This window comes from Acomys minous (assembly GCF_964271855.1).
Source record: "Acomys minous genome assembly, chromosome: 12".
In the NCBI taxonomy this organism is placed as follows: Eukaryota; Metazoa; Chordata; class Mammalia; order Rodentia; family Muridae; genus Acomys; species Acomys minous.
Window position 1 is genome coordinate 49,999,423 of NC_140493.1, and position 144,179 is coordinate 50,143,601.

Genomic DNA, 144,179 nt, shown 5'->3' on the forward strand with positions numbered 1-144,179 from the left:
AAATTCCTACCCTGAACCATTAGAACTTTCCTGAATTTCTTAGTTTATGGCTTTGTGGTTCTCACCCCCTTCCTCACATCGCCATCTGTCTTCACTTTTCTCCTTCTTCTTCTCTTCCTTCTTCTCCCTACTGCCTTCTGCTTCTTTTATCTTCTCTTATTTTCTTTTTCTTCTTCTCTCTCCTCTCCTCTGCTTCTCTCATCTCCTCTTGTCTCCTCTCTTCTCCTTTCCTCTTCTCTTCTCCTCTCTTTTCTCTTCTTTCTTGACTTTCTTCTCTCCTGACTCCTGATTTCTGGAATTAAAATTATGTAAAACTGTGGTAGGCCCTCAAACATTTAAAGCAGATTGTCTGTACCCTGCCTTTTCCTTTTTATCCTCCTCCTCCTCCTCTTTTTTTTTTTTTTTTCATTTTTCCTTCTAGACAAGATTTCTCTGTATATACTTGGCTATTCTGGACTCTCTTTGTAGACCAGTTTGTAGGCCTCAAACTCACAGTTATCCACATGCCTCTGCCTCCCTGAGTGCTGGGATTAAAGATGTGTACCACCATGCCTGGCTCTCTTATTTTTCTTAGAACACGAAGTCATCATTTGTCCTAACTTTTATCAACTATTTGTGCTTAATTTTGTGCTACTTCAATTCTGCCTATAATTTCAGGAATTCCATGCAATATCACTATCTCTGGTTTGCTTCAACATTCTTCCTTTAGACTTCTGATCAAGTCTCCTAATTTAGGTTAGAAATGCCCGTTTTTAAACATAATAGTCCTGTTTTCTGCCTGGAAAATGACTTTGCTTCTCTGTTTTCTGAAAACCCTGAGACCCAACTGAGATGAGATGTCAAATAGGTGGAAGCATCCCTCCTCTGTGAGCTCTCTACAGCCAGTAAATAAATCCATCAATAGAACTCAGACTGTGTTATATTAGATTATGAATTTAACTTAACTAACTAACTAACTAACTAACTAACTAACTAACTAACTAGCAACAACAACCAATACCATTGTTTTTGTTTAAATAATACCTAAAAGCAGTAGAAACATAACCCACACAGCCTTATCATTTGAGGGTTAAATGAATGATTAAATTGAAAGTATAAATGAATTAAAGAACATGTCCCAAAATGTGGTTCCTCTATGAAAATTAGCTAGTGCATGCAAAAAAAATGTGATATTCCCTCCAGAGTCAATTAAACAAGAAAAAAAATGGCAATGTACCATGCTAAGTATATCCTTTATCCATTAGACCATAATGGGTAAGGTGACCTCTGATTTATAAATGATACTTTAAAAAGAGCAAAATGATGTACTTAAGGTTTGCAACATAAAAATGCCACTGTAATCACCATCTGCACTATGAAACTACTGAGCTAGATTAAGTCTGACATTAACAAGGATTCTAACAAGTCATTACCCAGTGAAATCTTCAGTAAAATGCAGCAGCTTTGAATCCTAAAAAACCCAAGGAGACAACAGGTCTTAACAGGAAGAGAAGTGGCAGAAATATCTCTTAATGCTGGTAAGCCAAATGCTTTAAAAGGAAATGCAGAACATGGAGGAAAAGTTTAAATAAGAGTTATTTGGACTCTGGTAGAAGTAGACCCAATTGATGACTGCAGTTTACTGTAAAGGAAAATGTCATCATTGTAAATGCTATCAGGTAGTTATTAATTTTTTATTCTTCTCTCACACATTACATCCTGACCACAATTTTCTCTCCTTCCACTTCTAGTTCCTCTTCCTCACCTCCTCTCTCTCCTTAATAAACGCCTTTTCCATTTCCCTTCAGAAAAGAGCAGGCTTCCCAGGAATATCAACCAAATATCAGCATATCAAGTTATTATAAGACTAGGCCCAAACTCCCATATCAAGGTTGGATGAGGCAACCCAGTAGGAGGAAAAGAGTCCCAAGAGCAGGCAAAAGAGTGAAAAACAGTTATTGCTATTAATATTTATATTCATCAACCTAATACTGGTGCTAAGTGGTACTAGGAATAGCTTCAAAAATGCAGTGTTCAATATGGCTTGATGCTTTTGTTTATAGAAAAGGAATAAGAGATTAGGCAATGCTTAGGGTCTCATAGCTCCAAAAGGCCTGGGATCTGCTCAGAAAACATGCTCACCCTGAGCCTATTCTGCACATCACTACAGGCGGAACAGAATGGACATTCTTGGTCTGCAACAAGGTTAGTTTGCTATGATAACATGGTAACAGAAACTAAAAGGTATCAATGAAAATATTAAATTGGTTTGGGATGCAGAGTCACACAGGCTATGGTCTACTGAGAACCTATCTTGCATTACCTCAAACACATCAAACATTACTTCCATTCAGCATCTCTTCAACACCTGCTCGTCATGGCATCACGGCTTAATGGAATATGAAATCAAGAGTATCACCCAGACAGATCTTCCCCACAAAAGAGCATCCTAAATTCATTCAGACACAAGTCTTAACCTCTAGATGATTGGCAATGTAGATGATAGCAGATGAAGTCAGATGACAGCGTTAGTAAGTAACCTGAGATGCTGGCTGGCTAGAAGTATCCACAAAGAAACTTACTGGATTACTTTTAAAATGTCAATCAAGGAAAAGGGAACGATATATATGCATCTTAATTGTATGTTGGCATTTTATATGTGTCCAGCATTTGTCATTTTGAATAAACACTTTATCACTTTTGAATATGCTTATTAATATACTTTAATGAGCCAATAAATAAATAATTATGGCTTGGTATCCTGATTGCTGAGCAGAGCTTCAAGTGAATGAGAAGATCTACAGTGAGGCACTATGGGAGAAATTGATACTCCTAAATTTCTGTATCTTTTTTTGTGTATATTTTGTTCACATGCATGATCATAAGTGGCACTATCTCGATTTTTAACATGCTGCTCTCTTCTTTTTCTTGTTTAAATACAATATAGCTCATTGAGATTTTTTGCTTAATATATTCAAGTTGGGTTCTGGTGACAAATAAGTATTCTTCATAGAGACAGTAATAGCAAGAATGAACTAGAAAATACTCATTTTATCAAAGCACAGTGTCTTATTTGTGAAAAACACAAGGAGAAGATATATAAGTACAGCTATAGAGGAACATTCAGTGAAATTTATTCATTGAAATATGCTCTACTCTTCAGCTGTTATGATGGTCATTCTTGATCACCAACTGGACTGGATGTGGAATTACCTGAGGGGTACATCTACGGGCTTGTCTGGGAGGGCATTTTCAAAGACAATTAAATGGAAGGGACTATACATCCTCAGAGTAGGTAATGCCTACCACTGGGTGACTGAGATATAAAGGGGTCCCAGAAAAATGCAGCATTGCTGAAGTAAAAAAAAAAGTTAAGGAGAAAATTCCAGAGATTAATAGAAAAGACAGCTACAGGAGAAAGCCCAGAAAGCGCACCTGAGCTTACCTCTGCCAATAAGCAGGCTCTGAAAAGCCTGTGCTATTATAAGGACTTGGAAGAGGAGAGCAAAGTATTGATGAGGCACAAAAGGTAACCGAAGACCCTATTACAGCCTCTTTCTTGGCTTTCAGAGGGCAGGCCACACAGGAAGCATGGCACACACAGAGTCCCATGTGTATCTCCCCTAAGTAGACAATCTCCTTTCTTGTAACTATCTATGTGGCTCTGTTACAACTCACTGTAACATAGAAAGTAGAGTAGAGCATCTGCCCTCTAAATTCACTTCTGCAAAGGAAAAACTGAAATTTGATAATTAAGTTTCCTTTGAAGCCATTCTCCAAACCTGCTCTGCTGTGGGTCTTTTTGTTTTCCTCAAGATGTGCCCTCCCAGGATCTGCTTACAGATTTCCAGACTGGAGAAAAATCTTAACCTTCATCTGAATACCTGAATAGCTTAGTATTAAGTCAAAGACCCAAAGAAAACATGTCCATTCCTATCTCTTTTTGTTTTTGTTTTTGTTTTTTTTTTTTTAACAAAACTTCTTCTGAATGGCTGTTCTGTGTATACACACACACCAGCATCCTGGTCCTTTCTAACTCCAAATTATAATTAAAACTCTTGTGCTCTGCCTACAAAGACACCAGAAATTTTCTCCTGGAGGAAGGATTCATCTTAAGGTTCACTGTTTCTTTTCTCTAGGGTTCATGTTTCACCACCATTGTCTAATCTTTGCAAATTTCTTTCCCCACTTTTATTGTTCCCAACTTTGTAGTTGTTTACAGAAGAGGTCAAGCTTTTTATACTTTCTATACTCATTGTTTTGTTGTTGTTGTTGTTGTTGTTGTTTTGTGTGTGTGTGTGTGTGTGTGTGTGTGTGTGTGTGTGTGTGTGTGTTTGGCATTGTTTTTGTTTTGTTTTGGTTTTTTTCTGAGATGGTGTTTTTCTTTGTACCCTTGACTTTTCTGGACTGACATTTTAGACCAGAGTGGCCTCCTGGACTTAGAGATCTGCCTGCCTCTACCTCCCTGAGTGCTGTGGGATTACAGGCATGGACACCTCATGCAGCTGTATTTTAATTCTTGATTTTTAGAAGGTTCAGCTATAGAATGTATTTGATAAAAAAATTTATTATTAATTCCTTGAAGCAGATATTAGACAATAAACACAATGTTTTTTTAGTATTGTACAATAGTTATCTACAAAATCCTTAACTTGTATTTCCACTCTTCAATACTCAAAAGTGTCCACTGTGGTATATATTATGATTTTTCACCATTTCACAAGTTACTCACATAGCCTCAGGGAAGTTCAGTGGATTTTCAAAGGTCCACATCAGCTTAGAAGCAGCAGTGAATTTCAAAGTTAGAACATTCAGACTCTGGGATCTGGTTATTGCAGTGGTGTCACACTGCTGCTAATCTCTGTGAAATTAGCCTGCCAGGTACTTTGAACTCAATAATAATACATTTCCTAGCTCCTTCATAATGTTATAAGAAAATCTAAATACACATTTTTTATCCTTTTCCATGAAAAAATAGCATTACAATGGCCTTCTGGGTAGGTAAAAATCAAAGGGAAATTTGTTGGTAGCTTTTGTTTTTTAATTTAATAAAATATTGTCACAAAACATAAAACCATAAGAAGCAAATCTTCTTAAAATGTCTGAACCAATTTTATTTTTCACCTTCCCTTATAGTGGAATTTGGATCCCAAAGAGCAAAGCAGCAGGAGAGAACACGCCTCCCGGTTCTTCTGCACTCTCTAGGGCATCTCAGGCTGCCAATCACCAGTCATGCCTTGTGAGAGAAATTAGATAGAACCCACAGCTTCCATTTTCCCTGCATAGAGAAGATGTTCCCAAAATAAGTAAATAATTTTTGTATGACCAAACACATTAGTTGAACTCAAAAGTCAACATACAAGCCGCCTATAAATGTACACATGGGAATTTACTCACTTTATTCTTAGACATGTTGTTCCTATCCTGGCTGCTAAAATCCACCCAATAAGGTAATCCCCTCCTGAAAATAGAGGATCAGTCGATTTATGGAGCAGTTAGTTTTGTAATATAATTTGTACCTTTCAAAATTAACACAAAAATTTGTGAGTATGCTGTTTTATCCAGTAGCCCCTCGTTTTGACACTGAATACTCAGCCACTCTGCTGTTATCACAGTTACACATGTGCATGGCGGTGGATTCAGCTCATTTGGACCAGCTGTATGGCTGGCTGGCTCTGCCTCCCGCCATAATTGTGAAGGTTGGCTGGGTAGCTCGGAGTCTTACAATTCTCATTCTTCATTTGTGTGCAGTGAGCTATCCCAGGAGTGCTCTTATCATGGGAATGACAGGTAGCAAGAGGGAGAAACAGGCCATGCAGTGCTTTTTTTTGCAATCTGAGACTGAGAACTGGTGCCATTTTCCATTGCATTATTTCAGCGAAAGTAAGCATGGCTAAATCCAGAATCAAGTATCCAGAAAAACATTCTGGCAATTTATGAGAGTGATCAAAAAGGCATTTCTTCTATCATGTAGAAATGAGTGTTTCGGACTTCTAGCCTTGTGTAGGGTTTAAAATTTTTATATTGTGGCATATTTTGTAAAATTGCAGCACAATGTGTGTGTGTGTGTGTGTGTGTGTGTGTGTGTGTGTGTGTGTGGGTGTGCGCACCTTTAGCACACACCTTTAGCAGTACATCATCTGAGATGAATTAATTAGAGTGGGCTATAGATGTAAACTATGGTAGAAGAATGTTGTTTAATGCCAAGAAATTCAATTTATTTCCTGAAAAAAACATCTATTCACCTACACTAATGTGAAAACTCATTGTTAAATATCCATTTACTTTAAATCAGAAGAGCTAATGCCTGACAATTTTTTATTATTTAAGTTATATATTTACTTTACATCTTACTGCAGCTTCCTCTCTCTCCTCTCCTCCCAGTCCCTTACTCTCAGAAAAGGTATGTGTGTGGAGTTCCCAAAGATGTTAACCAGCCTTGGCATGTCAAATTGTAGTTAAGACTAGGCTCATCTTTTTCTATTGAGGCTAGACAAGAAATGGCAGTTAAGGGAAACGGATCCAAAGCCAGGCATTGTAGTCAGAGACAGTCCCTGCACATGCTTTTGGGGTCCTACACAAAGACCCAGCTGCACAATGGTTACATATACTCAGAGGACCTAGGTCTGTCCCATAATTAATCTCTGGTTGGCAGCTCAGTCTCTATATAAGCATCTATGGGACCACATAGTCAATTCTGTAGGTTTTCTTGTAGTGCTCTTCAGCTCTCCGGGTCCTTCCTTTCTTCCTCCTCCTCATCCACAGGATTCCCTAGGCTCCACTTAATGTTTGGTTACGGGTCTTTACATCAGTTCCTATCAATTGCTGGATGAAGCTTCTCTGATGATAGTTATGCTAAGCTCCTGTTAATTCATGAGCGTGTGTGTGTGTGTGTGTGTGTGTGTGTGTGTGTGTGTGTGTGTGTGTGTTTCCTTGAACAGTAAACAGACATCTCTTCACCCATACTGGTGTTAAAATCTATTGTTAAAAATTGATTTTCTTTCAATCAGAAGAATAAAAGCCTGCTTTTTAAATTAATAGTCTCAAAATGTGTTTTCCTTTCCTGTATTACTACAGAAGGTGACCCACAGACACATAGACATGCCTACAGGATGGTCACATAGAGGTAATTCATCAATTGAGGTTTCTTCTTTCCAAGTTACTCTAGTTTGTGTCAAGTTTACAAAAAGTACCAGTGTACATCTCAACTAGGAAAACAGTATCTAAGGAGAAGATATGATTTCTGATCTCCATTTTGTATGTGACAATATTAGAGGCAGTAAATAGTGTTCTGTAATCTGGGATGAATTAATTAGGGTGGGCTATAGATGTAACCTATGGTAGAAGAATGTTGTTTAATGCCAAGAAATTTGATTTATGCCCTGAAAAAGTTAATCTGCCTATGCTCTTTCCACTAATACCAAGTTACAATTAGTCTAGTAACACTGGTAAGACCATTTATATATGTTTATTTTTATCAAAAGAATGAAAAGTGTTGTGAGGAACTGTGAAATAATTTTGAGCATATGAGCATCATGTGCATGCTCATGATGTACAAAAGATACCAGTTGTGGTGATTTGAATATGAATGGCCTCCATAGGCTCTTATATTTGAATGCTTAGTCATTAGGGAGTGGTGTTACTTGGCAGGGATTAGGAGGTGTGGATTTATTGGAGTATGTGTGGCCTTGTTGATTGAAGTATATCACTCAGGCTGGGCTTTGAGGTGCGAAATGCTCAGGCCAGGCTATGTGTCTCTCCCATGTTGCCTGTGGAGTCAGATGCAGAACTGTCATTTACTTCTCCATCACCATGTCTGCCTGCATGCCACCATGTTTCCTGTCATGGTGGCATTGGACTACACCTCTGAACGGTAAGCCAGCCCCAATCAAATGCTTTCTCTTGATACGAGTTATATGGTTATGGTGTCTCTTTACAGCGATAGGACATTTACTAAGACAGAAGTTGGTGCCATGGAATGGGATATTGCTGTGAAGGGTCTGACAATGGTTCTTGTTGGCAGAATGTGGACTTTGTGATTTTGGATGAGGAAAGTGGTTGAAGCCCTTTAAGTTGGGCTTCATGGACATCCTAGAAGAAGCAGGGAAGACAGTAAGGCTGAGAAAATGTAGATGATGATGTCTTGCCTCAAGAGATTTCAGAGGAGAAGACTATTAGTAAGTAGCCTAGATATCTTGTGTGTGTGTGTGTGTGTGTGTGTGTGTGTGTGTGTGTGTGTGTTGTGGATGGTTTTTGCCTTTGTCCAAAAGTTTGCATGAAGCTATACTAAATAATTTTGAATTAAGGACATAGGCAGAGGGCCTTTCAAAGAAACAGTTGCAAGTCTTACATAAGAGCAAATTGAGCAAGGGATTAGGAAGTATGGCCTTGTTGGGGGGACATATGTCACTAGGGAGTGGACTTTGGTTTTTTTTTTTAAGTAACTTATTCAGATTATCTCTCAGTTGTTATCCCCTCACTTGTATCTTCCCATCCCCCCCCCACCTCCCGCTTTCATCCTCCCCTCCCCTAGGTCTGTGACAGAAGGGGACCTCCTCCCTCACTATATGATCACAGTCTCATCCTGGTAGCCTGCTTACTCTTGCTCTTGGTGCCACCAGGTCTCCCAAGCAAGGAGCAATCATCAAATAGGGATCAAATAGGGGGAACCAGAGTTCATGTCAGAGTCTCCTTGTTCCTACTACCTGTGGGTCCCTGATGTAGCATTCTCATCTACCTCTCCAGCAAAACGTCTGCTTGCATGCTGCTTTGCTTCCTGGTATCATTACAATGGACTAAATGTTCATATTATAAGCCAGCCACAATTACATGCTTTTCTTTATAAGAGTTCCCATGGTCATGGTGTCTCCCCACAGAATTAGAATATTACCAGGACACCAGTTTACTGCGTAGACACACATACTGTAAAATCTGAACAAAAGAACAAACAGACAAAAAGCCATCATATTTAATTCTGTAGAATGAGGTAATTGCTCCTCAGTAATTTTGACACAAGGACATTTAGTGCCGGGTTAATAGACGTGGACGATCACTTTTCCTAAATTAGAACTATTTATACAGGTTAAAGACAGTGGTTGACAGCCCAGGCATTAATGTCAACAATTAATAAATGGGACCTCATGAGGCTGAGAAGCTTCTGTAAGGCAGGAGACACTGTCAGGAGAACAAAATGACAGCCTACAGACTGGGAAAAGATCTTCACCAACCCTACATCTGACAAAGGTCTAATATCCAAAATATATAAAGAACTCAAGAAATTATACACCACCAAACCAAATAACCCAATTGAGAAATGGGGCTTGGAACTAAACAGAGAATTCTTAACATAGGAATATCAAATGGCTGAGAAACACTTAAAGAAATGCTCAACCACCTTAATCATCAGGGAAATGCAAATCAAAACAACTCTGAGATTCCATCTTACACCCATCAGAATGGCTAAGATAAAAAATTCAAGTGACACCACATGCTGGCGAGGATGTGGGGAGAGAGGAACACTCCTTCACTGCTAGTGGGAATGCAAACTAGTACAACCACTTTGGAAATCTATCTGGCACTATCTCAGAAAAATGGGAATAGGGCTTCCTCAAGACCCAGCTGTTCTACTTCTTGGAATATACCCAGAAGATGCTCCAGCACACAACAAGAAAATTTGCTTAACCATGTTCATAGCAGCCTTATTCATAATAGCCAGAACATGGAAACAGCCTAAGTGTCCATCAGTAGAAGAATGGATAAAGAAACTGTGGTACATATACACTATGGAATACTATTCAGCTATTAAAAACAAGGAATTCCCGAAATTTGTGGATAAATGGATTGAGCTAGAAATGATCATAATGAGTGAGTTAACCCAGAAGCAGAAAGACTCAAATGCTATATACTCACCTATATCTGCATATTAGCCCAAGGGGCATGTCCCACGAAAGCCTTCACTTACCAGGAAACTGAGACAGAGGGGAGGACATTCTAGTGGGACTCTAGATGAGAGAATCATGGGAGAAAGGCAAAGTAGAAGGATCCAGAGGGTCCTAGAAGCCTACAAGTAGAACATTATGATAGGTAGATTTGGGCCCAGGGGTCCCGCTCAAACTAAGGCACCAGCCAAGGACAATACAGGTGGTAAACCTTAAACTCCCAACCAGATCTAGCCAATGGACAGAACACTCTCCACAGTAGAGTGGAGAGTGGGATATGACTTTCTCACATACTCTGGTGCTTCACCTTTGACCATGTCCCCTGGAGGGGGAGACCTGGTGTCACTCAGAGGAAGGACAGCAGGTTGCCAAGAAGAGACTTGATACCCTATGAACATATACAGGGGGAGGTAATCCCCCTCAGGAACAGTCATAGGGGAGGGGAATAAGGGGAAAATGGAAGGGAGGGAAGAATGGGAGGATACAAGGGATGGGATAACCATTGAGATGTAACAAGAATAAATTAATAAAGGAGAAAAAATAAAAAAGACAGTGGTTGACATGGGACCCAGAAAAATCATAGAATACTCTTGAAAGAATGAAAAATTGGATTCCATTAATCATTACTTCTAATCGTTCAAGACAAACATGAATCAATTAGTTACCCAAACAGTTTTCTTGTCAGTCGTGTTTTTTCTGCTAATTCAGGTGCTGAGAACAGCTCTGATCTACACTATATGGAAGCTTTAGAAACAATTCTTTTAAAGTGTGTTCTACGTCTGATGGAACCAAGGTGACATCATACAACCTATAAGCATTTACCCTGGGCTCCATTGGAATATTGGCCTCTTCTCAACTTGCACTAGACTAGAAAAGATAGATGAATCATCTGGGTCAGATATGGCTCTTCCCCACCTCAACAATGGAGGCAGGGTTATAAATCTGATCACTACCATGGTGATGGTTTGTCTGACACATATAAAATGACAAAACCACAGTCACTGAGTGTTCAGAGTGGAAATGTGAAGGCTAAGGGAAGCAAATGTGAGAGTCATGGGAAACCAGAGGCCTTTGCTTGGGTGTCGCTAAAGCACGCGATCAGTGTGATGCGTTGTAGTGAGAAGAAGATTTGAAATCTTTCCCCCTCCCCGAGTCAATGGCTTTGAGGTTTATAAGTGAACTAGCCTCTTTTCGAAATATATAAATAAAGCACAGAAGTCAAATTGGCACCTTTACTGTCTGACTCTTGTGATTTATGTTTGGCTTTTCTTGTTATTTGCTGTTAGTCTTCCCCAATGCCACAGTGCATCTGCCTCCTACTGAGCTGTAATTTTGTTCCATTGCAGTTTTCCCCCTATCAGTGAATCCCTACCTCTCCTCTTCCTGTTTGTTAAGCTAGTCATCATCTGAGACAACTAGGTAATCACAACCCCACTGTGAAACTGTTCCTTCTTTTCCTAGCCAAAGCTGCCTTCATTTGCTTCTGTGTTGTTGCTAAAATTAAATTTCCATTAAGTTTGTAAGATTCTGAAACTTGCCCAACATCTCTCTCATATGCCAGCCTTGAGTCTTTGCAAATACAGACTGTAGCTGAAATGAAGTTTCTAGAATACCTCCTTAGTCATGATATGTTTGCATAGATCTGATCTCAATATTGTTGTAAAAACAGCACCCACGTAGTTATAAGCACACATCAGGCTAGTTTTTCTTCTTCAGGTAGAGCTCAAATAAACTAAATGATTTTTGGTTTATTTGAGGCTTGTGTGAGCAAGCATAAAAAGCAGCACAGAAGTCTTGAAGTTCAAACTGCCAGGTTTAAAAGAGCTGACCTCCTCTGCTTCTTCTCAGTATATTGCAAGAAACAAGATCTGGTTTCTCTGAGAGGCCCCTATGAACTGAAAATCTGTGTGATAATTTTGGAAATAAATATTATATAATCAATGTAGCTTATTTCAGATGCCAATATGCCTGTGTACTCAGCTTATTTTAAACAAGCCATAGGAATATATATGCAAACACAGTGAAGCTAACAGATGGGCGTGGGCACTTCCCTCATTCATAAATAGCGTACTCTGACCAATTGTGGAGAAAACTCAAGTGTGAAAAATGTATGCCATACTTCCTCATTTACCCCTCTTTATGTACTTTGTTGTTTTTTCCATCCTGTTTACATGCACAGGCACATAGGTAGTCACACACACACACACACACACACACACACACACACACACAGAGAGAGAGAGAGAGAGAGAGAGAGAGAGAGAGAGAGAGAGAGAGACAGACAGACAGACAGACAGACAGACAGACAGACAGACAGAGACAGAGACAGAGAGAGACAAAGAGAGACAGAGACAGAGACTGAGACAGAGACAGAGAGAGGCATAATTAATTTCATTGTTTATAGAAGAGGAAACAGTAGGAAATGTTTTTGTTGTTGTTGCTGTAGTTGTTTTTGTTTTTGTTTTTAATTCAGGCACCAACGAGCTTCCTAGAGTAAATGAGGTGTTAATTTTTCTTTTCTTTTTTAAATTTTATTTTATTAATTTATTCATATTATATCTCAATAGTTATCCCCTCCCTTGTATCCTCCCATTCCTCCCTCCCTCCCATTTTCCCCGTACTCTCCTCCCCTATGAGGGAGACTTCCTCATAATGAGTGAGTTAACCCAGAAGCAGAAAGAGTTAAATAGTATATACTCATTTATATTTGCATACTAGTCCAAGGGGCATGCCCCATGAAAGTCTTCACTAACCAGGAAACTGGGACAGAGGGAAGGACATCCTATTGGGACTCTAGATGAGAGAAGCATGGGAGAATGGCAAAGTTGAAGAATCCAGAGGATCCTAGAAACCTACAAGAAGAAAATTATGGATCCAAGATGGCGGCGAGCAGTGTGGACCACGTTTGAAAGCTCCAGTGAACAATTCAGGGAATTGCACAGATTTCTGAGCCAGGGACACCAAGGTCCCCACACCAGGGCAGCATAAGTGCTTGGATCAGAGCAGCAGCAGCAGAGACAGCAGTGCCACCAGTGGCACCAGCGGCACCAGCAGCACCATCGGCTCCAGCGGCACCAGCGGCAGTGGCTGAGGTTTGCAGCTCAGAGCCTTCCAGTGGAGGTGATTGGTGTGGTGGATGGTGGGAGTTGCTGCGGGAGAGGGGACTCTGGACAGGATTTGGGTCGCGTGGTGCCTTGAGACCCAAATTGGACTCAGCAGACAGTTCAGCCCCACAGTCCTGGGTTTGCTCAGTGAGCGGTGACATGGAGAAGCTGGCTCAGCTCAGCAAGCAATTCTGCCCGAGGCACAGCTCCCCTGCTATGACACAGGCTGGGCCGAGTGCTCACTTCCACCCTAGTCGCTTGCTCAGCACAGTCCCAGTTCTCCTGCTGTGACGTAAGCTGGGCGGAGCGCTCAGTTCCACCCTAGGTGCTTGCTCAGTGCAGTCACAGTTCTGCTGTGACGCAGGCTGGGTGGAGTGCTCACTTCTACCCTAGGCGCTTGCTCAGTGCAGTTGCAGTTCTCCTGCTGTGGCAGACGGTTCAGGCCCTGAGAAACTAGCTGAGCTCTACACGTGGTTTGGGCACAGTATCCCTGGCTGGACTTGGCAGGCGACCCAAAAGGCTGTGGATACCTTGGCCTGATCCAACGCTCATTCAGAGACCCAGAACGAATGCAGGACCCACAGCAAAGGGGAGCTGAGGATCACTGGCTGTGAGAGCAGAAAACGACAGGGCTAACCTACTGCCATCCACACCATGAAGTATCAGGGCTTCCAGCCTACGGAAATAGTGAGAAAACAAGTGAATCTATCATCAGACTCCCTCCACCCAACTCTGGAAGTTACCCAACAAAAACAGAGGCGGCAAGATGTCTAAAGGACAGCGTAAAAGCATACGCAAAAAACCCCAAAACAACATGGCGTCTCCAGTTCCCAGCTATCCCAAAGAAAACAACCTGGAGTACTCAAATACAATGGAAACACAAGAAAATGACCTCAAATCCTTGGTAATTAGAATGATAACGGAGGAAACAAATAAAATTCTAAATCAGATGCAGGAAGATGCAGCCAAGCAGGTGCGAGACATAAAAGAAGCACATAGAGTGGAACTGGAAAATTTTCAGGAAAATGTAAACAACCAGATGAAAGAAATCAAAAAATTTGTTCAAGATATGAAGATGAAAATGGATTCAATGGTAAACACACAGACAGAAGAAAAACGAGAATGTGAGGCCTCAGAGAAGAAGGTGAATGACACAGTGCTGAGCTTTTCTAACAGAATCCAAGAGATGGAAGAATGAATCTCAAGTCTAAAAGATACAATCACAGATCTTGAAGCAACCATTAAAGAAAATGCCAAATCTGGAAAACTCCTGACAAAAAACATCCAAGAAATTAAGGACACCATGAAAAGAAGAAATCTGAGGATAATAGGCATTGAAGAAAGAGAAGATATCAGACTCCAAGGCCCAGAAACTCTTCTCAAAAAATCATAGAAAAAAAATTTCCCCAATCTAAAGAAAGAGATGCCTATAAACATACAAGAGGCATACAGAACACCAAATAGAATTGACCAGAAAAGAAAAACTGCCCATCACATAATAATCAAAACACAAAACATACAGAACAAAGAAAAAATATTAAAAGCTGCAAGGGAAAAGGGCCAAATAACATTTAATGGCAAACCTATCAGAATTACACCCGACTTCTCAGCAGAGACCATCAAAGCCAGAAGGGCCTGGACAGAGATCCTGCAAACCCTAAGAGACCACAGATGCCAGGCCAGACTACTTTACCCAGCAAAACTATCAATAACCATTGATGGAGAAAACAAAATATTCCATGACAAAAACAAATTCAAACAGTACCTATCCACAAATCCAGCTTTACAGAAGGTACTAGAAGGAAAACTCCATCCCAAAGGGTCAAGCTACAACCAAAACTACTCAGGAAATAGATAACTATACCATGGCAAAAACACAACTAAAAGCACTCGACTGGAACCAACATCAAAATTAAGACTCTTAATAGTAACTGGTCATTAATATCTCTCAACATCAATGGTCTCAATTCTCCAATAAAAAGACACAGACTAACTGAATGGGTGCATAAATAGGATCCAGCATTCTTCTGCATTCAAGAAACACATCTTACCCATAATGATAGGCATTACCTCAGGGTAAAAGGTTGGAAAAAATATTCCAAGCAAATGGTCACAAGAAGCAAGCAGGCGTAGCCATTTTAATATCGAACAAAATAGACTTTCAACCAAGATTAATCAAAAGGGATGAGGATGGACACTTCATACTCATCAAAGATAAAGTCAACCAAGATGACATCACAATTCTGAACATCTATGCTCCCAATACAAGGGCACCGACATTTGTAAAAGATCTGCTAAAAAGGCTTAAACCACACATTGATCCCCACACAATAATAGTGGGAGACTTCAACACCCACTCTCACTGAAGGACAAGTCATCGAAACAGAAACTAAGACAAGAAATAACATCATTAACCAATGCCATGGGTCAAATGGATCTAACAGATATCTATAGAACCTTTCACCCAAACAAGAAAGAATATACCTTCTTCTCTGCACCCCATGGAAACTTCTCTAAAATTGATCACAACGTAGTTCACAAAGAAAGCCTCAACAGATAGAAGAGGATTGAAATAATACCTTGTATCCTATCAGATCCTCATGGGCTTAGGCTGCAATTCAACATCAACAGAAATAACAAAAAGCCTACACATATGTGGAAACTAAACACTCTCTGCTAAATGACACCTGAGTCAGGGAAGAAATAATGAAAGAAATCAAGGAGTTTCTGAAATTCAATGAAAATGAAGGAACAACATACCCAAATTTGTGGGATACATTGAAAGCAGTGCAAAGAGGAAAATTCATAGCACTAACTGCCTTTAAAAAGAAACTGGAAGCATTGCACATAAACACCTTAACGACACAACTGGAAGCCCTAGAAAAAAAAGCAGCAGAAACACCCAAAAGGTGTAGATGTCCGGAAATAATCAAACTCAGGGGTGAAATTAACAAATTAGAAACTAAGAAAACAGTCCAAAGAATCAACAAAACCAAGAGCTGGTTCTTTGAGAAAGTCAACAAGATAGACAGACCATTAGCCAAACTAACTAAAAGGCAGAGAGACAGTATTGAAATCAACAAAATCAGAAATGAAAAGGGAGACATAACAACAGACACTGAAGAAATACAAAGAATCATAAGATCCTACTTTGAAGGCATATAGGCCACAAAATTTGAAAATCTAAGGGAAATGGACGATTTTCTTGATCAATTTCACTTGCTAAAGTTGAGTAAAGAACAGATAAACAAGCTAAATAGTCCCATTTCTCCTACAGAAATTGAAGTAATCATTGATAGTCTCCCAACCAAAAAAAGCCCAGGGCCAGATGGCTTCAGTGCAGAATTCTACGAGACCTTCAAGGGCGAGCTAATATCAATACTCTTCAAGCTACTCCAAAAGATAGAAAAGGATGGAACATTACCAAATTCATTCTATGAGGCCATAGTCTCATTGATACCTGAACCTCACAAAGACTCAACAAAGAAAGAGAATTTCAGACCAATTTCTCTGATGAACATCGATGCAAAAATACTAAATAAAATACTTGCAAAACGAATACAAGAACACATCAAAGATATCATTCATCATGACTAAGTAGGCTTCATTCCAGGCATGCAGGGATGGTTTAATATATGGAAATCCATCAATGTAATCCACCATATTAAAAAAATGAAAACAAAAAACCACATGATCATCTCTTTAGATACAGAGAAAGCATTTGATAAAATTCAACACCCATTCATGTTTAAAGTTTTAGAGAGATCGGGAATACAAGGCACTTTCCTCAACATAAAAAAGGCTATATACAGCAAGCCAATAGCCAAAATCTAAGTAAATGGTGAGATACTCAAGGAAATTCCTCTAAAATCAGGAACAAGGCAAGGCTGACCACTCTCTCCATATCTCTTCAAAATAGTACTTGAAGTTCTAGCCAGAGCAGTAAGACAACAAAAGGAGATCAAAGTTATTCAAATGGGTAAGGAGAAAGTCAAATTATTACTATTTGCAGATGATATGATAGTCTACATAAGTGACCCTCAAAATTCCACCAGAGAACTCCTACAGCTGATAAACACCTGCAGCAAATTGGCTGGATACAAAATTAACTCAAAAAAGTGTGTAGTCTCCTATACACAAATGACAAGCTTGCAGAGGAAGAAATTAGGAAAACTACATCCTTCACATTAGCCACAAGCAATATAAAATATTTAGGAGTTACTCTAACTAAGCACGTGAAGGACTTGTTTGAAAAAAATTTCAAAACTCTAAAGAAAGAGACTGAAGATGACATGAGAAGATGGAATGATCTTCCTTGCTCATGGATCGGGAGAATTAACATAATAAAAATGGCCATCCTACCAAAAGCAATCTACAGATTCAATGCAATCCCTATCAAAATACCTACACAAATTTTTAAAGACGTTGAAAGTTCAAGTCTGAACTTCATATGGAAACACAAAAAACCCAGAATAGCTAAAACAATCTTGTACAATAAATGGTGCTCTGGAGGAGTCTCCATACTGGATCTCAAACTGTACTATAAAGCAATAGTAATTAAAACAGCATGGAACTGGCACAGCAACAGGCTGGTTGATCAGTGGAATCGAATTAAAGACCCAGATATGAATCCACACATATACGGTCACTTGATTTTCGACAAAGAAGCCAAATCCATTTGAGGGAAAAGGGATAGCATCTTCAACAAATGGTGCTGGTCTAACTGGATGTCTATGTGTAAAAAAATGCAACTGAACCCATATTTGTCACCTTGTACAAAACTCAAATCCAAGTGGATTAAAGACCTCAACATAAAACCAGAGACACTAAGTCACTTAGAAGAAAAAGTGGGGAAGAGCCTGGAACATATTGGCACAGGAGACAACTTCCTGAACAGAACACCAACAGCCCAGACATTAATGTCAACAATTAATAAATGGGACCTCATGAGGCTGAGAAGCTTCTGTAAGGCAGGAGACACTGTCAAGAGAACAAAGCAACAGCCTACAAACTGGGAGAAGATCTTCACCAACCCTACATCTGACAAAGGTCTAATATCCAAAATATATAAAGAACTCAAGAAATTATACACCACCAAACCAAATAACCCAATTGAGAAATGGGGCTTGGAACTAAACAGAGAATTCTCAACAGAGGAATATCAAATGGCTGAGAAACACTTAAAGAAATGCTCAACCACCTTAATCATCAGGGAAATGCGAATCAAAACAACTCTGAGATTCCATTTTACACCCATCAGAATGGCTAAGATAAAAAATTCAAGCGACATCACATGCTGGCGAGGATGTAGGGAGAGAGGAACACTCCTTCATTGCTGGTGGGAATGCAAACTAGTACAACCACTTTGGAAATCTATCTCAGAAAAATGGGAATAGGGCTTCCTCAAGACCCAGCAATTCCACTCCTTGGAATATTCCCAGAAGATGCTCCAGCACACAACAAGAAAATTTGCTCAACCATGTTCACAGCAGCCTTATTCATAATAGCCAGAAAATGGAAACAGCCTAAGTGTCCCTCAATAGAAGAATGGATAAAGAAACTGTGGTACATATACACTATGGAATACTATTCAGCTATTAAAAACAAGGAATTCCCGAAATTTGTGGATAAATGGATTGAGCTAGAAATGATCATAATGAGTGAGTTAACCCAGAAGCAGAAAGACTCAAATGCTATATACTCACCTATATCTGCATATTAGCCCAAGGGGCATGTCCCACGAAAGCCTTCACTTACCAGGAAACTGAGACAGAGGGGAGGACATTCTAGTGGGACTCTAGATGAGAGAATCATGGGAGAAAGGCAAAGTAGAAGGATCCAGAGGGTCCTAGAAGCCTACAAGTAGAACATTATGATAGGTAGATTTGGGCCCAGGGGTCCCGCTCAAACTAAGGCACCAGCCAAGGACAATACAGGTGGTAAACCTTAAACCCCTACCCAGATCTAGACAGTGGACAGAACACTCTCCACAGTAGAGTGGAGAGTGGGATATGACTTTCTCACATACTCTGGTGTCTCACCTTTGACCATGTCCCCTGGAGGGGAAGACCTGGTGGCACTCAGAGGAAGGACAGCAGGTTACCAAGAAGAGACTTAATACCCTCTGAACATATATAGGGGGAGGTAATCCCCCTCAGGAACAGTCATAGGGGAGGGGAATAAGGGGAAAATGGAAGGGAGGGAAAATGGGAGGATACAAGGGATGGGATAACCATTGAGATGTAACAAGAATAAATTAATAAAGGAGAAAAAAAAAGGAAATTATGATAGGCAGATTTGGCCCCAGGGTTCCCACTCAAACTATGGCACCAGCCAAGGACAATACAGGCTATAAACCTCAAACCCCTACCCAGTTCTAGCCAATGGACAGGACAATCTCCATAGTTGAGTGGAGAGTGTTGTCTGACTTTCACACGTACTCTGGTGCCTCATATTTGACCACGTCCCCTGAATGGGGAGACCTGTTGGCACTCAGGAAGGATAGCAGGCTACCAAGAAGTGACTTGATACTCTTTTTTTTCTATGTAATTCAAAGCCAAAGCTCATACCTCAAAGATAAGCCTTTCTTTGGGACAACTTTGTGGACATTTTCCTTCTTTCCTTCCTTTTATCTTTCTTCCTTCCTTTCTTTCTTTTTGAGTCAGGGTTTCTCTGTGTAGCCATCACTGTCTGGAACTTACTCTGTAGACCAGCCTAACATTGGACTCACAGATATCTGTCTGCCCCTGTCTTTACCTCCTGAGTGCTGGGATTAAGGGTGTGGGCCACCACAACCTGGCTGTGGACATTTTATAAAGGATGCATTGCTTGAACCTGAAATGCTTTCTGCTGTTGTCTCTCTGACACCGTGTTTATGTCCCCAGCAGACAGAACACAGTAATACAAGCTGTGCTATAGTTTCCTCTGTCTCCTCCTGCATGTAGAACATGACCTTCTCCAGGCAAGGATCTTTTCAACTGTCACCTGTATTCCTGTTGAACATTATAGTATTTGTCACTAAAGTCACATCTAAAACAACCAAGAAAGGAAATGCTTGGTAAGGTGTTATTGCCTAAGCCTTTTCCAGAGAGTGTTTGCTAACATTCTCTTTGAGCCTGAAGGCAGTCTTCTGTAAGATAATTTAGACCTCCTATGTTGAGAATAGTGAAGATCAAAGGCAAGGGGTTAGAGACACATAATCCATGCTAATAGGAGGAAAAACTCTTCAGTAGAAAATACTTCAAAAGGAAACAAAACATGGCCCAAGGAAATGAACACACTGTCACTGGAGATTTTGAGGAGGGTAAAAAAAGACTTGACATCTTGTCCAAGGTGCCTAGGGCAAAATCAAGCATTGGTAGCAGTTAATTCAAGTCATCTTCAAAGATCCAAGTTTCTTTGTGGATAAAAATTGTACATGCATGTAACTGATGTAGTAAGTACTAAGGAAATGTGAATAATTAGTATATTAATAGATATTCACGTGTACATATGGAAGCAATATCTTTAGATCCTTCTCAGCTATATTTCTCTGGAATCACACTCAGATACACCCAAGGATATATCTGTTAAATAGTTTTAAATACAGTCAAGTTGATAATCAAGTTTAATAATTACAGCATATTAGGACAATCAGAGTTAAGGAATTAATACTGACTATGTTGATGGCACAAAAGAGTAATGAGATTTGAAGAAATGAAGAAATCTGTAGGAAATAAATCAAAGAAAGTATAAGTGATTGATTGTGGTCTGGTGAGATCTAGAGCTGCCTTTAAGAATTACAATGGGGCTAGGTCATTATCTTGGTAAGTAATAGGAGTTCAGAAGAGAAATATACACACCTATGTGTATATATATGTATATATTACTCATATTCATATATATATATATAACACATATCATGGGTTACTAAATTCAGTAATTTGTGAACTTGTATGTTTCTTAGCTTGAATAGGTGGTATAATCATTATTATTACTATGGTTAACATTTAATATCTTTATATTTAATATGAGACAGCATACTAAGCAGTATATCTTTTATTGAAATGGGATAATAATATATTTTTAATAATGATGTATTCTTGGCATGTTAGTATTTGTAATTACTTCTAATCAATTTTATTTTGTGAGACAAAGCCATGCTGTATCAGTTTAACTGCAAACTCATGATGTAAACCCAACCTGGTCTTGAACTCATGATCACCAGTCCTCAGATTTCCTTAGGTAAGGTTATCAATGTGAGTGTACACAGTGATGATCAGCTGTCAGTTATTACTGAGTAAAATATCTGTTCACATATCAAGGTAGCTCCTCTACAGTATTTGGAGACTGACTACTGGCTAAAGGTCTGTTCACAGTAGAAAACTTAACATCCCTTAAGCAGGAAAGGGCAATGGGGAAATTTTTCACAGCATACCTGACTCATTGGTTGGAGCCCTTTTTACAGTGTTCTGTCTTCTTTGAGTATGGAGGTAGGATAAAACTATAAGATCACATAGCTGATTAAAATGTGACTAGAATGAGATCAGCTTGATACAGTCCACCAAGGCCTCCGGGTACTGATCTGAACTGCAGTCCTGCTCCATCTTGTGCAAAAGACACAAAGAAAAAGATATGCATTCCTTACAGGTATGTAAGTCCAAAATATGACACTTGGTATCGCTGAAGCCATGTCTTTAACCTGGGAGACAACCGTGAAAAGAATGAGGAAGATTATCATGACCAGGCACCACAAAAGTCAATGTTAAAATCTGAGTATCTCTCTGATTTATGCTTTTCTTCCAAGCTATTGTGTCATATATATAAATATATATATATATATATATATATATATATATATATATATATATATTATGCATAAAGTATATATTCACTTATTATATACAGAAAAACAAATGGTTATTTAATTCACTAATGACTGCCTCCTTTTCCCAGATGCAAAGTTATGTAGACTGTTATCTTCACTGGAGAATATCAACACTGAGGAGAGTGTTTGAGCTGTGTTAGGGTCCCCACCACTTGCTAGTCATGAAAACAATCTGCTACACCAGACCTTCTTTCTAGAGGACATGAACTTGGTGGTATTTGATTTCACAATTCTTTATTGGTTTCTGTAAAGTTTTCAACTTTATCAAGGAACAGGCTACAAGAGCCTACATAGTTTCTATAAATGTATACAGACAGTAATAAAAAATACTTAAAGATATTCATGTACCCACTGAAGTTCACTGACTTTTGCTACACAGGTCTACAGAGCTTGTAGCCCTTTTTATCCTGTACCTATAGCCTGGAAACAGTCAGTACATACTTCATAATTTAAACAACAATTTTATTTATTTTAATTTCATACATGATAAAATATAGGGCTATTATCCACCCCCTCACCTTCCCACATATCTTATTCCTAACTTTAAGTACCCATTTCCTTACCAGGTGACATTTTCTACAGGTGCATTTTCTCCCATTTGTAATGATACCTTATGCACTTAGATTTCATTTAATGTCACATACCGTGATTCCTGTGTACTTTTGCTCTTATAAACATTTATTCTAGGTGAGCACATAGATAATGGAGATGTTTCTACTAATGGGGAGACACTGGCACATGGTTTGGGAGCTAATTGATTCAGGTCGTTTGAGCCCCAAGGGCAGTGTCAATGGAGAATATGAAGGAAATGGTACTTTTATACAGGGTCCTTAGAATTAATTTCATTAAGTCAACAGCAGCTTCAAATAGTGGCTCAAGAGGAGAGATAGTCATAGCCTGATTCACTCATTCAGAAGACATCCAGGGCATTCCATTATCTCCTGTGCTTTGCTATGAGCACCTGGGGGAATTCACAGAACAGTAGTAAAGGCTTGCTGCAGGAGCATCAGTCCACAACCAATCACTGGATTTGATATTTCCTTCTTTGTCTACTAAGTGTTGATTAAGAAGGTGTGGTTCAAGACAGGGAAGTAGCAATGGTGAAAATGATTCTTCCTATCAATAGAACTGTGGACTTTGGTCTCTGTACATCTTTTTGCAACTGTAAAATTTAAAAGAATATTTGGAAGGACTCAAATAGTCAATGCATACTAAGACCCTATTTAATAAAGCTTACCTCTTGCATCAAAAACGGTGTACATTTGCATATGCCTACAGTCTAAAACAGGGTAGCAAGATATTTCATTGAACACAAACTTACTTTAAATCCTGAGGATCTAAGTCCTATATCTGTGAATGGAGAGAAACACTCTAGAGAATTGTCCTCTGATCTCCACACATACACATAACATGTACACACACACACACACACAGAGAGAGAGAGAGAGAGAGAGAGAGAGAGAGAGAGAGAGAGAGAGAGAGAGAGAGAGAGAGAGAGAGAGAGAGAGAGAGAGAGAGAGAGAGAGAGAGAGAGAGAGAGAGAGAGAAATGTTAGAATAAGAAGCTCACAATTTCAAAAAACAATGTAACTGTGTGTAAATAATTTGAGCACAAGGCAGTTGGATCTCAGTGAAGACATCCAGATGAAGATTTGGAGCTTACCTGAGGAAATTCATGAAACATTAATAACAAATTCTGCTTAAGAATCAGTTAGCAACCACCAGAACCCACTGAACTCTGTATTTATTAATACAGAATTTATTTATTATTTATTATTTTTTATTATACACAAAGTGAAAGAGGGATATATTTAACAATTGTCAAATCAGGCACTTGATGAGATTCAAAACTCCAGTATGTGGAGAAAAACAGAAAAATGCAAGGATGCAGAAAGAAATGTCTTTATCATTTCAATTTAGTCCATATGTTATAGAATCCCAGGTGCTGTGTAAAGGCCATTGGTATCATGGTCCAGAAATTCATAGATTCTCTGTCACCTCCACTTTTGTTTTCTATTACAAAGCATTGAAGTCTGTTGAAGATACATATTAACATGATTCTCACATTTAAATCTGCATCACATCACTACCATAATTTCTTTTCAACTATTTCTTTCTGGTGCATCTGAGGACTTCTTTTTATATTCTTCATTTTCTGTTAATAAAAATGCTGTTCAATGCAATGCCCTATGCCAAATATAGGGTAGTGTTTATTTTCCTACAGTATTTTTCTTTTCCCACTCAGTGTAATGGCAATTCTGAATTTTGGGTTTCTCACTGTTTTACATTTTAATTTCTGTCACAGCAGACAAAGACGTGTATATTGGTATTTGACTGTTTGTCTAACAGAGTTTAAAATGATCTCAAGGAATAGTCAATCTTTATGGTCCTGCTCTTAATTGAAAATTATGCAACTATTCTCATTCATTCTATTGAACATAGCTGTAGTTTTTCTCATATTTATACCACTATATTCAATATTTATTAAATCATTTAGACATTTTTCTGACAATAGAAAATTCAGTTAATCCCAGGTTTTTGTTTATTTATTTTGTTTTCTATTTTTAAACATTCTATTGGTTCATAATTTCTCAAACTTCTCAAATATTTATTTTTCATTTTTATCATTTGGGAAATTAAAGAATGCATCCTCTGGTCTTGCTTTTGCTTAAATGTAACGAATAAGGAAATAGTCTAATATATTTAAGTTGGATTTTTTGTCACAGACCATATATTGTTTCCTATATGTAATGGAAAAACAGAACTGTTACTTAAACATAAAACTAAGATTTTAAAGATGAACTGCTTATTATTCTGTTCTACAATAGCATGTGATATATGCAAAGTTGGTGTTGATGCAGCTGTGGCCCCTGATTGCTCTTTTAACTTGTAAAATTTAAAATGTATCAACACATGTATATACATACATAAATGTATGATCGTCTGCACGCACACACACACACACACACACACACACACACACACACACACATACACATACACACACGGACACACACATGGACAATCTTCTGTTTGCTTTTTTAAAAAAAGAAAGAGTTCCTTGTAAATTCCAGGAAAAATTGAGTAAATACTCAAATTTACTTCTTTGTAATCATACAATTTAAAAGTTTGGACAAACATCTAGAGTTGAATGAAAGTGCTTGTTCTCTGCCCTGCTGTCTTATTTTACAGATAAACACTAACTCAAACATAAATCAAACTGAGCACTAAGAATCATAGATTTTTGAGGTTACAATTTGGTAAAAGTTCTTTAGTGGGCCAGTTAATTATTACAACCTGTGGGTTGTAACCCCTTTGAGGTTGATGAGCCTATCACAGGGGACACATACAGATATCTGCATATGGTATTTTTTGCTGATTTTAATTAATTTATTCAGATTACATCTAAATTTTTATCCCCTTGCTTGTCTCTTTCTGTTCCTTTCTCCCTCCCTCTTTCACCATATTCTCATCCCTTAGGTCTGTGACAGAAGGGGACGTCCTCTCTCACCATATGGTCACAGCCTATCAAGTCTCTATTCTTTCTCTGAGTGCTGAAGCTGGTTCTTTTAGAAAATAAACAAGATAGTCAAACCACTAGCCAAACTAACTAAAACGCTATCCAAATCAACAAAATCAGGAATGAATAGGGAGACATAACAACAGACACTGAATAAATACAAAGAATCATAAGATCCTGCTTTAAAGGCATATGTGCCACAAAATTTGAAAATCTAAGGGAAATGGACAATTTTCTTGATCGATTCCACTTGCCAAAATTGAATCAAGATCAGGTAAATAAACTAAATAGTCCTATTTCCCCTTCAGAAATAGAAGCAGTCATTAATAATCTCCCAACAACAACAACAACAACAAAAGCCAAGGGCCAGATGGTTTCAGTGCAGAATTCCACCAGACCTTCAAAGAAGAGCTAATACCATTACTCTTCAAACTACTCCAAAAGATAGAAATGGACGGAACATTACCAAACTCATTCTATGAGGCCACAGTCACTTTGATGCATATCATATATTTATATCATGATTCATAACAGAAGCAAGATTACAGTTATGAAGTAGCAATGGAAATAATTTTCTGGTTGTGGGTCACCACAACATGAGGAACAGTGTTAAAATGTAGCATTAGAAAGGTGGATCTTAACCACATTCCATATTCATTTTACTGACTTGCAGGTCAGCAGTTAATTCTGGGCTCAACAAGGTGACTTTGTTGTTGGGTTCACTTTTAGAGATTTCAATCAGCTGGGGAGGGTTGGTCTATTGGCGCTGAACTAAGGTGGCTTAAATTTCCTCTTCCCGAGCCTTGAAGATTGTTTCTCTCAAGATGTTTTTATATTTGATATATTTGATAGCATGAAGGTTCCATCTCTTCAGAGTCATTTCTTCCATTTACCAACTAGACTTCTTTGTTGCCTCCACAACTTTTCATTGGTACAGTGTATTTGATTCATTGTAGAATGCCAGTTCACCAAATAGTTGTGTGATATACATACATATACTTTATGTACTCTGAATTTGAAAGGCTGGGGTCAAAGTTGTTTCTTATCTTACAAATGTGAATGAAATAGCTATAAACACTTGTGTGCAATTTTTCTTTCAACATATGTTTTTAACTCAAAATGTTCAAGAGAAGTAGTTCATGATTGTATATTGATCACTTCCCCTGCCAAGCCACAGAGCAAGGAGACACAGGCAGCCCAGATGACACTTGATAGTTTGAGCTCAGATGTTAGGGGAGGAGGGCTCCCTTTTCTGAGGATTAGAGGAGGGATGGGGCAAGGAGGGAACAAGGGAAAGGGCTACAATTGGGATGTAAAGTGAACAAATTAAAGAAATATTTTAGGAGGGAGGTACACCTTCAATATTAAATCGTATCTTTTATAAGTGTAGATTTTAATATAGGACAAGAATAACATAAAAATCTTAATTTAAAAGTACTTTTGGAGAACTTTTTGGCGTATGCCATGTGCTGTTTTGAATGGCTCTAACTCTAAAGCACAAGTTGATGTTAACATTTTTCTTATGGATGTTAAAGATTTTTATCCATCTCTAATAAGCAGTACTTTATAATAAAGGTGTAAAAACAAAATAAATTTATACATTTAAATAAAACAAGTCAAAGTCAAACATATAGTGACAACATGTTAATACATTTAAGATAGACAAAACTGTTTTTATTTCTCTAGTTGTAACTTCAAGGGAAAAGTACCTTGATATCTGTTAACTATAGACTGGGCAGCTGAAGCTTGATTTTAGCCAAAGGCAGTGTCCCAGGTCAGGTGACCAATGTACCATGATTGGGCAGGCAAGGCTTGGGACTAGACTGCAAGCTGAAAAAGCTGTCCCCAAAAGCTGAAGAGCAGCCGCCCAAAAGCCCTGTGGTTCCTGTGTCCTCCTGCTGCTTGTTCTGGGGAAGTGGTGGAACATTTTAAAAGACAAGGAAAACTAAACATAAATAAATAAATAAATAAATAAATAAATAAGAAAAAAAGCAAAAGAATAAATAAATAAATTCAAAAAAGGAGTATCTCTGCATTTCCTACATCTACTCAATCCTGAGATCTCTATCAAAAGAATTCATTCAAGACCCAGAACAAAGAGTAAAAGATAAGCTGAGTTCATTTTGGAGTAAAGCATAGTAGCTTCTCAAAGGATGAACACAGACAATGGCCAAGTGACCATTGTGTTAATTGGCTACATTTTTACTAATTCAATGTCAGTATGACAAGGAGCAGTTCAAAAGGGTCTTTGGCCAGTCCAGGAAGCTGACAGTTTATTTTGTTTGCTTCTTGGAAGAAGAACAATGGTAAGACCTTATTCTTTATCAGAAAACCTCCTCCCACATAAGTGTGTCTGTGTTAGGATGCTTAGAAGCAGGTTTAGATAACTATTTTGTTCTGGACATTTAAATGTGTCCTATATTCTCCACTGGAAGTTTATTCAACTCAAAGTTATTTTCTTCATTGTTTTTCTTTGTTATTTTATTTATTTATTTATTTAGTTTACTCAAATATCCCACTCTGGCCTCAAATGTACAATCCTCATAGACAGATCTCCTTCTTCACAAGCATGTCAGCTTCTTATGTTTACTCTTTGCTGTAGCTACAGTGTTAGGGGTTACTTTTTTCTTTAGGCAGTTGGATTTACTTCTGATTTGGTTCCAGAAAGTTCTTATATAGAATATGAGACTTGCAGTTCTAGTATCTGTGATATATATTACATAATCATAACAATGATGTTTTAGCAGAATATGTGGGGAAGGGAAGCACTCCACAGACAAAAGAAGCAGCCACAGCTTTTAGTGAGTGTGAGTTTTCTATGTCTCTTTCTCAGCATCTTAGGCTAAACTCGGTTTTGGTCTCTGGAGCTATATCATAATTCCTAAGTAGCATGCTGAGAGGCAAGAGACAAGAAAAGCAAGGGATCTATCTCATTTCTTCTTCTTAAAGTTGTATGTCTAATAGCTGCTTGAGTCTACTGTGGGAAAGACAAGTGTCCTCAGTCTGGTTCATCCCTCAGAAGACTTGCCCACTTTTCTTTTAGCTTAAGTGCTATTTCATGGGCTTAAATGATGATTTCTGTCTGCCCCATGCTTAAGCTGTTGTACTGTGGCTCCTTCATTTCTTGTAGCTCTTTCATCATTGGCAAATATAATTCCATGTCTAAAGTCCATCTGTATTAATGTAGGCTAATGCTAAGTTTCCTTTGGTTTGACTCTGACTCATGCAACAATGTTCCCAAATTCCCATGGCCCTTTAGAGCTAAACATAAAATATAGTTTCAGCACAAATCCCCAGCACTCTCATTTCATGCTTCCTCTGATGTGAAATATTTATCTGTAATATAGAATAAAAATCTCTAAAATAACATTGATTTCCTCAGAAAGACTAGAGACTGCCTCTAAAAAATGGAAACAGTACAATCTTAAATAGGAATAAGTATCAATTCAGTCCCATAATTTAAAAACGAATCCAAAGGAAACCCACAAGAAGTAAAACAAAAGGATTTAATGATACTAGAAGAGGAAATATTTATCAATGAATATAATGGAGAATTTAAAATAATCTAAAACACTTAATGTCCTAGGCATGATAGAACACTTTGGTACATTACCTCCCTTACCAGTATGACTTATTTTAAAAATGCACAAAATATGAACACAGCAAAATCTTTTGAAAATGACTGAAGATAAACTGGAGCAAAATATTGACTCATACTCACTGTGTTTGTTCCTGATCAGAATAAAACAGACAAGACACACTAATAAAAAAGAGAGATAAAAAGAGTGAAGGAAACAAATTTAAAACTCACGTCCATCAACTTTACATCAAGTTCACTTCACCTATAATAATAAAGGAAGAAGAAAAGGAGTGTGCAAATTAATAACATAGGAAGTTTTAAGATCCAAGCAATAGCAAGTGTGGCAGATGGGAAGTGGAGGGAGCCATGCATGTCTGCATCATAGTCACAATGTGGAAATCCAAGGCTAAACAGAAAGCCTTGACATGAGAACCGTGACACAAGGAACAACTGGCATTGCTCTGGAAATGATAGAGGTCAGAAAAATCTGAAAACCCTCTGCAAATACTAAAAGAAAAATGTGTTCATTCCAAATATTTGAGAACAACTGTTTACACATGAACATAGAGCTATGCCATTTTCAAATAAATAGCATTTGAAAAAAAATTTGCCTCTCTTTTAACCCTCCCTAAGATAAGTGATTTAGGAGGAAAGGACACCTAAGGCTAACTCCAATCTGCAGGGATTACTGATGAGAAGTAGACATGGCAGCTGTGGGGAAATACAGGTCATTACATTGCCTTTTTGGCATATTCCTATTTTCTCTTTGTGAATTTTATACACCTTTATTTTGTCTCAATTACACACACACACACACTGTGCTTTGATCATGTTTACTCCCTATTATCCTCTTCTTATTGTATCTATTCTCAGAAAATCATCCTCCCTGAGTTTTTTCCCTTAATTTTTTTTTGTGCTCTATGGAATTTAATTCAGGTTGATTGATTGAGCATAGATAGCAATGGTTGTTTACATGAGAAAGGGCAATATAACCATGGCTACACCAGTGAGGACTAGGATTACTATTCTCTCTATAACTATTAAGTGCCTAAAGCTCTTTATGGAATATTGAGGTCTCATGAGCCTTTTATCTATAAATGGTGGAATGTTAATGGGCCCCATATGTTGTGTTCATATGCACAACAGCCATGTTTTTGTTATAACCCCCCCTCCAGTCTCCATCTTTTGAATAGAAGACAGCTTTTTTTAGCATTCCTTCACATATTCTGGATATTACAGTCTTTCTTTCTCCTCTTTTCCAGTGTTCCTTGATCCCTGGAAGAGATGATACAGATGCAAAATTTAGGAGGTCATGCTTCATAGTCAGTTATTCTTGGCACCATGGCTAGGCATGAATTTGTGCACTAACCACTGCCCCCAGCAAAAGGAAGCCTCATTGGCCAAGGCTTAGAGCAGTAATAACCTACGGTTACAAACCCAAATGTTTTAAAACCAGTTTGACTCAGTGCCCATTTAACAGGAGGAAGATTCTCTGAGGATCTCAAACTCCCGCAACCATAGGAGTTTGACTAGGTCTACAGTTTCAGGCATGGATTCTCTCCTGTGGAATAAGCTTCAAATATGAACAGACAAAAGTTGGTACTCCCATCAAAGTCATGTCACGATTGTACTTGTGAGCACCTCTTACCTGGCAAGTTGTAGTGTTCATAAGTGGATATGAGCATTGATGGTTTTTCTCCCACAGAAGTCTGCACAGCAACTTCAGACACTACGAAAGCTAGCCACCAGGAGGGAAGCTTCTAATTCAGTTTCAAATTTATTGATAAATGTCCTCAAATCCAAGTGTGTGCTATCTTCAACATTAGGTACTTATTATGTATATACTGTGAAAAATCAAGAGCAATGGGTACAGTCCATAAGGTTTTCAGAGCTTCTTGCACTCCCTAAACAAGTAACTAATGTGGCAGGTTTTGACACCTGGCTTGGAATTTTTGTTGACTCATGTATGGCTTATAGGAATAGCATTACCCACTTACTTATAATAGTCCACTTAAAACACTATTTTTATTCTATTTTTTAATGTCTGTTTTTGAGGTTTAAAAGATGTTCTCTTTGTTTGATTGTTTGTTCATTAATTCATTTTACACCCTGGTTGTGCTCCTGCAGAGGACCTGAGTTCATGTCTATCTAGTTCCTTCTACTGTTGCTATGATTAAGACTATGTCAGAGGCAACTTATTTTTAAATATCTTAAATAAAAAACCCAGTGGGTTTCTATTTGCTATTCTCACACATTGTTAATTTTTATAAACTCTCCTGAACCTCTGATATTGTCATTTCCCCTAATCTCTATCTTTGCTTAAACCTTTTCTTCCCCATAAGTCTGCTAATCTACTTTCATGACAAACGTGTTCCTTATTCATCTCCTCCATACTCAATGACAACTTTCTGGCAATCTAGTCTCTATTGCCATACTAATTAAGGGAAACATGGAAATTTGAAACCAGGACCATCTATATAAAAGAGACAACATGCTGTGCTCTCTTCCTGGGCACCGAGTTACCTTGCTCAGTATATTACTGTCCAGTTCTATCAGTTTCTGACCAACTTTATAATTTCATTTTTATTTCACATATAGCTTCCGTTGTACATATGTACCACAGTTTTATTATACATGTATCAACTGATGGACATCTAGGGTGATTTTATTTTGTAACTCTTGCAAATACAGCAGCAATGAACACAGATGAGCCTGTATCTCTCTGTAGTAGAATACAAGCCTTAGTATGTCTAAGTGTTTTAGCTGGGCCATATATCAGTTTTATTGTTAGCTTGGGAGAATGCTCTATAGTGGCTGCAGCAGTATGCATTCCTACCAAAAGTGGAAACAGATAGAACTTTCTCAGATCCTTGCCAATTTTGTTGTCATTTGTTCCCTGTGTGATATCCACTCAGAATGGGGTAGAACCCTATATTAAAATTTTATCAGATTCCATCCGTCATTTGTGAGCCTTACTTCCTGAGAAACTGGAGACATATTCAGGCAGTCCTTATCTATGTCTTTATTTTGAAATGTTTTTTCCTACCCTTTTCTATGAGTTTCTTTGACTCACCTGGAGTTGATTCTTTATACAGCTTGAGGCATAAATATCTGGTTCCATATATCATTCTATCAGCATCATTTATTTGAATTTCTATCTTTGGTCTAATGTGTATTTTTTTGTAAAAAAAATCAAGCATCTGTAATTGCATAGAATTATTTCTGGGTTCTTTATGCTTTTCCCATGATCACCCTGTCTACTGTTGTGACAACCGTGCTATTTTCCTTACTATTGCTCTGTCGTGTAACTGTACTTACAGCACCCTTCTGATTGCTCAAGATTGCTTTGTCTATCCAGGGTTTTAGGATTCCACAAGAGTTTTAAGACTTTTTTTTTTCTACTTTCATGAAGAGTTGTTATGGAATAATGATCTAGAATGTATTACACCTGTAGATTTGCTTTTGGTAGCATGCCTGTTTTCACAGGATTATTTCTTCCCATCCTTGAGTATGGAAGATATTTTTATCTTCTTTTATCTTCCTAATTTCTTTCTTCAGTGTTTCATATTTTGCATTGTAAATATCTTTTACTTTCTAGGTTAGGTTTCCTACAAGATATTTTATTGGGTTTTAAGGCTATTATGAATGAGATTCCCCTACACACACACACACACACACACGCGCGCGTGCATGCACACATGTGCACATTAAATTTTCTCTCTTAATGGGGTTGTCACTGGTATGTAGGAAACAGTGAAATTTTTGCACATTTATTTTATATCCTACCACATTTAAAATGTGTTTGTCATTTTATGTTTTATCTTGATCTGCTTGGATTAAATGAATTTCCAAGTATTCATTCATTTTTATGGAATAATTTGAGAAGGATTAACATTGATTCTTCTTTAAAAACCTTGTAGAACTCTAAAATAAATCAAAGCAGGCATCAGAATTTTATGCTTGGGAGATTTTAATTATCACTTCAATATCATTGCTTAGAATATATTAGTTTAAATTCTTTGTTTTGTCTTTCCTTATCTTTCATATGTCCTATTCATCTCAAATTTATCCATTTATTTTAGATTTTTCTAATTTACTGGAATAAAAGTTTTTAAGTTAGTCTTTATCATATTCTGAATTTCATTAGAGAAATAATATTTGTAAGCTATTGTATATATACTTGATTTGTTATGTGACTTTTATACTACAGTATCATAAAAATTGTCATGCAGTTTGGTGTGATATACAAGAAAGCAGTACATGTGGTATTAAGAACAGAACAGATAGAAAAGCAAATTGCAGCCATAGTTCTTCTGGCTTTTATGCTATATGACCAACTTCAAGCTGATTTGGAAACATACTGTAATTTAAACTTCAGGAAAAACACCTGATACTAATGCAAAGGTTTTTGTCATGAAAACCAATAGGAAGTTTAGCATTGAATATTAAAGCCATTATATTAACCAAACAGAAGGCACTACAGAAGATAAATCCAAAAACAGATGATAAAATAGAAAAAAATAATAGATATCAACTCTTAAAATGATTTAAGAAGAATTCCATAGAAAACAAGACTGTTATGAATGAACAGTAAAATACTTTCTATACTGGGCATTGAAATGAGTTTTCAAGGAGAATTCATAAGTAGAGAGTAAATGACAGAAAATATTTATCATATGAGCATTGAATAAACAATACAAATGACAAATGAACTCAGGAAAATGGCAAAGAAGCAGAAACTTCCACAATGACCTCAAGTAGTATAAAATATTTTGGTTAACTCTAACCAACCAAGTAAGTGAAAGATTTGTATGAGAAAAATATTAAGACAGCAAACAAAGAAATTAAATAATATATTAGAAGCCAGAAAGTTCATCCATCATCAAGGATATGGAGGATTAATACAGTAAGGATAATCACATTACCAAAAGCAATCTGCAGATTCAGTGAATTCCTCATGAAAATTCCAACATGGCTCTCCACAGATCTGAAAGAACAATCATCAGCTTCATACGGAAAGACAAACCAACCCAGCATGTCTTAAACAATCCTAGGTAATAAGAACTGCTGGAGGTATCACAATTGTTGATTTAAATTTGTACTGTGGAACCATTGTAATAAATACAGCATAGTATTGGCACAAACACAGACACATTAATCAGTGGAATTGACTAAAAGGCTCAGAAATTAAACCACAACCTATGAACATCTGATTATTTATTAAAGAATGCTAGTTAAACTGGATGGCTTTATATTAAAGAAACCAAAGAAATCCATATATATATATCACCTTGCCAAAAAGAAAAAAAGGAAAAAAAAAGAAAGAAAAGAAAAACCCAACCAACTCCAAATGGATAAAAACTTTAACAAAAACAAAATTACACTGAGCCTGCCAGATGGGGAACACTCATCCATCAGTGGTTCTGAAAACTTGTATAGCTACTGTGGCAATCCATATGTAATTGTACCACTCTTGGGCATATACTTAATGGGCACTTCATCCTACCACAGAGATACTAAATCATCCCTGTACACTGATGCTATATTAATAATAACTAGATATTAGAAATATCCTAGTTGCCTCTCATTAGATGAATGGATAAAGGCTATGTAGAATATTCACAGAAATAAACATTCCTGAGCTGTTATAAAACACCGAGATGTTAAAATCCCCAGGAAAATGGATATACCTTGATGAAAGTCGTGAATGAAGTAGGCCAGACTCAAATACAGCTTGCATTAATTTATATTTAGATATTTGCTGTTAAGTAAATGATAACAAAGCTACAATTTGTAGAACCCAGAGGTTTAATACAGAGTAAAGGACTAAGAGTGACAGATCTCCCTAATAAAGAGAAAAAGAATATATAGTTATGAACACATTAGGGGCCTAGAGCGACATGGTAAAGTGGAAAGTGGGAAGGAAGAGGGGATTATGGAAGGGAATATAAAGATAGATAAAATTAAGGGCCAATTGAGGAGTAGTAGAGAAAGCTAATACAGTAGAAGCTTTCTAAAACATATACATATATAAGGGTGATCTAAATTAAATTGCAAAGTAATGGAGGGAGACCAAGCCCAAATTGGGTATATTTTGTCACTAAGAGAGGTGTGCAGTCCTAAAAGTGAGTTACATAGAAATGAATTATTGTCAAATATGAGGCACCAGAGTTCGTGTGAAAGTCATACCCCACTCTCCACTCAACTGTGGAGAATGTTCTGTCCATTGGCTAGATCTGAGTAGGGGTTTAAAGTTTACCGCCTGTATTGTCCTTGGCTGGTGCCTTAGTTTGAGTGGGACCCCTGCTCAGAGGAAGGATAGCAGGTTACCAAGAAGAGACTTGATACCTTATGAGCATATACAGGGGGAGGAAATCCCCCTCAGGAACAGTCATAGGGGAGGGGAATAAGGGGAAAATGGGAGGGAGGGAAGAATGGGAGGAGACAAGGGATGGAATAACCATTGAGATGTAACAAGAATAAATTAATAAAAAATATAAATAAATAAAGGAAATGAAAAAGAAATGAATTCTTGGACAAAAGAGTCTCACAAAACTCCCAAACAATATAATCTATTACCAATGTTATTGTTTGTGTTTACTCTCCACAAACTGATGACACGTCTCTGATGTTGAAGGCAGGACATGCATAGCTACATTGATCCTTCACCCCCACAATAAAGTGTTCATGACATTGGAATGTACTCTCTGCATGCTACCGAAGGATAAAGGTAAGCAACAACCCATCTACAAAGTTTTTGATCTACAAGGATGACCTACCTTCAAGATTTGCTAGTGCAATAGTGGCAGAAAAATTGTAGAAATAACCAACCAACATCTAATCTGAGTGAAGGACAACTCCATGAGGTGGAGCCCATATTCAATATTTGTTTGAATGATCAAAATACTGAGACTAGATAGCCCATGGATTTGAGTAATATCAGATGCTACTTTTCTAGTAAAGGAACATAACAGTTCTGCTACACTCAGAGATCAATGCCTTACTTTGCCATCATCAGAGAAGCTTCTTCCTGTAGCAGAAGGGAATAAAATCAGAGACCCACAGCCAGGCAATATGCAGAGAGTGAGAGGCCTTGAAACACTCAGCTCTAAGCTGGATACCTCCTTCAAAATCCTTCCCTCATCTCTTAGGGAACTCCAAAATAGAGAAGACAGAAAGATTGTATGAGCCAGAGGGGATGGAGGACACCAAGGAAACAAGGCTTTCTAAGGTAACATGGTAAGTTTACACATGAACCCACAGAGACTGAGGCAATACGCAAAGGGCCTGCATGGTTGTGCACCAGTTGGGTCCTAGAACTAAAAGGAGAAGTGGAAACATCTTACCATCCCTACTTCAGAAGCAATATTCAATTGGTAAACACTTGCAAATGAAAACCTAGTTGTCTCACTGGGGAACTGAACTACTGTTAGAGGTAGGCTGCATGCCAAGCAGTAGATGAAAAACAGTTTAATTATGTCTTTGAAGGTTCTTTGCCTCCAATATATTGTATCCTGGCTTATTTTTTAACCATATTTAAAATTTTCATTTTATGTATGTTTTCTCCTTATTTTTCTTTTTTCCAAAATATATATTATTTTATTAATTTGTTCTTGTTACATATCAATGGTTATCCCATCCCTTGTATCCTCCCATTCTTCCCTCCCTCCCATTTTCCCCTTATTCCCCTCCTTTGGGTAAACATATATTGCTTCCAGTTTAGTGTTTTTATGGAATTCATGAATGTGAAAACAAGTGTGTCTCCTTGTTTATATGTGTTTCATGTGCCTTTTATTGCCTTTTTTCCATTTGTCTGTTTTGTTCTATTCCAATGTATTAGTTTTTGCTTTATCTTATTATATTTTGTTTTAACATTATACCCTTAGAACCCTGTTTGTTTTCTGAGGGACAGAAAAAGAGTAGATGCAGATGGGAAGGGAGATGGGGCAGAACTGGGAGGAACAGAAGGAGGGGAAATACAATCAGTATATACTGTGTGAGAAGAACACTTATTTTCAATAATGAAAAACAAAAAGAAAGAATTGGAGTGGCAATAGACATATCAGAAAATATCTATATATTGCATATAGTTGATTTAGTTTAATGACTAAATTTACAATGCATGAAGAACATGTAAAATTATCAATGCATTCCGTTCTAAAATTCAGACCATGACAAAATATTTCCAGACATTTGACCAATTTAACATGCAATTGGGAAAAAAAACCTCCCAGTAATTTAGGAAAAAAGGATACTGTTCTCTGAAAGTTCATCAGGAAATGTTGAGAACTAACACAGTTAAGATAGAATTGACCCACTTACACCATTTTGAACATCTTTGTACTGGAAGTCCTATATATGATGAAAAGAACAAAATAAAAAAGAAATTGGGTAGAAAGGAATAAATAAAGAATAAAGGAACCTGTTTATAAATATTTGTGTATATCGAAACCACTCATGGATAGTATGCCTATATATGTGTATATGATATTAAAATTAATAATCACAATGAATAGGCTTGTAGAGAACAAGGTTGCGATACAGTGATCAATGACACAATTTGTCACTGAAATTATTAGACACAATATTGTATGTATATCACATATAAAAGCATCAGAAAGCACACAAAGCTTGTGGATAAATTTAAGAAATGTAATGCAGCACAATATTGTACAATAGTGCTTGAGATATGGAATAATCAAGTAAATAAATTTCTGGATCAGAAAATTGATGGTATCAAAATGTTAAACTGTTTTACTTTGTTGAAAATCAAGTGGGAATTTCCTCATATTATCACCTAAGACTTCTACAAAGATTAACAACCCCATTCAAAAATTTGTCTGGAGATGCAAAGAACCATGACTAGTTAAATAAATATGATAATGAACAAAACCTGAATACTTTCAATCTGACTACAAATTTTCAACATATATGACAAAATAACATGTAATGTTGATATAATAATGACAAAGAGATCAGTGGCCACACAAACTTAAATCAGTTCAACTGAAATCAGTGACAAGACCAGGCTGCCATTCTCTCAGTGTCTCTTTAATATAGTACTTGAAGTCTTGTACAATAAAAGGTGCTCCAGAGGAATCTCCATACCTGATCTCAAACTGAATTTAAAGCAATAGTAATTAAAATAGCATGGTACTGGCAAAGCAACAGGTTGGTTGATCAGTGGAACCAAATCTAAGACCCAGATATGAATCCACACACATATGGTCACTTGATTTTCGACAAAGAAGCCAAATCCATTCAATGAAAAAAAAATAGCATCTTTAACAAATGGTGCTGGTCTAACTGCATGTCTATGTGTAAAAAAATGCAACTGGACCCATATTTGTCACCTTGTACAAAACTCAAATCCAAGTGGTTAAAGACCTCAACATAAAACCAGAGACACTAAGTCACTTAGAAGAAAAAGTGGGGAAGAGCCTGGAACATATTGGCACAGGAGACAACTTCCTGAACAGAACACCAACGGCCCAGGCATTAATATCAACAATTAATAAATGGGACCTCATGAGGTTGAGAAGCTTCTGTAAGGCAGGAGACACTGTCAAGAGAACAAACCGACAGCCTACAGACTGGGAAAAGATCTTCACCAACCCTACATCTGACAAAGGTCTAATATCCAAAATATATAAAGAACTCAAGAAATTAAACACCACCAAACCAAATAACCCAATTGAGAAGTGGGGCTTGGAACTAAACAGAGAATTCTCAACAGAGGAATATCAAATGCCTGAGAAACACTTAAAGAAATGCTCAACCTCCTTAATCATCAGGGAAATGCAAATCAAAACAACTCTGAGAAATCCACCTTACACCCATCAGAATGGCTAAGATCAAAAATTCAAGTGACACCACATGCTGGCGAGGATGTGGGGAGAGAGGAACACTCCTTCATTGCTGGTGGGAATGCAAACTAGTACAACCACTTTGGAAATCTATCTGGCGCTATCTCAGAAAAATGGGAATAGGGCTTCCTCAAGACCCAGCTATTCCACTCCTTGGAATATACCCAGAAGATGCTCCAGCACACAAGAAGAAAATTTGCTCAACCATGTTCATAGCAGCCTTATTCATAATAGCCAGAACATGGAAACAGCCTAAGTGTCCATCAGTAGAAGAATGGATAAAGAAACATTGGTACCATAGTGGTACATATACACTATGGAATTCTATTCAGCTATTAAAAACAAAGAATTCCCGAAATTTGTGGATAAATCGATTGAGCTAGAAATGATCATAATGAGTGAGTTAATCCAGAAGCAGAAAGACTCAAATGGTATATACTCACTTATATCTGCATATTAGCCCAAGGGGCATGTTGCATGAAAACCTTCAAGTATCAGGAAACTGGGACAGTGGGGAGGGCATCCTATTGGGACTCTAGATGAGATCAACATGGGAAACTGGCAAAGTAGAAGGATCCAGAAGGTCCTAGAAACCTACAAGTAGAACATTATGATAGGCAGATTTGGGCCCAGGGGTCCCGCTCAAACTAAGGTACCAGCCAAGGACAATACAGGCTGTAAACTTTAAACCCCTACCCCGATCTAGCCAATGGTCAGAACATTCTTCACAGTAGAGTTGGATATGACTTTCTCAGGTACTCTGGTGCCTCATATTTGACCATTTTCCCTGGAGGGGGAGACCTGGTGGCACTCAGAGGAAGGACAGCAGGTTACCAAGAAGAGACTTGATACCCTATGAGCACATACAGGGGGAGGAAATTCCCCTCAGGAACTGTCATAGGGGAGGGGAATAAGGGGAAAATGGGAGGGAGGGAAGAATGGGAGGAGACAAGGGATTGGATAGCCATTGGGATGTAACAAGAAGAAATTAATAAAATAATATATATCTTGGAAAAAAATTAGAGCCTAATGTCTGGGAAAAGATCTTCCTCAACCCTACATGTGTCAGAGAGCTATAATCCAAGATATATTAAGAACTCAAGAAGTTAAACACCAAACCAAATAACCCAATTTTAAAAATGGGGTATAAGCCAGGCGTGGTGGCGCATGCCTTTAATCACAGCACTCAGGAGGCAGAGGCAGGTGGATCACTGTGAGTTTGAGGCCAGCCTGGTCTACAAAGAGAGTCCAGGACAGCCAAGGCTACACAGAGAAACCCTGTCTCAAAAAACCAAATAAATAAATAAATAAATATTAAAAAAGGGGTATAGAATTAAACAGAATTCTCAACAAAGAAATATTGAATGGCTGAGAAACACTTTTTAAAAATGCTCAACGTCCCTAAATATCAAGGAAATGTAAATCAGAACAAATATGAGATTCCACCTTACACCTATCAGAATGACTAAAATAAAAAAAATTAAAAAAAAAACTTGAGTTATAGCACATGCTGGCAAGGATATGGAGAAAGAGGAATACTCTTCCATTATTGGTGGGAGTGAAAACTTGTACAACCACTTTGAAATCAATCTAGTGTTTTCTCAGAAAATAGGGAATAATGCTACCTCAAGACCCTGCCTTTCCACTCCTGGGCGTTTGCCCAAAAGATTCTGCACAATACAACAAGGACATCTGTTAAACTATGTCCATAGCATTTTTATTCATAATAGCCAGAATCTGCCAACAACCTAGATGGCCCTCAACTGAAGAATGGATAAAGAAGTTGTGGTACATTTTCACAATGGAATACTATTTAGCTATCAAAAAAGGAAATCCTGTACTTTGCAGGCAAGTGAATGGAACTAGAAAAGATCATCCTGAATGAGGTAACCCAGACCTAGAAAGACATGCATGATGTATACTCACTTATAAGTGGATATTAGCCCAATGTAGATTTCTTCTGAGAGACTCCATCAAGCAGGGTTGGAGAAAGATACTGGGACTGGAAGCTGTACTCTGGGCAGAGTGCTGAGAGTTGTATGGAAGAAGAGGGGAGTGAAAAGACCTGGAGGACTCAGGAGCTCCCCAGGGAGACCCTCAAGGTTTGATGGTCTGAAACCAAGAGAGGGGAGCTGCACAAAGGGATGCACCAACCAAGGAGAGTGCATGCAAAGAACCTAGACACCCTCACCCACCCATTCCGATGTGGCTGATGGACAGCTCATCTCCATTTTGGTGGGAGGGACAGGAAAGTGGGGACTGTCTCTGACATGATCTCTGATATCTGTGATTTGGTCACTATATACCTTTGTGGTGTGGCATTGGGAGCACACAGAGGAAGGGGATGCAGGCTATCCTGATGAGACCTGATAGGCTGTGGTCAGAACGTGTGGGACCAACCCACCTAGGGGAGGGAAATAGGGCAGAAGAGGTAGGGAGGGTATGAACAGGAAGATAAGAGCAAAAGGTTAACAATAGGGATGTAATGTAAATAAACTGTAAAAAAAAAATAATTCTGAATTGAAATTGAACCTAATTTCTAACATCCTAGTATAAAAATAAATTTTTAAAAGCTGAACTTAGTCAGAAGAATGTCTCAGCAGTTAAGAGATCTTATTTCTCTGAAAAAAAAAAAGATTGTATTTCAGATTTAGTACAGAATTTATCAACCTCTGGTTCATGACCTCTTTGGTGGTCAAACAACCCTTCCCACAGGGTCCCCTAAGACTATCAGAAAACACAGATATTTACATCAAAATTTGTAACAGCAGAAAAATTTCAGTTATGCAGTAGTAACAAGAACAATGTTAAGGTTTGGGAGTCACTACAACATAAGGAACTGTATTAAAGGGTCACAGCATTAGGAACATTGAGAACCAGTGTTCTAGAAACATTAGGTGGGCCAAATCCTCCTGTAATTCCATCTCCTGGATGTCAATGGCCTCTTCAGATCCCCATAGTGTCATGCACACACTAGCACATAGGAACATACACATACACATACACATACACATAAGTAATAATAAAATTGTAAATTCTAACAAAAGTGGATGGTGAGCAATTAAATATGTCTTTGATAAGTCTCTTAAATCATTGGCCAGATATGGAACAGCAATGGAGTCAATCAATTTCTAATCTGAAGAAAGATATGAAGAATCTTTCTTCAGACATTCTCCACAGTTGAGTGGAGAGTGGGGTCTGACTTTCACACGTACTCTGGTGCCTCATATTTGACTATGTCCTCTGCATGGGAGGCCTGGTGGCACTCAGAGGAAAGATAGCAGGCTACCAAGAAGAGACTTGATACCCTATGAGCATTTACAGGGGGAGGAGGTCCCGGTCAATCACAGTCATAGGGGAGGGGAGTAAGGGGAAAATGAGAGGGAGGGAAGAATGGGGAGGATACAAGGGACCGGATAACCATTGGGATGTAATATGAATAAGTTAATAAAATAAAATTTTAAAAAAAGATATGAAGAATCTACAGCTTTCAAAATATTTACAAATAAGGCATGTGATAGAGGACCTGTGTCCTGAATACTCACAAATGCATATGCATACATGTATAGATGAATAATGGTGCACTAAAAAGAGGTAGTGTTGCAGTATGTAGTTATTAAGGACTATAAATTTTCCAATCTCATAGTAGAGTAAAAAGACTGATAAACAACATCTGTTTATGTTTCAAAAATTCAAATTTATGAATACCAACTAAGAATACAAGATCTTTCAAATGGTATGTAAAGCATATGAAAATATGCAATGTTTTGATCAAAATGACTACCATTTAAAGAAAAATAATGTAAAAAAAACTCAAAAGATTTTTGAAATCAACAAAGCAAAAAGAAAAAGAATATATTTTTCTCTTTGAATGTTGGGCTTTACTTTGACAAGAGTCAAATCACGTTCTAAGCATGGTACAATGTCATTGTACTTAACACAATTGTGTTGTGATGGATATGGTGCAGTTGTCAGAAAGTGTTAGTTTTCACTGGTCTCTGGTAATGTCCTAAAGATATGGCATGCCAGAGTTCTGATGGTGTTTGTGTATATAACATTATCAGACTTAAATTTACAGAGTGGAGATGCTTACTGATGAAGTTTGAATGAGTACACATTTCCTTTGGAACTTTGTGACCTTTTCTATATATAAATATGTATCTTATCTATATCATTCTTATGTTTAATTTTTCTTGTTTAAATGGGTAAATCAAATTGTCAACTCCTCCCACAAGTCTTTTCCTCTATCCTGTAACATTGCTTTTATTTCCTCTTTGGGTTCTTAGTATATTCATGGTTTATATTTCATTTTATTTTACATATTATGGGAGAAAAACCAAGTATGCTCATCTAATAAACTACCTACACATGAAGAACACTAAATATATGAATATACCAAGGTCAAGGATGGCAAAGTTTGTTTTCTGTAACTCTCAAAAGAATGTAATTAAGTTGAAATATACTAAATGTTCTTCTACTAATTCCCTGCTAACCTCACTGGAATATATTCATTCTTAAGACAAAGAGTTCATTAATTTTTTATCGAATTAATCGTGATATGTAGCAGCTTATTTTCACAGTGTTATATTTGTCACTGTGCAACATCAGTTGGAGGTAGACACAGTTACATAGGAAATAATGGACATTCATTAAAAGGCAAGGTATGTGACAAATGGGGTCTCTAGAGTGTATTTACTCATTCCTATGAATCACAAATGCTAACCACACTGAGTATGTAATGAATGTCCCTACATTAATATAACAATATAGCAAAATTATATTAACAAAATAAAAGTCAAGTGTGGGCAAATAACTTACTTGAAAGAAATTCAAGGATAGCTTGAAGTCAGAAAACGTGTTAGTGATTAAAAAATAATTTAACTGTAAAAATTAATAATCATGACTAGTTGATGAAATATTTATTTTTCCCTATGCAATGGTAATAGGATTGCAATTTGATAAAACAACATCTTATGTTTCTGTCGGCATATTTAAATGTGTTATAATTAATGTATATTAAGAAACAGAATTATAAAATATAGATCATAGCTCCATGTGCTTACCAAGAAGTTTTAAATCTTCAAATCTGTATTAATGTAGATTGCTATGAAAATTAGACAAATCAGCAAAATGAAGCAAACTGTACTATAAGACAAATATATGATTATATTAATATATGTTATATAAATACAATAAAACCTACCTGCATTACATGTATGCATGTACATGTGTAGTCTTACTTTAGTAGGTGAAGGTATACAAAAGAGACATTCATTCTATCTACACATTTAATGTGCTTTATATGATAATTTTAAACAGCTTTTATACCTAAAAATAGATAAAATTATAAATTTAAAATATGTGACTGCATGTGAAATAGCATTTTACTTGATTGCATACCCTTTGTATGTAAAGTTTAATTTTTTGTTTCTATTGATGAACAACAGTTTTGAGAAACGTGGTTAATCACGCACCAATATTTTGCCTGCTTTCTAAGAAGCTGGGAATGCAAAATACAATAGACCCAGAGCCCTGCCTCTGAACTCACAATTCTATGTAGTCTATAACACAGAAGCTTTGTTCTGCCTCATTTTCCACCAGTTTCATTATAATGGTGCCTCCATCTTCAGGGTTCTCCACGATAGTCCCAACCACAGCTACAATACATCCATGGCTATCTACTATGCAAATTCAACTTTGAATTTTATTATTTCAGTATTGTTTCAACTCTTCTGACCTCAGCAAAGTATGTGCTAAAAGTAAGTTATATTTACTATTTTGCACTGAGTACCCTATATACCATCCCCAAGTACCTATGAAGCTCACTTTAGCATCTGCCTTTTATGTGCCATGTGGTTCCTGACATGAAATAAAATATTAACACCTTATATTTTATACTGTAAATAATTGATGCTGTTATCGCATGCTCTCTAAGTGATATATGCTTTTAACTTATGGCTGTGCTTTAGATCAAGCTGTGTCTCCTTTCCTGCTCACATTTGTGAGGATTTCAGGGGAAGGGAAAACAAAGAAGAAATTGTTATAAAAGCCATATGTTTACTTGAATATTAATGCTTGTTGTGGTTGTATTCAGAAGGCTGAAAAGACACTTAGAGGTTCAAGGCTGTTTGTCAGCACCATATAGCTCTCTCCACAATGTAACATCTAGTTTTCATTCTGAAGACATCTTTCCTCAAAATTTCAGACAGAATGTACACACTTTTCACAACGAGTATCTTAATGGCCTATTTTTTTCTTTGTCAGATCAAATGTTCACCTTGACAATTGTTCCTCTTTAATTGCTTTATGCATTTGATATTTTGCATTTAGACAGAATACAGAAGATAATGGCCAAAGTCTTAGGACTGAGTAGGAAAGTGAGTGTATGGATAATCTTTTCTGTGGTAGTCTTCTAATGAAAGTTCTTCTGCCGTGGATAGCTGCTCATGTGTAAAGAAAATTTGTAAATATTTCTTTTCAAAAGTATCAAAATAAAAAATTACCAAACTGCTTGTTACATAGCAGCTTTACTCTCGTCCTTTCATTCTCATTCTCATTCAATACGACCCTCCATGCTCACATGCACGTAAATCAGCCTTTCCTGACACACTTGCACAAGCCAGCAGGCTAGGTCCCTCACCAGCTCCAGTCCACACCTTCTCCTCCTTCAACCTCAATATCCAGAACTCTCTCGGTGTCAAGGATACCCTCACAGAGTGCCATACCTATGCCTCCTTCAACCTCAGTACACAAAAATCTCTCAGTGTCAAATAAAAAATAGACACACTTCTCCAGTAAAGGAAAACGTACGTGGGAATAAAGACTGGGTTTGTAATCCAGGACACACATACACCATTTTTTTTTTGATTGCCTCTGAATGTGGAGAGACACCAAAGAAATAGTTTAGGGTTTTGTTTTTTTAAATATATGCAAGTTTAAAATGTTTATTGGATACTTTGATTTACCAATAAAGATAACTCCTGACACACCAGAATGTATTGCTGTAAACTTAAGGGAAAAGCGAAGCAAAACAAAACAAACAAAAACATTCAAAGACTTCCATTTAGATTAATTTGACTAAGAGTAAACCTGTGTCTGATGTTAGTTTCTCACAAAGGTCTTTGTTATGTTTTTTTTTTTTGAACCACACAGAAAACAGCATGGGAAAGGAATGAGGGATTCACTACAGGTATCTTCAAGAGAGTTTTACAGACATAAGATGGGGTAGGCTTCTGGGAGGATATGGTGATGACTCCAGCTGATAACCCTAGTAGCAGGGGTCATGGAGATTGAAGAGGATACCCTCAAACTAGAAAGGAAGGAGCGGATTACCAACCCACACACAAAGATGTTGGCCTACTGGATGTGCAGGGATTAAGATAAAGCAAAGACAGAGAGAATGTCCAACATCAATGCCTGGCCCAACGTGAGACCTACTCCATAGGAGAGAGCCAACTCCTGACACTATTACCACTACTCTGTTATGCTGTCAGACAGGACCCTAGTAAATCTGTCTTTTGAGAGGCTCCACCCAGCAGTAGTTTGTGACAGATACTGAGACTCATCGCCAAACACTGGATGAATCATATGGCCTTGTCTGGAAAAGCGGGGGTAAGGATGGAAGAACCTGGAGGTGACAGGAGCTCCACCAGAGGGGTGTGCAGAGGCTGAAGCACCAACCAAGGACCATGTATGGACTGGACCTAGGCCACCTATACAGATGTAGCCAATGGGCAGCTCAGACTTCATGTGGGACACCTAGTATAGGGAGTCAGGGATGTCTCTGATATAGACTCTGTTGCCTGCTTTATGGTCACTTCCCCCATTGTGGGGCTCCCTTCTCAAGCCACAGGGGAAGAGAACATGCTCAGTCCTGATGGGATTTGATGACTTGGGATAGATTGGTCTGGCGGGGGTGCCCCCCTTTTCTGAGGAACAGGGTGGGAGAACAGAGGAAGAAGGAGGGCGTGGGACCTGAGGAGAGAAGGGAAGGTTTTCCATCACAATATAAAGTGAATTAATAAATAAATTAACTAAAAAGAATAAAAAGAGAGTTTTATGGGGAAAAATCTCCATTGACCCACCAGACTCAGAAGCACTCAGTACTGAAAACCAATATTGTCAAGCTACTTTTATGTTATTTGCAGCATTCATGGCACATTTTTGTTCTAAGATTGCTTTCAACCTATTGGCTCCTTTCAGCAAAGGATCACTACAACAAACACATACAAACTATATTATTTTGATTCAGGGACATAGAAGAATACATAATTCAAGATTAAAGTTATGAATTAGCTTAGGTTGTAAAAGATGATTACATGGTTTATCCAAGACAAGTATGTTTAGTTATATTGTCCTCTTAAAAGCAAGTTAAAATTAAACAGGCTAAATATACAATAGAATAGCAGCTTAAATACATAGTTTTAAAAGATTGCCAGGGCTGTTATTAACTTTGCTGTCAGGTCTACCAAAAGTTCAGTGTTTGGGAGTCAAGAGATGTTTTCATAAACACTTATCACTAGAGTCAGCATTTTAAATGCTTGGTTAACTTGTGATTAACATGTCACATCATAATGTTTCAAGCTGGGTCCTAAAAGGATCATTTCATCTCACAATACAAAATGCTGATGGATCATTTGGTGGCTTGAGTCCCAACTAAAATAATAATAAGAAAACTCACTGTATCAACATTTATCTCTCTTCTTGTGGACATGCATGACCAGCAATCTCACGCTGCCTTATCTTCCTTACGATGATTGACTGTACTTGAAATTATGATCCCAAACAAATCCTTGTTTAATGTTACTTTTCCCCATTATTTTGTCCAAGAATGAGTATGCCAAGGAGTCGTGTATCTGGGACGTGTATCAGTTCTAGTTTTAGTGGTTTGAGACACCTCCAGACAATTTCTCAAGTTGGCTGCAGTAGTTTACACCCCTCCAACAGGGTATGTAAATAATCTTCACTGAATCTATGCCAGCATTTGCTGTATTCCTTATGATGGTCACTCTGACTTGGGTGACATAGAAAGATGGAGCATTAAAGTAGTTCAAATGTGCACATCTATGATGGCCAAGGGATACTTACAAAATTTTTCCAGGACCATTTGTGTTTCTTTTTTCTTTTTCTTTTCTTTTCTTTTTTCTTTCTTTCTTTCTTTCTTTTTCTTTTTTTTCAAATCTAACATCGGTTTAGTTTTAAAATTGTATTTAGTATTAAATTTATATATTTAATCATTTTACAGCCCAATCCCAGATCTCTTCTTCCATTCTTCCCAATCCCACCCCTGTAACCCTGTTCCCAATTCCTCCCTTTCCTTCTCAGAGAAGGGGAGGCCTCTAAGGGGTATCAACCCATTCTGGCACCTCAAGTAACAGCATGACTATGTGCCTCTTCTCCCACTGAGGCCAGACAAGGCAGTCCGGGTAGGGGAAAGAGAGCCATGGCCAGGCAAGAGAGTCAGACATAGCCCCTACTGCCCTTGTTAGGGGAGCCACATGATGACCATGTAGCACATTGTCTACATATGTGTAGGGGATCTAGGTTTTTGAGAAATTTCTATTCAGTTCCATATCTCTTTGGGTTGCTTCCTTAATGTATAGTTTTCTGAGTTCTATATATATTTTTTTTTTTTGGTAAGTCACTTGCAAAGATTTTCTCCCATTCTGTGGTTTGCCTCTTTGCTGAGTGCACCAGTTCCTTTGTCATATAGAATTTGGTTTTATGAGATCCCTGTTGTCTACTGCTTATCTTATTCCCTGTGATACCTCTGCATTGGAATTTCTTACCTGTATCTAAGTTTATATCTTAGTTACGCTAACTATTGACATAATGAAACTCCATGACCAAGAGCAACTTGGTTGGAAAGAGTTTACTTGGCTTCCACTTCCACATCCCTGTTAATATTTTGAAGGAAGTCAGTAACTCAAGCAGTGCAAATTCCTGGAGGCAGGAACTGAGGCAGAGGCGATGGAGAAGTGCTACTTCTTGCCTTGCTTCCATGATTTCTTCAGCATATTTTCTCATAGAACTCAAGGCAACTGGCCCAGGGGTGGTATCACCTGCAATGGGTAGGGATCTCCCACCTCACTCACTAATTAGAGAAATAGTCTACAGGCTTGCCTACAGCCTGATCTCATAGAGATATTTACTTAACTGGCGTTCTCTCCTCTCAGTTGACTTTAGCATGTGTCAAATTGGCATTCATGTAGCCAGCAGAATGTCTTACTTTTCCATCTATCAGATTAAGGATATTAGACCTAATATTGAGATCCTTGATCTTTTCGGAGCTTATTTTCATACATGGTGAAAGATAGGAATCTAGTTTCATTCTTTGAATTTTAAGAACAACTGTCTCAGCATCATTTACTGAAGATTTATTCCATTCTCCACTACACATTTTTGGCATTTTGTTAAACATTAGGTAACTGTAGTTGTAAGGACTTATAACCAGGCCCTCAATTCTATTTTTTTTTTAGCTTACATGTCTTGTTGTGCCATTATCATGATGTCTGTATTAATACTTCCCTATGGTATATTTGCAATCATTAAAAAATTAAGTCATAGCAAAAGCAAGAAATTTATATTTGGTGCTACTATGTATGCCTATAATTCTTAGTACTTAGAGTGCTAGGCAGGGGGATCCTAACCTTGCTGCAGGCTGGAATATACAAGCTGACCTTTTCTCAAAGAAGAGCAAAGGGAAATTGGAGTGATTACTCTATGCTTTTAGCAGTATTAGGCTTATTTAATTTATCCATTTGTTTGTATTTAAGACAATTACATGTTTGTGTGTGTATATATACATACATACATATATATATACATATATATATAAGGTCTGAAATAGAATAATATCAAATATTTTTTGTTTTGTTTTTGAAACAAGGTCTCTCTGTGAAGCCTGGTTATTGTGAAACTCACTTTGTAGACCAGCCTGGCCTTGAACTCACAGTAATCTGCCTGCTGCTGCCTCCTGAGTGCTGGCATTAAAATTGTGCATTGCCACCATGCCCGGTACATATATGCGGATGTGAAAACATGTATGTGGAAATCAAAACTAGAACAACAATTAGGTTTATGTCTTCTTTCATGATCCACAAATCTTTTAGTGGCATCATGCCCTTCCTCATCACTTAACATTACCCTTCAAAGTTTTCCTTTATATAAACTATACTGCAACCGCTGATACATTTATGTCCGTTTTGTTTGTTTGTTTGTTGTTTTTAGGAAAAGTACAGAGTGTTGTTTAAGAGTCTTTATTAATCAGCCAATGTTCTAGAATAGCAAATTTTACCATTTTTCTTTCTCCTGGGAATCCTCATTAGTCTCATTTCAAAAACCAACTTTTATCATGAGCAGGGCAGTAGGAAGAGCAGAATGAGCACTGAGATTTTGGGAAAGGTGAATTGGAAGATCAGGAGGGAAGTCTCAAAGCAATGATGAGCATTAATTGGTGTTCCTTTGAGGCATTGTTTACAGAGATGGCATCTATTGAGCCCTGGATTCATTTTACAGCATCAAGATGCCATTTGAGATGTATGCTTCATCAAAAGTATTTGATCCTTGATTTGCTGCCTTCTAAATTAATGCTAACATGAACAAGGAGGAAAAAATGGAATGATACTTTAATATCTGAACCGGTTACCACCTGCAGTCCCCAGTGAAGGTGTTGTATATTGCCATGTCTGTGAATTGTTCAGAGGCTATATTCTAAATAAATTCAGTTCAAAGCCCCAAATTGAGTACCGAAAAGTGAACACTTAAAAAGGATGTGTCCATCACACACTTTACAATTGCATTGATCATGAGCACCACAGACTTTATGAGAGACAATGGGATCTGATTTCAATGAATACAGTTAGTACAGCTGGGTCTGCTCAATGTGATTTACATCTACAGTGGTATATTTTACAGTGTGGCACTCCACAGTATACCATACAGTAGATATCATTAAGCAACTCACCAGGGAAACCTAAGAATGCAAGAGCTTACACTTACAGACAGCCAAGTGGTCTGCATCATGCCAGGGAGAAGACATGAATGGGGACTGTTATGACTAGCAGTAGCCACCAAAACTTTTTTTTAAGTTTTACAGTTATATTTGCTTGGATATAGACTACATAATATGATGACCACTATGTCCACTTTACTCAGCATGATTATGGTTTCAAAAATATAATAAGTATATATGTGGATAACATATTTATACATCAATATTATTAGCCAATAAAAAGGAGTATAAACATTTGGTTCATATTTCAAAGGTATCAGAATTTCTGTTAGTTATCCATTCATCTATCATGTATCTATTTGTGTATCCATTTTCTTTCTTTTTTTCTTTCTTTCTTTCTATCTATCTTTTTTCTTCTTTCTACCAATCTGTCCATCCATTTGTCAATCATTTGAACTCTATCTCAATCTCAGCGGAGATTAATAACAGTAAGGTGACTGTGGAGCTGTAGGGATTAGTTCCCAGTCATTAACTCTATAGCAGGAAGACAGGGGTGTGTTTTTTCTCTGGCATATGTTTATTAAGAACAGACAGATTGGACAGAAGCCTCCTGCCAGCCTAGATACTTCCATCATATCTCATTAGCCAATTGTGATTTGTCAATACATTGAAAAGGAATTTAAAACTGAAGAATTAATGTTTTACAATTCTGAATGTACTGATAAATGCAGCTGATATCTGCCTGGTATGCACATCTGTAAGAGAAGCGACTATGACATGTGGGCTTTCTAATAGATGGAGGAGTCCCACTAAAAAGTTCAAAACTGATCATGTTCTATGTCTAGTAACAGATTTACAGTACACATATAGGACAGTGTGGGGTAATAAACTACATAAGAACACAATCAGCACATGCCACACCCAGAAAAAATTCTGCAGATAAAAATAAAAAAGGTTTCCTTGAAAACAAATTACAAAATGTAAGGTATAATGGATGAGAGGGGGTGTCTTTAGACACATGAGATACCAAATACAACAACAATATTGGAAGTTTCTCTGGTTCCTAATTTAAAGAAATAATTTAACCTTTAGTATATGAGAAAGACTATGGGTTGACAGTTTTAGACTCTGTTTCAGGGATCTCTGTCAGAAAAAAAATGAGGAGAACATCATTTTGGTGAGTTTGTCTAGGTCTTAGGAATCATTGTATTGATGTGGCCTGGGCAAAGGGTGTGTGTTACTGTACAATGAGGAGAATGTCATTTCCAAACAATTATGTCTTAAGGGTATATTATTTTTTTCACAGATGCTGCTTACTTGCTTCCTGCCTCCCACTTCCTACTGAGATGAGTTTCAAAAGAGCCAACAGTTGTAGAGGTATTTTTATCCCCGTGCTATTCAGGGGAATATTCAAAGTCTCTTGAGTCCATTCCAAAGAGGCAGGAAGTAAACTTTTTGTTACTCAGAGACACAAAAATGTAATAATGAGCTTTTATTTTTGGAATGCATTCATATACCCACCTTGGATGCACAAAGCTATTCACTAAGTAAATATTCAGTGACCCAGACAGTTTTTCATAGTAATATAAGAGAGCTACTTAAAGACATTATTTCATTTTTACCTGTTCAAGCACTATGTACGGAAGGTGATGATGTAGCAAATAGTACACGATGTCTGAGAACTTCAAGATGGTACTTATTTCATTTATTTGCTTAGGTTTTTTTTATGGTCATTGCTAGTAGCCTCTATAATTTTTACAGATTAGAAAAATTGGAATTCAAAGACAATGAGAATTGAGCAAGGCCTCACTGTAATTATATTTGATCTGAAAATGGGCCATGAGGTATACAGGTGGCAATTTTGCTTCATTATATACTGATTTGAATATGAATCAGGTACATGAACTATATATTTATGAAATAAGCTCATAACGTTAAAATTATCAAAACACTATCTGTGGTGATCTGGTTAGATATCCTGCATACAAATAGTTCTTTCCTTTATCAGTTATCCTAGCTTCTTACAGCTTCCACCCTAGTGCCTGTTCATCAACTCTTAGGCACCATGGGAGATGTCTGACACTGTGGGAGAATGCTGGGCACCTTAGGAGAAGAATAGCATGAAGCACAGCCTACAACATCAGAGCACTCATAAATGAAGATGAGTAGCCTCAGGAGCAGTGCAATCTAACTTCTGACAGGAAATCGTGCATCAGACTCACTACTCTATCAAGACAGCAGTAACAAGAAGCAGGAACTGAAGAGGGCTATGAAGAAGAAATACTTGAACATTTTGGATTGTAAACAAACATAAAGTTATTTATGTGCACATGAATGTAATTTCAGGAATTTTAATCATCACTGGACAAGTTTTCTTCTTTCTTCAAAGTAGATTTAACTATTCGTTAAGCATCCAACTTGCTAACAGGAGAGAGTGAAGCAACCTCTAATGGAATCAGGCAGCCAAAGGGCAAGTTGTAACATCACTCAATATCCACTCAAGGGAGTCATATCTAGAATACATAACTTGCTTTATTCAAAATACTGTGCCATGGCCACCATCATTAGTACAGAATGTCTCATATATTAGCCTATTATATCATATAAAATTCTTTATAGTCAAATAGTTCATATAAATAATTTAAAATACAAGGGTACTACTTTATCAATAAATTAAGCTTTTATGATATCTATCTTTATGTTAGATAAGGTGATTGGCTGGGAAGATGTGCTTTCATTTCAGAGTTTCAACTACGTTTCTTGGTAAATGACAGGGACTTCACATGTTAAATTTTTTTAGAAGTCTTAGGTCAACTAGAAATATAAGGTATGACATCTTCAAAACCCCAAACTTACTCATGTAAAACTATCATGAAGATGGCAGCGCTCTGCTTATTACAAAAATTGCAAATTTGCAGTAAATTACAGCTGCATTTCTGAGACTTACTGGTGTTAAGATGTTGGTATGTAAAGAAGAGGTGCAGTCTCCGGGAGGAATCAATTCTGTGCTTCTCAGATGAATGAACCCAACAGGTGAACACTAGTAACACTAACCTGGCTACTGTTACTAATCTTCATTCCATTTCCTATATACAATGCATGAAGACTATCCCTGAAATGAAGGGCATCTCCTTGGGAGCAGAAGAACATTTTCATGTTCTGAGACAAAAGCTGATGAAACATTACAACACAAACACATAGGGCTGCTAATAGGTTTAACTTTAAGAACAGAGATTTGGATAATCCCACTCAATAAGAAACCAGGAACGCCAAGGAATTCACTGAGAACAAAGGAAAGATACACTAGTAAAAGTGGAAGGACTTAGACCTGGTGGCACTCAGAGGAAGGACAGCATGTTACCAAGAAGAGACTTGATACCCTATGAGCATATACAGGAGGAGGTAATACCCCTCAGGAACAGTCATAGGGGAGGAGAATAAGGGGAAAATGGGAGGGAGGGAAGAATGGGAGGATATAAGTGATGGGATAACCATTGAGATGTAACAAGAATAAATTAATAATAATAATAATAATAATAATAATAAAGAACAGAAGAAGAAAAAAAAGTGGAAGGACTTTAAACTACAAACACATGGGCAGATGAAAAAACAAGCACTGTAATTGATAGGAATGACTTAGGATTGCTTACTCTTTTTTTGGGGGAGGGTGAGATGGGTGTGTGGTGTAGTTATTTCTTCTAGATTGTAGTACTCCATCCTTGAGGAAGGTGGGGGCTTATAGAATTTTAGGAATGTTCATAGCTTAAGAGGCTTAAGGATTGTGAGATCCTTCTCCAAATACTTAAGCAGTAATTAATTTCTAGGGGCAGAAAACTTGTCTGTAGATCTACCACAGTCACAGGGAATTCCAGTGAGGTGGCTTTTGTGAGTTACACCAATTCAAAATGAGGTATTGGTGACATAATATCTAAGGAACATCATACTCCTGTAAATAACCCCTCACTTCATTTCTCATAAGCAACCTCAGTGAACCCATTGGTTCAGGCACCAACAGAACCAAAGATGCATCTGAAAAGAGTTGCATGGCATCTGGTTTGGGCCATAGAAAACCCAAGTCAGTCAAACCCATTTGTGAGTGGAATATCTGCAGAGAAAATTCTAACTAGTATGGATAACTCTCGTCCCTGCTGCAGTGACAGACTTATGAATGGGGCTGTAGAATGTGATGTAGTCAGTGATACAAATAGTGTGTGAGTACACTATCTTCTGGGAAACTGCCTAGGTGCTGTCTCCTTTAGATTGTGTAGAATGATATATCTCCATCTTGAATAGGGCTATAGATTTTAATATGTGCCCCAAAAGGCTAAAGAACTGGAAAATATATTTGAATCTCTAGCAGTAACATGTGTGGAATGGGGTCTTCGGCAGGCTGTGAAAAGAGTTGTTCTACCCTTTCCATGTGTGATACACTAAGAAAATGAGCCCTGGGCCTCCGCTTTCAACAAAGGACATATGGATGCCATGTTCTGCACTAGCCATTACATTTTCAGGGAGATGTAGAAGATAAGGAAGTTCAGATCACTTAAGCATTCCATCTGCTATGACTGAGATGACAGAGGAAGGGTGCACTAATTAGATATTTTCTGAGTATTAAGTATTCATTCTTGGGAATCCCAGAACCCAAGACAGTGATCACACAGCAAGAGGAAGGGAGTAAAATAAAAGTGATACAGCATACTTCTTAGGTGGGATCATTAGTACAAAGGAAGGGAAGTCCATGATTCAGCATGAAGAAGAGGACTTCAAAGATATTCCTGTGTGGGAAATGATCATCAAATATGTTATCCTTAAGTATGTGTGTGTGTGTGTGTGTGTGTGTGTATGTGTGTGTATGTGTGCATATGGGTGTGTGTATATGCACATGAGGGTGGTTGTGCTCAGAGGCCAACAGATTCCTCAGAGCTTGAGTTACAAATGGTGAGCAGCCTGATGGGTGCTAGGAACTGAACTTAAGTCCATTGAAAGAGCACTGCATGCTCTTAGCCATTGGACCACCTGTCCACCTCAAGTTTTTAAACAAGAAATGATAAAGCCTTTTGCAGCTTTGTTTGAGATGATAGGGATAGGGGAAAATGAGAGAAGTCTGAGTGCTACAAGAAAAGGGAAAGTAAGTAATACAATGAATTCATCACTGAAACAAGGGCTACTGCATAATAAGAAGAAAACCAGTGCCTGATGGAGCAGATTATATAGACAATTATGGACACTTGATTATCTCCATTTGAGGTCCCCAGAAATATTGCAAACTAAATAAAAACAGGGAAAGGACAGATAATCCTGGGGAGTTGGTCAACAGGCCAAATAGGACCAGAGTGTGAGACTGACTCAACACCACTGCAGGACTAGTATAGAGCTTCAGTGGCTTTGAGCCCTATGATAGGACATGTTCTTCTTTTTAAAAATTACATTTAATTAAAAAAATTTTAATTTAATATTCTTTACTTTTTACATATACATTTATATTATTACACACATATATACAATAAACTACCTACAGCAAGAAGAACCATGATACAATCAGGAATTATATAAATGTTACATTCTTAGTGTTTTGGCTCTTTGTGTTTGGCAGCCTTGAAGAAAACCTCTTTTCTATCTTGGTGAGTCTAAAATTCTTAATGTAAATCAGTATCTATCATATCTCATCATTAATTAAAATTTTTATAATTTATTCAGATCACATCTCACATCTTTCTGTTACTCCCATCCCTCCCTCTTTTGTCCTATTCCCCTCCCCTAGACCTCTGACAGAAGGAGACCTCCTCCCCCACCATATGAGCACATCTTATCAGGTCTCATCCAAATAGCCTGCCTTCCCTTCCTCTGAGTTCCACTCAGCCTCTCCTCAAAGGGGAAGTGATTAGACTAGGGCACCAGAGCATGTGTCAGAGGCAGTCCCTACTCTCCCAACAGCTGTAGAGAAGAAACTGTCAATTTACTGGATCTGAACTGGGGGTCCAGGTTTACTGCACACATTGTCCTTGGTTGGTACATCCATTTGCCCAGGCCTCCTAGGTCCAGATCTGTCAGCCTTGATGGTCTTCTTATGGGGCTTCTGGACCCTCTAGATGTCCCTCAGTCGAAGAATGGATAAAGAAATCATGGTACATTTACACAATGGAATACTACTCAGCGATTAAAAATAAGGAAATATTGAAATTCGTAGGCAAATGGATAGAACTAGAAATTATCATCCTGAGTGAGATAACCCAGACCCAGAAAGACACAGATGTGTATACTCACCTATAAGTGAATAATAGCTCAACATAGATGTCCTCTAAGAGTCTTCACTCTGCTGGGGATCAGGGCAGATGCTGGGACTTGCTGCTGGACTCCAGGTGGGTGTGGTATAGAAGAATGGGGAGAGAAAAGGACACCTCTGTGAGGCTCTTGTGGGTCTGAAAAAGGAAAGATCAAACAGAGATAAGCAAAGGGCATATCAGCTAAATAGGCATTTCTGGGTCAATAAGAGAGAAATGCAGCAAGATTTGTGTAAAATCTAAATTTCTAAGGAAAAAAAAGGAAACGATAAGAGGCTAACTCCAGTGTGCTGCATCATTCTCACTCGTGCTATGATAAACTCCATAGCAAAGACAATTTAGAAGAAGAAAGGAGGGTACTTCAAGGATTCGATCCATAGTAAAAGGCAGTCAGGACAATAACTCAGACAGTAATCTATAAGGACTGCTTTCTGGTTTCTCTCTAGCTTGTTCCCAGTCCTAGATTTATTATATAGGCCAGGATGTCAGCCTAAGGGTAGTATGACCCAAAGTGGTATCAACTCATCAATTAATACTCACTCAGGACGATCCCCCACAAACATGTCTGTAGTCCATTCTGAGCTAGGTGATTTCTCAATCAAGGCCTTCCACTTGGATGACATTAAACTGTGTCAAGTTCGTCATTACAGAAACCTAAGGTACAGTGATTGCCACTTTCTGGAAGCTTAGGCCATGTATGAAATTTAGGCAAAAAGACAAAAGATAGAATAAATTACAGATTTAAATGTGTTATATAGAGGAACAGCAATCCACCCATAGTAAGCTATGTGCATTTTTCTTCCAATAACATATATTAGATGTGAAAATTGTTCAATTTAGTACCAAGATCTTTGAGCAATAAATTATGACCAATGGAGAAGCAACAGTCAAAGCAAGGAAGACAGTTTATGCCAGGGACAAAATAGGCAAGAGCATGGCCTGGATCCCCTTGTTCCTGAATTGTGCGCAGCAGTTCGCACTTGTTCCACCAAGCCCAACAGAATGTGAGAAAATCAGCAGAATTCCTTCCAGATTAAAAAAAGGGACAGTTCTGGACTAAAGTTTGTGTATTACAGAAACTGAAATAAGGCAATGGATCTTTATTGCTAACATTTCTCTCTCTCTTTTTTTTTTTCCTTTTTAAAAATTTTATTAATTTATTCTTATTATATCTCAGGGGACATGGTCAAATATGAGGCACCAGAGTATGTGTGAAAGTCAGATCCCATTCTCCACTCAACTGTGGAGAATGTCCTGTCCATTGGCTAGTTCTGGGTAGGGGTTTGAAGTTTACAGCCTGTATTGTCCTTGGCTGGTGCCATAGTTTGAGTGGGACCCCTGGGCCCAAATCTGCCTATCATAATGTTCTTCTTGTAGGTTTCTAGGACCCTCTGGATCCTTCTACTTTGCTATTCTCCCTTGCTTCTCTCATCTAGAGTCTCAATAGAATGTCCTCCCCTCTGTCCCAGTTTCCTGGTAAGTGAAGATTTTCATGGGACATGCCCCTTGGGCTAGTATGCATAGGTAAGGAAACATTTTGGCTGGCAGATCAAGGAAATACAGTCCATAATGGGGGAAAACAAAGCAGTAGGAAAATGAACCTACTAGTCTCAAAACATCTACAGTAAGGAAGTAAAGTGTGAGAAGTTCTGGGCCCTCCAGTTGAACCTCAAGGCCACCCACAGGGACACATTTCCTCCAGCAAAGCTTCAAAATTTCCAGCTTGTGACCAAGTGTTCAAACATGAGGAATGTTTCATACTCAGACACAACAACTCGCCTCCATCTGATATACCCAACTTGTCTACTATATTTGAAAAATATCATAGGTGATGGGACTTTCTCATTGGACTTCACTGTAGTTTTAAATGAAAATCTCAGATTGTTCTAATTTACTAATAAAGACTCAGAAGCCAGATGCTGGGGTGAAAAACTTGCTAGCTCAGAGGGGCAGAAAAAGCACTGTCTGACCCTACTTAAGTAACAACCAAATGGAAAAGGCCCAAAGACTCACCAGCTCAGCTGGATGTCCAGGAGGAAAAGGCCAAAAAAAATCAAGATCAAAGGCTTACTAGCTCAAATTCCAAGAATCCAAAGCCAAGGAGCTGAGGAGCTCAAGTGCTAGAGAGCTAAGGCCAAAGGGATAAAAGCTAAAGAACTAAGAGATTAAGTTAAATCACAAGACCTCAATGGCTAAAGCTTCTTCTACTTCTACAGGGTCTTAAATACCTCTCAACTCAACATCCTCCCTACTCTTTAACCCCTGCCAGCTGGTTTCTTTCTCTGCTTCTTAACCTAGGGTTAACTTTCTTAAGTCCCATGTACAGATAACTTTTGGATTAAAGGTGTATGGTAGGTCTCAACCACGCCAAACAAAAAACAGGTTTTTACAGTTCCCAATCTCAGGGATCACATTGGCATCAAAAATCCTGCAACACTTTACTGGATTTTTAACAATCCTCACAGCTTCTAAATCACAAGACCACTTTTAGCTTATTTGAAACAAATGATCAAATGCCCCAGGGATCTTGCCCACTTTTTGTAAAAAGGTCTTTTTTATATAAAACCAGCTTGCTAATCCTGGAATGTCTTAAAGACTCAAAAGCATTTGGAGAAATTGTAAAGATAGCAATTAAAGAAAGTAATCAACTTGTAGGCTTCTAGGACCCTCTGGATCCTTCTACTTTGCCATTCTCCCATACTTCTCTCATCTAGAGTCCCACTAGAATGTCCTCCCCTCTGTCCCAGTTTCCTGGTAAGTGAAGGCCTTCGTGGGACATGCCCCTTGGGCTAGTATGCAGATATAAGTGAGTATATACCATTTGAGTCTTTCTGCTTCTGGGTTAACTCACTCATTATGATCATTAGAGCAGGTTACCAAGAAGAGACTTGATACCTTATGAGCATATACAGGGGGAGGTAATCCTCCTCAGGAACAGTCATAGGGGAGGGGAATAAGGGGAAAATGGGAGGGAGGGAAGAATGGGAGGATACAAGGGATGGGATAACTATTGAGATGTAACAAGAATAAATTAATAAAAAAAAAAAAGAAAGTAATCAAGTCACCTGGCATGGACACACCCAAAATAAATAAATTTATTGTCTGGGCTGGAATTAATTATTTGGTCTGAATAGATACTGTATCTGGGGTTAGCAGACAGGTCTGCTAAGAAAAAAGATGCTGCTGCAACAGGATCTAAGTCTATCCCAGACTGTTGCAGAACTCACTCTGTAACTGAACTGACAGTAATCCCTCTGCCTGGGCTTCCTACATTATCAAATAGCAGAAATGAGACATCATTACCTAGAACCAAGGAAGCAAAGTTTTGTTTTGGCTATTTGTTATGGTGATAGGTCAGTCATACATGGCAGTGATTGTGGATCAGTCCATAGCTACAGGAATTAAAATGTAAGGCTGTTCACTTTGTGGCAGGCAGAAAACAGGAGGTGGGGGTAATCACTGTTCTCCATGCACCACATTTTCAAGACAACACATCCTTTGTATTTTTACCAGAAATTGAAGAGAAAGGATCCACACCTGAGCCATTTCAGCTTCAAGCCATAACAGTTACATCAGTTCATATTTTGACAAAAATCCCCTTTTAATCTCAAAATGTAGATTGTGGAAACCTTAATATTCATTAATATTATACTACATAAATACACTGCACATCACTTAACAAAAGTATAGATGCAAATTTGGAGAAAATATCCGGTGCATCTTAATGTTGTCTTAAAAATATGTGTGGTGTGTGCATGTGTGCATGTGTGCATATTCCACAGTGTAGGTATAGAGGTCAGAGTACATTTTGTGATGACAAGTTCTTTCCTTTTAATCATGTGGATTCTGGGGATGGACCTCAGGTCATCAGTCTTTGAACAAATACCTTTACCATCTGAGAAATCTTTATACATACATTATATATATACACACACTTATATAATACACATATGTTATATACACTATACATGTAAATTCTTAAATATAACCTTCTCAGTACATATAATATTATTTGTATGTATGGTTATGAAATTCTAAATGGACAGCACTGCAAACATTCACATACATACACATATTTGTGTGTATGTATATGTATATATATACATACATGCATACATATATGTATATATACACATATATGTATGCATATATACAAATGCATACACACACACATAAAACATTCTTGCCAGTCCCTTAAGTATGTCTTTAGAGTAATGGGTTAACAAATTTATGTAAATGAGGAATATTTGTACAGTGCTAGATATAACATATTTATTTGTAAGTTAAAGAATATAATGGAGTTATATAAGATACTAACTTGACAAGCATGGACTTTGGTGACTTTGTATTGCGTAAGTGGTTTTCTTGGCTGTAAAGTTACTCTAAGTAACTTTCCAGAAATTCTCTTATCTCTTTAACACAAACTGTATCAAGGAAACAATATGAAATTTGGATATTGGTGTCAACTTTAAATGTCTGGGCCATGAATGTTCTCTATAATTTTCAAAACACAAAGGTAACCAAGATGTCCTTCCAAAGTTGGGTGGATAAGCTGTATTGTTTCTATGCTAATTACAATGTGCAGTCAATGAGCTACTGAGTCATGAAATGATACAATGAAGTTTAAATGCACATTCTTAAATGAGAGAAGCCAGTGTGAAAGAGTATGTTCCAAATATATGACATTCTGGAAAAGCAAAAGAGACATGGAAAAAATGAAAAATAAGAATAGTTTTTGTGAGGAAGATGATGACAGAGGATAGCTAGTCAGAGTATGAAGGGTGCTGGGGCAAGGGACTGTGCTTTGGACTGTTGTTATAGAGGAAGCATTGCACACTTGTTAAAAATCTGTACAGGTCACCAGCACTGCAGTCATTCCTGACAGAAAAGTAGGCTTATGTATTAAAATGATCAGTGATTTCAGCTTCATAGAAGATGTTTGGTAATAAGCATGACATTAATAGGCGAAGCTGCACTGGGGATGGGAAAGCAGCACAGTTGTGTAAAACTTCAATTTCCTCAGAGCTGAAAACTACTTTAAAATACTTAATAATTAAAAGAAAATACAAAGGTGATGTTTATCCAGTAAACATCATCACAAATATTTTCACTGTTCCTGGTCCATGTCTGGCTTCTCTTCCAGATGTGGTAGAGAGTAGCAAGCTCAAGCTGACCACCAGTTGCTCAGCTGAGAAGAGGCAGGAACCATACAAACCTGTGACTGAAGCACCTGCCTCTGATCCTTCTACCCCAGTGGTTGTGACCAGCAATATGGGCTATTCACCCATGCCAGGATGGCTGCATTCTGACTTTTCCTATTGTCCTACCCCCTAATTTGTGTAAGAGCCACTTCTAGAGCAAAGTTCTTGGTTTTGCTTTTGTTTAATGCTCATTCTGTTATCTACTATAAGAGCTACCTAATCCAAAAACAAGGTTTTGGAAAAAACAAACAAACAATCAAACAAACCAAAGTTTTTGGATCTAAAGAAAATTGTGTGTGTGTGTGTGTGTGTGTGTATGTGTGTGTGTGTATGTGTGCAGCTTTGTGTACATCACATGTGTTCAAATTTTAAATTCTCTGGAACTGGGGATACAAGTAGTTGTGTGTCACCTGACATGGGTGTTGGGTGCCAAATCCAGGTCTTTGTAAAAGTGTTAAAGTGCTTTTACCCACAGAGCCCCGAAACTGTAGGGTTTAAAACCATCTTCTGTATTCTGAAGACAATGTAATGAGAATCAGACCATCAAGTTTATGATCAAAAAGTAAAATTAAAACACGATTTTAACAAAGGAAAGAACATTACTAGTGTTTTGTTCTCTGGTCATGGCCTTCAATATTTGTTTCTCATTTGTAGTCTATGAATAAATAATTTATCTGGAATTGAAATGTGTATTTAAAATGACTTACTATAAAGCTTCTCCCAGAATTGGTAACATACTCTGCTACAGGGCACTTAATTTGTGTATCTTGCCCAGGAACACATTTTGCATAAGAAATAAACAGTAACTCACCTTTATGCTTGATAAGTGACTAGGCATTGTACATTTTGTGCAAGTAGACCACATCTAATTCAAACCGTTTTAATAGCTTATATTTTTCTCCCAACAGCTGCTGCATGCAGTTGAGATAATTCTGAACTAGCCCACAAGTGTTTATGTAAAAACTCCAGTACAGGCTATATTATCTAACATAATTACACATTTGAATGATGCAAATGTGCAACCTGAAACCCTGAACATCTTGTGAAATGTATTCTAATTAACTAATGCATGGTATTTCTTGGTCATTGTTAGAGATACCATTTTATGGTTAATAACCCTGATGTGACTGTGCGTGCATACGTGTGTGTGTGTGTGTGTGTGTGTGTGTGTGTGTGTGTGTGTTTTCATCATGATATTGCAGCTATGCAAATTTTTCTGTTTGCTGCCTCATGAGTATCTGTGCCCTAGCAAAACCACAGCTTTTGCCTCTCAGGAGATAGGAAAGATAGATTATTCCTCAAGAAGCTGTGAATGATCACAGCCCAGGAATACAGATTTAGATCATCTCAAATTACATGTTCCAATGAGGTAGCAGTTTCTTGAACTTTTTATAGTGACAGATCAAAGAAACAAATAAATCAAGACATTTTTAAATACACTGGGTATATTAGGTAGGTAGATTGTAGTGAGCTGGGGACAATGCTGCTATAGGCCTTAGATACTATTGGATAACATGATTAGCCCTTTCAGTGGCAGAAAAATAGGGTTTTGGTGAGTTAATACATTCCAAATAGTTTGTTTTTCAGGGTATTATGCCGTGCTTTATCTGATAGTTCTTAGTTCTGACACATAACAGGGCAAGAAATTAATATGCTCAATAGAGTAGAAAATAAGTTGTAATCACTCGGGCCTTGCAGCACATCAGCCTTTTCCTATTGCTGACATTCTAGTCACTCATCCAGTTGTCCTCTGCAGATTTGATGTCCACCCAAGAATTCTCACTCACGTCACCCAGGAGATAGCAAAGACACAACCCTACGTCTCTAATTCTTTTTTTCTGACCGTTTAAATTAGAAAAGTATAGTCAATTTTATAGAAAAAGTAGTAATAGATTTCTTAACAGTATGCATTAATAGTGTTTGACCTAAAAGGATCTTAGTACCATATAGAAAAACTTTTCTTTTTCTCTCTCAACCTTCCTATAGCTCTGTACACTCTTTACCTCTTTCTCAAATAGTGCCAAATATTTAGTTCTCTGAATTAATCACACTTCACTCACCTTCAGGGTTATGGGATGTTCTAGTACATAGACCTGCCAATATTTTCTCTGACAAATTCCTAGTTTGTAAAGAATTTTTTAGATCTATTTTCATGGTCTGCATCTAGCTTCCATTGTGGGTTTTTCCATTAGATATGACACAGCGGATGGCTACTGCTGACTCATATCTCATCTCCTTGGAATCTCTTTAGATATATTGTTCTTTTACATTTATTCTTCAATACTTTCAAGATTTCTGTCCTGCCTCATAGCTTTCTGAGCAACATCTCCCTAGTGTGTTTGTGATTTTGTAAACCCTCCCAAGGCTTGGTTATTCTAACACTATCTACAACCCCCAAATAGAATTCTGTCATCATTCATCTTGAGGCAATGAGCCTTCTACTGCTGTTGAATCATAGTTTGTTCAAAATCATTGACAAATACACTTTTTATTTGTCTAATAACTCTTACTCCTACCACGAGCATGGTAGAGAAAATCAGACAGTACCACTAGCACTCAAATGCTCCACTGGGTATCACAACTATCAGATTATATGTTGACATTTTCATTTAGATTAAAATATATATTATGACCTGGCATCATTAAAAATTTGGCCAATGTGTAAAAGAAATGTGCTAGAGACTTATACTAACTAATAAGAATAACAACTGCAATAGCTTTTAGAATTTCCTGAATGCTTAAAAAATATACTTACATGATTGTACTGGTTTGTACTACCAGTGGCCATTCATAGATTCTGAATTCAGCCAACTGTTGATACAATCTTAAAATTCATATATTAAAATTTATAGACATTTTTCTTATCGTTACTCACTAAATAATATGATACAGCAATATTTTATTAGATATTAGAATAATGGCCTAAATATATATGAGAGGAGTTACAGTGTATATATATACAAACACTACATTTGTTTCATTGAAAGACTTGTTCATCTATAGACTTTGAATTAGAAGAGTTCCTGGAATACAACACCCACAGATACCAAGGTTCACTGTACTTAGTGAAAATGATGTTATAATAATTACTAAAATATAAGAAATAAAAAAGGATGTGATGAAACAATTGGACTGAGCTCTTCACCTGGGGCTTTTTAAAGGTAAAGAAGTGGCCAAATTGAACTCATTTGGGATCTGAGTTAAGGTGCCCAGGATTTGATCACATCCTTGTGGTTAGGAGGCCCTGTGGGCACACAGAGGAAGGGATGCAGGCTATGGGGATGCAACTGCATAGGCTGTGGTCATATGGTAGGGGAGGAGAACCCCTTCTGTCAGAGGTCTAGGGAAGAGGAATATGAAGATGGAGGGAGGATGGGAATTGCAAGATACAAGGGAGAGGATAACAAGTAGCACATAATGTGAATAAATTATAATAAATTTTAAAAAGAAAGAAGAAAAATGAAAAGAGATGATATACATATCAGTGACATATGTATAAGTTCGTATATCAAATCACAATCATTGTAAAAGTAAAATTTAAAGGAATTAAACAAACAAACAAAAAAAGAATTTCTATTACTGAAACCACAGCACAGTTTGTTACATTAAATAGAAAATTCCTCCTAGTCTAACTTTTTTCCCCTCTTTTTTTTTATTAATTTATTCTTGTTACATGTCAATGGTTATCCCATCCCTTGTATTCTCCCATTCTTCCCTCCCTCCCATTTTCCCCTTATTCCCCTCCCCTATGACTGTTCCTGAGGGGGACTACCTCCCCCTGTAAAGGGAACATCCTGAGCAGTATTCCGCCCTAGTAACTCTCTATAATGTGTTTTTTCATATGTTATGTCATTTTCTTCACACTCTACCTAAATTTCTGCTGAGACAATTAGCTCTTTCTGTGTGTCTCTCTGTCCCTGTGTCTGTCTCTCTTTGTCTATGTCTCTGTATCTCTATCTCCTCTCTCTTTCTTTTTCTCTTTCCCTACCTCTCCTTGGACTAGAAGAAACTTAAAAACAAAGCTAATAGTCATTAATGCCTTGGTTTGTTGGGCTGATTCAGCATCTACAACAGAGTTGCTTTTATTAAATATTTATTGGTAAATATTGATCCATACATAGTCTACCACTCTAGAAACATTTTGATAGTATTTTAAATACTGTTCTCTATAAAACTTTAAGAAGTCATTGCTGATAACTTGTGAATAATTGAATCAAATACAATTTTTAATCCAAAAATTCCTTAATATAGATATCTAATTAGATTTTCACAATCAAGCTTTAGAGTATAAGAGAAAGGCACTAAATGAATTGTACTGATGGGTATTTACTGATGATCAAACTATGCAGAGCCTGAATTAAATCACAGTCTACAAAGAACAACATACTTTGACATAAACTTCAGAGTCTCTAAAGCTGGTTGAGGGAAACATCCTTGCTCTATAAAGTGACCCTTAGATATTGGTACATTAATCAAGATATGAGATCAAATAATATTGCATCTAGAGCTTCATTGTCCCCACTACTGGAAGATTGCAGTTTGTTGGTTTGTTAAGAAATGGGATAATATCTTAAGACCCAGCTTTATCAATCCTTGACATATACCCAAAATATTATCCACCATACAACAAGAATATTTGCTCAACTATGTTCATAGAAGCTTTACTTATAATAGCCATAAACTAGAAACAACCCAGATATCCCTCAACTGAAGAATGGATAAACAGTGATACATTCACACAGTGGAATACTACTTAGCTTTTAAAAATAAAGATACCATTACATTTTCAGCAAATGGATGTAAATAGAAAAAATAATCCTAATGAAGTAACCCAGACCCAGAAAGACATACTTAGTATATACTCACAAGTGGATTTTAGCCATATATTACATGATAAACATACTACAATGCACAAACCCAATGAAGATGAGTAACAAGGAAGACCCAAGGGAGGATGCTTAAATATCACTCACAAAAAGTATTAGAATAGAGGTAGTGCTTGAATAGAGGGAACAAGGTAGGAGAGAGAACACAGAGAGAAATAAGGGTGGAGATCAGTCAGGGGAGAGCAGAATGGGGCAACAGAGGGCCTGCAGAGAGAAGATAAACTGGGAATGGGCATCTCCAAGACAAGCTGGAGACCCATGACAGGGTATGCTTCTGAGAGGATACGGGTGTGACTTTAGCTGAGGCTCCTAGTAGTAGGGGTCATGGAGTCTGAAGGGGCCTCCCTCTAACTAGACAGGACTCTTAGTGGATGGAGGGAAACAGCAACTCATCCTCAAAGTCTTTGACCAAAAATTTACCTTGCTTACAAGATGTGCAAGGATAAATATAGAACAGAGATTGAGGACATGTTCATCTAGTGCCTGGCCCAAAGTGAGACCCACCCAATGGGAGAAAGCCAAATACTGAGTATGTTAGTGATATTTTCCTATGCATAGCTATCGTTGGAGTGGCTTTATCTAGCAGCAATTTGAAACAGATCCTGAGAGTCATAGCCAAACTTTGGGCAGAGCAGCAGGGAGTCTTGTAGAAGAGTAGGGGGTAATAGAAGGACACAGAAGGAACAAGAGCTCCACAAGAAGTCCAACAAAGCCCACTAACCTGGGCCCAGACAGGCTTACTTCAATGGATGCACCAAGCAAGGACCATGTTTGGGCTCAAATTAGGCCCTCTACACCTAGCTGATGGGCATCTTGGTCCTCATGTGGGTCCCCTAGAAAGGGGACAGGGTGCTATCTTTGACATGGACTCTTGCCTCCTTTTTAATCAATTCCCCTGGTGGAGCTGCCTTTTCAGGCCACAGGGAAAGAAGATGTGCTCAGTTCTAATGCAACTTGCTGTGATGGTGTGGGTTGTGAGGTGGGGCTCCCCTTTTCTGAGGAGTAGTGGATTGGGGACAGGGGAAGAGGGTGAGAGTGTGGGGCTGGGAGGAGGTGAATGCATATATAAATAAAAAATTAAACACTTACACATAAACACATACACACACAAAGAAATGGTTTAATAAATAAGACCAGAGGATGAAATTTAGTCAATGTCAAATTTTCATATTTCTGTCTATTCTTCTGTGTGCACTTTTACCAGTAACTTCTCAGCAATTGTTTCTATAGATATCAAGAATATAGCTTGGCATTGTTCTTCGCCAAAGGTGTCTTGGTAGAAGAGACATTGAAGAAATCTTAAATGCCCTGCTCTTCCTTGGATGTGGGAGCAAGCTCGTAGGAAAATTGTTTGCTAGTCATTGTCATAAATTTCATTCAAAGCTGAACACTTCCCTCATTTCATCTCAAACCCACAATTAAGACATTATCTACTGGGTCTGAACTTTATTGATTTATTTTTATTATCCATGTTTTATGTTTCCTGCTCTTCTCTGAGTGCTTTTTAGTGTCTTCTCTGTGTCAGACATAGATTCAAGCTCTCAGGATCCAGACATGAACAAAGCAAACTGCAAACAAAGCAAAGCCAAAAGTCCTTTCTCCATAGAGTTCACATTCCTAAGGAAATACTTCATACCTACTCCCATAGAGAGACAGCTATCTCTACTAAGCAAAGGAGACATTTATTCCAGACACTTGACTGCCGGACTGCCAGAAGACATTAAAATAGTGAAACCTGAAACCTAAACAGGTACATGATAATCTCTCTCTCTCTCTCTCCATGTGTGTTTGTGTGTATGTGTGTGCATGTGTGTGTGTGTGTGTGTGTGTGTGTGTGTGTCCCAAGATAACCCAGCTTTTAGATGAGTCTTTGAGATTCAAATGCAATTACTTCTATTCCTTTTAGACACCATGGGAATCTCTCTTGTTGTTTTTGTAATATCTTATATTTTTGTTGTGAAGTGTTGGGAAAACATAATTTTCAGATTGATTAGGCATTTTCAGCTCTTATTGAATTTCAGGCAAAGGCCTTACTTTCATTGGCTGTTCTTATCCTTGGCTGCTGTGTTAACTTAAATGTGTGATGTAGCTTCTTTTTGTATGTGTTTTTAAAAAGTTGTTCACTTTACATCCAGATTGTAGACCCCTCCCTCATTGCCTCCCGGTCCCACCATCCCTCCCTCTTTCATTCTCCCCCTTCTCTATTCCTCAGGAAGGGGGAGCCCTCCTCTCCTATCGTCTGACCTCAGCCTATCAAGTCTCATCTGGACTTCCTGTATCCTCTTCCTCTGTAGCCTGGCAAGGCTGCCCTGCCAGGAAGAAGTGATCAAGGAGTGAGCACCAGAGTCCATGTCAGAAGTCGCCCCACTCCCCATATTATGGGACTCACAAGGAAACTGTGATGCCTATCTACTACGTCTTAGCAAAGGGTCTAGGTTCATACCCTTTGTGGTCCTTCATTGGTACATCAGGTCCTGCAGCACCCCCACCCCCGCCCGGATTTGTTGGCTTCATTGTTTGTTTGTTTGTTTGTGGAGCTCCTATCCCCTCCAGTTCCTTCTATTCGCCCAACTCTTCCATAAGACTTCCTACACTTCTTTATGTTCAGTTCTTTAGGGCTGATCTTAACAGCCCATTGTATGGAAATGTGTGTGTGTGTGTGTGTGTGTGTGTGTGTGTGTGTGTGTGTGTCTGTGTGTGTGTGTGTGTGTGTGTGTTATTTTGTAGAACTTGCATGAGATGACAGGTTATTATCACATAATAAAATGAAACACAAGAGAATGGAGAAATTTTACAATTACAGTTTGAGACTCTTATTTTTCAACCCTTCAAGATCTAACTTCACTTTCAGCCATTCAACTCTTCACCATCCCTGGAAAAGACCATATCCATAAGGCCATATTAATATACTTCCAGATGAATCTGCACATCCACCATTCTCTACCTTAGTTCTGACTTCTTCCCTTTGTTATGCATGGTCCACGATTGTCCTTCCTCATGTATCTCCAGTAGTATACAAGCTCCAATATATCAGAACTAATTTGTTTTTATGTAAAAATTCTGGCCCTTAGATCATGGGGCAGCATGGTCAAATGGGCTTGGTTATGTTTAATATGTGATCTATGTGTAGTTCATGTAGTGGAAATTACTTACATACTTACCATTTGGAAAATAATTCCAAAGAATATTTTACAATACACAAAATTATATAAATTCAATTTTTTTAGTTTGTTCAAATAACTTCTCTAATGCATCTTGGAGTTGTCCATTTCCTTAGTTAAGTTCTTGGAGGGGTATAACTTATGCAAGAAAGAAGCTTATTTAGCTCACAGTCCTGGAGGCTGAAAGTTAAAACTCTAGGGCTTCTTTTGTACCTTTCCTGATGGGGACCTTATAGTACATGGAATCAAATTGATAATGTATGCAAGGTGGAAGTAAAAGTGATCATGAAAGCCAAAAGGGAAAAAGAGGGCCATCTTGTTTATTCTAGTCAATGCCCACTAAGGACAACTAACTCATTCCATAGGAAGAGAATTGATTATTTAGAAGGTCAGTGTCCCTAGTCATCAAGTCACCTCTCCTGTAGCTCTGCCTTCTGAATGTACATTAATTCTGTATGATGCCACCAGAAGACTGAGTTTATACCAAGTGGATCTTTGGGGGGAATAAAACACATCCACAAGGCAGGAGGTGTTTGCTGATTTCATGAAGCCACACTGAGTATTCATGGATCTTGTGACTGCCTTTGTGACTCATGAGCAATAGGATGGTGACAGACAGAGAGGGTATCTTTATTCTATGACCCTTTACAGAAGACTGTTGTCATTCTCTAGATTAGAAACAGAACATCCAATCTTTTGACAATACAAAATATCATCAGCTCCAAATGTCTTGGGCCACAGTCTCATGGGTTCTGGGATACATGAGCCCCATGGCCACAGTGAGAACACAGCTTGGTTACAGGATTGCCTGTTCTGAATTTTAACTCTAGAAAAAAAGTCATTACAACTAAATTAAATTTACTTTATTCATTTTTCCTTTATTCTTAATAAAGATTTGTCTACTACTCATGAAACCTTAAAACTTTCAGCCAAACTAAAAGAACAAATTTATTAACAACTGAAAAAAAGTGACCCTTGTACAAAATGTAAATATAATGCTTTGAATTCTCATAATCTTCAACTGTACACTATAGAAGTGATGGGGAAAGGGATAAATGGATAGCAGGAACCTTTTAAAATATTAAGTATTTTACACATCTTTATAAAGTATTAGAAGTACTCATGGAATTAATTCCCACATAATAACTTGCTTATGTCTTTGTAATTATTATAAAATTATTAATACACATTTTCTACTTAAAATGAAACCCAACTAGGCCCCATGCCTAGTTTAGAAAATATTGACAGATGATGTACCCTGAGGGACAACAGCACCTGTCTTCATCGAGTTGGGCATGATAGTTGTCCATGTCTAAATGGATGCCCTCACACTCATGCTGATATGGATACTGATGGGTTATGAATCAAGACATGAAAGTGGGAGAGAAATGGATTGAGGGAGTTCAGAGAGATTGAAAATACAGACCTGGTGATAGATATGATCAGGAAAAATTGTGTGTGAAATTTTCAAGGAAAAAAATAAACGAGTACAAATTTTATTTAATGTCTGATTCACAGTCTCTTCTCTAAGTATTGATGATACATGGAGGAGAGACTTAAATCTGTCATGTTCCATGTAGTTTTCCTTTTCTAGTACATAGCAGGGACATGCTGTTTGGATAATTTCATGGTTCTAAAAGAAGTTCAAAAGTGAGGCCAAAAGAATCTATGCTAGACAATATGTTATTTGGACCCAGCCTCCATTATTGCAAACTCATACTATAAGACAAAGTTAAAAACAATAGATGATTACACTGAATAAAACTTACACCCCAATAAGTTATCAATGTGATTAAGCAGCAGAGCACATTTTAATGCTGCATAACAAACCAAGGTGAGTTCATCGCATTCCTACTAGCAGCAATAAACCAAGATGTATAGGTATCTCTGTGGGAGGATACAGAGTCCTTTCAGTATATGGCCAAGAGTGTTATAGCCAAGCCATATGACAGTTTACTTGTTTCTGTTGGAGAATCCTCTGTACTGAGTTCCACAGTGGCTGTGCTAGTTTATACTCTCCCCAGCAATAAATAAATGGCTCTTTTCCCCCACATCCTCTCCAAAGTTTACTCTCATATTATTTCTTCATCTTATTCATTCTCATTTACATCTGCTTTTCACTTATGGCTAACAATATTGAACACTTTTAGAGATATTCATTAACTATTTTTTATTTATTGTTTAGAAAGTCCTGTTCCTTTCCTGACTCATTTATTGATTGGTAGTTTTTTTTTTCTGTTTTTGGTTTTACTTTTGCAGTTCTTAATATAGTCTAGATCTCAACATTCTATCTGGGTATAACTGGCCAATATTTTCTCTTATTCCATCGACCGGATGTTCTTTCTGATGATATTTTGCTTTGTTGTGAAGAAATGTTTTAATTTCATGTGGTCCAATTTGTTGATTCTTGGGGCTATTTCTTGCATTATTGGAGAGGAGGTAATTTCTTCCTGCAGCCAAGTGAATTAGATTTTTGACATAGCCAGTCCTTACTGTTACTTTCATCTCAGTTTCTTTGATGAGAATTTTAAAAACACTGTTTGCCTATTCATTGACTCTTTCCATTTATTATTGATCAAACAGAATATTTATGCCTTTTATTCATTTTTTTCTTTCATGTACTTACAACACCAACATGATTGTTAATAGGATGTCTTACACATCACACATGGTAAACCATTGTCATTTAGTTTTACTATTTATATTTTATTTATCTCTTTTTTGATGATGGATAATTAGAGACTCCAACTCCCTCTTTTACTTGTGGGTTAATCCATATCATTCATACAAGTCAAAACACAAGCTGGTAGGATTCTGGAAATGAAACACAAATAGATATGTAAAGAAAGAGATCTAAGCAATAAATAATCCAACTCAATAGAGAGCATTTTTATCATACCTTTTGAAATTTGGGTAGAATCTGAGTATGTTGTGTTCAGACAGAATTTGTCAAAGTATAGGAAAAATATAAATTCCAATTTAATTTATTCTTGAAGCCCAGTGTACACTAGAATGGCTTGGCTATGCCTTGAATTTGTTAAATGGGTTAATTGAATTATGTGGTTTGAAGCAGCAGAGTTTCTAGGCATTTGTCTCCAGAGGACTTTGAACTTATTGAACCCTTTTACCAAAGGTCAAAGGGTGATGGCTCCTGGGAACAATTAGTAAGCTACCTAATTAGATTTGATTAATCAGCTCTGACCCATTGCCTGACTTCTGGAGAAGTGAGGGCCATTTAACACAGGAGCTCTGCTGACTAACATAGCCCTGCCTGATGGGCAGTATATATAATAGCTCTGACATACAAGGATCTTATTTTATGAGGAAAATGGAACAGAGACTACAGCCTGGATAAAGTATATAAATTATAATTATATAATTCCCCCTCCTTTTCCTCAGTCTATCTCCTTCGCTATATCCACCTCTTTTCAAATTTTTGGTCGATTGATTTGTGGAATACAAATTTAGCATGCTGGTTTCACTTAGTGTTGCTTTTATGTACATGATTTCAACGCTGACCACTTGGTACTGGATAGCGTACTATGCAGCTCATGTTTGAAGAACACTAAGTTTTCCTCTTGTAGTTCTCTGTATAGTGGTGGATCATGTGAGATTTTCCCCTCCAATATTAGCATAACTATAAATGTTGCTCTTCAGTTCTTGTTTAGGCAACCATATTGTTCAGGTGGCATGAGTATCTTAGGATTTCTAATGCTTTGAGTTTTATTAGATGCATAAACAGAGGTACTAACATGAAAAAGTGAAAATTTATGGGGCCCATCCAAAGCAAAAAAAAAAAAAAAAAAAAAAAAAAAAAAAAAAAAAAAAAAAAAAAACCTACAGGCATCTAAAGAATTCTGAGAGTGGTAGAAACAATCCTTCCTAGGGATGAGACTCTTAATTGGTTATCTTATATCAAGTGGTCATCCTTGAAATCCCCTAAAATAATGCACATGCAAAGATACTAAGCACGTTGTATTTACATATTTAGATTTGCAAATTGGTTTTTGTGTGCTCGTGCATGTGTCTGTGTGTGTGTGTGTGTGTGTGTGTGTGTTTGTGTTTATATGAGAGAGAGAAAGAGAGAATAATAGTTAAGTGAAAAGATTAGTTTTTGAGAGAGAGCAAGAAAGGTTACATGAGAAGAGGTGTAGAGAAGAAAGGGAAGGAAGAAAAGGATGCAATCATATTTATTTTTATAAAATCAAATATAAAACCATATATAATAAGGGTTTATTTCTATTTCATACATCTTGCTATGGACACCAATATGACATGATAGAGTTTATTTTCTTGTGCTCAAAAAATTATAAAACAGTGTATGATTCAGAATGAAGCCTATGATGGCAGCAGCATTAAAAAGAGGTGTAATAGCATGGTGTACAAATACAGATGTAAAAGACACCATCTGTCAGAGACATCTGTTAGCTTTTGTCTGCCCAGTTTCTCTTTCCTTTTCTGGTAACTACACTCTGATTTCCTTTTGGAAAGCCATGCTTCTTTCAGTATCAACTCCACATATATTGAATGGCCTTACCCAAGCTCTTTGGTTGGAATGTCATCTGACTTGGGTCAAGGAGTTCACAATAAGGTCATTTTGAGCATCAGAAAACTGCACTCTCTCTTAATCTTGCTCTCCAAACTTTCTGCTCCTGCTCTTGATCATTGCTGTAATGATCAGTTGTGAGTCTATGGATATGACTAAAAGTCATTTTTCTCACCATCCAAAAAGGCCCTAGCTGTGCAGTGTGATGTCATCAGTGGTAACACAAAGAGAAACTGTTGGAGAAAGACCACTGTCTTCACCCTTGAATACAGGCATGAGAAGAACCAGACTCTGCCCTAGTATTCTTAGTTGTATGAGATAATAAAGGCATATTAGTGCTCTAGAAGAAAATTAATATCTCTCTCATCACTACCGTCATCAGCATCATTAGTATCACACCTTCTCTCCTTATTCATACACACTTACTCTATTTCATGTTCTTTCAGTTATAAGCCCAATTTTCAAACAGCTATGTACAATAGCTTTCTGTTCTCTCACAATTAACCTCAGAAGGAGGGGGAAAGTGGCAGTGGGAAGTCCTACTGATTATCACCTTTGGATAGCAAGCATTTGAGGAAGCCTAATAAAAGCAGAAGCTCTCTAGATGACCTTACCTGACAAAATGTGGATGAATTAGTTGTGTGATGCCTGCCTATAGAAGCAGTAAATGAACCTGCACAATTCTGAGACATAATACCTATCTATAGTTTTAAGAAACATGATTTTGGGGTGTTTGCTTATGTTGACGATACACCATTATACATCTTGAAGATTCTAGAAAAGAGAAATAGTTTGTGATTCTGTGGTTTTCTAGTATTTTCTAATTTACTCTTGACGTAACTCATTCCATTCATCATGGCACAGTCAAAGAATAGCATTGTGCACCATGGCGGAATATCTCGGAGATGCATGGATTGGAATAGAAGTGACTGAGCAAAACAGAATTTTCATAGGGAACGAAGGACTTAAGTTTACTATTTTTCAATGAAAATTATCTAATTTCTCTTCAAATTAAGTAAGTCTCTAACCCCCACTGGGCCATGTTAACTATGGTCGTTATGTCAAACAGTTCTGAGTAACTTTCATAGTCATCTGAGGGACCCAGGGCATGTTTCCTTGTTACAAATACATTGCTCCAACGTGTGCTTCTCAAGGACAGATTTTTCTACAAGTGTTTAAAAAGCAAGATACATTCCCACTTAAATCAGTTGACATGTTTGTGTATTCAGAAAAATTTCTATTGATCAGAAGTACTGCTTAGGAAATACATCAGTTTTCACCACTGCTTTCAATGTGTGGTGAAACTGGCACAAAGAAAAAGAGGCTCAAATATTGGAGATTTCCTATTGTGCTGGAAATATTATGCATGTGGTTTATTTCATCCTCTCAGAAATGTTATAAGGTATGCATTATGCAATATTTAGTTTAATGGAGTTAACTATTGTATTAGTTGGTGTTCTCAAGGGAAATGTTTACTCCTGTCAAAGTAACTTTTATTTGCCTGGTGTAACCTGCAAAGCTTACAGCTTCCATCTGCTAAACTAGGCCCTAGTCCTGGAAGTTTCTAGCCTCCATATAAACTAATCTAGGCCTAGAATGCTTTCAACATCTGACTTACTGAGCTCACCCTTTCTAGCTCTTTCTGAACTCTGGCTGTTATTTCTCAAACTCCTCTCTTATTGGCTGTTTCAAACTGGCTTCCCTCAGCTTCGGACCGAATGGCTCTGCTCGGCCTTAAACTAACTTTAGCAATCTTTTCTAATCTTCTGGCTCCTTCTCCTTCAGCGGCTCATTCTGTCTTCGCCTGTGTCTAGCTTGTTCTCTCTTCGACATGTTTCTATAGAACTCTCCCATTAAAACTGCCCCTGAATTTCAGGAACTGAACAGCCATGAGCTCAGCTGCACTGCACCACCTCTCAACCCAATTGCCTGAATGGAATTTAGAGCTCTGCGTATCTCTGTCTCCGAAGTGTCAGGATTAAAAGTGGGTGCCACCACTACTGGATCTAAGCTTTTCTTTACCTAAAACTTGTTCTCTTCCAGCCTAGATTTGAACTCAGAGATCTGCTTGCCTCTTTCCCCTGGGATTGAAGGTGTGTCTTTTTCCAGCCAGAGTAGCCATGTTTCTGGATTAATAATTCTTTATGCAATCCAGCCTCCAGATAATAGGAGATAGATGGAAAGAGGGAGAGCTAGTGCAGAGGGATTATAACCAGATAGATGACCAGGAGAGAGGTGGTAACTTGCTCATTTACTCGTGGAGACTGAGAACATCTATATGGATGCTAGATCCATGGTGAAAAGATGAGAACACACAAGGGCACCTATGACCTAGTGATCTGTAGTGGTGCCGTGACATCATAATGAGGATGTGGCTCAGGAACAGGTCTGCAATAGAAGTTCTGGAGTTTAACCACCAAGAGTACATGAAGTCTGAAGACCAAGGCCAGAGAAGATGGATATTGTGTCCACAAGAATGAACAACAGTGCCCTTCCTTTCCTCTGTCTTTTTTCTCTCTGGAAATGGCTAAATGCCACCTGCCTATCTTTGCCCTATGCCAGTCTCCTTTATTCAGTCCAGTGATTTCAGTGTTGCACAATCTCTCCTACCAAAATACCTAGAAATGGTGCTTTTAAAAATCAGCTCTCTTAGCATTCCTTGATCCAGCCAAGTTGATTTCTAAACTTACCAATATGAATATATAAAACAATCAGCTATGTATAAGTGAAACTGGAGTACAAACCATACTTTCTCCAATTGTACAATCAAAATGTAGGCTTGTATATTTCAGAAAAGAAGAACAAGTGACTCACATTTCAGGAGAAGTTTGTTTGCTTCACAGAACAATGTTACATGATCTTAGACCAGATCAGTATAATCATTTTTTTTTCATATGATAACTAAACAAAGAAAGCATACTCAGTTTATTTTCAGACCCAAAGTAGATTATCTACTACTGTAAAATACTGTAAAGGGGATATTTTAAAAATGATTATGAACTTCAAACTTATTTGGTTTATGCTCATTACAGAAGTACACAATTAATTTTCGTTTTTTACCTCATGGTATATAACTATCATGTTTGGAAACAAACTGGGATAGTTGCTCAGTAGTTTCCTAACATATGTGTTCAGAGGGAGAAAGGCTGTGTAGTGGTAATATACGTCTCTATAGAGGCATTTGCTATCTGGAGTAAGCCAAGCTCCTAGAGACAGAGACACAGCAGTTTAGCTTAGAGATGCTTTTCGGAAACTTTTGCCTGGTACAATGAGATATTTTCCCATGCTTAATTATTTTATAACATTGCACATTATAAAATAATGTGAGGGCATGTGAGAATAAATAGCAAAATCTTTGTCCTTCACACTACTTAGATCTATTTTCATTGTGTCATTAGCACTTTCTTTTATTCATTATTGTATCTGTGTCATCCTGTGGCCTATTTGGTTATTGATTTTCTGAGACAGAGTGTTTCTGTGTATCCAAAGCTATCTATCCTGAAACTTACTCTGTAGCACAAGCTAAGCTTAAACACATGGGATCCTGCTTTACCATGATTCCTGGTTTTAACTTGATTTTGACATATAGAATATAATCTAGCTTTTCTTAGAACATGAGAATAAAGTCCTCATTCTCCCAGATAAGGTATTAATGACAGACCAAAGAAAAGATTTTAACTCCCTATAGTCCAGTGGACCCATGAGCTAAATTGGTGTTGCTTAGAGGAGCATTGATAAGGGGTTACATACAGATACATGGGAACTTTGTAAATATCTACACCACATAAGAGGGTATCTGTCTTTCAGTAACTGTTAGCTGCTTATGTAACTTTGAGGAGGGTATGTTTTGTGTTTCTTTTATTTTCCATCCTGAGTCCCTGCTGCATTTTCTTGTGAGATACATTTGATGGTACTTTTGTGTTGCTTCATGCTCTTCCTGATCCCTTCCTCCTGCTTGTGGTTCCAGTCTTATGAAGGTCTGGTAGATAATCACATCTGCTCTGACTCCAATACAGTAATGGCTGTACTGTAATCAGGCTATAACATTTTACATCATGGATGATGAGTCAAGTGGAAATGAGTTTTGGTTTAAGCGTTTCCTCTTACTTCTGAAGGCAAACTCAGCTTTAACCCAGTGTGTTTCTTTGCAACATGGGGTTCAGCATTTTCTAAAATGATAAGCATCAAAAGTCATATGCATATATTGAATGAGAACAGTTGGCTTTCATAAAGCATATCCTGAAAAAGAACAAAGCGCAGTACCTTTTCCAATTAAACCTCAGAGTGTGGCCATTTCTCTATCTCTTTGTCCTGAGGCTACAATCCTGGAAGCCTTTCCTGCAGAGAAGCTTCAGCAGGCAAATCAGTGCAGCAGTGGCTTTTAAATATATCAACAAAGTAGAACACAGGGCTGATTGCATTGCATTAGTCTTCAAAACAATTAAACATAATACTAAATCAGAGCAAACCACATTTCTGAATTTATCTACAGTGTAATGAATAACATCTGCATCTGCAGGGGAACAATTCATACTTTTCTGCAAAGTACAACATGCCAGTGATTGGATTTCTCTCTCTCCTTATGCAATATTTCTTTATTATTTGGTAAATCTTTCTTTTTTAGAGTCATGCTTAGTCTGGTAGGAATCTTTATCACCCTGATGTCTACGTTCTTAATTTCATAATGCAAGATACTGAGAATAGGGAAACCAAGTTATAACCCCTGAGTTTTCAAGGTGAATAGCAATAAAGCCATGCTCAGTATGTGAAGGACGTGGGACTCTGTGTATGTGTCTCCCTTTGTAACACAGTCTTTAGGAAGAACTACGTCCAAATATTGGAGGTTTTGCATGAGTAGCTTGTGCTTTTTACTACTCAGTCTGCTAGTCATGTCTGCATTACCAATGAAGAAGTCTAGCAAACCCGGTATACTTAACTTCAGTGTCCAGAACTGTGTGCTCTTTGAGGACAGACTTTTATCACTAAGAGTCATTAGCATATTCAGAGATCAGGTGATTAACAAAAATAGGAATAAATAAACAAGGCTGTCACAGAGTGTCCCTCACATTTGCAGGTTTCTCCTATTTGTTGTTATGAAGCCCTGATTAGCTATCTTAAAGATTTGCTGGTTAATTATGCCACAGTTGTGATGTCATGTATCCAGACTGGCTTTTTACTGTCTATGAATGTGAACTTCTGGCCCCTTTATCTCTATCTCTTGAGTTCTGGGATCACAGATGTACAATGCCACGTATGTTTACTGCAATGTTAGATATCAAACCTATGACAATACATGCTGGCCCAAATCACCATCCCCAGATAAATAAATTAATATTTTTCATATTGGGAATCAACATACATGAATTCAGATTGGGTATTGTGCTGGCTAGGATTTATGTCAGCTTGACACATGTTAGAGCCATTTGAAAGGAGAGTGCCTCAATTGAGAAAATGCCTCTCTAATACTGGGCTGTAGGTAGGCAAGGTTTTAAGTCATTCTCTTACTTATTGATTTATGATGAAAGGTCCAACTCATTATGGGTGGTACCACCCACGGAATAGTGGTCCTGGGTGCTGAGAAAGCCACAAGATGCAAGCCAGTATGAAGAACTCTTTGATGGTCTCCGCATCAGCTCTTGTCTCCATATTCCCGATTTCTTTGATTTCCTGCACTGACTTCCTTTCATGATGTACTGTGATGTAGAAGTATAAGAAAAGTAAACCCCTTTCTCCCCACATTTCTTATATAACTCAGAGTTTAAATATTTGTCCAGTCTACATAAGACACTCAACTCAATCTCTGAAAACCACACTGCCACCAACAATAGTAAAACTAAAGCTACAATTACTAGGTGACCTAGTTGAATTGCTAACTTGCTCTAGTCCTGCTCAACTTTCAGGACAGGCCTCTTGGAAGCCAGGACTTTCTTATCTGTGGAGTATCACCGACCTGCTCTACACTGCTCATGTGACTCCAAGGCTACTGCTAAATTCTTTATAAGGTCATCTGATTACTAGATGACTCCCACACTCACACATTGTGATAGTTGATATTTCTACTGAGGTCCCAAGTAAAACAGATGCGTCAGGTCCCAGGCATATAGTTTCAGCACTGCTATCACAATCTCTTAATGTGTTAATCCTCACTTCAGGAAGGTCAATTATTTTCAGTTCACTAGCTACTTAATACTGAGATTTGCCAGCTTCTCTTTCACCACTTGTAAAATAAATGTCATATATAATTTTGAATTTGTCTGTGATGATAACTGTAAATAAGAATTGAGATTCATCAAACAATTAGTAATTACTTCTCCCTACCTCTACTTAGGTCAGAAAAACAGATATTTGTAAATACTGAACATACATGATAAAGAGTTGTCACTGTTGTTTGTAAAAAATAACCTATTCTTATGAAGTGTTGGAAGAAGACAGGACTTAAGGTGAAATGTAAATTCAAACTTGGTTTCTATATCTATTACCATGTCCACATTACATGCTGTCTCTAAGCTGTACTTTTCTGCCTACAAGTAGAGATAATTATTTTTCCTATCTTCAGCTTAAAAGGACTATCTAACTGAGTGTCCTAGGGGCATCTCTAAGTCAGTGGAAACCAAACGCATTTCCTCCCTCTTCCCAGATTATATTTTGCCTATAACTGTGACTTTCTTAGATTGTGACATGATAACAACAGATGCTTATTCTAGATATCAGGGGTTGACAACTTGTCCTTCTTTCCTGGATATGCCCATCATCGCCTTACAGTGTCCTTCTGAATTCTCAAACAATCCACATCCATTCCAGCCTTTAATACTGCTCTTCACCATTACTCACTGAGCTCATAGGAGCCATTGGAGATTGTGGGGAAGTCATCAATTCAGTCTTATTTCTACACTGCACAAATCCTACCCTTAAGTGCATTAAATATACTCACTAGGAATGCCAGGCATCAGGAACATACCTGAGTGTATATGGCAAGGCAAGGAGCCAAGTCTTCATCATCTCCTGGAGGAATGGATAATCACATGGTTTTGTCAGACCCTATTATCAGTGTCATAGTCTGCATGGTTTCTGTGCTTACTTACCTAAGAACAAGCTCTACAAAAGTGTGCTTTGGTGAGAATAGAACAGACCTGTGCAATCCTGGTGTTACAAGTGAACCAAGGACATGGGAGCCTCAGTCTTCAAACCACAATTGACTAGAATTGGAATCTGGGAGCACATGGGTTATCACTATGTCAAATCTGCCATCAACGTACAGATAATAGGCGTCCTTTTGTAAGTAAATTCTCTGCTTGTATTTGCCTTGTAGCTTTGTAGTTACTAACTAAAAATAGTAACTGGTGTTGGCTTAATCTAGCTTCCGATATCTCAATCAGTTGCAGTTATTTTTCTATTAGGCTCTTTGAGCAGAGTAGAACAGGCTGACCTGAATTTAATGCCACTAAATTCATTCACCTCACTTACTCCTTAATGCATCTCTCATCACCAGCAAGAAGAAGATGGAAAGGTATCAGTTGCCTTCCCACTCACATCTTTTATATGGAAACTCCTAAATCTGAGTGTTTTAAATCTTCTTGATTATTATTCAAAAATATATTTAATTAGAGTACGGAATCTACTTCAACTATACAACTTTTGCTTTCATTGATGCACAAATTATTTCTTTCTTGAACTTTTTTACTGTTTTTGCTTGCATTTCAATTAGCCTTTGATGATTTTTTGCCACAGCAATTTTATAGTATACCTTGTAGCTTTGTATTTGGATTCCTACTCTTTGGGACACAATATACATTTGTGACATCATAGAATTATGAAATAAGCAAAGAAATGAAAAATACAATAAATAATAAAGCAGTAACCACACTGGGCTTTCCATTGTTAACAGGAGGCTCAGCTATGAGCTCCTTCATTGTAGGGTGCATTTATCCACTGAAGAACACAGGAAGAATATCAAAAGACATAAGAGTGTATTTAAAATCAGAGGGGGACTAAGCCATCTATGTAAGTAAATATAGGAAAAGTGAGTCTCGGAGCCAAGCAAGTCTTAAAGTACAAATCATGGTACCTACTTTCAATGGCCAGTAATGCTTACTGATAATGGCTACAGATGTCACAGTGCTTTAATTGTATTATTATTTGAGACATGGTTACTCCATATTTGCATACAAATTCTTGCATACAGAGAGAGGTGGGGGGTAGGGAGGGAGGGAGAGAGTTGGGGGAAGGGGTGTTTCTAAACTTAGACTGACAATAAATCAACAGCAATACTTTAGAAATGATAGGTCTGTCTTGAATTGCTCTCTAAACAAATGTGTTTGCTTTGTGGTTTGTTGTTTTTTAGTTGTTTGATAGACACAATAACTTACTAAAGTAGAGAAGCCTAATGAATGAAATTTTCCGGCAGGTGGGGGAATACCATCAACTGGTCCCTTAAGCTTTAGTCCAATTTGGCTCCTCCATCATCAAGACAAGTGAAGAGCTCCTGAGAAGGCCAAATAATCTTAAATCAGGCTAATGAGATAAAAGGAATTTTTTATCTTTAATGATATCATGAACTCTTTTTGTCCCCAAGAAGCCACCTTCTACTACCGTCTGTATGGATTAAGAGCCATTCAGCGTCACTAAATTTCCCTACTTTTCTGGGTTACTCAAAAAAGTATAGTTTTCCTTTTTTTTTTTTATCTCTTGTTCTTGTTCTAGTTCTTGTTCCTATTCTTATTCTGGTTCATGTTCTGGTTCTAGTTCTTGTTCTGTTTCTTGTTCTTTTTCTTGTTCTTGTTGTTCTGTTGTTTCTCCTCCTCCTCCTTGTTCTTATTCTTTTCCTTCTGCTTCTTTTTCTTCTCCTTCTTCTTTCTCCTTCTCTTTCTACTCCTACTCTTCTTTCTTCTTTGCTCTCCTCCTCATTTTTTCTTTTTCTTCTTCATTTCCCTTCTGATGACAAGACTACTAGCTTGTCTGTCTTTCTGTTTTCTTTTTATGTTCTAAAAATTATCCCACAGCTTCGTTCTGAGTCAATTTTGAGCAAGGATCCAATGGACCCAGTTTGCACAGTAAGATATCAAATCTCCTAGAGAAACCATTGAAGGTAGAGTTGAGAGGAGATAGATGGGAGGAGGTGGTTGGATTGTGTCTTTTCTTCTTTTGGTAGTACCAATCCTTGTGAGTCTTGTCCTTTCAGTACATGAACCTATAGAGCTTGTCCGCTTGTGTTTGCTATATACAAATACATGCATTATGTAATGTATCATATACCCCTTTCAATCATAGATAGAATGGTATAAAGAGGAATATTATTGCCATACAATATAAATTAATAACAGAGTCAGTCTGTTTTATATTATCAGAGCATGTCAGCCATCTTGAATGATACTTGTGATAAAATAATTTTCCCTTGCACAGAGCATTCTTACAGACTTTCTTCTTCCTTGTCATATCACTTATACTTAATAAATGATTCCTACATTAAAACACTAGAATAAATCTGTTATCTGCAGCTAAAACCTTGAGTGAAAACATGGAAGGTTATCAAACCTGAGCACCAGGGGAAATGCTCATACATTTGGTATTTGGGAGATGTTAATTTGGAGTAATCATTAATTGTATTCTTGGGCATTAACTTATAAGAGTATTATGACAAATATGTTCATGTAGACACCTGTGCTGTTGCGAGAAAAATTCAGGAGTTAGCTATCTTTTTCATGAGTATTAGAAATTTTATGTTAGTTATCTGCTAGATAGTATAATGTTATTTTCATAACTTTAAATATTTACATCATAATGTTTAATTTAAATACATATATTTTTTATATGACATAAGTATATCCAACTTTTGTCTTCTTTGTTTACTACAATTGAAAAGTACTTAAAGAGATTAAGCATCCTTGTTAAAGGCTACTCATTAGTAGCAAGTAAACTCTACACTGTGGAATGGATTACTAAGGAATACACTGACGGTATAAAGAAAATGGAAAAGAAAATAGCAATATTGACTCAAAATATTATCTTGGAACAAGCATATCTCAAATCCCAGCACTCTGGAGGCAGAGGCAGGCAGATTGCTGTGAGTTAGAATCTAGCCTGGTCTACAAAGGGAGTCCAGGATAGCCAAAGCTATGCAAAAAAATCCTGTCTCAAAACAAAAACAAAAAAAATCCTTTGGATAAAAATCTATGCATTTACTAAATTTTTTTGAGAAATTACAATTTTCACTTTAGTACCAGTATCTGAAGTGAAGATTATCAAACTATATTTCTGCATTTAGAGAGTGAACAGTCACAGGACACCCTGCTATCATATTGAAGTGCGCATTATAAAGGCAAAATTCCTCAAGTGTGAAAAAAAAAAAGGTCCCTTTTCCTGTATTTGAGGAAGAGAATTCTCAATAGATGACTATCAAATGGTTTAGAAACACTTAAAGAAATGCTCAATGTCCTTAGTTAGCAGAGAAATGCAAATCAAAATGACTGAGATTCCATCTTACACCCATCAGAATGGCTAAGATGAAAACCTCAACCTAGTTGTCCCTCAGTTGTAGAATGGATAAAGAAACTGTGGTACATTTACACTATGGAATACTACTCAGCTATTAAAAACAAGAAAATCTTGAAATTTGTAGGCAAATGGATGGAACAAGAAATGATCATCCTGGGTGAGTTAACCCAAACCCAGAAAGATACACATGGTATATACTCACTTATATATGCTGGGACTTCCTATTAGGACCCCAGGTAAGAGAAGTATGGGAGAATGGGGAAATAGAAGGATGCAGAAGGTCCTAGAAACTTACAAGAAGACCATCAAGACTGGCAGAACTGGACCCAGGGGTATCTGCTCAAACTACTATATGAACCAAAGAAAGTGCATGCAGTAACCTAGACCTCCTATCCAGATGTATCCCACAGATAGCACATTCTCCACCATTGTGTGGAGAGCAGGGACTGACTCTAACATAAACTCTAATGGCCCCTATTTGACTGCTTCCCCTTGCTTGGGAGGCTTGGAGGCATACAGAGGAAGGGTAAGCAGGCCACCCAGATGAGACATGATAGGCTATGATCATATGGTGGGGGAGGATGTCCCCTTCTGTCATGGACCTAGGGGAGGGGAATAGGATGAAAGAGGGAGGGAGGGGGAAATGAGAAGATATAAGTGAGGGGATAACAGTTGAGATATAATCTGAATAAATTATTTAAATAAAAAACAAAAACAAAAACAAAAGGGAGGGCTCAAAGATGGGCTGCCTCAAGATCGATAAAGGGCTGCTATGCAAGTTTTAAGAGCAAGGTGGAGTTAGGCCTTTGAATGAGGGAACTTCAGAACTATCAAGGATCACAGAGATCATGAGCAAGATGTGGAAGAAGGAAGTAGCACTGAGTGTGATGGGAACAAAAGATTTGTTGGTGTTGCTGGACTGTTAAATGCAAAGCAAAGACATTTAAAAATATCAATGCCATAACCCAAGAAAGGGCAGTTGGCTCTTATGTGGTACCTGACAGATATTACTTTCTTATTCTGATAAAGGAATGATAATACTACATATTTTCAGGCACTTACTATTTATAAGTTTGCATTGAGAATCTTTGAAAGCCTCATTTGCCACAATAGTAATGTGTTCCTTTAACCTAGAACATTACTGAGGCATCAGCTGTAGTGGTTGTCATATTTCATTTTTAAAAAATTGAACACTTGTCCACATAACAAGTATTTTTCAAATGCTGAACATTTGTCATGGTCATTTCTCAGTGATTAATGTAAGTGTGCTCTTTTAATATTTACAAAGTGACTTATGAGATAGACATTCTAGTATTCTCCTTCCATTCACAGGGGTATTTTTGACATAGAAATAAAGTCGGTGGCCCATGATCACTTAGCTCCATTAGAATCTGAACCATCTTTCAGGGTCAAGAGTTCAGCTTGGAGTCTGTCTCTTTAGTGCTACTCTCAGCAATGCCTTACATGACTGAAGCTCACTATCCCGAAATGAACAGTCAGCATACGTCTCTATATCACTTGTCATACTGGGAATTGTTAATAACAGGAACATGACTATTACTGTCTACTCATGATACTCAGAATTGGGCTGGACACACACAAACATACAGAAACATACAGAAAAGCTATAAAATTAATAAAATATACTTTTTATAAAATTACAAATAATTGTGCCAACTTCCACATGTCCCAACAAGACTGGTACAAGATTTTTGTCTCCTTTGTAAATATGCCCCAACTTCTATGAGTTACAGTGTTATGTGGTTTCAAGGAATAGTTTTCAACTCTCTGTCATTACCCAGGCATTTCATACCTAGAATTCTTCCCAATATAGAACACACTTTTTTCTGTTTCTATAGTTAGTTCTCTGCATTTAACTCCAGAGAATGGATGAAACTTGTTTCTTGAGGCAATGTTGACCTGTGGACTGATAAAAATGTAATACTTTATATATCTACAGTAATTTACTATTATCCAGGGCAACTATAGTCCCAGAAGTTGCAGTGACTATTGAATGCTTGAGTATTCTACCAACAGGGAAATATATCTAACATGTGCTTTCATCAAATAAGGTAGAGTAGTCAAGTATACATACATATATACATACATGTATATGTGCGTATGTATAAATATGCATGTTTGTATTCAAATGTACATGTCCATATGTACCCATATACCCTCTATAGACACACATGCAAAAAAAAGAAAGTCTGAAATTTTATACCTTTACAGGTATTAGTATGTGACAAAATCAAAGAAAGACTTCCAATCATAATATGAGGACTTGTAGAGCTGTAAAAACGTAGAAATTATTTCAGACTTACCTAGACTTTTGAAATGCACAGTGATTGTTATCCAAATGTGCAACCCAGTACTTTTATGTTTCAAGCCTGGGGATTATAGAACCAGCCACCTACATTTACTTACATGTACTTTAATATTTATAGCCAATTGTTTAAGCGAGACTCTGTCTGTTATGACTTTCAGGAATTTTGGCTCCCAAGATCAGTAATAAAACTTCCTCTTCTTCCTTACATTCTTTAGATTAAGTTCATAACTTCTGAAGTCAACAGTGTGAAACAATTTGTTTAAAATTATTGTAAAACTACAGAATCTGTCATAGGAGGTCTAAAAAAAGACAAATATTCCAAGGTTCTAGAGGTTTTCAGATGACACTGGAGCTTGTGGGAAGATAGACAGTGTCTGCAAGAAGGCCTTTCTGCCCAGCTTTGATGAATGTGGATAACAGGAAACTTTCAGGATTATTTATAATGATGTTGTTGTGGTATACCCAGTCAATAGCTGGGACTAGCAATGAATTAGGATGCAGCCATTCCCGACCATGAGGAGACACCCTGGTGCCAATATACTTTTTCCTAGGCTCTCCTTGGTCATACAGAGATTCTCCATGTTTGCATGGCATTTATAGGCTGCCACAACTCTCTCCATCCTTCCTTGTCCTTCATAGGTGTGACATTCTTATTCTGAACTCATTGTAGAGTGTTCATCGCAGAAGGTTTAAATTTCACACTTTGAGCAGCAAGGAGCCAAAAAAAAAAAAAAAAAAAAAACAGACAAAAGAGCCTAAAAGCAGAAACAAAGATACTGTTTTGTCCTACTTTATTCTACTTTGACAATATCCCTAGACTTGACAGTGACTACAAAGGGATAAAGAGCCAAGTTGACTTACCTGAACCACACTCTCACTTCTCTCTATTTTCTGGTTCTTGCTTTCTTCTTCATACTAACAGCGAATGATATTTTACATAAAGCACCCATTCATAAAACACATGGTCATTTTCACAAAATCATCATAGTGTAAAGTAGGGAGAGATATCAGAACCACTACAAAACCACAAACTTCGTCCTTGCGACCTCAGTCTCAGTAGGGCGCCATTTGAAAAACAGCACTTTTCTCATGCTGGCTTTCTGCATAGCTGCCTCAACAATTTTTCACAGACGCCTAATAGATACCTTGCTTGAAATTGCTGTTTAAGTCAAAACTCCCCGTTTCCTCTCAATGAATTGGAAGGTAATGCAGTTTTAATTTTAAGTCCAATTATATCTTGAGAGAGGAATAGTGCAGGGAAAATTCTTGCTTAGGGCCAGAAGGGAGTGATGAATCATTCACTTACATGATCAGATTGCTCTAAGCCCCTCTGGGCCTCTCAGAAAACAGAAAGAAATAGTTAGAACCAGCCTCTTTAGTGAAAAATTAAATGGACGGGGGGAATTGGGGTAGATGCTGCTGGTATAAGGCAGGATATTTAAGCTATGCTGCAGTTAAATAAGAATTCCATGGCTTATCAAAATCAAGGACTTATTCTTGTTCATACTTAATGTGAGCTTAGCTCTTTAAGGGATCTTACCCACTACAGTTATTCAGGCAACCACAATCAGTGACTTTAGTTTGATACAAACTCTGAGGTCACTACCATGCAGGGAGGGAGATGGAGAGAGTATGACATTCAGTTCTGATTATAATTTATAGACCAGTATAGTTTGCTGAAGCAAAACTTCACAGACAGAGAAGTGCAATGTTGTATTGTTTTCCCAAAGTGAGAATACAAAACCACAGAGGAAATATGATCATTGATTGCCCTACCTTCTTGTTTTTCTCAATATGTCTCCCTAAGAATGGAGCTGAAAGCAAAAGTGCTAGGAATTAATTGCCCACTAGGCATCAAGTGTGGCTAAGTTCATTAGAATTTAAAATTCTCAACTACCTGGGTTTAAGGAGATGGCTCAGTCAGCCACGTGCTTGCCCTTCAAACATGGAGACCTGCCTTTGATCCCCAGATTCTCTGTAATAGCTAGGCATGGTGGTGTACACTTGCAATCCCAGCATTGAGGAAAAGAAATCATGAAAACCCAGGGTATGCTGGGCAGCTAGTCCAGACTTCTTGGGGAGTGCGAGGGTAAAGAAAGAATCTGTCTCATAAAAACAAAACCAGAATACAAACAAAACTGATAGAAACTATCTGAGGGATGACACCTTGGGTTGTCTGCTGGTCTTCACACAGATGCACATATTTGTGCAACTGTAGACATAGATACACCTGCATAGGCATAAATGTGCATGATCTTATACACACAGAGAGACACAAAATAAACCTCTCAACAGAGATCTGGCTCAATGGTACTAATGATACTAATTATGTCAAGGTACTTGATAAGTATAATCAGGACTCTTGCCGAGAAAGATCATGTCTTGAAGCCTACATCTTTTCCCCTCTCAGTTCTATACAATAACCCAGTAGATGCTTTGATAGATTTTTTATAAACCACAGTTCTAATTGGGGGGCCTTGAGGTTGCAACCAGAGTGGGTGTCATGTGACTGACCAGATGAGTTAAACAAGAATATCATTCAGGAATAATAGGTTAAACATAATGCCTCTGCTAAGCATACCTGTAAGAACAGCATCTTATGTTTATCGAGTGTCCAAGGTAACAACTTGAGGGTATAGACCATCTCAGATAATTCATGTTATACCTCTGAGAGATAAATATAAGTTTTAGGTTTCAGATCTCCTAGTACTATTAACTGATTTCTTTTATTAAGTTCTTTAGATGTTAATTTTGCACCTATATATTTTTATCATATTATATTATATTCTTTAGATTTTACTTTCCCATTTTATATTTTCTACATGCTTTTATTTTGAAGGGCATTTAAAGAAAACTTTGGAATATTAGGTATGAAGTTGTCAGAGCATATTATATGCTAAACAAAGATAGTCATAGATGAGAAATAGTCTTTGAGGTAAGATGAAGAATAAAGTCAAATCGTAGTCCGGAGGTAGCAGGGAGAACCACAGACTTGGATTGTAAAGTTAGAAATATGAAGAATACCAAAGTAGCGTGTGATGACAAGAAGTCCATAAAATGAGTTTGAGTTGAGTCTTCAAGGAAGGCAAATGATACATAAGATACTGGGTAAACCGTGTACTGTTCTAGCTGGTTAGTGACAGCACTATCAACCCTTGGTTTATTGTTTACAATAATTATGGCATGATAATGCATATTATGTGTACCAAGGTCATGTGTTGGAAACATAATCCTTAATGCTGTTGAGTTATGAGGTGGATCCAGATGGGAGGAACCAAGATCATTAATGCTTCACTCACCTGGAAGAATTATCAAAGGGATGAGCTCTGTCTTCTGATTGTTATGCTATGTGGAACCACAGCATTTCACCCCTACCTGTTCTTCTGCCTTTCCAAGGACACAACCAGAGGTACTCTCAGATGACAGGACCTTATCCTCCGTGGCCTCCAGAACTTTATAATATTTTTTTCCTTCATAGATTAAAAATCTGAGATATTCTGAAAGAGTAGTACAAAATAGGCTAAGACATGGTAATTTTGAGAGAATCTTCTCTCAGATTCTCTGGAGGTTTTCAAGAGTACCCATGCATGACAATCAATTCCCTATTCCCCCTTGCTCAACCAAGTTTCTGTGGCCTTTCTGCTCAACTTTTTGCTTGCTTGGGTACACCTTGATCCCTCTTAGTGAAATATGCTTTTCTAAAACTAGTTTCTTATGCCCAATAAGCATGTGAAACTCCTCTGGAGGTTCTCCTTTATTTGAAAATACCTCATTGTGCTGTGAGAAGCCTGTCAGGGAATCTCGTATGCGTACTGGCTTCCAATCCATTCTGCATGGCCCTGAGGAATACTGGGAAAGTCATGGTATGCCATAGCTGCTTTGGGATTCTGAAGCAAATTCCATGGTGTGTGGGATGGAGGTCCAGGTGAGTCATAGAGTTGAGAGGGGCAGGGAAGCTGCTGGTTGGGTGGAAGAAGAGGAGACTATCATCAGGCAAGCTCATTGTTCATCTCAGAGCGGAGACAGAGGGAAGTTGGTAAGGCTGGAAGTGGCACTGAGGACTGCCATGATATAGATGTTAAAGGTGGAAACATGAGAATAGGGAAGCAGGTCCTGAGGATCTGAGGGAAGGAGTCATTCCTACGACAAAGTGTGAGGGTGACTTCTGTCTTGACTGATTCACTCCTGACAGGTGAGCTCCTGGCATCCACAACAGAGAAAGCATTGAGTGAAGTATTAAGGGAAAGACCAAGGAAAGACAATTTGGGGATTTTTGGATGGTGAAAGGAGACACAGGTGCTTGGTTTCCAAGTATCCTAGGTATATGCAGCCATGGTTTGAGCCCATTCATTCTCCCTGGTACTGCTATGGCTCTAGGAATACGGTAACTTTCTGGTCTTTGCAATAGCGAATTCAGGTACCGTACGCCATCTCACTCATGTGAGACATTCATAGACTAACAAAGGAAAAGCAGTGAGTTTTTTTGAACCTAGAAGTCCTGTTTGAAATGTTCATAATACTTGGTAGCCTATGATTTTCTGTGTAACACTCACATAATGGACTAGACAACCTAAGTCATGTGTGTTTGGAGGTAAAAGTTCTCTAGTTGGTCACTAGAGTCCCAGAACTTACATTCCCTGCCTCTCCATTCAAGGCAACAATTTCTTTCATCCCTGAGTAATCTGAACATCTGGATGAAGTCTATGTGGTACCCAGTTCTATATCAAATTACCAGGAGCTAGGGAGAATTGCAGCTGAGCCAGTCAGATGGACAAGGTGTATGATTTATGTAGAGATGGAATAATAGGCAGGGATTTTAAAATTTGATGTAGAGCTGAAGAAATTCAATAAAAAGTGGGTCTATAGAGGCATGTTTTACTGTGTGTGAATGTTTTCATAAACACCTCTGAAGAGATAATATTGTACAGGTGAGTGTAATAAAAAAGGATTTTTCTTTTCATTCCTGTCAATCTGGCTCTTTCACAAGCTCTCTGATGAGAGAGAACTGTGGGCTTATTGGGACTGTTCTTTCTTGCTTATCTAGTTTCCTTTTTCAACCTTTCTAATCTTTCTCCCCCGCCTTTCCATTTTTATTGAATTTTTGCAAGAGAAAAGAATTTTTGCTAGAAAGGATTTTACTAGAAAGAGCAAGTTAACCTGAACTGCTGACAAATGCAAGACACTGCAAATGCCTAAGGAGTCACCCGCAGCTAGGGTGCAGCATCCTAATGAACCCAGCTCTCTCTAGGGAAAGAAGAGAAGGGTGTACAGAAAGCTCTGCATATATTAGAGGAGGCAATTAACCTGGAAAATGTCTAATCGTAAAGATTCTTGGGAAAACATACTGGCTTTGGAGATGGGCACAGCTGGTGTTAAAGCCAGACTTAGGTTCCAGCAATCTCTGTCATCTTCCCCAGATCCTAGCACTCTGTCTTGGCATGAAATCATAGTTCATTTCTTTACAGGTAAACTGGAAGAATAAATGTAGTGTGAGCAAGCATACTACTGTCTTGGTGTCACAGTCCATATAAGCTCAGGTTTCTTTCTTTCCAAAACAGGAGATTTTGCAAAAATTGAAAATCAAAATTAAAGAGGGAGACCATCATACTGGCCTAGGTTTTGGACAACAAAGGAATTATTAAAATGGGAGTAAATAAACCATTTTCTTTCCCCAAGTAGTCTCCCTTTCTATCTGTTCTTCATCTTTTCTATTTCATTTGAAACAATTTCAATTTGTTTATTAATTGTACATGAGTTAGGTTACATCAGGTGTGTTTTTTGTTTGGTTTTGTTTTGTTTTTTTTGGGGGGGTGAGATCTATGTTAAGGGACAAGGCAGATTGTGGAAGGCCGCGGCTGATAGAAATTAATAAGAACAAGATTAGTAACATACATGTTGGAAATAGCATAATTATGCCACACTACTTTATAGGCTAAATTTAAAAGTAAGTTATCAGAAGTGAAATGGGTTTTTTTTTAACATAAGGGAATTGAACATCTGCTAGAATTAATAATCTAAGATATTTACATTTACCTATGTCACCTACTATAAGAAATACAAGCTTTTTTATTTTTGAGATTATAATAAAATTACATCATCTCTCCCTTCCATTCCTCCCATTAATTCCTCCCATGTACCTCTTCCTTGCTGTCTGTCAAATTTATGACCTTCTTTGCTTTAATTGTTGTGTTATATGTATGTAAACATTCTTAAGTACATAAAACAACCTGCTTGGTTTGTGTAATGTTATTTGTAGATGTTTTCAGAATTGATCACTTGGTAATGGGTAACAAATTAGTGTACTCATCCCTGGGGTAGACTTTTTTTTTTGTATTTAGCATTCCTTAATTTCCCAGTGTGTGTGTGTGTGTGTGTGTGTGTGTGTGTGTGTGTGTGTGTGTGTGTGTGTGTGTTAGGGTTGAGGCTTTGTTAGCTTTTCCCATTCCAAGTAAGCATATTTGCTGGCATTGTCCTTTGCTTGAGTTTGATCTGGGGAGTAAGAGAATGATGAAATGGGAGATGAGGAAGATGTGCATGGGAGAGTAATGTGAGTTCAATTTAGAAGCCATACAGATGTGTTTATTGCCCTTGGAGAACTTGAGACCCAGTCAGGGGAACAAAGGTGACCACAAACAACATAAGCTTTGTCAACCAGTGCTCAGTGCACATATTTGCTGAGCCCGAAATACCATGCCTCTAATTTACCTGGACATGTTTTTCTCTACTTTGAAAGCCATGTTGTACTGTTGTGAATAGTGGCAGTCTCTCAGCTGGCATGGGTGAGTCCATGCATCTGTAGGAGTCAATCGGTGCCTCTTACTTGCTCAGATGATTATTTACTTGTATTCCAAACTCTTAACTGAAAATGTATCTTATCTTCAAGGTCCCTGCCCCATGTATCTATATGTTTGGTTTGTATGTCTCTGTTTCTGTCTCTGTCTCCCCACCCAATGTGCCTATGTTGTGTGTGTGTGTGTGTGTGTGTGTGTGTGTGTGTGTGTATGTGTGTGTGTTTCCCATGGTTGTTGCACATCTATGTATACAGGCAGATAGAGATGAGGGGTTGATGTGAGACATTTCCCTCCCTAACTCTCCTCTCTGTTTTTTGTGAGACAGGATCTCTCACTGAATCCAGAGATCACAGTTTAATGGGTATGGCTATTTAGCTTGCCCTACGGATCTCCTTTTCTCACTTTTCCAGCACTGGGATTACAGGTGAGCTACTAAGGCCCTCTGGCTTCTTTTACTATTGGTGCTCAGGACCTGACTTATTCTTGCTCTACAAGTGCTTTTGTCCACTGAGATATGCCCTAAGTCCCTTAACTGACTTATTTTAATCCACTTCAGAATATATATGTTGCTCATTTTGAGGTAAGTCATGAAAGACATGTGAAGTCAAGCAATGGTGGTCACAGGATGCTATACATTATTTGTGGATGTAAAATGGTGGATGGATAAGTCGTGAGCTAGTTGGCATGGACCATCCATGTTCACTAATTGGCACCCATCAAACTTATGCTTCTCTGTTTCAGAGATACATGAAGCTGAGGGACAGATTTTGTGGTTTCATTTATATATTCTGACACAGATGATGATGATAACCCTACCTTTCCCATAGCAGAACACAGGCAGACTCCTGACAGGCTTATTTACAATAGTTACTTTAGATTTATCACATATGCCCAATTCCTAGTGACTCTCCTATTTAACTCAGTAGTGGATTCTCTCTCTCTCTCTCTCTCTCTCTCTCTCTCTCTCTCTCTCTCTCTCTCTCTCTCTCTCACACACACACACACACACACACACACACACACACACACACACACACACACACGTCTGATACTCTGATCTCCAGCTGTATCTGCCAAGAATAAAACAGAAAAACTACATGAATATATTTATTACCTCATCCCCCAATAAACACATACATACACACTTCTTTGTCCTGGACTTCACAGAAGAAATGTTATCTATGATTACCAAAGTTTTGTTGGAGAATAAATATATGGCTTTACCTTATCATATATTACAAAACTTAGGAAATAAACAAGTGTAAGAGTGGGAACATATAGCATCATTTTTTAACAAAATGAATTTTTAGTGATTACAGAAAATTTTCATTTCATCTCCATCATTAATCATTTTTTGCCAAGCTTATAATTTATGGGTTATTGGTGAGGTCTAAATAAGATCTTCTGCACCCCATCGCACCACTGGCAACATTTCTCCTAAACTGCTGCTTTTATTGGCAAACTAGCCAACTTCTCTTCTGTATGTTTTTAGCCTGTGTACATTTAACTAACCAGGCTGATTTTTCTCAGGAAAAGGTCTTCATCTTCTACTGAAGTTCACACAGTGATCGGAAAAGGGAACTGCACTATGAATGAAGTAGCTACTTAGATTTCTGAAGACATTAATTTCCCTTTAATGGTTTCTAGGTCCCTTGCCAACAAATCGAAGGGGGTTTAATTTTCCTTTATGAAGTTTTCATTGAGCATTATACAATGAACTACAATCTACGTCTGGTGTTTCTGATTATCCTACTAATGTATTATTCAGATCTCTTCTTATCCGCGTCAAGCTCACTAGAGGTTTTCTTTATTTTATTACAAATTACCACCTGTATCAGCTGGAAAAAAAATTATATTGTTCCATTTTATCCAATAATGCTGCTCATTAGACATTTTAAAAGAAAAGCTTCTCGAGAAAAGATTGAAACTCCCTGGCAAATTGGATTTAATTCGTTATCTAAACAAATATATATTTAAAATATTAAGTCTACATTAGTGAGACCCAGATCCTACTATGAGTAAAGTTCTAATTAAGAGGTAGCAAGATTTTACTATAGGTTACTGATTTGCCCACATTTTTATCAGGTGAAGGATGTTAGGGTTTACTTCTACATGGTACCTAATTTTTCAAATGGGATAGGGTTGATTAATATAATTATTGCCAACTGGCAATACCTGAATCTTCCAGTGGTGGTATTGTATTGTGCTTTCTAGTTCTTCATGCAGAACACGTGACAAAGACCCTGATGCTTTTCTTTCTGGCTTCCATAGGATTGTGATAAGTTCGCACCTTGCAGATGCATTTACACTTTATCTGCCATCAATGTGGAATTATAGGATGAGAATCTTCGGGCATGACCATATCCAACAACTGTTAAAGCTTCAATAAGGAATGAGCTGACACAACCGCATGGTCCTTCCCTTCCTCCCTTCCTTTCTCTCGCCCGCCCCTCTCTCTCTCTCTCTCGTTCTCCATGTACTTCTTTCATCTATTCTTTCCTCTCTCTTTGTTTTTTCCTTCTATTATTCTTCACTTCATGTCTCTGTTTCATTTACTCTTCTTTTTCTCCCCTTCTGTTATCTCTGCTCCCTTCTTCTTTCAACCAGTTTCCAACTCTTCCTCCTTTCTTCTTTCTTTTTCTCTTTCAAAAATTTTCTAATCTATCCTCCTCCTCTTTCTCTCCATACCAAAGATCTTCTCATAGTGTGGGTTGGAAATTCATAGTGAAAATGACAATAGCAAAATAAAATGAAAGTGTATTATTTTTCTAGACAGTCAGCTGAGGGAATGATTTTTCTCACACAACATGAGGCTATGCCCTATGAAATTCCAAAATGTTAGGAAATATTTCAGTGTATTACACATCTTTAAATTTTATTATTCTCTCATATATTGCATCAGTTTCCCCTCCCTCCTCTCATGACAGTCCCCCACTACCTCCCCTCCTCCCCAGATCCACTCATCCTCTGTTTTTTTTTTTTCCAGAAAAGGACAGGTCTCCCAGAGATATCAACCAAACATGGCATTTCAAGTTGCAGTAAGACTAGGCACCTCCCTTCATATTAAGGTTGGATGAAGTAACCCAGTAGGAGGAAAAGGGTTTCGATAGCAGGCAAAAGAGTTTGAGAGACAGGCCCCAGGCCCCACTCCCTCAAGAATCCCAAGCTACATAAATACAGCATATATCCTGAGGACCTAGGTCAGATCCATACAGGCGCCACAATTGCCAATTAAGCCTCTGTGAATCCCTATAAGGCCTGGTTAGTTGATTTCTGCTGGCTGTTTTGTTGTGGCTTCCTTTACCCCTCTGGCTCCTATAATTCTTCTTCATCCTTTTCTGCAGGATTCCCAGAGCACATCTAATGTTTGTCTATGGGTTTCTCCATTTGTTCTCATAAGTATATGGATAAAGCCTCTCTTAAGGTGAATATTCTAGGCTTTAGTCTACAAGTAGAGCAGGGTATATTTAAAAATCATGTCATTGACTTTTGTTTGGATCTAGGTACAAACAGAAACATGAGGAAACAGGTGGGTAGATGATGTAGGTGGAAAATACTGAAAAAGGGGAATAAATTTGGGGGTATTTATAGGGTAAGGTAAGAATCTAGTGCAAGAGAAACTTCTGAGACTCCATAAGGGTGACCACGCTGAAAACTCACAGTAATGGTGCATACAGAGCCTGAACCAGAAAAGTCTTCTTGTCCTGAGACTGGTACACCAACCCAGTCACAAAAATGTCAACCTACAATTTGTCCTGTGTGCAAGATGCGCTGCAGTAAAGGTGGTGCAGAGTGTGTGGGAGTGACCAATCAACGACTGGTCCAACTTGAGACCCATGCCAGGAGAGAAGGCTCACAACTGAAACTGCCTGGAGGGCCAGAAACCAGAGGGCAAACAGCCCAGAAACCTAGGATAACATTTTACTTGAATCAAGTTTTGTAAAGGAAGTACATACTATATGATGTAAAGATATATAGGAATTATGACTATTCTACAAATATAGATGCCACGGTTTCTTTGTTTATTTGTGTACCACTGTAAAATACTACAGACTAAAAATGTTAAAAAGAAGAGAAATGTCTTTCATCAAAAGTCTCTGGGGGTGGCTGGAGAGATGACTCAGAGGTTAAGAGCACTGGCTGCTCTTCCAGAGGTCCTGAGTTCAATTCCCAGCAACCACATGGTTGCTCATAACCATCTATATGATCTGGTGCCCTCTTCTGGCCTGCAGATGTATATGCAGGCAGAACTCTGTATACATAATAAATAAATCTCTAAAAAAAAAAATCTCTGAAGGCTGATAGTGGATCCAAGGAACCATTGAGTTTGGTGTCAGCTGAGGTGGCATGTTTTCATGTGCTGCAAAACAGGAAGGTTCTGTGTCATTGTGAAAGTTAGAAATGTAAGCCAAATGCCTGCTTCAAAGGGCCTTAACCCCATGTGTACAGGGATGTTTTACCTGATCACATTATTAAAGGTTCCACATCTTTAAAAAAAAATCATGCCAGAAATATCTGATTATTTTCTTTTTCTTCCCTTCATATGTTTGTGTGTATAGTACATGTGTTGGGCGGGGAATATGCATGCACATGTATCTACCTGCATGTAGAGACTATTTCTTGATATTTCTTTTACTTAATTCTTTTGAGACAAGATTTCTTGAGCAAATCCAGGGCTCACCCTATGGCTAGTCCTTCTAGCCATCTTGCTCTGGGTTGTCTTCTTTGTTGGGGGTGAGGTTACAGGCAGGCTACCACACTCATCTGTCATTTCTTTGGTTCTGGGGATGCAAATTCTGGTCCTTTTATTTTTGGGTCAAGTGCCTTAATCACCAAGCAATCTTCAGAAACCAACAATTAAATTTTGGAGGAAACAATTTCAATCTGGAGCACTCAATACAACTGAAATGCACCCTAACACAAAGGGTTACAGCACACCTTATAGCCCCTAAGGTCTATTATCTTAGCAGATAACAAAACTACTCTTTCACCTGTGAGAAGTATTGAAAATATAAAAGAAGTACTTATGTGTAGTCAATAATTTTTCTTGGATAAACCTAAAAATTCATTTTTTTCTCAAAGGGTATCTTCCTAAAAGCAAACAAAGAAACAAAGCAACCAACCAACCAATGAAACAAACAAACAAACAAACAAACAAACAAACAGGAAAAGCATTAGTGAACACCTAATAGCATGGATAAATATTGTCCACATTTCATTCTGTTTCCTTTGGCTTGTAGAGTGAAAGAGGCTAGCAAGGGTTGGTTGATTGATTGAGTCTCTTTTCTTCTGGCTTGTTTAGTGTGTTCATCTGTTAACTGCTTACAAGTCTACAGATTTTGGGGTGGAAAGCTTTTTGCCTACAGTAAGATTTGTGTTGTCCTACCAAGGCTACACAGCTCTGCTCATACTCTTGTGAGGCTAACTGCAAACTATAGCAAACAAAGTCAACGCAGAGCACTACATATCATGACCCTGACCTCTCCTCAAACACAGACCTTAACGGAGCCAATGGCCTTGGCCTCTGGATTGAGGTCACCAATTTTCTTAATAAATTCTCACTGAAGATAATAGTCTTAAATTGGCACCAATTCTAGTTTGAGTCTCATTTTGTTTGTTTGTTTTTATTTTGAGTTTTGATGCAGGATTTCTTGTTGTGTAGCCATGACTTTCCTGGAACTCAATCTGTAGGCTAAGCTGCCCTCAAACAATCAGAGATATTCCTGTCTCTGCCTCCAGGGTGCTAAGAGTGCCACTACCACCTGGCCCAGTTTGAACCTTAATGTCATGGTGATACATTCAGTAACTCAGCAGGAATCCAGCCCATCTGTGTATCTTATATGGCTTATCCTAGTTCTCAAAACCTCAAGCCTGTGGATCTGGGTTAGTATGTTAAATATACACTAAATATAAAAAGAAAGGTTATCACTATTTTATTATATTTTTATTATTTAAAACAATTTTTGAATTTTAATATATTTTGATCATATTCTTCTCCTCTCCGCGTCCTTTTAAATCCTTGACCTTTCTCTCCACACCCAATTAAAGCTCTTTTTCCTTAAAAACAGACAAAAACCTAACAGAACAACAACAACAAAAAAAACACCCAAAACCAAGAAAATAAAATAACACATATACAGAAGCAAGCAAACAACAACAACAACAACAAAAATCCCACCAAATAGTAACCAAATAAAAAACCTTAAAAAATAAGTGTGGAATCCTTTTTAGACTCAGTCCCTTGGAGCAATTCCACTGGCCTAGTTAAAAGGATTCCAGCAGACCCATTAAACAGCGAACCAGCAGTTCAGCAAAGGTGACTGCAACTGGAGCCTCTGGAACTAGGAGCATCACTGGAGACCTGGAACCTCAAAGTGTCCTCTGGAGCAGTTTCTCCAGGAGCATCTTAAAGCAGAGTGATAAACAGTCAAACAATAGGAAATGATGTCACGACCAGAAATCCCAGCCTCATCCACTTGTTGTGGGTGGATATATCTATATATCCACTCAGAGTCTGTACTAGAGTATTTATCCATTTGCAAAGACCATGCCTCCAGAAGAAGTGGTTCCTCTTCTAGTGGAAAAACTTCAACTGTTCTCTCACAAGTCTGTGTCCAGCAGAAAAACACAACACACCCTCACACAAGTCTGTTTCACATCCCACACTTGGGATCAAAACAAAAACATATTGACATCCATTACATAGTACATGGATTTGAGGATCTGCTACAGCTCAGAGATAGTCTCAGAACATGCCCGCTGCTGTGCCCCTGTTGTTTCTAGCATTTTATCTGGACACAGAAGTCCTGAGGGTTCCTGATACCTAGAGAAGTCAGTTCAATTCACAGCTTCTGCCACTGAACTATTCCTTCCAAGGAAATGAGAGTTGTGTGTATTTGTTTCCCAGATTGAAATAAATATCCTATATCTGGCTTATGTATGACATTGGATATGTATAGAAATAAACATAATATATGTGAGGAGAATGCGGCACAAATCAGACTAGATTACTTAAAACAAAATGTACCACAGTGTTAGGTGGGTAAGGAGGCAGAGGTGGGTGTGGGAGAGTTAGGGAGTAGGTTTATATGTCCAAAACACATTTTGATTTGTTTTCCAAACTGGGAGGACAATGTTTGTTTGGACTAAATGATGGTATTAGTTTAAGCCATCTGATCTTGCCAACATTTGCTTGTTTTGCCAAATATATATTTGGCAAAAATATAATTACATTATGCATTTAAAATTTGAGTGTAGGTCACTTTGAATAGCTGGTTTTTAGATTGTTCCAGTTATAAGGACAATTGGGCATCACATGTTCATCATCTCTGGGCTGCGATGATGATATTCAGGTTCAGTTACTGCTAGATTTTACAAATGGCACATTTTCCTTTAATTAAGATGGAGATTTGCAATCTTAGAAACTAACAATTTTGGCACTGTGTGCCATTCTGCACCTCTGTTGTTTCTGTCTCTTATCACATGGGGTGAGAGTATTGGTACAATATCATTACAATTTTCAGGGGGTGGGTCTAGTGTGGGAAACACGTTTTGCTTCTTAGATGTTGTGGTAGGTATAACACGCACAGACTATTATACTACATAAAGCATGTTGTCGGCAGCAAAACAAGGTCCAAAGAGCAAAACAGAAGATCACAAAGCTAGCAAATGTCAGAGCTAGACTCAGACTGCGCTGATAAGGTCCAAGGTTGTTTTTCTAACCCTTTCAGGGGCATATGTCACAGAAGCAGCCACTGACAGAATGTTTAACCTAATATCAGTGTTTCCTGGTGTCCCATGGCAAAATGACTTCTCAAGTTTCCAAACAACGGTGGACTTCAGAAATAGTGCTGTGCCACCATTTGTATGATCTATACCTATTGGATCTATTGTCATGTCAGCTGAAGGTGTAAAACCTTTAGAAAGTAGAACTAAGAATCTGTGACACATTTGTCTTGGCATAGTACCCCGTGCCTTTTATAACAGAATTCAGGAGGCAGAAGTAGGAGTATGAAAAGTCAAGGCCTGTTTCATGAACATATGGAGTTCTGGGTCTACCAGAGAGACTCTGTCTCAAAATACTATAATACTAGCAGTTGCACACAACTCAGTGTTTATAACAGCAGGCACAAGTCCTACACAAGCTGAGGCCAGACAAAATCCCAGCACAGTGTGTGTGTGTGTGTGTGTGTGTGTGTAGGCATGTGTGTGTGTGTGTGTGTGTGTGTGTGTGTGTGTGTGTGTGTGTGTGTGTAGTCCCTCTTGCAGCTGAGAAGCTATTGGTATTTAATAGCTCCTGAGAAACAGGAGACTTGGCGTTTTTAAAAAGTGTGTCCTCTGTAGTATGTGACTCCTGGAAGGTTGGTCAGACTTCAGGTCAGGCTTTCACTTAAGAATATTTGGGCGAGACACATTCCAAGATGGCGGCACCTATCATGCACTGTATCTGATCTACTGCATGGAGACCAGGGACCAGATTGGGAGGCACAGACTGCAAGAACTGGAGAACACTAGGTGAGTGGGGTCCTGCACAGTGCAGACCACAGGCAGATTTGGCCCCGGACCAAACAACAGCCCACAGAGGACCTGAACCCACTCTCCAAACTTTAGAATAGAACCCACCTGGGGACTATAGCCGGCCTCTATAGCCCAGGTGCAGTTTGTGCAACGGTTGAACACTGGAGCTCCTGGCATTGGGAAGTCTCAGGGAAACAAGTGAATCTGTCCTCCGACACCCCGAACCACCCCCCACAACAGACCACAGGGAGCCCCAGAGGCCACAGTGAAGCCCATGGTGCCCTGCAAACGCTTGTGCGGTTTGGGCAGGTCCAGCTGGAGCCAGACAGCAAGGCTCAGTGGACCGAGCTTGCAAAATTGGGCTGACAGAGCCTGGCTAGGACAGTTGCCATGACCTTGCAGGGACTGTCACACTCTTAGGAGAAGCTGGACTTCACTGAGGGTCTGGAAGGGGGTCTGAATTGTGACCACAGCTCAGTGGGACTGAGCCGCCAAAGGTGTGCAACCTAGACTGGTCCACAGTCTAGACTGATCTCTCAGGAACCTGTCTGCAGACCGCAGCAGTCTGGGCCTGGACAATTGGGCAGATAAAACCATAGTACCCATAGCCTGGCAGGGACTCTCATGCTTGTGGGAGGAGCTAGATGGCTCTGGGTGTCTGGAGGGGAGTCTGAGTTGCAGCTACAGCTCCCTGTGACTGAGCTGCCAAGGGTGCACAATCTAGACTGATCAGGGCAGGAACCGTTCTGTGGAACATGGTGTTACAGGCCTGGACAATTGGACAGATAAAGCCACAGTCCCCATGGACTGAATCCACACACATAGGGTCACTTGATTTTTGACAAAGAAGCCAAATCTATTCAATGGATAAAGGATAGCCTCTTCAACAAATGGTGCTGGTCTAACTGGATGCCTACATGTAGAAAAATGCAATTGGACCCACATTTGTCACCATGCACAAAACTCAAGCCCAAGTGGATTAAAGACCTCAACATAAAACCAGAGACACTAAATCAGTTAGAGAAAAAAGTGGGGAAGAGCCTGGAACATATTGGCACAAGAGACAACTTCCTGAACAGAACACCAACAGCCCAGGCTTTAAGGTCAACAATTAATAAATTGGACCTCTTCAGGCTGAGAAGCTTCTGTAAGGCAGGAGACACTGTCAACAGAACAAAGCAACAGCCTACAGACTAGGAAAAGATCTTCACCACCCCTATGTCTGACAAAGGTATAATATCCAAAATATATAAAGAACTCAAGAAATTTAATACCACCAAAACAAATAACCCAATTGACAAATAGGGCTCAGAACTAAACAGAGAATTCTCAAGAGAAAAATATCGAATGGCCGAGAAACACTTAAACTAGTGCTCATTGTCTTTAGTCATCAGAGAAATGCAAATCAAAAAAACTCTGAGATTCAATCTTCCACAGATCAGAATGGCTAAGATCAAAAATTCAAGTGGCACCACATGCTAGCGAGGATGTGGGGAAAGAGGGGCACTCCTTCATTGTTGGTGGAATGCAAACTTGTACAACCACATTGGAAATCTATCTGTCACAATCTCTGAAAACTGGGAGTAGGGCTTCCGCAAGATCCAGCTATTCCACTCCTTGGAATATACCCAGAAAATTCTCCACTATACAACAAGGACATATGCTCAACTATGTTCGTAGCAGCCTTATTCATAATAGCCAGAACCTGGAAACCGCCTAAGTGTCCCTCAGTTGAAGAATGGATAAAGGAACTGTGGTATATTTACACTATGGAATACTACTCAGCTATTAAAAACAGGGAAATCCTGAAATTTGTGGACAAATGGATGGGACTAGAAATGATGATAATGAGTGAGATAACCCAGAAGCAGAAAGAATCACATGGTATATACTCACTTATAATTGGGCACTAGCCCAAAAGACATGTCCTACAAAAGTCTTCAATTACTAGGAGATCGGGATAGATGTGAGGACATCCTACTGAGACTCTAGTAAAGAGAAATGTAGGAGATGGGGAAATAGAAGTACCCAGAGGGTCCTAGAAACCTACAAGAAGAACATCGTGATGGGTGGATCGGGGCCCAGGGGGGTCTGCTCAAACTATTGCACTAACCAAGGACAACACAAGTAGTAAACATTGAACCCCTATTCTGATTTTCCCAATGGACAGGACATTCTCCACAGGTATGTGGAGAGCGAGGACTGACTCTGACATAAACTCTCGTGCTCCATATTTGACCACCTCCCTTTGGTGGGGAGACCTGGTGGCACTCAAAGAAAGAATAAGCAGGCTATCAAGATGAGACTTGATAGCCTATGACCATATAGTGAGGAAGGAGGTCCCCCTGGGTCTTAGACCTAGGGGAGGGGAATAGGGTAAAAGTGGGAGCGAGGGAGGAATAGGAGGGCACAAGTAATGGGATAACAATTTAGTTGTAATTTGAATAAATTAATAAAAATAAAATAAAGTAAAGCATATTTGGGCCACACAAATCAAATTAGATTGCTTAAAAACAGAGTATAACACAATGTTAGAAAGGAGGGGTAGATCTAGGAACACTTAGGGAGTAGATGAATATGACCAAAACACATTTTATGCAATTCCCCCAAAATTAGTAAAAATAGTATTTAAAACAACCCCTTAAACCCTTGGAAGAAAACCAAAAAAAGTACCAACTGTAATATACCTCCTTTGTTCTACACAAGCGGGCCATGTAAGCTTTCTCCAAAGTTACATAGGTTTCTAGTCACCTTTGGTCACAGTTCATTCTAACTTGTGGTGAATTGTTAGGTTCACCTTAATGGCCTGCTAAACCTGTCTCTCTTCTTGTGTATATACTTTATAGTCACATGACCTCAAACATGCAAAGCCAATCTAACCTATGACCTCTTCTCAGTACACACTCAAAATGCAGCTCTGTTGTTGGGGAATGCAAAGGTCATTGGGGTAAGCTGCTGGATCTGCTGACAGGCTTCTCTTCCACACCTAGTCCTGTTGTCTGTGCAGCCTCATTCCTTCTGCCCCTCAGTCACGCTGACATTTCCTTAAAAATAGACAATGGCCAGCATGCCCAGCCCCCTAAAACAATGAAATCCCTCAGGCTGAAAGGCTGCCTGGATGTCTCTTGGTTCTAGTTTTGATAAATTGGGCATTCAGGGAATTAGGTATCAGAGCACACCATTGATGTGGTGATTATAATTCAAACAAGGACATCAATGGCCCCTTCACAGTGTTTTTTATTATATGTGTTAGTATAAGACCTTGATCTGTGCTGCTTCATCTGTTTATTTCATAATAAATTGTTTAACATTCTGAAATGATTGTGGTGCTAAACTTTTATCCATACTCTACAAGCAACATATTGCAAACTGTTGGCTTTTACATGCAGGAAAAAGAAGCAGAGTAGACATATAGTAAACTGTTTGATAGCTAGATATTGTTCATAGAAGCCAGGGCTCAAGTCTGTTCTCCAGTCAGTTCAAAACACTTTCCATTAACAAGGATGTGTTTGTAAATGTTACCCTATCATATCAGCTTTCTATGGCACCTAGGAATCCTGATTCTACACCACCATCCCATGCATGTTCATCTCTTTTTGAAGGCATGTGGAGGTACACACATGTGAATCCACACAGATGGTCTTTACCAGAAGGATTATTGATTGCATTTAAAGGAGACTTGCAATATGCAGAGAGACCCTGTCTCAATCAAATAAAATCACTTCTTTATTTTTTTATAATTTTTTATTAATTTATTCTTATTACATCTCAATGGTTATCCCATCCCTTGTATCCTCACATTCTTCCCTCCCTCCCATTTTCCCCTTATTCCCCTCCCCTATGACTGTTCCTGAGGGGAATGTACTCCCCCTGTATATGCTCATATGGTATCAAGTCTCTTCTTGGTAACCTGCTATCCTTCCTCTGAGGTCAGCACTTCTTTAAATAGGGCTTGGTTATATATAGGCTTGTGGCGGACCACTTACCTAGCACACATGAAGCCTACACTTAACATTGGCTGCCTAGGTCCTCACATAAAGTTGCTCACTCTAGACTTGATAAGATACATCCCAGATACCCTGCTACTTCAGGCCACTCAGGTCCTTTAAGGTCTAGCATTGACCTCAGCATGTTACTTGATTTTCCACATTTGTAGTAATTCCTTTTCCAGACAAACATGGTCTCGTCTGTGTGCGTTCCTGCGTACTGTTTCCATTAAGCAGGGCAGCAGTGTCAAGATCTGTTCTGCTTTATTTGATTTTTATCGAACAGCCAGCATCACATCTGTGGCAAGGATTATTGTAGCTGTCAGTATTATCATGATAATCAAATAAGAGAAGTGAGGTCTCTCTTTCAAGGGAGCCATTTGACATTTTGCATGTGTCTGTCTCCTTACCATCACTTTAGTCTGTTTAGAGAATGACTCAGCTTGCCCTCCTGCCAATCCAATGCTTGCAAATATATGTAGGTCTTTCAGAGAGTGGTGGATAATGTTGAGAGTAAAAAGGGTAGCACCCTGGTGCAGGCAGAGAAAGTAGAGTCTGCTTTCCTTTGGGACTTTTCTTTCTTTCTTTCTTTCTTTCTTTCTTTCTTTCTTTCTTTCTTTCTTTCCCCTTCCCTTTCTTTCTTCCCTTCCTCAATCCTTCCTTTCTTATTTATTTCTTATTAATACAATTACTTACTTTCAATGAAGGCATAAATATATCAGAAACATGAATCAATGTGACTACTTAAACACTTTCCCAGTCCCTCCATGGTCTCAATTTAAAAGAGTCCTTACATTTATTTATTCGTTTAGGTGTGTTTGTATGGACACCTGCATGTATGCAGCATAAAGTACAGTCCGATTTTCACCTACTACTGTTTCTGCTGTCTGTCCATCCTAATGTTTTCAATACCTCCAAAACTAGGAAGCAGTACTGCCATTTAATGAGGTAGCTGTCTCCTAGTTTCACTCCCTGCGCTTTTCAGACAGATGGCCTTGGCTCAAATGTCCTCCCCATTGCACTTTATCCAGGACTCATTAGGTGAGCAACTCTACCTCTTCGGCATCAACTTCCTCACTCACAGAGCTATGTTCAAGGGCAGAAAATTCTGAATTCCTGAGATAATGTGAATGATCAACATTAGCATATTCTCCGTAACTTTAGCCATTGCAACTTAATGTCTCATAGGTAGATATAGATAGATAGATAGATATAAATATAGATATAGATATAATTGGTATATGTATATGTTTATATGAACTGAATTTCAATTTAGTTACTTTGATTTTGCAGTTTGAAATTATGAACTAAATGTAAGCAATTTAATCTGAGACTATTATATCGAGAACTATATACTTTTATTAGCAGCTAAAGATAAACAACCGTCTAAACATAGTGAGTGGTAGTTAGGGTTTCCAGTGGGCATCTTAGGGAGGTGTTAGAAGAATCAGTAAGTGTACTATATGACCAGACTATGATGACACAAATGTAAATAAAGAGCTTGAGCCTTGGGCTCTATATACAATAGTGTTTCATTTTTTATTTGTAAAAGTAGTATTCTTTAAGTGTAACATTATAATGTTTTAAATAATTATTGATCCTCTTTCTGTAAATATTTATTTAACATGGTAAAGTATCAAAAGTTTACAATATTCATGAATTTCTATAGTTTATCTTCCATTTCCCGTAGTAGACAGAAGATGAATGAATAAATAAATGAGTACAAATCAATGATGGAGATAAGAATAATGAAACACAAAAAGCAAGGGAACTATAATAGGCCTAGTCTTGGAAAGCACTCTCAAGACTAACTATGATGTTTAGGATGCTAAAGATTGGATTGACAAAAAAGATCAAGTTATTCTTAGGTTTACACAAAATTCTGGTAGAAGTTGTAAGCATGGGTAGAGATGCCTGGGGCACAAATAAATGTCATGTTTTTAAGAATTAGTAGGGTTTCTGTGACAGTTAGGACTTAACTTCTGCTACTTGTTGGATAATCCATCTCTGAGAATCTTTGCTAAATTTGGTCTAAAACGGAAGCGCCGCTGTGTTCAGAGAAGACTGCGGTTTAACTATAGATGTCTTGGGCTTCTGTCTTCTTCATCTAAGACAACAACAAGATAGCCTTTGAGGATATCCTCAACCACACAAAAGGACTTCTCACAGTTCTAGATTACAGGGTGCCCACAGTCAAAGCCACTGCATGACTCAAATGCAGCTGACTTCTTGCTGTTACTTCCTCACAGTGCAGACAAAGAACATTAGCCCTATTCTGTTTGTTGTGTTTTGAATCTTTTAGTTTGATTATCATGGACACATTCTTATAATCGTATTACATTCAATTCCTTCCTAACTTCAACATATGATTTCAGAGAGCATCATGTGTTGTTACTAGAAACTTAGCCATCTCACAGCAATTCAGTGTGCACCAAATCTTCACTCAGTGATCACTATTGTTGCTCATTCACACAGAGCAGATGTCAAAGTCTTTAGCAAATACTATACCACATAGTTCAGGGGGCACCAACAAAGTCCAGTCCAAAAGGCTTTGTCCTAGGTCTTCGTTTTGCCAAAAATCTTACTTTCCCACTTGTATATGAAGAAATACATCTATGTTCCTTTCATATCTTTGCTCACATTGCTTCTTTCACTCAGGTCTAGCATCAGTCCAATTCCTGTTATAAACTGAGCCTCTTGTCTTGTTCTCAATTCATTTATAATATGGTACATATTCTACACATGTACAGTATTTGTGACAGTTACCTGTTCGCCTCTCCAGGCAGATATTTAGCTCTAGAAGGCAAAGCTAGTGCCCGTTTCGCATACTTTCCTCTCCATAGAACTTAGAATAGCACTGAGGGACCAAGTGAGCCCACAGATGGCAGGGCCTTGTCTAAGTTACTGCTCCTCGTACCCCTGTAAAGTGATATTTTAAAAATCACTGGGATGGAAGTAGATGTCCTCTAGGGGTAGAGACTAGTATTCTGAGGGAAAGTATAATATTATTTTATAAGGTAAGAATTTTCTTCCCTTCCCTACGTCTTTTGGTTTCTTTACTTACAGTAACAGCTGCAACAATAAAAACAATATATTTTAAAATATTCCATTCAGTTAAACAGATTGAACTGGGCTTGGGGAAAGATGAAGTGTAGCTGTCTAATTAGAGAATTAATGTAGGAGGTAAATACTGCAGGAAAGACCCCCATTAAACCTTGACTGACTATGTTATTTCATTATGTTTTAATTACCCTGGGTGATTTGTGGTTGGAGACAGATGCCATGCATCATGGGAGATTTAACTACTGTGATTTTCCATTATGCTGAGAGTTGTGGTGCAGGAGGGAGACAAGAGCTGAGCAGAGAAGATGTTTTCTACCATGGAAAAAGGCACTGGGACCATACTGCAGAGGAAGGAGGTATGGCATTATGGAGAAAATAAATTTTCTATTAGGTGACCACATTGTCAAGTACATAAAAATCTAAAGCAGAGGCATGGAGCTAACAGGAAGCTGGATGAAGGAGATTATATATTTGGGCTATTTAAGGAAATGGATTAGTGTGGGACCTGGATTTTCAGAGGATGAGAGGGCTCTTGGACATTGATCTGGTTAGGTATGTGAATAGGCCTTGTGATTCTCTGAGTCTCTTGAATGCCATCCAGTCTTTGATGATGTATATCAGTTAATGTCGAGAAGATGAAATGACAGAGCATGTTACGGTATGCATTTTTAGAACAAATATTAAGATTGAATCTCTCATATCATTGAAATGAGAGAATTGGAGAGTCTATCATCATGGCAATTATTTATCATGCTTAACATCTAGTTTCCATCATCTTATAAAGTACCAATCACTCACAAGCAGTCTAATGAGGTTCAGGACTTATTCGTCATTACTAAGCCATAGTTATATGGAACAAAACAGCTGATACAGATTAGCCTTTATGTATGTCAGTGTTAGAAGGAAAGGCAGTATGTGTCAACAAAATGCATGTTATAGGAATCAACTGTCACTCTTTGCCCAAGAGTAAACAACCAAACGACACACGTATACGTGCACACTGGAACAATAACAGAAACAAAGCCCTCTAAGTAAAGAACAGTATTGTTTCCACTGTGAAATGTCACATGGCCTCATGTATTTAAATACTTGGTCACTGAGTGGTGACACTATCTTTAGAGGTTGTGCAATCTTTGACACTATTACGTTGCTACCAGAGGAAGACTCTAAGGGACAGGGCCTTGAAGGTAATATCCAACACCTGTGTCATCAGTCTGTGCTTTCTTTGCCTCTCAGGCCACAAAGACATTGGGCATCCTAGCCTGACTTGCCACTCCCATGAATCCCACTGTACCATTTCCATTATGATATATTACAGACTCTCAAACCATTGGCAAATCCTTTTTCCTATTTGTTGCTTCTGTAACAGCAAGTATTTTGTCCAACAACAGGAGAACTAACCAAGGATGCCATACATGCCCTGAGTTTGTTGAGTAGATCCAAGGGCTGCCTCATTTACTCTATGCTTCACTCAGGGAATACCCTCAAAGAGAAATGGAATGTAAAGACTAAAGTGGTTAAAACATAAAACTTACTGTATGCAAAAAATCTAAACCTTTATACATCTTAGAATGCCTTCACCGGTTAGCAGTTTGTTTGTTTTTTTTGTTTTGTTTTTTGTTTTTTGTTTTTTTGTTTTTTTTTGGTGGTAAGTTTATCGGGGACTTTAAAATTATGTCATGTTTTTGTTTTTCCTTTTCTTTTTTTCATAAGTTTTCCTACTTGGCACAAGGGAATTTTGCTGTGATGCTAATTCTAGCTTATGAAGGTATGAAGAAATTACCATGTCTTTGCAAAGCAATTAGGCACTACTAAAGTTTTTCAGCAAGGTTAACTTCTCAGACACTTGCTTAAAAGGTTAAACAAATATACTCTTCATGAGACTCTCAGAAAATATATTTGCATGACTTATTTTAATATGTTTTTCAACCTAACAACAGTTTTAAAGTGTTCGAATGTCACAATAGGAGAATGTGTGGAGACTGAGAATAAATGCGTAAGAAATATTTAATGACATTTCAAAATAGATGCTGACAACAAGTAGAAATCAAAGTAAGCTACAACAGGGTTCTGTAAATCTCAACTCTAAAACAATTTATGTAGAGAGGAAATGAGACTTTATCAGAAGCCCTCAGAACAGTTGATTATGAGAGGGGTTTTCCTTAAATTTCCTTAAGGAGGATAAATTCTGTTTATAAAAGTAAAATAGAACACCATATTGAAGTACATACTTTTCAGAGGATGGGAAGTCGGAAAAGTTTTCTCCTTGTTTAGTTGAGGATATTAGCGTCAATGCAGTCTTCTAAGTAATCAAATACTATCACACCCACACCGTGTCACCATCACACTTGGTTCCATTATGGCTGCAGAGTGCAGAGCTCCTGCCTGACTCCAGACTGCAAAAGGAAACAAGCTGTTCAATCTGTCATATGTTTTAATGATGATATTTTAAATTTTAGTTATTTGTCAAAACCCAGTTTAGCTGTGGATCTATAGTTCCTTTGACCTACCTCCCCTGGAAAGGGCTGATGTAATTAGAAATGTCCCATTATCAATCATCCAACTAATTTATCCTCTCTGTCTCTGTCTCTGTTTCTGTCTGCCTCCATCTCTCTCTCTCTCTCTCTCTCTCTCTCTCTCTCTCTCTCCCTCTCCCTCTCTCTCTCTCTCTCTCTCCTATCTCTCTCTTCTATCAATTACATAAGATCAGACCAACGGTACATCCTTGTGGCTGCAGTGCTAATAGAATATTAAGTTTTCCCTAAAAGGAAATTTCTGAGGAGTCTTGCTTGTAACTGTAAAATAGGAAAGGCTAATTCTTGTTCTTTCTTTGGAACTAGCAAGAGGTTATAACAAGTACAGTGAAAGGTATCCCATTTGGACCATAGCAATTTTCTCTGACATTTTATGTGGCTTGGAGCTGGTTTTCATTCCCTAGCTCAGGAACAGGGAGGGTGTTTCACAGTGTTATTGTTATCACCTAACATTAGTTAATGTGTTTGTAGGCAGCTGTTTCTTTCTCATGCACATTACAGTGGCTTGGGACATGTGTAAGAAATGGAAGCATTACCAAGGATTAAAATTTGGGGTGAATGTATTTCTTCTTATTTTCTAAGGATAGATACACTTTTTCCTATGCAGTGTCTGCTGTACCTTAGAGTGTCTGCCTGTGACAAGGTGTATTCATTGTGGGGTGAGAATATCAGGATCCTTTGACCTCCCTTCTGTGTGGAAATCCATGTCTAGATAGTTTATCTCTCAATGGCTTAACATTTTTTCTCTTTAGTAATAATATAGAAATGCTTGTGGCAGTGAAGGATATCCAAATTTCATTCATAAGAGGAGGATAATTTGGCTTATAATACCAAAATATATGGAAACTTATCTAGTATATGTATTTTAAGTCAAATTATATCTAAACCTAAGTTATCAAGTTATGGAGTAATCAGATCCTTATATCATAGGGACAATTGATGTTGCTTGGAGGCCAAGACCATGGGTGGAGAGGAGGGTTGGCCTTAATGACCTACTAAGCATTCTTCTTCCTCATGAGTTGCTTAGCATGGTGACATATTGTAAGTACTCACCATCATAGTATTGGCCTGGGGTTCTCTCCCATGCCCTATAGCACTATCATAGTGCTGAAGTCTCTGTCAAGTTTTCTTAAACTCCTTGGAGCATTTCACAATTGGGCACAGATCCAAATACACATCTACCATACAGTTCACAAATTCAAACCTACCATCATTTCCTTGGACATCCACATAATTATTTTCAGATTCCTGAATACTAGCTCTATCCTTCCCATACATGAGCTCTTACCTCACCAACACATTCAGACATATGTTTGTTAGGAATATCACAGGTGTGACCTTTCTTCTAGATGTGCTTTCACACAAAGCATGCATTAAGTCTGAAATGGGTAAAGAGGTCTCCAGCGATGAACAGAAAAACTGAAAGTCATAGTGTTTCAGTAACTTGGCCATTGTCACAGAAATACGTCTCTAATAGAAAATGGGACATTGACTCTTCCTTTAATCTGTATCACTCTCCTCTGTGTAAGTGGATTGGCTGTTATGATTGCATAGGACTGAGGGGTTTGTATGATCATCCATTAGAAACATGGATTACCTTGAATAGGCTGGACTGATCAAAGGAGGCTGGAGACATGATATTCCCTTCATCTTAACTCTCACTCTATCAAAATGAGTCTTAGAGTCTTTATTAGTTACTCCTTTGTTGCCGTGATAAGATCAGGGCAAGTTATTAAAGAAAGGTTATTTTGGATAACTGTTGCACAGAAATAAGAGTCCATCATGGCAGTGAGCCAGGGCGGCCAGCAAGCAGGCAGTTGGAGCAGCTTGTTCCCTGCACACCCTCCCACACATACACACCTCATCTAGAGCCCAGAGCAGGGCCCATATATTTCTCACTGAAGATATTTTTTCTTTTTCTTTTAATTTTTAGTACTGATGAATCTGTCTCTTTGAAGCACGTCTACTGTACATTCTCACTTAAAATATCCTGTATATAACCTGACCTCAAAACGCGGCTCGTGGTCTATCTACTCTCTACCTAACTTGTTCTTAGAGCATCACAGTGAGATTAACTGAGTAACTCTGATGGTCTTCATATTGTCCATCCATACTGGAGCATTGTTCAAAGCCAGGGAAGCCACTCCAATTTTCTCCAATGATGAGTTGTTTCAGTGTCTAAAAGCTCCTTGGAAGAAAGGAGAGAGCCCAGAGCCTTTTCCTATTGTGTTTTTCCTGAGGATAAGAATCTTAACTAAGGACATATAAGTGGCACTTGTCTCTGCCTGTAAAGCCCTGGGGTATCACACTTGAAAGAGTATAAGGAGAAAGAGTGGATGATATAGTCCAGAAATATACTAGGAAATCCAAATATCTATAACCACGGTCTGAATGGGAAAAATAAAAAGAAGAGAAATAATGATGAATAAAATTTCACCAATATAAAACATGTCTTCAAAAGGAGCCCAAGCCCCCTCACTTTCCTTTGTGATATGTCTTTACCTATGTCTACTCATCACTGACCTCATCATCTAGCACCACCAATGTTCTCTAAATAGATGGGGGCTATCCACTACAAATCCTCATTCTGTATAATGGCTAGAGCAAGATCAGCTCCTTGGGGCAGATGCATTGCTTTTACCTTTTCTTGATGACATCACATGTAGAGGGAGAGAATTTTTTTTATTAGAGTCAATGGTACATATCTATGTATCATTTTCTCCTAATCATATGACAGAGACAACAGTAAGTTTGTCCCCTCATTGACACTACTAAGTATGAATTGTGTTTTGTGGATGAGGCCATAAATACAATCAGAAAGTGATTGTATACCCATAATATTCTTGACCATATTGCAGAAGTGGGCATATATTGCCAGTTTAATCATTATTATAGATCACAGGTGGACAGCTGCATAAAACTCATAATTACTTGTCTTCCCTTTTAATACTAATAGGATGCACAGCTGATGTATGTGCAGAAAGTAAAATCAGAAAATGTCTCTAAATGAGACATTTATTTCATACTCATTTCCACTGACACTCAGAGATGATTGTGGAAGAGGAGAAAGAAAGATTGTATGAGACAGATATAGAAGCCTTCAGTAAATTATTATTTGCAATACATGGTGTGGCTACTGCTCACATGCACTCATAGAGACTATGGCAGGATATGCATTCACATGACCTGCACAAAATCAACCCAACCCAAATCCTAGAACAGATAGAAGAGTGAATCCCATTGGTAATTGACAGCTGCTATAAGTGAGAGATAAAGTTTTTTGTTAAGTGTACTGAGATCTTAGTTTTGTTCCAGTAGCTGATAATCCTTCATGGACATAACGGCAGTACTGATTGACTCAGTGGGTATTGAAAAGATGGTCCCATGTTGTTGGAAAGGAAGAGAGTGGGGAGATAGTGGAGTCACTGAGTGGGTGGATGGGGGGAGGAGAACTAGATAACGGATTTCTATCAAAATGCATTGTATCAATGTATATCACAAGCCAATAAACCTTCTTAGGATATAAGTTGAAATCTATGCACAGGAATTACTAGACCTATCACTGAAAAAAAGGAGCCTTTAGTTATCTGTTGAATAAGTGTCCAAGGTCTTCTCTGGAGCCAGTAATAGGTGAAATGAGAATTGCATGTAGACAAAGATTGACCCAGCTCTACCTAGGCCCTTTGCTCGTATATTTCCAAGTCCCAAAGTCAACAGGTGGGTCATTACCTAAAGAAGAAGAATTAAAACTTCAACCAAATACAATGGGAGAAATAAAAGGGTATTCAAAAAAGGAATATGTCTCATTATTTGTTTACCTGCAATGTCCAGACAAATCTATCACAGACTTCTAGAGAGTAATGATGGTGTTTTATAAAGAGTGTTGTGAACACAGGACAACTTTTAATTGATTAATTAATTAATTAATTAATTAATTAATTTATACTAGATAGTGCTCCTTGAATGTGATCATTAAGATTCTTTGTCTTCTTCCAGTTTTAATGTTGGATTAAAATGACATTTTTATCTTATAGACTAAGATTTTTTTTGTCAGATATTTTAGGAAACTGACAGGATGTTTTTCTTATAATAAAGAAAATGAAAAAAGGTTTAAAGAAAAGAGATCATATCCAATATGTTCCAAAATTATTTGGTTTCTAATGCATATGCCTGTGGCACATGTGTGCAGATACACAGACATACAAATCAAGGGTGACAAATGTCTTGTGTGAATGTACAGGTGGTGTACAGATGTGGGAGCCAGAGTCCCAAGCTACTGCCCTAGATTGTATTTAAATTTTGTCTCTTCTTGCATTAAACATTATCTTATTCACTACTTTAAGGAATCATCTGGCCATAAGCATCTTGAGGCCAGGAGTAGTGCTGTTGCAGTTCTGTGCATACAGCATTGTTGTAGGGCCCTTAGGAATCAGCAGCAGTGATTACTCAGTTAATGTTTTTCCTTCCTCACTCCTATTCAGAGTACAGATAGGTTTCATGATAGAAATGACTCTTCAGTTTGGAGCCATTTGACGAGGTACTAAATGTGCTTCTGCACCAGAATTTTCTCAGTTGGCAGTAACAAGCTGTCCTAGTATAGGGCACCATCTTTCTGTAAAACAGGAATCCAGCTTTATATCACTACAAGGCAGATCAGCTGTCACCTGAAATTTCCTTGATAATGGTTTATTAATGCAGTTGTCACCTGCCAGTTTGAGTATTTTAATTTTCCATGGTCTGAGCAGTACTATTGACACTGTTGATTACAGCATCTGCCTGGATCACTTGGAATGTTGTTTTGGTTTAGCAGAATCGACTTTGAATGAGTCTCACTAATGCTTCCTGAGCAGCAGTAACTTCTCCTGGAGATAGGTTGTTTTCCTGAAGCACCAGGATGGTATGTGGGTACTTGAGAAGCCCAACTGGGGCACACTCCCAGCTTACCTACTCATCCCTGCCCATGTCTATATCATCTTGTCAAGCAGAAGAGCACGACAGAAGGAATCTTTGATGACAAGCTTGAGAATCTCAAGTTCAGCCTCTATAGGGCATGCTAAATTATCATTCAGTCCCTATGTCTTTTCTCTGAAAGTGGGAGAGATTGCATTACCTCACAAAGTCTTTGTGAGGATTCTCAAGATGTCTAGTATGTCACACAATCCTATCTGGAAGATCACCAACCTATAAGGACATTCTATATCAAGTCCTAGTAAAAACTATAATTACATCACATAGCAGTGTCAATGAAACCAAGACAGGAATTAAAAGTTACTCTTACCTTGGGAATTTAAAAACTTTTCTTTCATTCTGGTTGCATTTTCTGAATATACATTCATGCACATCCCCCTCCTACACTAATTTGTATGTTCTTCTTATACATTAGGTTATTCATTGCTTTTGAAGGAAGCATTTCTGAATTTGTATACTTTTGCAATACCGTATGGCAAATTGACTCATTTATCTATATTTATAACAGGGGACCACAATAGTTTCAAGAGAAAGGGAGAGTAATTTTAATGATCATTCTAGATGTAAATTTAAAGGACATCCTGCTGAGGGTGTTCTTGACAAAGTTAAGTAACCACTTTACTTGTAAACCTCACATAAACATTTTCAAAACAGTCAAGGGATAATTAACAAATTAAATCCTTCTAAGTCAACTTATCCTAAATCAAAAGTAACATCTTTATATTCACATTTCTGCATCCAGGAACTTTTTCTAACCTTGGATTTCTTATGTATATGACCAGCATAAAATGCTGTCATCTAAAATACATATATTAGTGTGCCTTTGAATTTCTCCCTCTCTCTGAAACCACATCCCTGGACAACCAAATCAGGACTCTGTTTTACATTGCTTAAAGTCTATTCCTGTTATATCTTTCAGATACACCCCTATAACTATTTTAATTATGGATATCAGAAAAAATCTCCAAATGGTCTTTATTTTTCTCCTATTGCCCAAAACTCAAGTTCCATTCTTATTTAGATTTTCACCATAAATTCAACCCCCAAAATATCACTGTCTCTGGCCTTACATCAGTGTGCATTGGGAACCCCAGCCTATAATCTATTCACTGATCCTCCTTACAATTAATGTCCCTGAAAATCTTAGCTATCCCAGTCTTTTCTAACAGCCTGGATTGCCTTCCTTCCTTCCTTCCTTCCTTCCTTCCTTCTTTCCTTCCTTCCATCCTTCCTTCATGGTAGAATTTGTACTTTATGTTTCAACTGAAATTTATTTGATGCCAACTTGAAGAAAGGCATCCTACTTCCAAAGCATTTGATCCACATATCCCAAACTGCCTGGTTGTTTAACTCTATTGACATCTATTTCTAGTTGTTGAGGCAAGACCAAAAGATATTCTGATATAAAAAATTGGGCCATAACTAAACATTTTCCAAATATTTAACAGATTAATTATTTAGAAGATTTCATACATGTTTAAAACATGTTTTGATCAAATCCACCCACCAACAGCTCTTCCAACTCTTCTTCGGGCCTCGCTCATCATATGTCTTCCAATTTCATGTATACATTTTTTAAGCTACTTCACAGTGCCAGCACCAGATAAAGCTTGTTTATCTCTTCAAAGAACCAATTTTTCTGTTTTTCATCTTTGGATTTTTACTTGCTTCTTTCCCATTTCATTAATGTGAATAATTCCATTGATTGATTTCTGGCTTGGTTTGTTTCCCCACTCCCACCTCCACCAGGTCATAATACGCATGCCAAGAGTGTACTCTCTCTGGCTTTCTTTTTCCTTTTTGGCCTCTTCCTTAGTCTCCTCCATGTGGGAAGGATTATAAGCTTTGTCACAGGTGAAAGCAGTCCTGGCAGGCTTTGCCCTTGGACACACCATGGATACTCTCTGAGATTAACCTTGAGATAGAATGGGTGGAGGCATCCTGAGCCTGGAATTCAGGAAGTGGACAGGGGACTCCACCTGGACTATTGTGTTTCTAATCGACCCTCAATGGGAGGAGGAGACCAGCCCTTACAAGTGAGAGACAAGCAGGCGGAGAGGATGAGAGGGCCAGCAGGTTCAAACCCAGCTTGAGTGCACATGAGTTAGAAAAAGGATCCGGAAGAGGCCAGACCAGCAAACAGACCAGAGACACCTAGGGACCCATCCCTTGGAACGGATACCAGAAGTTTCACTCTTTTTTCCCTTTAACATTTTCCCTCTAGTGTAAGCTAGTTGGGTTGTATAATAAAGTTTAATTGTTAAGAAACAGAGCCAATACCTCCAGATCTCATGCTCCCTCCTGCGTCTTCTCTCCCTCCTCCCCTAGTCTTTAGAAAGGGGGAGCCCCCATCCCATATCATCTGACCCCAACCTATCAAGTTTTATCTGGACTGCCTGTATACCTTTCACCTGTGGCCTGGAAAGGCTGCCCTGACAGGGGGAAGTGAACACTTTTTAAATTTTTAAGAAACTTTTTTTTTAATGATTTCCTCTCATTACTTCTGGATTGTTACCTCCTTGTTCATATCTTCCAGTTCCCAGTCTCCCTCCCTCTTCTTTCCAATTCCCCTGCCCTAGTCCTCTGAAGGGAGGGGGTTCCATCCTTCCCTACCATCTGACCGCAGCCTAGCATCCCCGTCCTTCCTCTGTGTGCCTGTAAAGGTGTACCCCCTCTCCAGAGGAAGTGATCAATTCGTGGATACCAAAGTTCATGTCAGAGGCAGTTCCCGCTCCCACCACAACCACCACGTGGAGAATGTGCTACATATGAACAGGGGTGTCTAGGTTCTCTGCATGCATTTCCTTGGTTGGTTCATCAGTCTGTACAGGCCCAACTGGGTCCAAATCTGCCAGACTTGATGGTCTCCTTGTGGGGTTCCCGAACACTTGGGGTTAGTCCATCTCTCCCCCCCCCCCCCCATCTTCCATAGGACTCTCAGCACTCCACCAAGAGTACAGCTGTGAGTCACAGGATCTGTCCTGATTCCCCGAGCTGGATGGAGTCACTCAGAGGACATATAGGTTGGGTTAATACTCACTTATAAGTGTATGTATATCTTGTGTCTTTTTCTGGGTCTGGGTCACCTCACTCAGGATGATCTTTTCTAGTCTTATCCATTTGCCTGCAGATTTCATGATCTGTGATTTTGATAGTGAGGATGCAGAGAAAGGGAAACACTGCTCCATTGCTGGTGGAAGTGAAAACTTTTAGAACTATTTTGGAAATCAATCTGGTGCTCTCTTAGAAAACCTGGAATAGCTTTATTTCAAGACCCAGCTGTACCACTCCTAGGAATATACCCAAAAGATGTTCCGCCATACAACAAGCACATTTGCTCAACTATGTTCATAGCAGCTTCATCTGTAATAGCCAGAATCTGGAAACAACCTAGATGTCCCTCAACTGATGAATGGATACAGAAATTGTGGTATATCTACACAATGGAAGACTTCAACAAAAAACTAGACACATTAAATCTGTTAAAAGAAAAAGTGGTAAGGAGCTTTCAACTCATTGACATAGGAGAAGACTTCCTGAACAGAACACCAATAGCTCAGGCTCTAAGATAAACAATTAATAAATGGGACCTTATGAAACTGAAAAGCTTCTGTAAAGCAAAGGATACTGTCAACATAACAAAACCGCAGCCTGCAGACTAAGAAAAGATCTTCACAAACCCTACATCCAATAGAGGGCTAATATCCATAATATATAAAGAACTTAAGAAGCTAAATACCAACAAGTCAAATAATTAAATGACTAAATGGTATATGGAGTGAAAGAGACAATTCTCAACAGAGGGATATCAAATGGCTGAGAAACACCTAAAGAAATGCTCAACATCCCTAGTCATCAGGGAAATGCAAATCAAAATGACTCTGAGATTTTATCTTACATCTATCCAATTGGCTAAGATCAAAAACTCTGATTTTCTGATTCAGGCACTTTGGGCTATAAATGTCCCTCTTAACACTGTTTTCATTGATCTGATACAATGGTTTCCTGACATATTGCATTTTTTCCGACTGAACCTAAGATTTTAAAAATAATCTTCTTTATTACTTTCTGAATAAGTTCTTCATTCAGTAGTATGTAATTCAATCTCTATAAATTTGTATACAATGTGTGTTTTTTCCTTGAGTTGGTCTGCTGTCTTATTTCCCAGTAGGCAGATATTATAGTAGGCATTATTTCAAAATATATTTATTAGTACTTGCCTTGTGTCCTAATATACGATCTGTTTTCAAGAAATTTAAATGGGCTGGTATGGAAAATGTGAACTCTGCAGTGAACGGATATTAAGTACATTTGATATATGATATAATTCAGTTATTTTGTCATTTTTGGAGTTAGATGTGTATCTTATAATCTCTATTGGTATCTTATTACTATTTAATGTTAGTCAATCTTCTATTAATGTCCTCATTCACTCAATTGTTGATGCTCTCAATTAAGAGCTTTTTAACTTATTTAGGGATATTTATATAACCATTACTTTGAGTTCTGTAAGGATTTAATCTTATTTAGTTTCATTTGATGACATTATTGTAGCCTTACTATTTTTTGTTAGGAGTTGTTTTATATCAATTAAAAATTACTGTAAGATATAGGAAGGTATACCTATGGAGTTATTTCATTGTTTGGGATTTTAAATATCATTTATATTCTATATTTAGCTCATTGAGGTGATAGAGGTGAGATGCACAGCTTAATAAATAGTTTCTCTGTCTAGGAGCTCTGGTGAAAACTATATATTATTTCCTGTGTAGAATATTAACTGTGATATCAACCAATTAATAGCAGAGGCCTCCTTTTGTTTAGCATTTCTATGGTATTGTTGAGTGTGTGAAAAAAATGTGTCTCTTATTCTTGGGCTCTTTTTCTACTTTTGGTTTTTCTTGTCCAACTTTAATGTGATAATATTAGTTTTATCTTATTACATTTTGTTTTGCTATAATTTTGAAAAATGAATCAATGAATGAATGAGAACCTAGCCACTAGTGTAAAGGTTTACAGCTGCATTGTCACTTACACTTTCTCAGAGAGGAAAATCAGTTTTCTACAGTGGAGAGAAAATGAGTAGTATATAAAACACTCCAAGGCTAGCCACATGTTCAGAAGTAGTTGACCAACATGTAATGGACTCCAAAGGGTTTGTGTGTGTGTGTGTGTGTGTGTGTGTGTGTGTGTGTGTGTGTGTGTGTGTGCGTGTGTGTGTGTGTGTTCATTTGGTTATAGTTCAGTGTGGGTCTGGGGTGTTTTTCTTTCTTCTAGGGTGTTTTATTTATTGTTTGTTTGTTTTAAGGTGTTGTTTATATTGGATTTTAGTTTGTTCTTTTGAGGAAGAACTTAAAGTTGAATGGATAAGAACAGGAAGGGAATCTGAAATATTTGAGGGAAAGGAAGATACTATTAAAATATATTTGAATTTTAATTTTGTCTTAAATAATGCTGTTATTTGTTTTATTTTAAATAAATATTACTTAAAATGTTAGCACATGTTAGTTATGCACTGTGCCACTAAGCTATAACCTCATGAACTTATTATTGCTAATTCTTATCATAACCTGAGAAAATTCCATTTGTTCTGCATTGATTTTGAACAATCAATATGCTAGTATATTTACTGAATAACTTCTTAGTGGCTCTCACTCTTAGGAGTAGAGAGACTAGTAGAAGTTATAGGATTATAACTCATGAAGAAATCACCATATTATATATACTGCTTACAAGTAAGCACTTTAGAATTGATTCACTTTGCAAAAATGACTAAATTAAGGAAATTACATGAAGCCACATAATCTTTACAAGATGAAGTCTGGAATAAGCCTTGGGAAGACTGACTTGTGTGTCTTCCTAATAGCACCAGGAACAGACCAACAAACCCCCATCTGTGTGAATATGGCATGAAGAAAAAGAAATGAGTGAGCAAACAGTGAGTTACTAAGTAACGCGCACACATTCTACAGAAGTGGGGGGTGTTTGAGTTGCAGAGAATGGGACACTCTTAAGGCAGGAAAAGGGAGACCTAGAGAGTAAATCATCCTATCATCCAACAAGAATCTGCTTTCCTCTTAAAGGAAATAGCTACACCAGGGTTTTTGAGGAGTATAAAGCTTAAGAACCAGGAAGCAAGCTTGCATGTGTATCTCCAACATACTCAGTGAATGCTTAGGAGTCTTAGGAGGGAAGTTGGAGCAGGAACACTGGGAAGGAGCCCTGTTCTGGGAATTGGTATTTCATTTTAAAATAATGTGATATTACTAGACATTTTAGACATTATTAGGCAAAGTGCATTATTAGACAATTAAAAGATGATGTGAGAAATATACAGCCTGTTTACCCAAGCCAACAGGGTTATATCACTAGGTGGCAGCATAGATACCATCTTGTGAGAATACCATCATTACTAAGGTCTATTTGGACCGAATCATTGCTAAACACTCAGGAAACTGCATGTAGAATTTACTATAGAGAAAAGGTTGTCCCTGGAGACAACAGTCGGGACTCTGTGGCTTAGGTCTAGCACTGCACGTGGCATTTTTGAAGGAGGGCAGTAGCAGAGTAGATGAGCTATACATTTACATGGTACTTAAAGGTTCCTATTTCGTGTTTAGCTTGACTTTATGAGGCGGTAACTGGAGCACAGAGTGATTTAGAATTTTAATGGTATTTTCATTCAGTGTTCTGTTAAAAAAAACCTGTGCCAAAATTTGAATTTCACTTTGCCCAGTTCTATATCGTACACATTTGACTTTTTTTTTTTTTTACTTTTCTGGGAAAAGACAAATTTTTTAACAGAATCTCAAAAAAAAAAAAAATGTCAAGGCTTTTTCAGTTGATGACAACCTTAGCCACAGCAGCCAGGTAAGTAAAGTAGTGAATAAAGAACATATGAAGTTCTTGATATCTAAGAACTGTCTGATGAAGAAGCCCAATTCCTAGACATTGGAACCTTGGTGTAATGGTGTTGTGGTGACCAGATGCAAGAGTATTTCCCATGCTAACTCACAAGGAGATAAAATATTCTCAGTCACAGGTCCAGGTGGGCGTTCATGGCCAGAGTGGGAAATCCAAAAGTATTACTCAAGGCCTGAGAAGAGCCATGGATCTTCATCTTCCTAACACATAGTAAGTCGAAAGAACTGGGTTCTGATATTACCAAAGGAATGTTGCCACAAGGGCAGCTGCATCAATAGTCAAGCAGGCTAATTCCACTAAAACATTTAGTTATTTTAGTTACATATATGTTTGTGTGTCTATATGTAGGTATGTGCTTGTCTGTGTAGCTGCCCATGAAAAACAGAGGAATTAGATCTCAGGAGTTTGAATTAGAGGCAGGAGTGTGCCATTGGGTGTGGATGCTGGGAAAAGAACTTGGGTCTTTGATTCCTCAAGCCTCACTAATTTGTTTTTCTAAAGCACCAACTCTATGACATAGTAAAGAAGACTTATGACAAACATAAAACCAATGAATTTATAAGAGTTAATACACAATATGCATGATAATTAACAGGTACATTTTCAGATAAAGTAAACTTCTCATGTCCCTAATATAAATCTACCCCTCCTTTTCAATCTCACAGCAATAACTGCAGCCACCAAGATATTCAATCCCAAGATTTGATATTTAGCACAATTCTGATTAATGCTCAGGCCACATAGAGATGATTTCTTTAATATGATTCCCCACTGAGAAACTTGTCACCTGAGCTACTCTAATATCATCTCCATTGGGCCTCTGACTCACACCTGTATCACTCCAATTCTCCATCCACCCATTTGTCAAACAAATAATTCAGAACAAATATTCAATACTGTGTCATCTCTGTTGAAAATCCTTCAACGATTCCCCCATGGTTTCATGCATAAAAATTCCAACTCCCTTCTTTAATATTGGAAGCCATCATAACTTGGAAGAGTTAGCCAGTATCATGCCGAACAATCATCACACAGCCCCCTCCACCACTCCCCACTTTTTGTGGATCATTGTCGGCAGATGAGGTGATTTAAGAGACACTGAAAACAACACAACTCCCAATCATTTTTAATTTAAAATGTTTGCTCCAGGCTGGAACAATACCTCAGTAGTTGAGGGCACCGGATGCTTTTACAGAGGAATCTTGTTCGAGCCCTAACATATACATGGCGGTTTACAACCATAATTACAGTTCCAGGGTATCTGATGCCCGCTACTGGCTTCTATGGGCACAAGATACATATGTGATTCACATATATACATGCAAGCAAAATACCATATGCATTTAAAAAATAAAATGACAATTTAAAATTATTCCTCCCCACCCCTCACTTCCTATGACCAGTCATGATATGTTTTTTACCTTTTTAAGAAAATCCATTACAAATATATATTTTTTTTCCCTAAGCTTCCCTTTCTGTGATGCCCTGACTCCAGATATCCATGTTTCTCATTTGTCTTGATGACATTTTAATATTCGAACATTCCACTTCTGCTATAGAAGTCACTGAAGATGACTGTCATTCTCAACAATTTGTTATCTGAAAATGTTCTAAACTAGTGTTACTAAGCACTGCCTGATACTGGTTTTGCAAAAGATCCAAGTTCCAGCCACAACTTTCACACTCACTGGCTCACTCTTTCCTGTAACTACACCTCTACAACCTCAACCACTACAAGTGTGTTGGGGAATATAGGAGGTACATAGCAAATATTTAGGATCAAGGATAGCGTCAGTGAGGTGGCTCAGTGTTTAAGAGTAGTTGCTGCATAAAAGGATGGCCTTGAATATGAATCTCCATACCGTGCTAGTGCAGTTAGTTTTTAGGTGTAGTCTTATATACTGAAGAGTCTGAAATTAACGTGACCAAAGAGAATACTAGGAAATTTCTTGAAAGGGTGAAATTTTCTGAGTCTCTCAGACTCTGAAACTGTTATGGCTATAATTGAAGAAGTATGCAAGTTAATGTTCATGCTAAATGAGTCATAGAGTAAGTGCTTGGTAGTACTGAATATCAGTGACTAAAAATTGTTGATTTGAGTGGTTCTAGCTCATCTGGGGTACTAGAGAAAATGACTGGTCTTCCTTGCCTCGGAGTCACTGTGATCTCAGGAAAATGAACACATGGCAAACCAATTTCCTCATAGACTCTTCAATTCCATCAGAGCCTTCATCTGTTTTTTCTGAGCCATTGAGGTATTTCATTAACTACGAAACAGTTGAATATTGAAGACATCTTCATTAGAAAAAGTCAAGGTGCTAATAGACCAAAGCCCAGATGGCAAGGATTTCTTCCAAGTCCCAGGACATTAGACCATATTTGCACGGGGCTGTGATTTGGCAGGATGCCAAGCCACACTACAGCAGAGGCACTGTTCGCATTTCTTCTTGAAACCATATTTTCTGCATTGACTAACTGGCTCTTTTGGATTGCCTCAGGCTGATAATCGGCAACTGAGCTGTTAGACCAGATGGCATTTATTTATTTATTTTATAAAGGGAAGGGAGGAGGAAAAAGCACGATGCAAATTGGAAAGTCCATTTTTAGTTGTAGGACAGAAAAATAAAGGAGAAAAGAAATTGATTTTAAGAAGTTCCAGATGTTATGTGCTTTTTATTTTCAAAGCCACATCTAAAAGGGGAGTGCCATTACAAACAGAAAAAGAAGAGAAAGAAATAAGGAACCGCAAAACCAACAGGATGAGTGTTAGTTGAATTTGCTTGTTACAGCTTGCATTTTAGTGAATAAGGACATTTTTCTTTAAAAAAATGGAGAAAAAACCTTATACAATTTACATATGAATAATTACCTTCATACTGTGTCTACATGAGGCAAACAGAACTGCCTCAGCTGCCTAAGTTCCACAGTGTTGTGTCTTAATCACCAAGCCCACCTTGCTTGTTCCAGGAGCCATCTGCGAGGCTCTATTGTGTTCTGCTTTCTTCAGCTGTTTTCTTTGGTCCAAAGCAGGACTTTAATTAGCATCCATTAACACACTGCCAAGAGCATCTTCCATCAGCCTTTTATATCACTTTAGATCGAGAAGAAATTATGATTCCTGAAATGAATTGTGCCTTGTCTGAGTGCCAGGATTCTGCAAACATCACAATCTAGTATGCAGAGGCTCTTCTCTAGGTCTCTAAAGCTTTGATTTGCAATATTATAAAGAATTGGCATACTTCTTATAGTGAACTGATTTAGGGAACAGGGGGCAAATTGCTGTTCTTGACATACAGGATTATAGGGTTTGTCCTGTTTTGTATCGACACATACCAGGTACCATAATTGGCTATTCTAGAGATACTTTATTTTTATTCATGTGTGTGCACACGTGCACATGTGTACATGTCCCCATGGAGTAGTATGTACTCCTAGCTGCTGACCCACCTCTGCAGTCTCCTTCAATTGGTTCTTGAAAGACAGATTATCAGCCTTTTTGGACAGTCTTTCTATAGTGTGTCTCAGATACGGTGTAACCAATGGCCTCCTATGGGAGGAGACTGATACCAAAAGTTTGCCATACTGATGAAGTAATAAGTCTAGTTTTATAGTATGTGCCTTCATAAAGTATTGGTACCAGTATGCCCCTGGCCTTATGGCCCTTATTTCCTGTGTCTGATTGCATTTTCTTGGACAGAAAACTGATACATGCTTTGTTAGGGTTTTATTATTTGCTCAAATTTTGAAAAGCAGCAGGAAAATCCTTAACCAATCAGAAGGACAAATTTGGTATTCCTGAGCCTATTCTGCCAATAGCATTTGGAGGACTTACAGCTAAATAGCTGTTTCCTTATTTCTAGATATCATTATTTATCGGGTAGTAGTAAAGATCAAGTTGCTTGTTGTACAGACATACAAAGAACACCAACAAAAAGTGATAGGTATTTTACTTTCGAGCCATTAGGTCATTGTTCTGTGAGAGGGTTCTGAGAAAGATGAGAAGATAAAGACAATAGAAGATGGTGCCAGATAAGACACTTTGGGTTTGGGAGGTCTCACTACATCTTATGCCAAGCAAGCACAGGAAGAAGCACTGCATGTTTTCATGTGTGTGTATAGATCTCATTTGGATCCTATTTCCTCTCTTGCAGGGCTGCTAATCTGAGTGGAAATGCTGGAGATGGAAGACGTAGTGAGGCCGATTTTATTTTCTCTCTCTCTCTTTTTTTTTTTTAATTTTTAATTGATTCTCTGACTGTAGCCCCCTCCCTGGTCTCCACCTGGTCCCACCCCCCTCCCTCATCCCCTGTCCCCTTTCTCCTCGTCCTCAGAAAGGAGGAACCCTCCTCTCCTATCAGATGACCCCAGATTATCAAGTCTCATCTGAACTGCCTGTATCCTCTTCCTCTGTGGTCTGGGAAGGCTGCCCTGCCAGGAAGAAGTGATCCATGGCTGAGTAGCAGAGTTCATTCCACGTCAGAGGTAGCCTCTACATCCCCTATTATGAGACCCACAAAGAAGCTGTGCTGCCTATCTGTGACATCTGAGCAAGGGGCCTAGGTCCTCACCATGCACGGTCTGTGGTTGGTGCATCAGTCTCCGTAGCAACCCTCTCCCCAAGCCCAGATATTTTGGCTCCGTCGGTCTTCTTGTTGAGCTCCTGTCCCTTCCAGGTCCTTCACTCCTCCAACTCTTCCACAGACTCCCTGTGCTTCACTTCAAAGTTTGGGTTTACGTCTCAACATCTGGTTAGATTCCGCAAAGGGTGGAGTTCTTTAAGGAGACCTCTATTGTAGGCTCCTTTCCTGTTCCTCTCTTCAAATTCTCCCTGCTTATATTCCATTTTCCCTTCTGAATGAGAATTAAGCATGCTACTTAACATACTTAGGTCTGTGTATTGTAGTGTGGTTATCCTGTATTCTATGGCTAATATCCATGTATCTATCTAATACTAGTGAGAATGACTAAGATAAAAACTCAAGTGACATCACATACTGGAGCAGATGTGGAGAAAGGGGAACACTTCTCCGTTGATGGTGGGGGTGTGAACTTGTACAGCCACTTTGGAAATCTATATGGTGCTTTCTCAGAGAACTTGGAACAGTGCAATCTCAAGACCCAGCTATAAGACTCCTTGGCATATACCTTAAAGATTCTCCATCATACAACAAGAACATTTGCCTACCTATGTTCATAGCAGCTTTATTAACAAAAACCAGAATCTGGAAACAACATATATGTCCCTCAACCAAAGAATGGATAAAGAAACTGTGGTACAGTTACACAATGGAATGCTATTCAACTATTAAAAACAAGGAAAATTTGAAATTTGCAGGCAAATGGATAGAACTACAAAAGAGCATCCTGAGTGAGGTAACCCAGACCGAGAAAGACACTTATGGTATATGTTCACTTATAAGCAGATATTAGCCACATAGTAAAGAAATACAGCATCTTATTTACTATACCCAGGGGAGAGGGGAGAAATGAGACAAAGTCTTCAGAAACCATCATGCAATAGGACAAAGTCAGCAAAAAGCTAGTCAACAATGTTGTACAAGGAGGAGAATGTAGAGTCTCTCTAAAACACTACAGACTCGGCACACAGTTACCAATATACTTATAACCATAGCAGTGTACAGTGGGAAAAGTTGAGTTATCAGGACCTGAAGCTGCAGTTCCCCCGAGGGCCTGGTCCCAGGTCATAACTGCCTCTGCCAAGTATATTCTTGGTTCTGAATGAGGAACTGTGATCCTCCTGAATACATCAAATCCTTACCAAAAGCTCCCAGGCCTTGGTTCCAGGATATTATTGGCTCCACCATGTCTATTCCTGGTTTTGGGAAGGATCTAAGCTCCCCATCCAAGCATAAGAACCTCAAGAAAGCATCTGTAGTTCAGTCCAACTCTCATCAGAATTTCCCCAGCTGGTTTCTTCCTCAGAGTAGATCAGTTTTCACTCAGTTTACAGGTGGTAACAACATGTGAGTGACTGTTTTATGTGAACACAGTTGAATTATATTCCTACTCAGAAGAACATGATTCTTATAGTGTGAATCATTTTAGACACAACAAATACAAGACAGGACAGAAGAGAAAGGTCTCTACAGTTATAGCAAAGGAATAATAAAAGATGAATATAAAAATAATGATGTAATTAAAATGATTTTATGTAATTTAATAGTATATTTAAAACTACCCTTGTCTAGCCCAATCAATTTTAAGATTATTAAAAAAAAAACTGGAGTATTTTGGAAACACAGTCCTTATTTTAAAAAAAATTAAAATAGAAGAACTGGATACAAATCTTATATTCCTTTCTCTACTTAAACAGTTTAAAGCTCAAAGAGCCCCAATGAGAATAACTTTTCATTCATCATTGAATTTAGGACATGACCTATGGCTTAAATAATCAATGGCCATTATTAACTTTCTTAGAGTAATGGGAAAAATAACTATTAAAATTAAATAATGAAATATATTGTTTAAAATAGTGTACACTTACACTTAGTAAAACAGTAACTTCTTCTCTGAGAAGACTGTAAGGATTGGCACTGTGTAATATGGGAAAGAGTATACACATTTCAATTGTTATAGAATCCTTATGTAAGCCAAATGTGCTATAGTTTATGGTACGTATGTATGGTTCATCAAATGCCAGCCAAGTCCTAGGATTAAAGGAATGTGCCACCACACCCACCTGGCTATTATTTTAATCTTATTCACATGAATGTTTTTCCATCATGTGAGTCTGCATACCACAGATGGCAGATAAGAGTAACAAAATCATTGGAACTGAAGTTATAGATAGTTGAGCCACCTGATGTGAGTGTGTTTGAACACACATACACATATCCGTCGTGTGGCTTAAGTCTTAGCTAAAGGACTGACACCGTGGTTCCCAACACAAAAAGTAAAAGACAAATTCAGGAGAAAGTAGAAAATACATGTATTTAGTTTAGCTATATCTAGAATACAGCAGGGTCAGACCATGTAAGACCTGGCTTTACAATACTGACAATAGCTGGAGAATTATACAGGAAATGATCAAACGAGCAAGAAGGCCGAGAAGTAGCTATCCTCAAGCAGTGTGTGTTTTCACATTACCTGTGTGTTTGTGCGTGTCTGTGTGTGTCTGTGTGTATATGTGTATGTGTGTGTATAATTGCCGCCAAGCCTCCTGTTACTGGAATTCAAGGTAAGTTCAGATGAAAAATATGATTTAGAATGGCAAGGTGGGTTTGACTAGGACAGTGACTGAGTTTCCTTTTAGTTTTAGGTCAATAGCTGAAGCACAGTTAAATGTCAGGCCAGTGGAATGGTACATTGTAAAGCTGGTAGTTGACAGGCTGTTCATTAATGTCCCTGTACATCTTGCAAGTGTTGTAGTTACTGCTTGTATTAATGCTCTCCTCTGTAAAGAGAGACAATGGGTAGAGCTCAAACCCTGTTTAAATAATTACCGTAACTTCCTACAAAGTTGAGCAGATGTCTGTCACAGAATTTAAAGTAAGAAAGCTTATATATGGAGTAAGAAAGCCAGGGTAAGAGATGGAGAGGTGCCTCAGTGGTTAAGAGCTGTTATTGCAAAAACAAAAAACAAAAAACAAAAAACAAAAAAACCCCAAAAAAACCACTGGATTTGTTTGCCAGCACTCATGCCAGGAGGCTCACAACTATCAGTAACATGGTCATTCTATATAGATGGCTGGCTTCAGATTTGTGGCCATCATCCTGCTGAAGCACCCCAAGTGCTGATGTCACAGGTGTGCAGATGATTTAACCCTTAAACCCTGTTACCTTCCAATTCTTGGTGTAAGAATGAAGGGAGATTCTTGAATGAGGAAAGTCCTGTAGAGTGAAGATGCAGTGAGAACTGACACCTTTAATCTGTACGTTTGGGTAAGAACGTTGATAGCGACCCCCCTGGTTTGCTAAGACTAAGTCTATGACCAAGAGCTACTTGTAGAAGACAAGATTTATTTGACTGGCCTGTGCCCATCACAGTCTATCACTGAGGGAAGCTGGGCAGTAACTCAAGCAGTTTAGGAACCTGCAGGCAGGCTCTGAAGAAGAGCCTATGGAAGAATGATGTTTATACCCTTGTTCCCCATGCCTCATCCATCCTGATTTAAATATACAAAACCTAGGACCATCTGCTTATGGGTGGCACTGTCTACAGTGTCTAACTTCACCCTCCACATCAACCATTAATCAATTCAATATCCCACAGACTTCCATGCAGGCCAGTCTTATGGAGACATTCTCCTATTTTAATTCCCTATTCCCAGAAGACTCCATCTTGTGCCAAGTTGATAAAAAAAGTAACCTAGCAAGCAAACAAGCAAACAAACAAAGCAAAACACAAAAGAGATTATAGGCTCAATGGTTTATATTCTCTTAAAATCATATATTGAAATCCTAATCCTCACATGATTCAGTTACAAGTGTGGACTCCTTAGGAATGGGTTCCTGTCCTTGTAGAGGAGAGCTCCTAATGTCATTTGTGCCTTTATCATATATAGCCATCATGTGATATATCAACTGTAAATCAAGAAGTGGGCCTTCCTATAACATCATATCTGCTGGAGACTTTTTCTTTGATTCTAAGTTTTTGAACCTTTAAAAATGAAATGGTTCTTGTTCAAACCACTCAGTCCATAGTCAGTTTGTTACTGTAGTCTTGAGTGGCATCTAAGATGAAAATCAACTCTCACCTAAGATGCTGTGTAGAATGAGGGCTGAAGATGACGCTGTCTGATGCTTAATGAAAATAAACAACATTTGAGACATGGGCCAGGCACTGCATTTCAATGATTAACAATTGGCACCTTGGACTATAGTGTATATTTTGCCCTACTACCAGGATCTAACTGATATATGTCTGAAATACCTACAATTTTTGTTTTGCATTGTCCTTGTAGAGCCAGAAACTGAACTAAGTTCCTTTATAAAACTAGGTATATAATGTACACTTGAGCTACACTGGAACTTTTGAGAGAGTATATCACTACATAGCCCAGGTTAGCATTGAGTTCACAGAACCCTCATGTTTGGCCTCCTCGCTGCTTGGACTGCAGGCATCCATCTCTATGGTGAGCTGCAGGAGTGATCAAGAAAAGAAATCTTATTAGCAACCAATTTCAGGTACTTATACAACACCATATAGCACTGTCTGTTTGGTCTCGTTTTTAAGTTATGGTAATAACAGCATTTTAAAATAGCTCATGAGGTATTTGACTACAGCTCTGTGTATGGTTCTCCAGTACACTAGGACTCTGAAGGAAACGTACAGGAATGGTTATCTCAGTATTATCATTAACCCTTTGTGGAAGGGAGACCGATTCCCATCAGCTTGTCACAGTCTATTATTATGTTGCACACAACATATTCATATTTGAGGACAAAGACTTTTAAAATTAAAAAGAAACGAGAAGTGGTAGATTTATAGGTAGTAAGTATCTTTGTGGTAAACACAACACTGACAGGAAAAATGGTACAAAAATTATAAAGTAGGTACTTTGTGTACTGCACAGTGTTTTGATTTACCTCGCATTGGAATACTTATTCCTAAATTAGAAAAGTTTAAACTAAGAATAAAAGAATGAGAACGCACATGAAACAGGAGATCTAGCCGAAAAGATGCACAGAGTGTCATTAAGAGAAATAAAGGCTTTAAGCTCTTCACTTGAAAGGGAATTTAGATAAAACATGATAAAGTCAGCCACCAAGAAGGTAGCTTTATGTAATGGGGAAGTGCAGCAAGCTGCACAGAGAATGCTTTTTAAAATTAGGGCTTAACAAGAAAAATGGAAAGAAAACAGTCTGGCTAATTAGAGAACACTAAAGACTAGGCAAAAATAGTCAAGTTTCAAAGAGGCTTATGCATGTGGTCCTCGAGAAACAAGACATTCACATGATCAGGAACAATAAAGAGGAAAGGTTAGAGGGCTTACAGGGTGATTATAGGATATGGCAAATGCTGCCTTCAGGTCATTTTGTATAACCAGAATGTGATTTAAGAAAAACATCCAAAATGAGGCTCATTCTTTTTTTTTAACCAATGTCATATTTTTTAAATTTATTTTTAATATATTTTATTAATTTATTCATATTACATCTCAATTGTTATCCCATCCCTTGTATCCTTCCATTCCTCTCTCCCTCCCATTTTCCCCTTACTCATTTCTGAAGCATGGGAGAATGGGGAAATAGAAGGATCCAGAGGGTCCTAGAAACCTACAAGAAGAACATTATGAGGGGGAAGATCTGGGCCCAGGGGTCCTGCTCAAACTATGACATCAGCCAAGGACAATACATGCAGTAAACTCCGAACCCCTACCCAGATCCAGCCAATGGACAGGACATTCTTCACAGTTGAGTGGAGAGTCGGGACTGACTTTCACACGAACTCTGGTGCCCCATATTTGACCATGTCCCCTGGATGGGGAGGCCTGGTGACACTCAGAAGAAGGATAGCAGGCTGCCAAGAAGAGACTTGATACCCTATGGGCCTCATTCTTAACTCAAAATATGTTTAACTAAAACGTATCCTGAAGAGATATTGTCACTTTGTTTGAATCTGGGTTCTGACATCGCCTATGTCATGTGACCTTGGATACACCTGCAAAGCTGCCTGGTAGTTTTTCTACTCAAGTTAAATGGATTTGAAGCTTACTTGTTCAGATGTAAATGTATTTACTTTCTATTTTATTTTCCTGGTTTATAATGTAATGGCTATTCAGGCTTGGAGCCCTCATTTCTGGTGCTATCGGTCTCCCTGATCTGGGGTCAGTTTTCTAATCAAAGGCATGGATGTATGGAATTCCTTGGCGAAACACTCAGTCACCAGCCCGTGTCTCTGGAGCAGAGGTTTTCCATCTAACTTAGCTCATCTCACTAGGCCTTGGAAACCCCTCACAGAAAAGTTGACGGTCTTAGCCCCCATTTCTCTTCTGCCTCCAGGTCCTACCACATCGTCTCGGGGTGGTAGTCTGCACAGAGTGCCATGGTCACAGCTTGGTGGGGACACAGTCCTGTATAATCCTAGCTTCTTTCACAACAAACTTTGGTATATTTGGGACTTTTGGGTTAAACTTTCCCAAGTGGTTCCTTTCAGGGCAAAAACTTGGTGGCAAGGCCATATTTAATGGGTCTGACTTTCAACACATGAGAAATGATAAGCCATTTCCACTTCCTCACGTGAGATCCAATGCCACTGTGCATTTTTTTTTAATATTTGAAATTACATCCTCATTGTCCTCTCCTCACTTTTATTTTCCCATTCCCACCCTACCTCCCTCTTTTGCTCTATTCCCTTGCCCTTGACCTCTGACAGAAGGGGACTCCTCCCCCACCATATGACCACAGGCTATCAATCTAATTCAGACAGACTGCTTCCCTTTCTTCTGTGTGCCCCTTGGCACCTGCCCCAAGAGGGAAGTGATCAAATTGGGGGTACCAGCATTCATGTTAGAGGCAGTCTCTGATCTCTCCACAACTATGGTGAATGAGATGTCCATTGGCTAGATCTGAACCGGGAGTCTAGGTTTACTACACGTGTTGGTACAACAGTTTGTGCCTCCCTGGGTCCAGATCTGCCAGCCTTAATGGTCTCCTTGTGGGGCTCCCGAGCCCTCAGTGTCCTTTCGTGCCACATTCTTCCATGTACTCTCACATAGAGTCTCTTTTTAGTGAATTTGAATTCATCAAATTCAAATTTTGAGGAATTCATGACAGTTATTATTATTATTGAAGATGGTCAAATCATAGTCATAACATTTTCCTAAATTTATTTAGGTCAGAATATTTAAAAAGAATTGCATATTGATAGGGTGTTCTGTTGTGTTCAGAATCTTGTATACATTGTGTGATATTTAAGGTCAAATGTATCAAATATGTAGCCTTTATTTATAGTGAGAATATTCATAATCTCTTCCTCTAGCTCTTTAAAACTTGATACCTAAATGCTACCTAGAGCCCTGGTTCTTAACTTTTCTAATGCCAGGACCCTTTAATACAGTTCCTAATGTTGTGACAACCCCCAAAAATAAAATTATTTTGTTGCTATTTCATAACTGTAATTATGCTATTGTTGTGAATTGTAATGTAAATATACAATATACAGGATGCCTATTATGAGATCCCCAGCAGGTGGCAACCCACAGAATGAGAACCACTCATCTAGAGTGAGCCTACTGTGTGAGAACAAAAGACTGCTTATTCTCAGCTCTCTGGAACTTAGCACTTGTCAATCATTTTTTTTCCCAGATCCTCCTTTTCTCTCACTATCCTACTTCCAACTGTAGTCTATTAATTTCCTGTAATTTAAATGGCATCTTGTGACTTAGGTCCTCGACATGAGGATCTGGAGTTCCATCTATGCTTTTGCCAATAGCAAGAACACATTCTTTTAAAAACTAAAAAATACATACTATTATGTTTTATATCACATTACATTTTTTTCTGTCCATCATTTGACAAACACAATAGGTATTCCCATTTTTGACTGTTGTGAATAGTACTGCAGTAGACATGGGATTCTTCTGTTTGGGGGCCATACTACTGTCGTTTCCTTTGGGCTGGTTGGAATACACAATAGTTTCAATTTTTAAAGAAGATCTTTTGAGGAATACCCATAGTGTCCCATAATACCTTTATTAATTTATATTCTTTCTAGTAGCACACCAGGGTTTTTATTTCTCTACATTCTTGCTTGCCAGGACCTGTAATCCTTTCTGTTCATGATGTATTCATAACAGTGAAGTGATGATCATTTGATTTTTCCTAATACATTCCTAGGCATGTACTATGTACTTAGTGTGCATAATATTATATATTCATACACATACATATACATATATATCACATAAGTGTTTCAGGGCATGTATATGTAGGGCAGAGTTAGAAATCAGGAATTGTTTTCAGCCATTTTTTACCTTCTTTTTTTGTTTTGAGACCATCTCTCACTGATCTTGGAACTTTTTGATTGGCGAGAAGACTCAATACTCTTCTTGTCTCTGTGAGTCAGTGCTGAAATTCTAGGCTTGCATGACTCTGTCAGGACTTTCACATGGGTGCTGAGGATTGCATCCAGGTCCTCATGCTGGTACACAAATTATCATCTTCCAAGTTCTGTGTTTGAATTTGACAGCTAGCTTCTAGCCTATAATAGCAAAGTGTCCTACTGCCCTTAGCAAACATTGAATACGTCGTCAGAGCAAAACCCTATGGAGCACGTGGGTGCTAATGGAGGCATTTGAAGGAAAACATAAGGATTCACATACAGCTGATCATGAAGCTATTTGGACTGCTGCATCTTCTTTTATTACATTCGGAAGTGAAGGTTAGTTAAAGCTAGTGCGTAGCCATGCCGTGACTGCGGATTCCTGTGTCTCTACCACTTTTCTTCCATCTCCCCTACAGCATGCATGTGCATTCTGAAAGTATCTTCTTGCAGCCCCAACAGTAGTATATTTAAGCAAGAAAAGTTTCCCTTTGAGCACCCTGTCAGGTGTTTTTTTTTTTTTCAACTGAAATATTTTTAACTTTTTGAGAAGCCAAAGCATTTCTTGGTAACTTAATGTTTTCAACTCAAAAAAAAAAAAAAAAAAAAAAAAAAAAAAAAAAAAGACCTCATTTATCTTTATACAATGGTTCTTCTCACAGACGTTATATCTTCAAATAAGCATGGTGAGGGCACAGCTTGCCTCCCAAATCAAAGCAAAATCAAAAAGGGAAAAAGAACAGACATGTTTGTGTTGCCAATGTTTAATGGGCTGCATTAAGAGGTTAGACCTTGCACAAAGGAAGAACAATGAAATGGATCCAACCAAACCCATTTAAATATCAACACAGATGATAACCAAATAGGAAAGCAAAAAAAGTATTTCAGTGCTAGGTTAGACAATAAATGGATAAGGCAGTTGTTCTTGTGTGCCTAGGAACAAGTCCAAGTATTACAAAATATTGGTTTCATAACGAGATTCACTGAACTGCAATCTTAGACACTTTTCATCTGGATGACTTATAAATGTTGTCCTTCTTCCTCCATGTAAACATAGCAAAGGAAGATCACCCTTGCAACTTGCAGCTTAATTCTCATGTCCCCACTGTGAAAGCTGCTGGTTAAATGTAACCCCAGTGTGTTTAGTAGGCACTACCTCACAAATGTGCTTAACTATGGGCCTTTTTATGCTCAGGATCATATGTCTAACCCCAACGTGATGTCTACATGTAATATTCCATTCAGTTTGTCAAGCCAACATATCTCAAACTGAGCACTTGCTTCCTTTACACTGCTGTACCTTTTTCCTGTCTTTCTGTTCATTGTTTTCACTGAGGATCATTTAGAATGTCCTAGTCCATCCCCGTGGTCCCCAAATTCTGACCACATCTCAACATGTCTACAATTTTTCCATAACTTGAAGCATCATTTTCATTTGCATGTAGTGTTCCACTTACCTCTAACGGTACCTTCAGTTTTACTACTAGCACATCCACTGTGAGACCAAAAGAATTAAAATCCATATCTTAGGGTCACAGTGACAAATTGTAAAACACAGCAGCTGCAAGAAAGCTCCCCTAGCCTGAGTCACATGACCACATTCCTTTCTGCACAACAGAAATAAGGAAGCCAGATCAAAGGGCCCTGTCCCAGCTGCTCTGTCACTTCACTCCCCTAGCAAGCAACAGCGAATTAGCACAATACTGGATATTCAGCGGAAACCAGAACCCACACTCCCCTCAGAAGAGAGGTACCTCTTCCCCCTGTATATGCTCCTCAGTCACAGTCATAGGGGAGGGGTGTAAGGGGAAAATGGGAGGGAGGAATGGGAGGATACAAGGGACGGGATAGCAATTGAGATGTAATATAAACAAATTAATAAAATATACTTTTAAAAAAATAAAAGGAAAGGAGGTACACAAGATCAAAGAAAGTTGGAGCCTCCGGTGCCCTTGTTATCTTTCTGTAGCCTATCACCTTAGGTCACTAGACCAAACTTATATATCTTGACCAATAAGTACTTGCCAAGCTAGGACCCACTACTTTGGGAACACTGAGAGGGAAAGGGACCTATCAATACTCCCTCACACACTGTGAACCAGAGCATGGGTTCACCTCCAGATACCACTGTACTCAGCAGGGTCGCGACCTGGCTCAAGTCATAATAAAGATCCTTTGTGCTTTTACAGTGGTTTCGCCTTCTGGAGATTTTTAGAGTACTCAAGGAATGAGCATAATGCCATCATTGTCAACATTATTACATCATGCCAACTCAGGAGGTAGCTATGTGTAACTCAATGCACTGTTTCCTTCTCTTCAAAGAAAATGACTAGAAGAGCCTGGTCAGCTGTTTCTCCTCCTGTGTGACCCCATCCTCTCTTTGTTGTCCCCAGAGTGGGCCACACTAGACTTTGAGCTGTTCTTTTAACATATCAGCTGTACGCTCTTCTCAGGTCCTTTGTGGACAACCATGACTGCACAGTGACCTAAAGACCAAACTGTGAGCTACAAAACACCAGTGCTGCTGATTCCCAGGTAAGAGGAATCTATACTGTGTGGAGCATGGGTGTGTCTGACTCCTGACAACCCAGCTAACAGACAGAAAAATTCTGGGGGACAACTCACATTAGCCATGATCTTGAGAGAGACTGTGAGATGCCGCTTTAGCTTTGGACTCTCTTTCCCTGTCTGCTACTTATAGAATCTGGGACAAAGAGCAGACTGGCAGAGCTGAGTCCAGGCCTTAGCCACAATCCACATTAGCTGCCATCTTGCGAACAACTTCAGGCTCTGATCTCTCTTGGCCCACCAGCTGCTTACCACCCTAGCCCAAGTGGATCACAGAGAAGATAAGCAAAGCCATCTCAAAAAGGCCTGCGGAACACCAGAGCAGCTTTCAGCTCCAATTTCTCTCAACCCCCCATCTGCTTACCAGCCTGGTCCATCTGTGACACAGAACATACAGGCAGAGCTGAGTCAAGGTGCCAGCCACACCCCACACTAGTTGCCACCCCCTAGCAGCTTTGGGATCGATCTCTCCCCAACTGCCTGAAGCAGCTAGGACACAGAGCAGACAGGGTGAGCAGATCTGCAAGGGCCACACTCCACACTAGCTGCCAGCCTGCTATGAGCTTCTGACTCTGATCTGTCTCCACCCTCCTGAAGCCTGTTGCTCTCACACATGTAGGACACAGAGCAGACAGGCTGAGCAGAGACCTGCATTATATATATTTCTACTCTAATATTGGTATTGTATTCATACAATTCAATTATAATACATAGTTTAGTTCCAATACTTCGAAAGTGCTGTTTAGGATAAGTAAGCTATACAACTTAATTGCTGGTTGATCAAATCATGGCCACATCAACTACTAGTCTAATTTTTTTTATCACAAGAATATACATCCGAGGTTTAATGGATAGATGTATAAGGTAAAATAGTTAAATAAGGTCTTCAAAAACCTCAGAGACCTACAGAATATGTCATATAAAGATGTTAATATTTTAAAGATTCTTTTACAACAAGACAAGTTAACTCCTGGCGACATGCAGCCTGCCTCAAAGAAGAAGATGAGCATCAGAGAACCTCCTTATGGAATTGCCTTCAAATGTGCCAAACTAGGCACTGGGAAAAATGTCCTTGTTTCTGCCACAGACAGAATTCTGCCTTAAAATGTTCTCTGTCTTTAAGTATCATCTCACTGGGGAATGGACTTTCTTTTAGGAGTTATAATGATACCCAACCCTATCTGTATCATAAGATGCCATGATATGTGACCACAAATCAGATAAGTTAGATAAACTTTTGCCTATGTGTAAGCTCAATTTTTTTTTAAATTTCCAGTTGATGGACCTTATGCATGAAGATCAAGTAATTAAGTAACTTGATTCTTGTTATATTCTAGAAAGAAAAGGTGCCAGGTAAATTTCAGTCCAAGTCTTACTGTGTTGCTTCATATTTTCTCACTAAATGGTTAAGCTGAGGTGTAATGCATAGAAGAATCTTATTTCCCCATTGCCTGCTGTGCACAAGGTACACCCCAATGTCTTTCACATGTACATAGAATGTTCATTTCTCTTTAAAATTGGTCCAGTTACTGCTATTCAGAAGTCTGAAGAAACAGCCTGTGATCAGACAGTGTTGCCTACCCTGATAGAGTAATTATTAAGAGTCACTTTCAAACTAGAGCCTACATCACAACCTCAACATATATTGAAAACAAAACATAGCAAATAAAGGTGAAACAGGAAGGTTCCTCTGAGATGTGTACTGATGTAAGACCATGGAAGGAACATCTGAGCATCTGAGCATCACTTTGGAAGATGCTGATTCACTAAACTACACAATTCCAGTGATGCCGGTGTCCTACCAAACAGAAAATTATAAGTGTCAAAAGGAATAGGTGTTAAGGCGAGCCTAAGCTGTCCAGCTTGCTAGTACATGAGGTCAGACCACTAAATCCAGGGTATTATTGATGTTGTAGAAAAAATAGTGCATCTTTCTCACATTCTCATAAGGAACAAAAACATTTATGGAGCAAGCTGTAGGGGCATCAGCATCACTGGAGAATGAGTACATTGGATGGTTAGTTGGGACTCCTATTAAAAAAAGATAATGCTTAATGCTAAAGTGGGTATGAGATCTCTTTCTAATGACAGGTTTTTGGTGGGCTTTCTTAATTTGGAAGGGAAAGAAAGATCCATGTCTGTATTTCACATCTTACTAGTGAGCAAAAGAACAAGAGGACAAGGGATGCAAGTGACAGACTCAAGCTTGTCTTGGGAAAACCAGTGCTTGAGAGAGGTAAGCTGATTCTTACAAATAGTTTGCCATGTGTATAAAGCATTTCTCAGAGTAGGTCACAGAAATAAAGTTCTATAGCTATTAAACATGTTAAACAGAAATGATGTGGTCATGGAATATTTCATCTAATGAACGATCTCTAGGATTTGAGGTCTTGTCAGAAATACAAATTGACAGGTAGTTAGATGGCCTTCTAAGTATGAGGTGTGAGTGCCCTGCTACTGTCTGGTGGCATTTTAGATGCTCGAATCTCAGGGAGATGGAGACACAAAAGACGGGGAAAAGGAAGAAGAAATCACCAACTATATTCTTTAGACTTTCTGAATTTGTCCCATTAACTTACTTTATTTTTTGAACAAGATTCAAAGACAACCTTGGTGTAGGTATTGGTGACTCCAGAATTCACTTTTTATTAACATGTGGCTAAATAACAGCATCTCATTTCTAAGCATGATTTCCAAAATACTTTTCCAATAATACTTATGTGACTGTTGTAAAAGAAGGAGAAATTATTAGTGCTGTCGTAAGGAAAGAAAGTAGGGAAAGGGCAATAGTTTTATTTAGCAATTTTGGGGAAATATTAGTACTTTTGATTTTTTATCTGAGGCTCACCATGTATCCCTGCTTGTCTTGGAATTCCATATGTTGATCACATGTTCTTGGACTCACAGAAATTCCTCTGCCTCTGCATCCAAGGTGCTGGGATATCTGGCTAACTAAATTGGATATTTACAATAAAAGTCCATAAGTATTGTTTAGTAAACTTAAGTCAAAATTCCAGTTCTGTGTTTCTCAGCTTAATAGACACATATGGCTATTGAGTATATGAGTAAATGGAGATATTCTAAAGAAAAATATACTACGTGTCTAAAACATATCTAAATTTCAAATATTTACTAAGATGAGAAGCATATTATATAATTCATTATTAAATCCAGATGTGTTTAAATAATAATAGTTAAATGAATTTAGTTAAAAATATACATTAGTGAAATTTATAATTCTTTTTAATTAAAAAATGTATGTATGAGAATGTTTTAAATTTATCTTTAGCACTTTTACCGTCATCATATTATTTAAAAAAACAAAAAACAAAACAAAATGCCTAGGAAAAGCAAATCAAGGAAACAGGCTTATTCTGGTTCACAGTTTAAGGTCATAGTCCACCAAGGCTTAAAAGATGGCAGCAGAAATGTGAGGCAGCTCCTCTGTGGCATCTACAATCAAGAAACTAGGGGTGGTGAATGCTTGTACTCAGCTCGCATATCCCCTTGCATTTCTCCAACATTTAGGGTATGGTTTCCCACCTTAATGAAACCAGGTAATTGCTTACAGGAGAGCCCAGAGGCTAACCAAATCTAAGCAATCCTCACAGATATGCCAGAAGCTAACCTAATTTAGATAATCCCTTACAAGCATACCCTGAGGTTTGTCTCCTAGTCAATGCTGGATCTGGTCAAGGTGACAAGCACTATTAACCATCACAGTAGCTATAGGGAAGGGAAAATCAGTATTTTCTTTCCTTTTTTCCCCAACAACTAGAAGATAGCTTGGGGCATGTTTAGTGATTAACAAACTTTGCTTGATTATTTTTGCATGCTAAAACTCTATGATCAATTCCTATAAATAAAATTCTATCTATCCATTGCCTCTCCCAAACATCCATATTCATGGCCTTGAAATTTTTATTATTGGATGACTTTAGAAGCATATGGTGCAACAACTTTACTTACAAATTATAATATAGTTAATGCTGTAGAGAAAGCAGAAAGAAGAGGGTTCCTATAGATTATTTTCCTCATTAGTCTGCTTAATTACATAGATTTTCTGTAGGAAAAATAATTTTCACATTAAAACAAAGGATTTTTTTATTTTTATTTTTGAAA